Source organism: Neltuma alba, unplaced genomic scaffold (assembly GCF_004799145.2).
Source record: "Neltuma alba isolate B1F8T4 unplaced genomic scaffold, ASM479914v2 tig00011982_pilon, whole genome shotgun sequence".
NCBI lineage: Eukaryota > Viridiplantae > Streptophyta > Magnoliopsida > Fabales > Fabaceae > Neltuma > Neltuma alba.
Window position 1 is genome coordinate 103,437 of NW_021636555.1, and position 144,179 is coordinate 247,615.

A 144,179-nucleotide genomic window follows, 5' to 3' on the forward strand; every position below is an offset into this window, starting at 1 on the left:
CGTTGGCCCCGGTTCGTGCTTGGGGTCTGACAGACAAAGGGAGGAACTAAGGAGGGCTTGCTTGCCCCAAGTCGGCTCCGTATTGACTTGCATCAAAAGTAAAACGAAGAAGAGAAAAAATATGTGATGATATGGGCATCCATAAGGAGAGTTGCAGAGAAGTGCATAAGCGGTTTTTCGGCCACATGTCGTCATCTTTATGTGTCTCTGTGCGTATGGGTGCTTCAATTGTGCATCAAGCCAATCTGTTTCTTTTGATGATGCTCAAAATGGAAGCGGAGAGCTTTTTCCAATTTGTAGGATAGATTCAGGACTTGAGTTTTATTTTTCTCTCTCCAGTTGAAGAATGCTTTGGCTTTAATAACAAATCCATGAAATTTTTAAAATCTCAGATGAAGAAGACGAGGGATTCTCGTTTTTTTTAAAAAAAAAAAAAATTTCTTGGCTAGTTGTAAATCTGAGCTGAGAGGGGGGGGGGGAACTGAGCTAGATCCACCTGTTCATAACACGTCAACGTAATTGTTTAACTAACTGTTTGGATCTATTAAAGTAGGGCGGCATTGCTCCTATTTTAATACTCCTCCAGTCCTAAATATAAGACTTACTTTGTAGTGTAATTTGTACCGTAAAATAGATTTTAAATTTAGAACCGAAGTAGCACTTTTAGAGTAACATTGCCTTTAAAAAAATTTCTAATTACTCACAGCTCCTCCCTGAAAACTTTCAGGGCAAAATGAATCTCAATCTTATCCCACAATTTTATAAAAGATTAAAAATATCAACCATTCAAATGTTTATGCAATGGTTCCAAAAGAAGAAGAGGAGGGAAGAGAATGGGAAGGGAAAAGAGAGGAATCATCTCCTCTTATATATTGTCTCTGGTATTTTGAAAATACAGAAAACATAAGATAAAATATTCAACAAGAGAATGAAAGAATCATAGAGATGATTAGAAAATTGGAGAGAAAAGAAATATTTCTTATTCATTTTCAAGATATCAAGTACGTGATACATAACTTTACATCTTCAACTTTAACAAAATCTGCAAATTCTATGATAGTAGGATATAAGTAAGATAATGGAGTGGGAAATATTATGAGATAATAATAGAGATAACCGGAGATAGATATATATATATATATATATATATATGAACATATATACAGTCATAATTAACATCTGGGAGTATATATATTTTTGAGCAGAGAGGAGATATACATGGCTAATTAAACATGATGCCCCCAAGCATCACAACATACCTACCTAAAGCAATTAGCAACAACAATCAAAGACGACATCATGTCATGAAGGGTGCATCTTTGTATGTTTTGTCATATAGATGACAATTTCCTACTGAAATCCTGACTATGCAGTCACCTGTCAGCAATCATCATAAACATATACATCACCAAACCTGTTAATATTACAGGAATTAGAGCACATAGATCTGTGCGCTCATACGCATATACATATATATACATACATAGAAATAGATGAAGGTGTGTGATTCCGTTTCGTGCGGGAATATCGATATTCGTTCAGTCACGTTCAAGTTATGTCTATCTCCTTCAGACGCAAACACAGAGAGATCAGGGTGCGTCTGGCAAAAGTGAGGAAGATGGGAAAGGTGAGGTAGATGAGAATGGCAGCCCAGGAGAGGGTGGAGAAAAGAGAGAGAAGCATGGAAGCGTTGGCAAGTCTGGGATATGCATGACGAAGTGTAAGGGAATTGAAAGAACCAAAGAAACCGAAGTTGAGAGACAATATAACAGCATGGAATACGGAGGGATCGGTGTCGTTGAATAGAATAGCTGGGACTGGGTTTCCTTCCACCTTCCTGTAAGGCAGTTGAGTCAGTACCACAACGGCTACTCCTGTCACTGATAAGATTACTGCTTCGATTATTGGGGTCTTCTTGCTCGATTCTTCTTTCATTTTCTAGGCACGCTATGATCGGTTCCTCTTCAAAGCCAACAATAAGTTCAGAACCTCCGCGAGAATGAATGGCGTGGGTACTTACGCAACCGGATTTATTTTAAGAATTAATTTATGTTTTTTTCCAGACGGCACAAATTCTCATCTAATTGATTTTTTAGTGTTGACGTAGACGTTTGGAAATAGACTTTCATATATGCGTGATCGTTTTCTTGCTTTAATACATATAGAGTAAAATACACCGATATCTCGTCTATTTAATCCAAGTTATAGAGATGCCTCTATTATTTTGAAAATCGACAAGAATCCCTTTTAAAATCAAAATGTATATTATCCAGACCTCCTAGCTTCATGATTCAATAATTATAACAAGACTAAAATCACTTGAAATTAAATAAGTAGCCACCTCTTCGAATTTTTTTAGTAAATCCATTAAATAATTTTATATATGAAAGCAATAATATAGTATTCACACTTGGGTTAATTAATCCGTAAGTCCTTATAGTTTCAACCAATTTTGAATCAGGTCCCTATAGTTTTTTTTTTCTTTTTATTAGATCCTTATACTTTTACCTTTTTTTAATTAGGTCCTTGTATTTATTTTTCTTTTAATTAAGTTCTTATAATTTCATTAAATTTTTAATCAGGTCCATGTAGTTTTAATTTTATTTATTAATTAAATATAAGCTTAATTAAATAGATTAATAATGAAATATAAAATATTAATAAGTAAATTAAATTAATAATTATGTAATAAAAAATAATAGAATTAATTAATTCAGGAAAATTTTTTAGAACAATTAATTTTTTTGCTGAAAAATTTAAAATCATTATAATAATTCAATATCTTTAGAATATTATTGTTTATAAACTAATATTAAATAATATATACTATTTTATGTTTATATAATAATACTATTAGAATTCATAAAATAAAGAATAAAAAATTCAGGGACTTAATTAAAAATAAAATGAACTTATAAGGATTTGATAAAAAGAAAAATAAATACAAGGACCTAATTAAAAACAAGTGAAAGTATAAGGATCTGATAAAAAGAAAAAAAAATATAAGGACCTAATTCAAAATTCGTTGAAACTATAAGGACTTGCGGATTAATTATCCCTTCACACTTTTATTTCCTAGTTGCTGAAATCAAAAGCAAATAGGAAAAAGGGGGGGAAAAAAAGAAGCTGAAAATTGTGAACTTTTAATTCAAGCAGCTAATATTTCAAAATCCCATAAAAGAAAATGGTACCTAATTTGATATTTTATAAATATAGTTAAATGACTGAAATGTTCTTATTTTGAACTCATCATTATTAGTGTATTTCTTATCATTTGGTATTCAACAATAGTCATTACCAGCTCGCAACTCACTAATAAATAACTTCTCATTACTGGTACATTTCTTGTCATTTACCATTCACTGCTCGTGACTACCAATTCACAACCTGTTAATAATTTTTTTAAAAATAAAGCTATTTTAGTCATTTAAATATTTTTGTAAAATATTATATCAAGCATCACTTTCTCTCCTGGGATTTTGAAGTCTCAGTTGCCTAAACTGGAATTTCACAATTTTCAACTTTTTTTTTGTCATTTTCCCAAGATAAACAAACAGTGTCATTTCATCAATTTGGGGTAATGAAATGGATTTTCAATAATTCAAGCATATTCAACTGTCTTTTTCTCTTTTTGTAATATATATGTACATATGGTTGTAACATTATAATCCTCTTGGTCTTATTTATAACTCACATACAATATATTTAACTGTCTTATTAACTTTCATTTAAAATTAAATAACTTTTCAATTTTATTTCTATTTAATATACATTATATCTTATGTAAATAAAATCAACACAATAATAAATAAGCAGTAAAATTATACATCAACGCAAAAAAATTTCTCAGTACCTTATAAATAGAATCAAAAAGTATCTTCTATTAGGGTGAGAGGAGTATATTTATTTATACAGGGAGGGAGGGAGATAGCGAGTATAATATAATTTTAGATTGCAATAATTCAAACTAATTAATGAATAAAATTCTCGTTATGTCATGTCATCGGAAATTACCACGAAGCTTCCCCAATGAATAAAGTAAGCAACTCATGCTTGCTCAGCCGCCCTACTATCGGAATTTTGTGGGCACGAGACTTATTTAATTTGATACTCTAGTTAATGAAATGTGAATTTATATTATTGAAATCATATATAAATGATAAATCATAATATTGAAAAGTTTGAAGTTTTCATTCTTTACGCCTTGTTAAATGTAGGGGAAAATGCATGGAAGTAACCTAATTAGATATACCCAACACGCAAACCCCATTAGTGTGTGTATCAATATTTTTCATTATAAATAATAAATTATATAAATCAAATTAACCAATGATATTTATGTAAATATACATTTTTTATGTGTAAGTATATATTTTGATATCAATATATGTATAAAATACTCCTGTGGTCCTATTTATAAGATAGAAAAAGAAAATTTTCATTTACCCTCCATTTAATATTATGTTAATTTTGTTGTAATGAGATATATTGTATATTAAATGAAAATAAAATTAAAAAGTTGTTCAATTAGGGTTAATAAAATTCAAAAAATTTTAATTTATATAAATATGTTCAAAGTGATTTATAAATAGGGTCAGAAGAGTATTTAATAGTATTTTTCTCAAAAGCATTTTTAAGTAGTAACGTCATTTTTGAGCCTTTAAGTCCTGAAGTCAGCCAAATAAAAGTCGTATAATTTTGAACAAAAATTAATATATACTCCTCTGCTTCTATTTATAGGCCATTTTTTTATGAAAAATTTATAAATCATTTCCAACATGTTTCACACATATCAAAGAAAAATTTTAAATTTCATTAACTCTCATTTAAAATTTAACAACTTTTCAACTTTATCTCTACTTAATATACTTAAGACTTCGTGTAAATAAAGTTAACATAATAATATATGAAGATAAACTTGTATATCTATACAAAAAATTTCTCTCAATATCTTATAAATAAGACCAAAAAAATATATTCTCTATGTCTTATAAATAAGACCAGAAGAGTAAGTATGTATAATTTTTTCTCATTTTTAATTAAATTATTTTTTTTATTTTTTATTAAGTTCTGATAGTGCTCTCAATTATAGATATTGGTCATTATACTCATACTTGATTAATTTGTAGGAGAAACAAACTCTTACTCAGCATTTGCTTATATTCACTTTGTGGAATGAATCTAAATAAAATTTAAATAAACTAAATTACATATGGCACATAAACCCAAGGAGATAGTTATCAGTATAATAATTTTTATATCATTTTATGAATAAATTAATTTTATTTTATTATTTTTTTAAAAAAAATCTTCATATTGTCTTTTATGACAGCCTACATGTCGGTTAATCAATATGTACGGTAATTTTTCTGAGTCAGCAGGGGGCCACTTACATTGGATCCTTCCGAAGCAGGCGAAAGTCGAGTTGCATACCTGACTCCGCGTTGCCCAAGTTGAAACCCACTGCTCAAGTCTTGTAAGGGAGTGTTTGGCAACTTCCTAATCATGGTTTCAGAAGTATTTTTTTACAAAACAAAACAAATTCTTCCACATATTTATTTCATAAACTGTAAAAATACTTCTAAAATCATGATTTGATTTCTATCCAAACATCCCATAAACACATTAACTCTTAGTGATGTACTATAATCATGGGAATTAATTGAGGATACTCTAAGAGCTCAATAAAAAATTACAAAAACTTAATTAAAAATGAGGTGCAATTATAATTAAAAATAATTAATTTTTGGGTTAATATAATTTTTAGTTCTTAAAATTTAGGTCAATTTTGGTTTTAATTTTTCAAATTTCAAAAACATGGTTTTAGTTCATGAAATTTTATCTGTCTTGAAATGCTAGTCCTAACAATACAACGATATTAAAATTTGTTGAAGTGTCACCAATAACATTAAAAGTGGTGATATAGACTCACCATTGTATAGATAACAGAATGCAACGTAATGAATAGATCCTGAAAATGAATAGTAAGGAAGAAAAAGCAGGAGGTTGAAGAGCTACGTTTTGACAACATGTTTTTTTTTTCTTTTTATCATCCACACAAGATTCAGATAAATATCATCTAGTGAGTTTATATCGCCACTTTAATGCTATTTATAATACTTTAATTTGGAATTAACATTTTAAAATGGATTAAATTTTAATAACTAAAATCACGTGTTTAAAATTTAAGAGACTAAAATCAAAATAGACTCAAATTTCAAGCACTAACAATTATATTAGCCATTAATTTTTTGTATAATTTTACATAACGCTAATTCAAACAACGAATGAATTTCTCCGCAAGTCGCGTAAAGGAACTCCCACGAAACTTCCGAAATATATATAAAAAGATAAAATTAGGGAACATTTTAAAAATGATATTTGACTTTTGAAAACCCAAAAAGTCACCTAAATTTATAAAATTCCAAATCAGTTATAATAACTAAATTGAAATTTTAAAATATCCATGAATTTTGCAATGTTACGTTTTAATTTTTTTATTTTAAAAAATTTCAAGTCACCTTTATTGGTCAGCTTTAATTTTCATGAATTTACAATATTGCTCTTTAATTTTTTTTATTTTAAAAAATTTCACGTGACCTTCAGTCAGCTAGCCATTGGAGCTCCAACACCAATGACTGGCACCGACAACTATTTTTTTTGATGATTTTGAATACTATTCATAATGTGATGGGTAACTCTTATAAAGAGATCCACAACTTTATTAACATCATTAATCACAAGTTTTTTAAGTTTATAAATTCGGATTCTTTTCAACATTCGTAATATAATTGACAACTTATATAACAAATAACTCGATCAACATCATTAACCACTTTATATTATCGGTTTTTAAACCGAGAGAAATTAGGGGAATAGGAACCATGTTAAACTCTTATATACTCAATATGCATTTATTTTATTTTATTTAATATGTATTAAATTAATAATTTTAATTTTAAAAAATGTAACATAAATTGGTTAATGAAATTAATAGAGTTGGGAATGTCACTGTAAAAGTAAGCAATTATGTTAAAAATATTGAAAAATCTCAATTTAAAAACATGAAAAGCAAGTGACGTCAATGAAGTGGTGACTACTGTTATAAAATTGTCAAAACACATTATGAGTGTAAAAAAAAAAATCCAAAAAAATTAAAATACTTGCTGATCGCCAGAACTCCACAGGTCAAGGGCCCACTCGGCACTAACTACCAGCAGCCAGCCAGCTAGTGAGGATGACATGAACTTTTTTTAAGTCGCAAATTCAGGTGACGTTATGGGATTTTGAAATTTTAATTATCATTTTTTTCAAGTTTTCCCAAAAAATTAACCAAATTTATATTTTACTCCATGACGAAGCTACTGGATGCGCGTTGTGACTAATTTAATAGGTGAAACATAAATATGAATTAGAAAAGCTCGCATTCAGTACAAAAACAGGATAATAATAATAATAATTCAGTAGGTGATACCTACCAAGATGAGTTAAGCAGGCAAAGATTTGTATAATTTACATCTAAATACAATTTCATGGAAAAACATTTCTCGTTGGATTGATTAAAAAAAAAAAGAACTAGTCAAAGTCCACGAAATGATTTAATACATAATGAAGCAGGTTGTAATACAAAATTGTGGAGTACTACTCCCGATAAACTACAAACGAAATTTTATAATGACCGGAGGAGATAGTGTATATATATACACGCGCATACAAACTAAGGCGCAGCTTCATTCATGCAAACGAGTTTGTGGAACGGACGCGGCAGGGCTTCATACTATGTGGAGCAGCTAGGAGATTTTTTTTTTTTATAGGTAATTATAGCTGTCTATTTTATCATTTCCAGTTTATTATAAGATATGATGTGTCAATCAAAATACTACCTCCGGTCCTAATTATAAGACTCAGTTGACTTATTTGAAGAGATTAAGGAAGTAAGTTAAGTTAGTTATTTGTAATAAATAAGTGTTGTCATTCCTAAAATATCCTTACTAATTAAATATATTGGCTAGAACTATCATTATTAGAATGATTATCTTCGAAAAAAAATGCATAAATATGAGAGACAAAATGGATTGGGGTCTTATAATTAGGACCAAATAAAAAGTCAAACGGGATATTATAATAAGGACCGGAGGTAGTACAACTATATTATTTTTCTATTATACAAATACGCACATAAATTTATACACACACATAATTTAATAGAATTTCATTGTTAATTTCCGTTGGTAATAGTTAGCTTTTTTTTTTTTTTGGTCTAGCTGTGGTACTTTTTGGGATACTCTGTCTAAATGTCTCACATTATTCAAGATAAAGGAGCCTTGGTTATATATAATAAGGTGTAAACATGTGCTCTTCTCCTCTTCCACCCCTGATTTTTTTCTTGGCATATTGCTGCTGTTCTACTCCCTACTTCTTTTGTAAGAATGTTTCATTTAGTTCTAAGAAATAGCCATATTCTTACCATGTACATGTGGAGAATAACTCTTAAAGATATTATGCTCAGTATTCCAACAATCTCAGGAGTTCTAAAGTGACACCAAAATAAAGCACCATCGTTGTCCTAATGCATGACCAAATGGCACGAAGGCCTAGGACGGGAAATAAATAGCAGCATGTGTGCAGATTTGAGTTGGTGGCGGATGTGAATCTGATGAAAGCTTCATATGGCAAATTATTTGGAAAGGAGCACATATATGCTCTCAAGGCAGGCCATGGTGGCTATAATCGAACGATATCACTTGACAGCTTGGCCTTTATAGCATTGGTCCTATGAATTCTTAGCTCCAAAAAAAAAACACTTCTTCATGTGAAGCAAGGTGTCTAACTGCTGCTATGCCACAGAGATCAACAATTTAACTTCCACCGGGTTCTCTCTTATTCCTTCATTTTTTTTTAAAATTGCTTCTTAGATCTTATTTCCTTTGGTTTGACCTTTACTTCTTGATCTGATTGTCCCCTAGCTAGAAAGTAATTTGATTGACATCTGATTGTAAATAAAAGCGGGAATTAGGTCGCATTAGGCTTAATTATCTACAATGTTATTAGAAACAACGTTACGCTATTTGCATTAAAACCAAAAAAAAAAAAAAACAAAAGAAACAACGTTACGCCATAGGCGAGGGAGTTGATGAGCATTGAATCAATATATAACTTGTTGACAGAATATACTTCTAACCACATATCTTTTGATATATTGATTGTTTAAATTTAAAATTTTCTAGATGGAGATCTGCACATGTGTTGAGAAAGCACATAGAAAAGATCCTTCATTAACGCACCATTTCCCTTATTTCGGCATGCAATAAATATAGATATTGTTTGATCAAACAGTAAATATAGATATGATGACAGGAAAAATGTGACTGATAATATATACGGTATGTATGTATGAAGTATTGAATTATGTTACGAGATAAAAATGTTAATCAAAGATGAAACGGGCGTAATCTCTTATTTTCAGAAGAGTAAAGATGCATTTTATTCTTTTAGAGTCCACCATATCTAAGCAGTGGTTTTATCTAATTTAGTTGCAGAATGAGTTTCATTAAATTAAGAATGATCATATGAAGTTGTAGCTTATTAGGAGGTTGATAGCATATGAGAAATTCTAAATTAATTAAAATGGGAAAGTATAATATGATAAGATTCTAGTATGACTATAATTGTTATTGGACAGTTATATAATGTATGTGATTGAAATATATGAAACTGTGGGGTATCTTGCAAAAAAAATATTTTGTCTTACCTTAGCAAAAGAAAATATGTTTGAATAATTTTTAGATTATTTGCATGAAAGCAAAGTTGTAAAGTTTTAAATTCTTGTGTAGCTTGAAACAAGTATACAACGATATGAAAATTTAATCATGTATCTATTAATAGATAAATGTGATTTTGATGATTTGAGGCTTTATAATTCAGTATAAGTATATATGATTATTGTGAATACTGATTTTTAAATGTGGATGGCATAATCTCTTGAAAAAATCCAAAAAAATGCCTCATAAATTTTAAAATTTTAAATCAGTCTTGGTTATTCCACTTAATTAATAATTACACTTGAAAAACAAAGGACAACACATTTGCATAGTAATTTCTAATTTGGGATTTTAAAATTTAGAGTTATTTTTTTAAGATTTTCCCTAATCTCTTTAATGTTATATGCTACTTTAAAATATGATATGAAATGGTGGATGAAGCTAAGCAAATGTAACTTTCGTGGTGGAAATCATACAGGAATAATGACAACTATAACAGCTAGTATATTATTAAGAAGTGTTTCAAACATTTAGTTATTTTGATATCAATCATGTTAACATTATTTATGATGCTAAAATTTTATTTAATAAAAATTGAGGTGGCCTTGTTGCTCAACATGTGCATGCTCAATTTTTTGTTTGTTAGGGCATTAATGAATTTTAACCAGATGACATTGGATATATTTACATAGAGCTAGTTAGGGCTGTGCAAAAACCCGGTGGTCCGATATGGTCCGGTCCAACCCGAACAAACCCGGTCCAGTCTGGTCCAGAAAAAATTGGCCCGAAACAAGACTGGACCAAACTGGACCGGACTGGTCTCATCGGGCTGGACTGGACTAGGGACTGACCCCTCAGACCAGTTGGTCCAGTCCAGTCCAGCCCGATTTTTTTAAATTATTATTTATATAATTTTAATTTGATTTAATTTTTCTATATAAATTTTTTATCTATTCAAATAATTAAGATTTATCTATTAACTTTCGAAGTAATGAGCATGCATATATATTTTCTACAATTTAAAATCTATATTGATGAGAATTAATTAATAAAACATGACTTCATTGGGAAATTGAAAAGGAATGATCAAATTTGATAAATTTTGAATTAAAATATGTGCAAAATTTTATATAGTAAGTTACAATCTTGCCTCCTATTGAAGAAATTTTTTTTTAAAACAAAAATTAAAATTAGCTCTGGTCCAGGCAGTCCAGAGGACCAAGTCCAGTCCAACCCGACCTCGGGTTGGCACTGGACTGGACCAGACCTCGGGCTGTTTTTTTCAGCCCGAGGTCTTTACTGGACCAGACCTCGGGTTGATAACAAACCCGATCCAGTCTAGTCCATGCACACCCCTAGAGCTAGTAATATAGGTTAGACCTATGAGTCCAGCCCTCTAACCTCCCAATAATGATGAGCTAGGATTGGCTAGTAAAAGAGACATTTCAACTTGCACCACTAGACCCATGACCTGTTTCAGGTTGGCCTCTATTACCACCCATATGTTTACCTTTTATAAGATCAACCTCGCCAAAATTGAAGGTTTTTTTTTGGGGGGGGAATTATGTTGGCCTGGTTTTAATTTCTTATGCATGAAAAGTACAAAAAGATTCTTAAATAATGAAACTTTTATGTCTCTACATGCATCATTATATTTCGTGGAAACAAATTGAATGTTTATATAAAATTGTCAATGTAATTGATTTGGATCAGTCCACTTGAGTTTCTTCCCCTTGACTATGAAGCCAATTTAATTAAGATGTTAGTCAGGCCAGGATTATTATTCCTTGGGTTTACTAAATCCATAGTTTTGGGCTTCCAAAAAATTGGCTTAGAGCTCCTTCGTCGCTACTAACTAAAATTTTTAGGCAATTTAAATTGTTTTAATGGTTTCCAGAAACCAGTCTTCAATGGCTTCCTCAAGTCGACTAACATTAGCTCTTGCTCCTTCACCTCAAACAGCATTCTCCAAGTTCCAACCTCTCTCTATCTTGGAACTAACATTACTATAAGAAATTATTGATCTTTCATTCAAGATCCTTCCTATCAGAACCTTTTCCGATCTTCCTACCTCCACTCTTAATCCAATTCAAATTGAAAATCTCCGATTCGTCTTCTCTGCTATCGCAACCATACTTCAACCTTGCCCTACTTCCTCTGAGAATTATCCTCACCTTTTCCTTACTGCTACAATGTGTAGTAGATTGGACGCTCTTTATCTCCGTCTCAGTGGGCGGCGGAGCTTACTCTTCACTAGCGACAATAACCATCGCAACGACCTCTCGCTCAGAGAGAGAAGAGAGAGAGAGAGCTTTCACGAGTGAGAAAGCAGTGACTTATCATCTCACTCATTGCCTCTTTAGTTTTGACTCCTATAGCTTTCCTATATATCTTTCACTTCTAAAGCACTTTCAACATTGGTATAGCCATAAATATGCTATTTTAACTAGCTACACTCCCATGTGGTGCGCGGGAAGCTTATAAATTCAGATTCATTTCATTTTAACTTCAAAATAATCAAGAAAATAACTTATACCTTGCATACCATAAAAACATGTATAAGAATCAAAGACATTTTATGAATCCATTAAAGCAAATGTATCCTTAATTACCTGTTTTCCTTCGCATTTTCACGATGCATGCAAATTCCTAAATAGGAAATAGCAATTGCCGGGAAACACACGTTTCCAATGCATATTGTTACACCCACTTCTGCTATCCAACACAGCTATTTTTAATCCATCCATGCGTCTTTCACTTAATAATACGATTATTGCCCTCCACTTTTGATAATTTTTACAGCCTCAGGTAGTGATTGGTAATTGTTTCTTTTACATATGAAATGGCCAACAAGTTTCTGAAGTATTCTTGTCCACCATATTAACCTACAACTTCTAATTAAGTTAAAGTCTTTCTTGTCCATCATATATATTGGTATGCTTCTTGTACAAAAAATTAAAATCACAGACCACGACATGCAGATGGATAGCTGATCGCTAGGGGATGGCCTTACTAATAGTTAACTCTCCTTTTTCAGTGTCCTTCGGCTTGTCTCTGCGAAAGCGTCCCCATCCATACAAAGCCAGTGGAATCAGAGAACCAAGCCAGCAGACGAGAGGGATCCATATAAAGTATAAAGGCAAGAACAAAGTAAGAAGAGTAAAATACGAGAACATCATCAAGGCGGCTCCAAGCATCAGACATACAGTGGAAATTTCGATATAAGTCTTACGGAGAAGTAGGCTGTTGCAGGTAAGAGCCGTGGCAAGTGAGAGAGAAATCACGACTAATTGCACCTGGGTGGTTTTAACGAGTTCGCTAGAGGAGACAACCAGCACCACTGTCATCGGAATAACAAGAGCGAGGATCTGTTTGGCCAGATCCTGCTCATCCATGATCTCTATGACGGAGAGGAACTTATTGGACTCCCTTCTCCTTGTCGCCACCGTTTCAGCTAGCAGCTCCTCTCTCTTTCCTTCTGCTGTCTGAGACATCTGAATTAGGGGATGAACAAGAAATTAAACCCTCGTCGAGAATTCACTGTTGATCTGGGAGCGGCCAAGAACTGGTGGAGACGGTGATCGAGGGTTGTCTTCTCTGCTGGGGACTTCTGCAGACGAAGAAAGGCAGTGATCAATGAGCTCAGTCGGGGGAAGAAGGTTCGGAAGGTTTAATTGTTCATATATCACCGACATCACAGATGTATATACCTGATTTTTTCTTCTTGGCCAAAATTTACGTAATATTGTAATAAAATTAGGCACGTAGCACAACTGTACAAGTAATCAAATTGCATTGGATATCCCATTCGGGAAAAAAAAATTGCATTGGATGTAAAATTATACTACCTCCAATCCTAATTATAAGAAGTAATTAGCTAATTCGAAGAGATTAAGAAAATAAGTTAAGTTAGTTATTTATGATAAAAATGTGTTATTTTTCCTAAAATATCTTTACTAATAAAGTATGTTGGCTAAAAATACCATTATTAGAAGGACTACTTTGAAAAAAAATACATAAATATAAGAGACAATGTGGATTGGAGTCTTATATTTAAGATCAAAATAAAAGTAAAATAAAATCTTATATTAAGGATAAGAGGTACCAAATTATATATTATTCGCAAAAATATGTATTTCATTCTTTAAATTTATAAAAAAATTAATTTGATCTCTTAATTTTAAAAAAAATATATTTTAAATTCTTTTTCTCTGAAGTGATATTTTTAACAATGATTATTCTTTTAAAAATTAAACCTAATATATTAGCATTTGAAAATATTTTACTGATATTTAAAATCTCAATATTATCATTTTTTGTTAATAGTTTTAGGAGTAAAAGACAAAAATATGCATTTTATAATTTAGGAACCAAATTAAAACCTTCTATTAAATTAAAAGATCAACAGTATGCTTTATCCTATATAATTATATGTTGTAATTATACTCCTATGGTCCTAAATATAAGACTTGTTTTAGTGTAAATTACACGATAAAATAGGTCTTATATTTAAGACCGGAAGAGTATATCTAAGTAATAAATAATACATTATATTTAATTATTAACAATTAGAATTTAATTACTCTTCTTATTTTATTTATAAATCACTTATAACATGTCTCAACAAAATAATTAAGTAAAACCTTAAGTTTTCATTATAACTCTATATTAAAATTTAACAATTTTCTAATTTTTTCTACTTAATACATGTTATACCCATTAGAGTAAGTTTATACAATAATAAATAAAGGGTAAAATTGTATACTCTCATAAAAAATTTAATGATATGACTTATAAATAGGATTAAAAACTATATTATCTCTATCTTATAAATATAACCAAAGAGTATTAATTATTAAAATTTTATAATATATTTTAGCATATTTTACAATTTATTTTAATATATTTATAGAATTTATATTTACAGCATTTATATATTTATAAAATATTCTAATATTAATTTTTAAGAAGGGGCTCAGCCTAACAGTACATATCTAGAATACAGCAAAAAATTTAAAATATATTAAGTATAGCAAAAAAGCCTTAAATTTTGGTAATATACATCATTCATAACATATAAAGCAAAATGACGCTATACTGAGCAGAATGAGAAACTTAAGCCTTGGGCAACTTTTCTTTAAAACCAAAACCTAAATCCTTGCCTAAAAAATAATAATTAACTATGGGTTGAGTCAAATTGACTTAGTAACTACAAGTTTAACTCAACAAGCATACAAGGAATGATTACAAGATGATTAAGTGGGTAAAAATATAAATTCAAATAATGTATCAGATAAACTAGAGGTAGTAATACGGGCCAACATGCGAATTATGGGTTGGCCCATAACGGGTTAAGGTTAGACTGTGTAGATTGAAAACAACCTGTGTAATGGTAGGTTGGCTTTTAGCTAACCCTAACCCGCTATAGTGTGTTGATGGATTGGTCTACCAACCTACAATTATTATTTTCTTTTTTCTAAAATTTTTTATTTTAAATATTTTTCTCATATGATATAAATAAAATATAATGAATTTTTTTTCTTCAAATACTTGATTGAAAACATCAAATAAATGACATAGGTATTTTTTTACACAGGATATAAAATATAATAATATAATTATAATAATTAATAAAATCAAAAAAAATGCAGGGTGGGTTGGAGGTGTAAGTTAAATAATTTAGTTTTTTTATGAAATAAAATTCTGTGGCTAATTCTCTGTTTTTTTTAGTGAGTTATAAATATAATAATTGTTAATTTTTATATTGATAACAAATAAAGTTCATTACATTATTTTCTTTAAAATGCTATTTTCTATTCTGTATTTTGTAACAACTTACCTGTCGCATTATCTGCATTAGTCCTAGTTAACAGATTATGAGTATATAGGGACGTATATAGGGAATGATGATTATAATAGAGAAAATTATAAGTGATAAAAAGAAAAATATAAGAGCCTAGTTAAAAAAAATAGGTGAAATTATAAAGATTGACAAATTAATTTTTAAGAAAAATTCACAAAAAGACCATTTTAATTTTTGAAATTCTAAAAAACTCAAATAAACAAAAAGACAGATTGGTGAGACAGTATGGACATGAAATTTTGATATTTGGTTAAAAGACAATTGTCTCCAAGAGTTTTTTTTTAAAAAAAAAAACAGGGAAGGCATGTATTTCCTACACCTATAAAGATATTAACAACACCTCCAGCCATTTTCACAATCTTTGAAATGCCTTTTACTAGAGGGGGAAAAAACATATGATTGCTAATGAAACTCAGCAACGGAATTACTTGAAAAAAAAAAAAAACTAATCGCTAAAATTTTATCAATGAATTAGCTGTGTAATTTAGTGACGGAATGGAATTGGCTAATCCATTATTAATTTAGTGATAAAAAAATTTTCAGTAAATTTAGCGATACAATTTTTATTAGTAATTTGACAAAAATTAGCGATGAAATAATTTTGAGGGGTAATGAGCTATTTTTTGTTAGCGGTGTACATTCTTTCGCATTATTTAAGCTGTTTCCTATCCTTGAAGCAATATCGATGACAATACTTCCTGCTATTTTCAAAACTTAATTAGTGCAATTTACAACTATTTTTCTTTCAATTTTCAAACTTAGTAATTCAACCAACAAGGGTAATTATTTAAATCTCAGATTCCCATTGTCTTACCAATGTATCCTTTTATTTATTAGAGTGATCTTTTTGAAATTTCAAAATTGAAGTGGTTTTTTGGTGGAGCTTTTCCTTTTTTTTTTAATATTATAAAATAAAAATTAGATAAATTGGTATTCTTTCACCGAAATACAAGTTGGTCTCTCTTGCAACAAATTATTATTATTATTATTATTTGTAAGAATTAGAAGATGGAATCGCTTGCATGCAAAATGTGGAGGGCTGACAGTAGGACCTGCATAAAGTTGCATACATGTTAATGTCTAGTGAGATAAAAGAAGCATATTATATGGATGGGAGTTAACAATTTTTTCATTTGATTGTATATCTTCAATAAAACATTGTATTAATCATTAACAAAACACACATGCCATGGCATTGCTTGTTTCATTTGTACTCAATAGCTCCTGATAATAGTGTGTTTAATTGGTAATCGTTGGCGAAAAAGAGTTTAAGTGGTAATCACCAATTATATTTCACCAAAGAAAGGAACCACTTGTATAATATATAAAATTTCAATAAAATTGGCGATGGCTATGTTATAATACGTGTTCTTTATTATTCTGTCTGATATGATTATTATTCAACTCAAATTACCTCGCTATTATGTGATATATTGAAAGTAACTTAGAGCTCTGAGTTGTTTTTCGGATTCATCTAAACCCGGTTACATCTAACTCTCATATTTCACTCAAGCCTCCTATTGTGCCCAACCAGAAGTGATCCTCAATCATACCTGACTTATTCAAACTTATCCTGCAATATTAAAAATATATAATTAAATTATAAAAATTGTAAACATTATATATATAAATAATAAAATTAATTCATAGTGTTAAAGATCAAATTAGATTATAATAGTATACAGAATGTCACTATTAAGCCTAATACCGTTTGGCGCCAATCAACGTGCTGCACTATAATAGCAGTTTTAGCCATTATCACTATTAATTCAATATTATCTCTGAATCTTAATATAAGAACTAGTTTGACATTTAATTTAGTTTCAAATATAAAATTTTAATTCACTTTATCTCTAATATTTACCTATTTTGCTCTCAAGTGTTCCCTATGTTATCTGCATGTGTTAAAAAGTTATTATTAATGGGTAATTTAAACACATATAACTAATAAGAGTATTTTAAGAAAGACAAAATTTATTTACTGCAAATAATTAACTTAATTATTTTTTTTTAAATTAGTCAACTAAATCTTATATTAAGCATAAGAGGCAATATTTCATGGTAATTTCTTGTTGCCACTGCATATTACCGGTTTTTTTTTTCCTTTCCAACGCACGCTTGGATACGTTATATATCTTTTGTGTGTGTGCGTGTGTGTGTATGAGCCATTGTTGATAAGTACTTTTTTTTTTTTCCACGCCAGAGATGAGTCCTGGTACATATATAAAACATGTCCCACCATCCAATTGAAGCGCAATTCTCCGATGAGCAATCAATGTTGGTTGAATATTAATTTGATGCTAACATAAAGTGTTAAAGATATAACTACTTGCCCGCCTTAATCTAATTTATACTCCTCCGGTCCTTATTATAAGACCCAATTTGACTTTTTATTTGGTCCTAATTATAAGACCCAATCCATTTTCTCTCTTATATTTATGCATTTTTTTTCCAAGATAATCCTTCTAATAATGATAGTTTTAGCCAATATACTTAATTAGCAAGGATATTTTAGGAATAACAACACTTATTTATTATAAATAACCAACTTAACTTACTTCCTTAATCTCCTCAAATAAGTCAATTGGGTCTTATAATTAGGACCGGAGGAGTATATTATTTGTCACTTTCTTTCCGCATGCAAACTTATTAGAAAAAAATTTCAGAAAAAGAACCATGAGATTATTATTTTGTAATTTAGGAACGCAAGAGTTGAAAATAACCACACAAAAAAAAAAGTAGTGCCCAATTTGATATTTTGCAAATGTATTTGAATGACTAAAATATTTTTGTATCAAATTTATATCAAAATTTTCATTGCGAGTATATTTTTTATCATTAACTATATAATATTTTTTATTGTTAGTTCACAATCTGTTGATAAATAACTTGTCAGTTGTTATTTAATACTTGTTATTATCAATTCACAACTTGTTAATAAACTTTTTAATATATAAAAATATTTTAGTCATTTAATTATATTTGCAAAGTATCAAATTAGACACTACTTCGTTCATTGGGATTTTGAAGTCTTAGGTACGTAATCTGAAATACTATATTTTCCAGTTTCTTTATTTGTGGAGCTTGTTTTAACAACTTTTCCAATATTCTCAAAATTTGAAAAAGGGAAACCATTTTTAATTTCAATGTAATATTATCTTGTAATTAAAGTACATGGTGTACGAGACTATATGGAGGTGAATATCTATAATGTATTTACTTATTTTATAATTTAGTAAAGTTTAGAATATATGAGTGTGTATTTGTGCACGTACATTTCCCCCCCTCTATTTACCCATTATTCTTCCTTTCAACGCATGCTTATTAGGTATAGATACACACAATCATAGTTTAAAAATATTGATTGAATTTTTTAAAAATAAAAAATACATAAACCTATTTTGTCACTTTTTATTTTACCCAAATTTATGTATTCTATTAATCAAAGAAATAAATGTCACGATACATCAATATTTTAATGATCCCTTTATTTGACTATCATTTCACATTGGTGTATACACCGGCTGATTCAAACCATTATTTTTTAATACATGATATCACCTCTTAGACTTTTACACACTGATTCAACTGCTGTATATGCACGCCCGATATTTATTTATGTTATGGCCATTGTCAGGTGGTTGATTCGATAAAGAAGTTTTCATTTCCCCGTTGGAAAAAAAATTAAAAAATAATCTCCGCAACCCTAATTAGTTCCGTGACCTTATCCAAACTGGTTTGAATTTTCATGCTTACATATATGTATGTATGGATAAATGTGAAAGCCTGCTATGAATGATTACAAAAACAAAGAATTAGTCAAAACATAAGGAATAATTTACTCCCTCCTATTTTTAATATTAGACTTACTCTTTGTAACATGAGCTAAGAATAAAAATTAACATTAAATTACAAGAACAAAGTAGTAACTTGATACGTTTATCATATAAATTGCTACTTATTATATAAAAATGATTATGGGAAACAGGTAAAAAACACTATAAAAAAAGTTTATTATCAATGAAAAATTATTACGTCACAAACTTCTAATAAAATTTCACCGTTAAATTTAGTAACAAATTGCCAATAGAATTTTTTTTTCACTAATCAGTCGCTCAATTCAACTTTCATGATTTTAAATCATATTCTTACAATATAATTATATATTTAATAATATAATAATTTAAATATATTTTTAATTGTAAAATAAATTAGTATATCTTTGGAGTTGGTGTTAATAGGAACTACATCATCATTAATCTCGGCAGTAGACACTTACTAAAAGAAAAAGGTAATTTTTCACCAACTTGTTTTATGTTTTATTAAAATTAGTTAATATTCTTTCACAAGATAAGAATATTAATAATTTTCTTATAAAAATTAATATAATAAAAAAATCAGTATATTTTTACACAAAATATCGAAAAATGTAACACACGATAAAAGTCCATAATAATAATAAAAAAAGATTTGTATCACCAAACTAATGTGAAAGAAAATTTGATTTTGACTTAAAAAATGAAATTTGATTTTATAATATAGAATAATTAGATTTCACGATAGTTAACTTTTTAAATAATTTTTTTAATTATATAGTGATAAAATAACTTGATCTAAAAAATAATTTAATTTTGAAATCTATTCCAATAGTTAGTGAGAAATTGGAAGAAATATTGAATTCTTCTCCAAAATATAATGGAGAAAAATTTATAATGATGTATTTTTAATATTTAAAAATATTATTTCTTTGAGATTTAAAATTTACAAATCTTAGAAAGCTTTTTTTCCCTCCTAAAAATTTTATGGAGGCAAACAAGGAGAGGGAAGCAAAATCCCTCCTCTTTCCTCCCCTCCCCTTCAAATTCCTCGTCCCAAACATTAGTGTAAGGATCATCAAAATCATTAAAAGACTGCTGAGAGCTTTTATTGGGGAGTCTGAGGGGGAAGTTGTCTTGCTGGAATACGAGAGGGAATTGGATGCCATCCTGAATCAGGAGGAGATTTTATGGTCCCAGAAATCTTGATCCTTATAAGGACTTGAAGATTAGTTTTCCCTATGTTTTTTTAATCCTGGGCCTTCTTATAACTAAATCCTCATTATGCAACTTCTTGTCACGTTATGTATGGGGACCCATCTTGAACATCCATGGCCACTTGGTTAGGAAGTGGAAAACTGCATCACGTTATTTTGAATGTTTGCTCTCTTCTATGTAAATTAAAACTTCAATATATTCTGTATCTCATATTTATTACTCATCTAGTTTTTCATATATGACTTGATTGTTGAGTTGATGTTAATCCTAAATATAAGACATATTTCTTATATTTATCAGTTTTACTTAAATTACGCCCATTGATACTCCTTCGACTATAATTAGGTAGAAAAGAGAGGGAGCATATTAAGAAAGATAATTATAGCGTTTTAGAAAAAATATAATCATATTTCTTATAGTTAACTAACTTCCTTAATCTAATCAACTTAGTTAAACATGTCTTATATTAAGGATCGGAGAAGAATTTTTTTTTCAATTCTAATATGTTATAAGTTATAATGACCATAGTCCAATGTAAATAATCAAAAGAAGGGTATTTCAAGAAAAAATCAATGCATATTTTTTATATATAAATAACTAACTTATCTAATTTTTTAAATTTATATGAATTAGTTAACTAGTATTTATATTACTTTCGGTTCTAATTATAAGACCTTATTTATAAATTATAAATGAGATCTTATGATTAGGACTGGAGTTCGTATTCAAAATCGGAGAGTAATGCCTCTATTATAGTTAGTGTAAAATACAAGTAGATATTTACATGAGCGCATGCAATAGCAATTTCCATCTAGAGGTCGCTTTCTCATGAATTACTAATGTCATCAACATTATTATATTCTACTCGTGTGCCCACATTTTGAGAAGAATGCTACAAATATTGGCCCAAATATGAAAGTCTGGCCCTACTTCCCAAAATCAGTCTTCCCATGCTTACTTCAACAAGGGCCAGTTCTTTGTTTATCGTATTGGGCCTTTCATTTTTGAAATAACTGCCACTTGATGAAAGAAATGTGTCATGTGTTATTGGGCCCGAACAATGTTGTTGATGTGTGTGTGTGGTTTTCCTGTTTTTTTTTTTTTTTTTCCCGGTGTGGTAAGGCAAATCGAGAATTCAAGACTCTAGAGGCAATATGCAAGATACTATTTCCTCCCTCTTTTTTGTAAAAACAGTCACTGGTTTAGTTGCTTAACAATCAGCTCAACTCATATGAAATCATGAGTGCAAATTCCATTACTGATATAAAGATTTTGTGGATGATACCTCTATAAGTACTTATTGAGTCTGGAAGTATACCCTAACTCATATGAGTCTTTGGGACTCTCATACTGGTATTCCTAAATATAAGAAATAAATCATCTTTATCTAAAATTTTAAATTAGCTAGTTTTTTTTTCCACTTTTCCCCCTACTAAGTATATGCTGGTTATTATTTCTCTGTAATAAATTTTCACTCATTATCTCATATCTATTCTTTTTATAAACACGGATATAATTGAAAAAATATGTATATATCTTACATAATTATTATATTTAACTAAATTTAATTAACATTTTGAATCCCATAATTTTAACAGTTGTTGCTTATAATAAAAGAGGGATAAAGTAATATTTCGGCCACTAAAGGGCTGGCCTTTGAAGCATCAAGGCTTTCGTTCCCTCTCTTCATCTTCTGTAATTCTCTTTCATTCTTTTTTAAATTCAGTTTTAAATGTTTTTTAATTTGTTAAAATATTTATACAATTATGCATTTTTTTTGCCAGCGTATCATTATGCATGACTTATTGATTTAATATCTCGGTATCCTGATCTGATATTATAAAATAATTTTAAAAATATTAGCGCTAAGCATTAATAAAATCAATATATATTAATATATACTACCCTGGTCTTTGATATAAAAGCTAGTTTGACTTTTAATTTGGTTATAAATATAAGATTTTAATCCATTTTGTCTTTCATATTTATTCATTTTTTTCTAAGATAATCTTTATAGTAGTTGCACATGTTAAATATTTCATCAAATGACACTTGATTAGTAAAAGTATTTTAGAAAAGACAACAAGTATTTATTATAAATAACTAGCTTAACTAATTTTTTTAATCTACTCAAATTAGTCATCTAGCTTTTATATTAAGGATCAGGGATGGTATTACTAGTATCATTTATGAAAAAAGATTGGCAGCCAGGTTCTTTTCCTTTGGTTGGTTCAGCCTAATATTTAAACGTCGGGTCGAATATCAAATCAGAAAATTCAGCTAATTACGATTCTTATGATTTAACTAATTAGACCAGCTGCGGAACAGGTAACATAATAATTAAATTAAATTAAAATTATAGACATTTATAATAATACATAGATGCCTGCTAGTCACTTCAATATTAATGGCTTCAATCTTAATTTTTCCTCTGATCATCAATTAGTTTCTGTGTCTTTCAGTGTCATATAGGTCTTATAGCGATTCTCAAAATTTACGTGACCTTCATATTTTTAAGTCTTGACCCTTTTTGTAACTAAATCCTAGCTAGTTATGCTATGTCACGTTGGATGGGGACCAAATTAAGGTGTTCCAGTAAATTAAGTGGAGTTGAAACTTGGCGAAGATGAACTCAAAAACCGAATATGGGATCCCACAACATCAACTTTAGGTCTCTTTCCTCCAGTTGCTGCTTTGTCTCCAAGGAATAAATAAAAGTGTAAAGGGATGGTGAACCGAATATTAAAAAGAGATTCCTGGACTGTCGTTAGCCAGCCATAATTCTCGTAGAAATATAAAGATGAAAGCCAACTCAAGAAAATAATCAAGTAATCTGCAAAGTGACTTTATCTAGAACATTCATGCTCACTTAGCTTGGTTAGAAAGTAGAAAACTGCATCAACTAGAGTTTATACCAGCAGATAGTTACAGTGTTTTATTAAGTAAGTGTATCTACTTTGTTTTTAGAGTTGGTAATAAGCGGGTTTAACCCTGTTAACCGGTAAAAAATAATAGGTTATGGTTGGTTAAAAATCAACTCGTTAATAAACAAATCTTTTTAAGCCGCACCGTCAGACCCGCAACGTGTCAGGGGTTAGCCCACTAAACTTTAGGCTGACTTGCATTTATTTTTTATTTTCAAGTATTATTATAATTATATATAATATTCTATCTAAAATTTTTTTAAAAAATATCTATATAATTTATTTAGTGCTTTCAATCAAATATTTCAAGAAAAAAATAAAAGTCTCATTATATTTTGTTGGATATTGAATAAGAAAAAATATTGAAAGATCAAAATTTTTTCTTAAAAAAAAGATAAATAATTGTTGGCAGACCAACCCATCTTGGTGGTTCATCCAATCCCGTTATAGATTGGCCTGTATTACCACCTATATTTGTTTTTACCTTAAAATTATTGTTAGAATTGGGCTTTCGTTTGCATGGTTAATTAAATAATGGAAGAGTCAGACCAAAGAAGGTGATGATGACTAGGAAGAAGAGCCGAAGGTAGGCACTGAACTGTGCAGTGGGAAACTGAGCCTTAGAGATTAAGTGAAGGACTTGAAAATATCACCAAAAAAGACTCTCGAATATATAAAATTACAAAATAAACACTTGAATTAATAAAATTATTGTAAAAACTGGGCCTTAAATATGAATTATAAAATATTGAAGAAAAGTCCAAACTATCCTTTTTTTTTTTTGGTTCTCTTTCTTCCATCTCATCCTCTTCCCAGAAACTCCAAGTGCATACTCACATGCATATATCACCATGTCGGCAAACCGGGTGTCTTTCTTTATCATACCCCTGCATGTAGGCGAAAACTCCTTGGAGTTCTTTGAACCCGAAGTCCTCCTGAACGACGTCGTCTGCTCCGAACCCCTTCCTCCACGCCAAGCATTTCAAGAGCACGCTGACCGAATCTCCCACCATGAAGTACGAAATGCGGCTGCTTCCATCAGAGAAGTGACGAAGCTTTTCTTATTTGGTTTTGGGATTCGTCTAGGAGCTTTGAATGGTGGGTTTTGGAGGGACATAATGGGAGAAGGTGTATTAAGTGAGTAACAGATGGATTGCAAGGGAGAATTATATTAAAAGAAATTAACAACAACTTGAGAAGATCTTATTTTTACGAAACAAAGAATTGGGGGAAAAAAAAAGGATAGGATTGTTCCTCAAGAGAAGGCCTATTCTTATTCTATAAACTATAGTCAACCATTAGCAAGAGTGTAAAATTTGTTTATTTTGCCAATGTGGTTGTGAATGACAAGTCTAGGATAGAAAATAATAAAATCTATTCACAATAACCTAAGTTTTAGCAAAAATTAACATTATCTCCATAATTTAATTGTCAATGACAAATCTAATATAGAAAATAACAAGTGTTGAATAGCTATTCGCAATAATTTAAGTTGACATTATTTTCACAATTTAGTTACCAATGACATATTTAATATGAGAAATAATAAGTGTTGAATTGCTATTCATAATAACTTAAATTTTATAAGAAATTGATATTATTTTCACAATTTAGTTGTCAATGATAAGTCTAGTATGGAAAATAATAAATATTGAAAAGATATTTACATTAGCTTAAGTTTTGTCATAAATTGGCATTATTTTTATAGTATTAAAAAATAGTAAGTGTTGAAAACTATTCACATTAACTTAAACTTGATAAAATTCAAATTATCGAATTATATTTAAACCATGTCAAAAATTAAAATAAAAAATGCACAATTCATACTTCCTAGCCCCTTAAGTTGTCCTTTTTGTGTTGCCCTTGAGGCTAGCTTCAATTGAGGAATCATATTATAATTATAAATAAATTATTATAACACAATATATTATCTATACAGGTGGGTCTCAAATCTAAACGGAGCGCAACAAGAGCTTTTCACAATTCGCGTCCATTTTCTTCTTCTTCTTTTTTTTCCTTCTCGCCTCCTGTAAATCAGAAGGAAATTGATATAAACTACTTTTATTTTCTTTTCTTTATGAAGAAACCCAGCACTGATTATAGCAGTACTCCAGTAGCACCTCAATGCAATGCACTTGTTTTTATCATGCTTGCTGCTGAGTCATACAGAAATGCATTTACGAAGAGGAGAGGAAGAGAAGGAGAGGGGGGGAGGAGAGAATGAGATTTTTAAAAAAAGAAGAAGCAGAAGGGCATTTTTTACTTTTTCTAATATTTTATAATTTATATTTAAGGTCCGACATGTAATAGCAATTTTATTAATTTAAATGTTCATTTTGTAATTTTATATATTTGAGGGTTTTCACTTGCAATTTTTTCTAGGGACTTTGAGATTTGACCATAGATAGTGTAGTTAATTACAACTTAATGCCTAAGTCTTAAGATTGCCCCACCTTTCCCTTTTGCCTTTTCCCTAATGCCTAAGTCTTAAGATTGCCCCACCTTTCCCTTTTGCCTTTTCCCCTTTCCTTTATAAGCAGTGAGATTGATAAAGAAAAAGCATACACAGGAGAAACAGTGGATTCTGAAGCTCTGCTACCAAAATACATGCTGCCTCTCTACCACCAAAGAAAATGCAAATTTTAATTAAGTAAAAACAAAACCTCAGCCACTGGTTTAGTTAATAATGATGAAGGTTAATTCATTAAACTAAACGGTGTATTGAGAAATAAAGGAATGTGGGATCTAATTCTAGCTGTTTAAAAGGGATGATGGATATGGTTAAATAAAATAAACAACGACTCAGATATTGTCTTTACTTAATTAAATGATACATTTTCTTTGATAGTAGAAAGGTAACATGATTTTTAATACAAGAGGTCTAGATCCTCAGACAAACTGGGGTATTCTCATTCCCCCAGTCGAAGACACTGGGTTTGCTGTAATTCTTAATAGCCAAGAAGGACATTTCCGAGCACTTTCTTTCTCATGCACTATTCATTACATGACATGAATGGTAGAATTGTGTGTGTGTGTGTGTGTGTGTGTGTGTTTTGATACAGTTTTAGTATCGTATCTTATAGAATGTGACGTTGGATATTACCAAATTATGTCGATATAATAATTATTTGGAAATCAAGATTAAGTTATCCAATATATTTGTCTTAAAATTAGGGTATTATAATTTTTAATTTATTTAAAATTTCGGTATACTTATTACTATGAATTATTTCTGTTTAACAAGGGAATAAAATAGAGTGAATTAAAAAAAAAACCAATATTCTACTCTAACGCTTCCATCCAAGTTTTTTAACAAATAAATGTGTGCTAATGGTGACTATTTTAATAAAATTAAAGCTAATGTGAAACTAACATTTCTATATATTCTTAGGAAAAAAGAGAAAGAGATCTGTACAATTCTAATAAAATTTAAATAATGTACATATAATTTATTCAGTATTTATCATTTAATAAGCATTGCTAAATGTGAGATAAAACACTGTATATACCAATTACATTTGAATGAATTTCACAATCATGTATGTATATTTACTTTAACGCGGCAAGAGATGTCGTGTCATATGGAGCCAATGGCGTTCAAAGAGAAAGAGAGAGGTTTTGTGGGGAAAGGGTGAGTGGAGTGAGAATAGACAGATGAACAATAATATTCCTGTAATTTTGGCGCCATTAATCAGGTCTTTTTGGTCAATTTCTTGTGCCTCCTTGAGTTGGCTTTATCTAGATCCTTCCTTATCATCCTCGTTATAGAGTAGAAAACTGCACTAACTAGAAATGATAACCAGAAGATAGTTGCTGAGTTGCTCTAAGCAGGTGTGAGTTTGATCTCCTTTCTCTGTTTTTCATGCCTTCTGTTTCCTTTTGTAGAATGTTTCGTAAGTCTTGGACAATCCTGGCACCATCAAGATCGCGATCCCAAGTTAACTACTTCGCTAATATGCCACCCTTCTCACCTAGCTACATCACTAGAATGAGATCCTTCTCATCAGCTCAAAACCAATATTCTAGTGAGCACCTCCTGCCTTTATACATGAATGTGAGCTCTTTTGAGCTAGAAGCAGCGAGATTTAACTCCAGGAATTCCTCAAACCTTTCGAAACAATTCCTCGGCTACTTTCAAGCTGCTCTAACTCTGTTTCAGATTATGTTTCCTCCTCCATCAGGATCATCCCAAGATTTACTTCCTCTGTTTGGAGTCGTCATGGTTGCTGCCTTTGCAGCTTTTCTCTCTGGGAATTTTCTTAGTCAATCTAAGCCAAGGCTTGCAGCTTTAGTTGAGAGAGCTGGGCATTTCTGTTTCACAATGGGTTGTTCTGTGATGATTAAAGCTTTTCTTTCAGGGAGTCTGAACATGAGGGTCACAGGTTGGCTAGCTGGGGCTTGCCCCATGTTAGCCTTCCTCATGTCTTGTCTTGCCTAAAGCCTCCGAGAATGCAGGAGCTTCAAAACCTCTGAACTAAGTAAAATGATCTATTGATTATTGCCATTTTTAGGCAGGTACGTATCATTATACTTGGTAAATGAGATGTTGTGGCTTCTACATTATACAGCCATCTCTATGTGTGATGGCATGTCCTAGGACCATTTATTTTCCCTTCACAATTTAGTGTTTCCTACAGTATCATCTCCAACTTACACAGTTCTTTCTACTTCTATGAGGGATCATCATTTATTTGAAATGGTATTCCACCAGCACAAAATATAGGTGAAAACCTTGCCAAATATTTTGTCATCGTTTCTCAGTCTACCCAAACTTCTATGGTATTGTTTAGCATGAAGCATAGAAAATGAGGGATAGGGATTGAGATTAGGATTAAAAATATTTATTAAAAAAATATTTAGTATGAGAGATTATTTGTTACATTAAGCAAATCTATCTATATGGGATTGAGAAATAGACAGGGAAGTGATATTTCTCAATTCTACCTCCATGGGTTTGCCTAACAAATAATTACTCATATTAAAGACTTTTAATATTTTTTTCAATTACAATCATACTTCCTATCCCTCATTTTACCAAACAGGACCTATATATATATATCCCTATCATCGTTACTCTGACAACAACCTTTTATCCGGCAACTCCAGGAATAAGACCTCAGGCTGTGTTTACGTAACAAACCGTCTACACCCAGAAATTAAACCTCACTAAACTTGGTGTTTTAGGTGGTGAGATTCACTACAGTTTTGAGTGTACGTTGGAATTTCTACACCTGAACACCTTCTCTGAATCATACCCATTAACCTGAACACCTTCTCTGAATCATACCCATTGGTCTATGCGGTAAGAAATTAGCCGTAGATACATATGTCTTTAGAGTCTATGTGACCTGACTATAAATGGTCTATGGCTCTATAGGTCCATAGAAATGGCTTCCTGAGCCAAAGAAATAGCCCAAATGAGGGTCTTTCTTGAATTTGCCTTAGAGGCAATATGTCTATTTATGGCTTGATGCTTTCCGGAAATGGACCATTCACCAGCAACCTCAGTTCGGTTTGGATCACATGAAACACAATACAAGTAAGTCATGTAAACTATTGCCATACATTTCATCAGATATTTTGCTCAATCTCTGCTTGCTGTGGTATAGACTCAAGTAAAATGAACATTTGTTTATTTCTGTACTTACTATTTTAGCTTCCTTTCATACGTGCTGGACATTTCCTAAGATAATTTTTCCCAAGTACATGTTTAATCCTTTTCCCAACCCCATTTACTTCAAATATTTCAAAATTGCAAACAAGTCAGTGTCTCATTCTTGACAAAGTTCTGTTTGCAGCTTGGCGGTTCATCTCTCCTGCAGAAGACACACCAAACTTCTGCATGAAGAACCAGACCTCGACAACACATTTACCACTATGTCACAGACTAAGGTCAGAAGTACCTATTCTTGCAGTAGCAAAAGGTGGAGTCAATTCGTACCAGTGCAAGTATCCAACACACCATTATACCATTATAAGTATCCAACACACCATTTAGGTTTTGCACAACCATGAAACTATTAAGATGGTATCTTAAAATGAAGACAGAGATCTTCCTTCATTACTGAACGGTGCAACAAGAGCGAGAGATAAAGAGATAGATCTTCCTCTCTCTCTCTCAATTACCACACACGGTATAGTTATTGGAGGCAAGTAAATTGTCTACTGTTTCATGTACTAAAGCATAGTAAGTGTGATGTACCTATTAATATACTATGAATATTGTGTAATGTACTCTGTGCTTCTATCGTGTTAATACAAAAATTTATGTTGGAGGGCATCATGGAGAACGTCAAAAGGGTTACTATTCATGTGTCCACTCCAGAGGTGGATTTCTCTGTATTATCCCCTCACACTGCACTTTGAGTGGAGTATTACCTCTAGAATTTATTGTTTTTCTCGAAGCTATATGGTACCAAACCTGTGCAATGATGAAAACTAGGTCAAGCAATTAATCAAGTAATCTGCAATTTCTTGGAAATAAAGAGAACCTGCATGCATTTGGCTTTACATTTTCATGGTCATTTCGCTATAATGTAGAAAAGTGCATTATCTAGGGTTGATGGCAGAAGATAGTTACGCAGTTTTATTAAGTAGGTGTGATCTCCTTTGTTTTGCATGTCTTCTTTCTACTTAAGATTACTGTTGGAGCTGGGTGTTCGTCTATATATATATATATATATATATATATATATATATAATCAAATGGAATTTGCTTCGGATCAAAGGTGATGACTGTGAAGCAGACCCCGATACTCACTGAGTTGTGTAGAGGGTAATTGAGACCAAAAGGAGTTCGATCAAAGATCTTTTTTTTGGACTTCATTGAAATTATGAGAGGCAATAGGATTAAATAAGAATATACGAATATGTCATTCCCTAGCACTTTTCATTTTCAATATGATACCTCTTGGGAACAAGTCCAATGAAGTGGGGACCAAAGGTAAAGTTAAATAGGAACTTTACTGAATTAATTTGAGCTCTTTTTCTCCCCTGGGGTTTCTCCATAGTGAGAGCGCCACTCCTCTCCTTGGTGAGAGCTAATCTCGGAGCTGCATCTCTGTTTTACCGAATTGTTGGGTGTGCGTGAAATGTTAGGGTTTGTGACTTGAAGAAAGTGGCTGCTGTGAGGGATCAATCACGTCACTCGGCAATGGGAAGCACAATTCAGCGGCATCGGCAATGGGAAGTGGAATTGGATCTCCTCCCCCTTGTAGAAGTAACTGGGTATTTAATGCTTGGTTAGAAGTAACTCAGCACTGGGAAGCACAATTTAGAAGCAACTTGGTTAGAGGCGACTGCAATGCTGCTTATTACGCAACTCAAAGTAGTGCACAGCGCAAGAAATCCTATTCTTCAGCTTGAGCTTTGAGGTATGCTTTGTTTGAATCTCCTCCTCCTAGTAGAAGTAACGTAGAATTGGATCTGTTGTTCTTTGTCCGGAATTGATAGAGATCCTTTTAATTGTGCTCTGGGTATATGCAAGAAGAACTGGACCGTGCTGTGACACCGTTATAAAGGGGTGTTTAGATGAAACCAAATCATGATTTAGAGAATAGTTTATGGAGAATAGATTTTGGAGAGAATAAATTTTGTGAAGAATAGATTTTGTGAAAAAATGATTCTAAGAAGTTAGAGTGTTTGGATAGTTGTTATCAAAAACACTTTTTATATATATAAATTACTAAAAAAACATGAGTTAATATGATAATTACATAAAATATATATTTTATGATATATTTTAATTTGAAGGAATAAAATTATTAATAATATATTTTTTACCAACATAATTAATAATACATAAGATAATATAATTAATGAATAATTAATATGTGTATATATATTTATAAGATATAAGATTAATATGTTTATAAAAAATTAATTGGGGGATGTTAAAGTCATATTATTGTTGAGATTTACTCTGACAGGCACAATCATACTCTCCAATTTGAGCCAGAAGCATAATGAATTCACTTTTTCTGAAACCATGGTTTTGGATTCCAAAATCAAAATTGATGCTGTTTGGGTGACATTCTACCCAAACCATGATTTTGCCTCACAAACCATGGTTTTGAGAGTCACCCAAACAGACCCATAGTCTGACTAATTAACTCTCTCCTACTACAGGCAAGTGTTACCACTGAAGATCTTTTAGTTTATTTGGTTTGAATTGGATTGGATAATGCTGTATGTTTTACTGAGATAAGCATTATCTTAAGGAAACAATCAGCTCAGACAAGTCTCCAATACAACATTTAGGTTCACACAACCATGAACCTATGAAAATGGTATATCCTATAACTTTCTTTAAGAAAGAGATATTCTGCATTAGTTCACACAGAAATAAGAGGGAGAGAACAAGGTAGACATCTTCGTCTGTCTAAACTACGAAGCAAGATACTACCTCCGGTCCTTAATATAAGATCCTGTTTGATTTTTATTTTGATCCTAAATATAAGACCCAAATTCATTTTGTCTCTTATATTTATTCAATTTTTTTCGAGATAGTCTTTCCAATAATTATAGTTCTAGTTAATACATTTGATTAGTAATGATATTTTAGGAAAGACAACACCTATTTAGGACAAATAACTAAACTTAACTTATTTTTTTAATCTCTTCAAATTAGTCAACTGATTTTTATAATTAAGACCGGAGGCAGTATATAGTTATGGGAGGCAAGTTAATTGTTTTTATGTTTTTGTGTCATGTACTAAACAAGCTAACAAGAATGCAACTACGGAACATTTGAATCACCTAGTATTGTTTCAGCTGAATCAGAAGTCTAGCAGTGTTAGATCTCAATAGCAGAGGTGCCATCTAAAAAGGTCTCGCATCCTTGATTCGGAATAGTTTGGCCCTTACTGAGTCCTCGAGTTACTAAAGGCTGGCTCAACATGCCGTCTGCTCGCATAGACAAAAAAGGTCTGACGTGACCATTCATATCCAATGAAGATTGGGTTGTGCATTTCTTGCTTGAATTGTTTCGATCAAATTAATACAAAATTTATGTTGCGATTAGTGAAATTCTTCTTTTTGGTTCTCTTGCATGCTTATTTTCATGACGGTTTTTTGTAATTGAACCTTCCTCTTTTTTTTTTTTTTAAAATCAGTAATAGTACCCTTGTGTGCTTTAGATAGAGGGAATTATGGTACATTTTCTTTTCTTAAAACCGAGACATTTCGTATAGATAAATTATCATTTTAGTAAAGGATAGCATTTATGTAAGTGCATGAAGTGTTTGATAATGTGTATCAGGGCTGAATTGGCTTGGAATTAAAGGTGGTGATTGGGAATTGGGAAGAAGATTCCTAATCCGTTTGTTACGGGAGAAATGAAGGGGGAAAAATGGGAGAAAAAATTTTGATGAGTTTAATCTGAAAAATTTAAAACAAAATGGGGTTAAAAACTTTTAACTAATGTTGTTTTATTTTTTTAATCTTATATATTTTCTTTGTCAAAATTTTATAATCTCATTTTAAAATTTTTTTAAATCCAGCCACCCCTCTAATTTTCTCATAGGCTGAAATACACTCTCAGACTGTCCTTATACACCATTGCTTTTCCCCCTTACGTCAGGCATTTATGTCGTTAAATAGTTGCATTTTTGTAATCAAATTTAAACCTTTTTACGTAAAACAAAAAACAAAAGGACTTTTATATCATGTCTGTTATTTTCTTTTTGTGTTTTTAACCTATGTGGAAAAGTGAGATTCTATATAAGCTGTAGGGTCCTCTATAAACTTGTACGGCCTTTTCTAAACTAATATAAAAGGGCTAAAATAAGTAATATGAAAAGTTATATGGTGGGAAATTGAGACTAAAAGAGGTCAACAGAAGATAATGTTCCTGTGTACCATTTAATTTAAGGGAATTTACAACCATTACATTTTATTATGGTGAAACATGGCTGATGTGAGACCAAGCCTGGGTAATGCGTAGTATCTAATCGTGTCTCAGTTAATATTATTTCCAATAAAAAGGTACCTGATAGTAATTAAAAAATAGAAGAAGGAAAAAAAAACCACACTAACGAGATTTATTGGCACCAAAAGATAGTTGCAGAGTTTTACTGAGCAGGTAAGATCTCCTCTCTTTCATTTCTATGCCTTCTTGTTCCTTTTGGAGAATGATTCGTAATTCTTGGACATTTGTAGCACCTTTCTCACGTAACTACATCACTAGAAGGAGATCCTTCATGTCAGCTCACAACCATTATTCTAATAACCACCACTTCCTGCCTCTATATAAGCGAATGTGAGTTCTTTTGAGCTAGAGACACTAAGATTTGACTTAAGAATTCCCCAAGTCTTTGGAAACTATTCATCGACTTGACCTTTCAACCTGCTCTAACTCTGTTTCAGACTATTATGTGTTTTTCCTCCATCTGGGTCATCCCAGCATCCTCTTCCTTTGTTTGGAGCTGCCATAGTTATTGCCTTTGCAGCTTCACTCTCAGGGTATTTTCTAAGTCATTCTAAGCCAAGGCTTGTAGCTAGAGAAGACTGGGTTTTTCTCGGGTTCAATAGGGTTTTTGTGTGAAAACTAAAGGCTGATTTGGAATGAATTATAAGTAGCTTTTTAAATGTGATTTACAGAATACAAAATAAATATACGAGGAGAATTTTGTCTCGATTTATATAAATTTACTTAGAAATACTTTTTCAATAGAGCTTCAAACAAACCCTAAGTCTTTTCTGCTAGGGAGTTTGGTCATGTGGGGCTAGCTGGAGCTTTCCCCATGTTATCCGTAAGCTCCCCTAAACTCAGTTAATTATTAATTAGATCCTCATAGTCATGTACGAACATCCCTTCCTTTTCCTTTTCCTCTCTCTAAAAAGTGAATGAAATTGGAAAGAAAACGCGTAGTATGCAAGACAAAGGTTTTCTCCCCCCAAGGGGAAAAACCAAAAAAAAAAAAAACTCTTGAACATTTTTTAAGAAAAATTGGAGAAAAGTTCTTCATTAAAAATTTTATTGATGAGAAGAACCTAAAACAGAGTACGGGTACTTTGTGTATATAAAATTTGTAGAGTACCTTCACTTTTTTTCTTAAAAAAATTACATTAACACTTGCATCCCACTTTTTTGAAAAAATTGTAGTCATATTAATGGAGATTATGCAATGAAAATGGAAGTTAAATTGAAGTGAAAATAACATTTCTATATTTTTTTAAAAAAAGAGGAAATTAAAAAGGAATATTGCTGGGCTGTTTCTCGGAAGTGTGACAGATACCAAACCTGTGTAAGAGGGAAAGAAAAGTCAGTCAAGCAAACAATCAAGTCTTCTTGATTAATCTCATCCCTCCTTGCATTGGCTTTATATATAGACCTTTCATAATCATATTCGTTGTGGAGTAGAAAACTGCACAACCTAAATCTGTCTACCAGAAGATAGTTTCAGATTTTCATTTAAGCAGCTAAGATCTCCTCCTTTCTCTGGTTTTTCATGCCTTCCTTTTCCTTTTGCAGAATGCTTCGTAATTCTTGGACAATCCTAGCACCATCACCAAGAATGAGACCCTTCAGATCAGCTCATAACCATTATTCTAATGGCCACCTTTTGCCTCTGTATATGAATATGAGTTCTTTTGAGACAGAGACGACGAGATTTGACTCCAAGAATTCCCCAAGCCCCTCGAAGCTACTCATTAGCTTAACCTTCCAGGCTGCTTTAACTCTATTTCAGACTCTGTCTTCTTCTCCATCAGGGTCATTCTTCAGAGAAACAAGTGCATTTTGTGGAACTGCGATGGTTATTGCCTTTGCAGCTTCACTCTCCGGGTATTTCCTGAGTCATTCAAAGCCAAGGCTTGCAGCAATAGTTGAGAAGACTGGGTTTCTCTCTTTTGCAATGGGTTTTTTCGTAATGACCAAGGCTTTTCTGTGGTCATTAAGGTCATAAAAGGGTCTGTGACCAAAACTCCGCCTATGTTTCATAGCCGGTCCCAAGCCCGGATAAAGGAGGAGGGTGGTGTTAGCCCTAGACAGCCAATGTAAAGCTCTATCAAATCTGTATATAACATAGATCAACAAAGTAATTGTTTGAGATGATTCAGTCATGTTCAAAGACAATCGTCCATTCACCCGCAATGTTGGCCCGTTTGGATCACATGATACAAGCAAGTCATGTAAGGTAATGTTACACAATTCCTCATATATTTTGCTTAATCTCTGTGTTACTATGGTACTCCTCCAGTTTTTAATATAAGACTCATTTAACTAATTTGATTCGATTAAGGAAGTTATGTAAATTAGTTAGTCATAAGAAATGTGACACATTTTTTCTAAAATATCATAATCATCTTTTTTAATACCCCATCTCTTTTTTCTACTTGATTATAGTTGATGGAGTATCCATAGGAGTAATTTAGAGAAAATTGATAAATATGAGAAATGGGTCTTATATTTAGGATTAAAACCAACTCAACAATTGGATCATATATTAAAAACTGGAGGAGTATAAATTCGTCAAACATGGCCATCTATTTACTCGTTTATTACACATAAAAGCCTTTCTCTTTACACTAATGATGCTCTACATATCATGGGATATTTTTCCAGAACACATGTTTAATCCTTCTGCCAACCCAATTTTCTTCATGTCTATTAGCATTTCAGACTAGTTAGGGTCTCATTACTGCTTGACACAGTTCTATATGCAGCTTGAAGATTCTCATATATTGTGCAGTATAGAACCAGACCTGGACAACAAATTTACCACCATATGAGATAGCTATTCTCCAGCTTTCAGCAGCAAAAGGAAATATAGTCAATTTTTTTTTTTACTATAAGTAGCCAATGCACCATTTAGGATCACATGACCATGAAACTTGAAATTTGTATCCTGCAACCTTTTTTGAGACAAAGGGAGATCTCTCTCTCTCTCTCTCTCTCTCTCTCTCTCAAGTACTGCACACTGTATAGTTCTCTCAGGAAAGTTAATTGCCTTTTGTGTAACGTACTAAAATACTTCAAGATAAAGATTAGGTTTTGTTGAGCAGTACTGTTAGAATTCTTCGCTTTTCTCGTTTCCAGGAATTATGGTACCAAAACCCCGTCATGATTAAAACTAAATCCGGCATTGAATCAAGTGACCTGAAATTGCTTTGGAAATACTTGGGAGACTAATGACAAAGAGAACCTGCTAGCATTAGAGCTGTGAAGCAGACCCCAAAAGACACACACTAAGATTGTGTTTATGGGAATTAACTGAGACCAAAGGAGTCCAATGAAAGATCTTTTTCTTTGGATGTCATTAAGATCATGAGAGACAACGAGATTAATTAAGGTTCTACGAATTTATCATTAGTTAGGGCAAGTCATTTTCTCGGAAACATGTCTAATAGTGAAGTGGGAACCAAAAGGTGAAGTATGTATAATGGGGAATATATATATCCTTGACTAGAGGAATAAACAGCGTTAACAATTGCCAATTAGTGCATCACATTCACAAGAATACCTCCTCCCTTTTCCGTTTAACTTCCTTTATCTTTGAGAATTATGAAAACGAAAAAGATAAGGTATAGCAAGGACAAAGGGTTACTTCAATGCCGTGTTTGGTATCATGGAAATTGGACAAATTAATGAAGCGTGACTCCTAAGAAAGCGAAAAGGATGCCCCCCTCGTCTCCCCAAAAAAGCACTACAATGTTCATCAGGTAATGTTTGGCACACGGAAAAGTGTTTTTTTTTTTTAAAAAAAAGAGGAAATTAAACTGGAGAAATAACATGTTTACTCAATACTGTACGCGTATTTCTTTAATACGCCAATTGATGACTTATGAATTATGATTCCAGAAGTAGTGCTCAAGTAAACCAAGACAAATCAGTGCCCTGAGAAATTGCTTTGAAACTTACCGAAAGACAAAGAGGTCATATAGCGTAGCCCACCACATCATTTATCTTTACTCTTTTGTTCCTTTTTACTTGACTCGCTTTTCCTCCCAGGGAAAAAAACGTAAAAAGAGAAGGCATTGTGAATAATGGGATAACATGGTTGCTTATTAATGACTTAAAGACTACGCAATTTTTCTACTTTCACTTTCTATTGGTTTTTTTTTTTTTTGAATAGCAAATCACCTAACAATATATGAAGTTACATTGGATTTCGAGTAATTATAACTTGAATCACATATGCTAGGTTAAGTTTCGAATGAAATATCTCATGCTAGAGATACAGCTATATGTTTAAAATTCAAAAAATGAGGATCAATTTAATTTGGAGAGGCCGAGAAGTTAACAAAAGTGTGAGAAAAAGGTCAAGGGGGAAAACAAATAGAATTTGTAGTATTACATTTACAGGATAAATTGTGATTAAAAAGGGACAGTGGGTGGGAAGTAAAATGAAACACGGACCCTGCGCACCCGGGGAATCGAATGCCGCTACACCAGATGAGCCGCTTTCTCTGTCGGTATCAATTTTATTTGAAATAATTATATATCTTAATAAATAGCACTTGGCCCACAATCTCAATCTGTAAGAGCTAGCCTCATTAAAGCCTGCCTTGCCCTTCAAAACCGCGCATCTGGTGTAGTGGTATCATAGTACCCTCCCACGGTACTGACCGGGGTTCGATTCCCCGGATGCGCAATGCTGCTATATTAGCTGCATTTGTTATTTTTGTATTCGACGACCATGATTTACGTGGCACATGTGGTTCCTCCAAGAATTTCTCATTTTATAAATAGGGGGATTGACATCAATTTTCAAAAGTCTGACGTCGGGCTAGTAAACCTGCCCTGAAAAAATCCTGCCAGCTTTAAAGTTCTTTTGTATATGAAACGAAAATTAAGATCAACACCGACAATCTTATGCAGGGACAAGCTTCCATCTTTCCAATTCTTTGGATGACTTTCTTACCTTATTTGAAAATTGAAAAAATGCAGACTCTTGATATGTACAATTCAATTGCAACAATGGATTACTCCAATTCTAAGGCTACATAATTATATGAATATACAATACAATACAGAAGTGAAAGGACTTCACAAAAGCACAAGCAGCAGATTTCTTCAATGATTAAGTCATAAGTCATGACTTAACCATCAAATGTTCTCAGAAAGTGAAAGGTTTCCTTATCAAACAAGAGGATGGCTAAAAAAGAAACCAGTGGCACAATGATTGCCATTGAAAAAAATGTTGAGCTGCTAAATTTTCCAGACTTCTGTGATGGAACGGAACATTCTACTTTACTTTCAGAGCTTGCATCTTCGGATGGCTCACCCCCCTGATTATCGAAACCCAAAAAAAAAAGGCTTTTAAAAGATGCGGGAAGAATAGATAAGATATTGGTAAGTTAAGCATTGGTGAATTCAGGGAAGTATAAGACAATCATGATAAATTTATATAATGGTAATTGTAATTTAATAAAAGCCAGAGCAGGGTCCAGAACGGGACCGCATAAACATGTCAGGCCGAAATGCGTAAAAAAAGTACCTGGAAAATTTGATTTAAAATATCTTCTCCTTCTTCATCAGCAGATTTCGTACAGCTACCATTGCTAGAGTCAATGTTAGAAGCTTGATCTTCACTGCTATTATTTAATCCATTGTGGCAGGAATCTAGAGGGACATCCCTTTTAACATTCTTCAGCTTTTCTTCCAAACTCCTGTTCTCAATTTTTAAAGCACATAACTGCATGAAGCACATACAGCCCCCCAATAAAAGTCCAGTTAGATTTCCCACATTATGGGCCATAGATGAATAACCATACCTAAGTTTACATCATAAAATAAATCTACCAATGCAATGAAATTTACAGTGATTTTCCTTTAGGATTCTGTCTCCCAAGGAAATGCACAAATTCCTTTTCTTATTCCTTCATTCAGAATAAAGTCACTGGGGCAAGTAGTAGCAATAAGTTCCAATATTCATGATTTACTATGAATTTGCTCAATCATAATTTTTTATGGCAATGTTTATGTAAAGCATAATACAAACCAGACGTTAAATTGCCCAAGAAATTATAGGAAGTACGCCATTACCTGTTGATGGACATGTTCCCTTTCAATGGTTAGTTGCATGACCATGTCCATGATAAACTTAGTTCTAACATTGATTTCTTTTGCACTTGAAATTTTTGAGTTGTTAGCTTGGTCCAGAGATGTTTCCAAGCTTTTCATTCTAGATCTCAGGAGATCCAATTCTTTATTTAGTTCTTCATTAGCTTCTGATAACACAATGCATTGCTCTTCTGCACTTTCTGTCGTACTTTCCGCCTTCGATAGCTTTGATCTTAGCTCTTCAATTAACAATTCCATATCCCATATAGCTGAATATAACATGTTCTGCTGTTCTTGACTAGCTTCAGACGATGCTTTTGCATTTTGTAGTTGAATCTCTGATTCCCTCAGCTGGTTTTCAAGTAAACCCACCTTTTTTTCTGCCGTACTAGCACTACCTTTAAGAAAATTCAGCTCTTCAGTAAGTTCGACGTTAGTTTCAGTTAACTGTGTAACCTTCGCTTCTGCACTCTCAGCCCTAGTTTCTGCTGTATAAATGCTTTCTTTCAATGACTCAACAAAATTTTCCATTTCAATAAGATGCTCTTGATTAGTTTCATTCTCAGCAGTTGCAGTAGATAGATGATGTTCAAATTCTATTCGTTCTTCTTCAAGATTTTTCACCTTTTCCCTCAAAGATTGCACTTCAGCATTTTCCTTCATGAGCTCAGCATTAATACGCTCAAGCTTCTCTAAAGAAGAGTCTTTATCCTTGAGTTCTTCTATGCAAGTTTGAAGTTTTGATTTCAACTCATTCTCTCGCTGAACAGAACCATTAAGGTTAAGCTCGGCTATCTGGAGGCGCCCCATCATATCTTTAGAAATCCCCATGAGCATCTCAGCTGCAGTTTCTGCCTCAAGAAATCTTCCCCAAACAAATTCCGCAGCTTCTTCCATGCGCATTGATAATTGTTCCGTGTGGTGTAGTTTCAATTTTAGATCTTCATGTTCTCTTGATTCTGCTAACTTCTTCTCAAGATCTACCTCCCTTACCAAAGACCTCTCAAGCATCCGCAGAATATATCTTCGCTGTTCAACCATCTGATCATCTGATTCTGTTTTTGCACCAGTCAGTTGGCCATTTTCTGACAAATTAATAGCCTTCCCTGTTTCCCCTGTTTACACGGATGTCTCAAAGGGTTAAATAGCTGTCCGAGACCAGGGAACAATTTTTATATCGAACTAATTAAGCAGAAATCAGGAACAAAAATAACTAAGAACCTTCAACTCACAATTCTCATGTTGGAAAGCCTCGAGGGTTTTCTGTAACTTGGATGACTGCATCTTCAATTCCAACAGCTGCTGGTGAAACTCCTTCACGGACTCTTCAGAGTCATGCAAGTTTTCTTCCATTGTGAAGGGAACTTCTTTCAAATCTCTGCATGAAAGTATTTTATGACGAGCATCAACAATTTCTGCTTGGATAATGTCCATGAAATTGTCCAGCTCTCTTACCTCAGAATCTAATATGCCTAACAAAATATCAAATGCAAATGCCTTTTCCATGAAGTCTATTGAGATGCAGTTATTCTCTAAATTCATCGCTTCAAGGTCATTTTCCTGTCTCAACAGATAGATAAAAAGCACATGCAAGTTCATCAGCTTCTCAGAAGAATATGCTAAGCGAAAGTCAACTTCTGTTAAAGCTTGCGTAAAAACATCCAGTTCTTGCACATCATGCTCCTTAGTGGAGGGTTCTTCAATTGAGTAGAGCTTGTCAAAAGCTGCTTCCGAAACATGTAATCCACCTTTAGCTTTATCAGCATACTCATCCATACTTAACCAGTATCTCTTCGTTCTGCCTCGGCCCAAGTACGGTGAAACTGAAATTTCAGTGATGGAAATGAAATAGCCTGACTTTAGGAATGGGTACATTATGTTTTAGTAATTGGTGATTAGTGAGAGTATAGTCCTTCTTATGGATTATTATACAGAGGTTAAGAGTTAGAAAGCATGTCTAACAGTGCTTAAAAAGGACCAAAACACAAATCTCTTCTGCAGTCAAGCAGAGCCTCCACGTTCTTTTTGACTGCGCGAGGTTCTATGGAAAGTATCACATATGAACTTGCATAGAAGAATATTGTCAATCTGTTGGCACATTCCCTGCACTAAAGGACTACTCCTCCATAGATTAAAAGCAATGGACTATAACTTCTGAGCCTTGAAGAGGAAATAGAGGATTCAGAAGATCATGTCTTTCAAAAGAAAGATAAAAGAAGAAATCTAGCTGATTATTTACCGTCCTGTTGGGGAATAGAGAGAGAGAGAGAGAAAGAGAGAGGCATTTGCATGTTCTTTGCTTGGTGACACCATGGCAAAGGAAATGGAGCAAAAGGATGAGACTAACAATCAAACCCAGATTCTAGAGATTGGAAAATTTTCTTTAGTATTATCAAGGAAGATTTTTAAAAGCAAGAATTTTCTTTTGGAGAGGGAGAAAAAAAAAAACTATCCTCGTTAATTTTAGAATCTCAGGTTACTCTTTTTCTTCAGTTTTCTTCCTTTACCCATTCCTCCCTCTTACGGACATCGCAAAAAAGATTTTTGGTTACAGACAAAAGATTTAATCATTTCAATAATTTGGACGTTCAAATCCTTTAGCAACTCAATGTTTGAATTATCTCTTCCAATTCTCTCTCTTAAAATCTCATATCCGAAACACAAGAAACAATAATCCCATTTTGGAGGGAAAAAGTCCTACTATCACCTCTTCAATATCTTCAAATATACAATGAATCACCCCTGATAAGCTAAGTCTTCTGCAGTTCATTTCAGATTGCACTAAAATGAGCCACCCACAAAACACATTGCCAATTCTGATTCTATTAAAGAAGCATCCATCCACAGACTTAACTTTCTTGATGGCTACAACCAAACAAGATTCTGAATTTTCTAAATATCCCCAGTCCTTAAAAAAGCACTGATAGATGAAAAACCAGAAACCAGAAGCTAGAAACTCAGAAACCATAAGATCTGCATAGAAGTTTCCCAGAACATTAGGATTTAACGAATTAAAACAAAATTTTCCCCAGAGCCGCCCCCAAGCCAACAGGGAATTCCCAGAATTCTCAAAAAAGAGGGGGCGAAAAAACAAAGCCAAGACTTCAGAATTCCAAATTCTAAATGAAAAGACGAAACAAGAAGCACGTTTGTTCCCATTCCTACCCATGATGCATCACAAGAAGAGAGTTTCAGAAAGTACGCGAAATTCGAATTCTTGATGAGTTCTCAGAGAATTGTCTTACCTTGCTCTGGATGTTCCTAGCAGTTCATCAGAGGAATCAACTTGGAGCTTGACTATTCAGAAACCCCCCAGAAAACTTCTGGGATACTCTATCTGGTCGTCTCAGCAAGTCCCTGTTAACTACCACTCATTATATATTACCGTTATTTGAAGGAACTCAACTCCAATCTCATAAAAGGGGAAAAAAGCCCAACCAAAAAAAAAAAGTCTTTTTCCTGGTGACGCTCTCCGTGATTCAAGTGGGGTGGCTAAGTCTAACGTGGGCTGGTGGGAGGAAACTGGCCAAAAAGGTCATCTTGATAAGTGCTAAGGAGCGTAGAGTGATGAACACAATGTGAGAGGTCGGTGTGGGCGCACGTTAGCATTATGAACATGATTTTCTGACTTCAATAATTGACGAGCATACGAAACACGACAAAGATCATCTGCCAATGGTACTGCTCTGATGGTAGGCGCAGGAGTCGTTGGGTTTCTGCTATTCTGGAAGAGAGTTTTTTTTTTTTTTAAGTTTACTTTTTCTTTTTTATTAGAAAAGTAAAAATGTCTTTTTCTACGTGGAATTTTACCAGCAACTCAGCAAGCCCAACGTAAGAGTCACGATGGTTCAACCAATCAACCCCCCTCCAAACGAATAGTCGCGATGTATATCAGCGTCTTGGGTATGATGATGTTGTGACAGTCCAGTTAAACATCATAGATTCATATGTCGATATTTTTTTAAAATATTACGTGAATTACATGAATATGATCAAAATCGATAATTGCATTTTAAATCTTAGATATGAGCTCATCATATTATAACTGTTTTTTTGGGCAGCAGTCGATTATATTATAATTTAAGGGTGAGAGTGGTTGCGATTGCAAAGTACCTTTTTTATATTAAAAAAAAAATTCCTCCGATACAATTTTCCTAAATATTGCTTCTGGTTGTATTTATAAGACCTTATTAATAAACTATAAACAAAATCTTATAATTAGAACCAAAAGTGATATATCGTTGTGTCTGTTATATTTATTTATTTTTTAAAATAGTATTATAAATATTAAAGAATTTTCATTCCACAAGATCAACAAAAACATTTTTAAAAAAATAAAACTCATTTATTACAAATAATTAACTTAACTAATTTTTTTAATATTCACGAATTAATTATCTAACTTTTAACTCCTATGTTAAATATAGAAGGTAGTATTAACCTTTTTTTTTTTTGCCAATGAAATACTATTAACTTCTAACTACAACGTTTTTCAGAGAAATTAAAAGGGGAATATGCGCAGGAGAAAAAATAACTATAAAATACCATATGAAAATAAAAAAGACAAAATAAACATCTGAGTAAGCAAAATGACCAAGTAGGCATGAGGTATTAATCTAAAATTTTCAATTTTGGTGTAAAGATTGAAATGCCCGTAGAGTGAGAGAAAAAGAAGCTAAAACTGAAAAGAAAATAAACAGAGGAAAACATTGATGAAACACGTGAAAAAGGAAAAAGAAATGTGAGAGGTAAGTTTAAGTTGATAGTCTTTGGAAATGCTATTATCTTACTCCTTTGCATCACCATTCTGTAGACATGGTTGATTTGGTAAGTTTTGGTTGTGGGTAAGAGGGTTTGTAGTAAGAGAGGGAGTGAACCTGTGGCATTATATAAGTGAGTAGAAGTTAATGGTGGGGTTTGAGTTATTCATTTTTGTAGCTGCTTCATGATGAAATAGGGACAGTATTATTGGGTTTAAGGGTTTATATTCAGTATTTGGTGAATGATGTAGCAGAAATTAGAAAATGGTGGCAAGCAATTACGTAATGTAATTGCTGTCATATGCTTGCTATGTGAATGGTACACTTTATTACACATGTAATTAACTATTAAAGTTAATGGTTCAATATTTATTGTGATGTTTTTCAGGTGTACATCCACTAAATGATTTATTTATGTTTACAAGTTGCTCATTCCCTGAACACAGGTTGCAAAATCTATTGAAGAAATAGTCACTTTCACTATGAAAGTTGTAAATCCCACTACACGTTTTGTAAAATTTAGCGTAGAATTTTATTGGTGGTCAGAAACGGGTTGATGATCCCCAAAAATAGGTTGCAAAACCCATTAACAAAACAATTACTTTCACTACGAACGTTATAAATCCCAGTATGTATTTTGTAAAATTTAACGTAAAATTTTATTAGTTTTTACAAACAAGTTGTCCACCCTAAAAATAGGTTGCAAAACCCATTAAAGAAGTGGTCATTTTCATTATAAAAGTTATAAATCCCATTATGTTTTGTAAAATTCAGCATAGAATTTTATTAGTTTTTAGAAAGAAGTTGCATATTCCCTAAAAACAGTTTACAAGACCCATTGAAAAAATGGTTATTTTCACTACAAAAGTTATAAATCCCATTATGTATTTTATAAAATTCAGCGTGGGATTTTATTGGTTTTTAAAAACAAGTTGCCTATCCTCTGAAAACAGGTTACAAAACCCGTTGAAGAAGTGATCATTTTACTATGAAAATTGTAAATCCCACTATATGTTTTGTAAAACTCAGCATGAAATTTTATTGATTGTTAGAAACAAGTTGCTTATCCCCTAAAAACATGTTGCAAAACCCATTGAAGAAGTGGATATTTTCACTATGAAAGTTGTAAATCCCACTGTGTGTTTTGTAAAATTCAGCGTAGAATTTTATTGGTTTTTAAAAACGAGTTGCTCATCTCCTGAAAACAGGTTACAAAACCCATTAACAAAGTGGTCACTTTCACTATGAAATTTGTAAATCCCAATATGTATTTTGTAAAATTCAAGACACATGGTTTTTATAATACTAGGAAATCAGGCAGTTTCACATTTTCTGAAAACAGTTTTATGTGAAGAACAGAGACGGAACCAGAAAGAGGAATACTAGACAATAACATTTTAAGCTTTGAAGACTCATCAAAAATACTCTATGAAGAACAATATTCAAGCTTCCTACCTGTTTATCACAGTTGGCATTACTTCAACGGCCTCCTCGACAGCGGCAACCTCAGGGAGTACAAGTTATTTCAGACAAAGCAATGTACTTCAAAAATAATTAGGACATTTCAATCGTTACACCAAAAGTACAAATTTCATATTAGTACTTCATGCTCATTTAGTCATTTTGCTTATTTAGATGCTTGTTTTGTTTTTTTTATTTTCATATGGTATTTTGTGGTCATTTTTCCTAACTAATAAGTGTTTTCTAATAAAATTTTCCACCAAATGGATAAGTTATTTTAAGATAAGATTTTTTTGGCGAAAATCACGACAATTTAACATGTTTGCGTACATATTGTTATGCTTTTAAATTGCTGTAACATTGCCATGTTATAACTGAATTAATGTGGATATTTTAGCGGACTACGTTGATACGAAAATTATCTCCTAAACACGTCAAAATAGTTTATTCTTAAGAAAAAAATTAGGATTAATATAATCTTTGCTCTTTTAATTTTGTCCTTATTTTGGTTTTAGTCCTTTAAATTTTAAATCACATGTTTTGGTCTCTCAAGAAGCAATATAATCTAAATTTTTATTGAGTTATAAAGATCAATATTTTAAATAAAAAAAAGACTTGAGTTATCAAAATCTATAATTTGAAAATTGATGGACCAAAAACAAAGTAAAGGCAAACTGAAAAAAATTATATTAACCCAAAAAATTATATTTATTCATTATCTTCAATGATGACTTGTTGTTTTTCCAATATCATCATTCAAGAAACAAACTCGTACGTATATCAACTCAACACACACAGTGAATTGCATAAAATTTAAATAAAATGAGCTAACAATTTCAATTAAATTATATATATCTCAATTATTAATTGTTATAGGAGTATAATTTTTATATAAAGTCAATGATTATGGATGTTTATTCATATATATTACTTTAAACTGCCAAATTATTTATTTGTAATATATTTTCTTAATTCTTGATATAATAACTGCTTAACTAATTTGGGTATATTAAGAAAGTCAAATAGATTAGTTTGATTATAACAAATGTAAGCATGATCTCCCTAAAATACATCTATATAACATTAGATTATATATTAATTTACAAGCTAAATAACTTAGTTTGAAAAATAATAAATGTGAGAAATAAAATACATTAAATTATTATACTTCCTCCGATTCTTAATTAATAAGACTCAATTGACTAATTTAGAGAGATTAAAAAAATTACTAAATTACTTAATTATATAATATATTACATGATCTTTCTAAACTACTTATATGTATCATTAGGTTATATATTAATTTATAAGCGAGGCAAATTAGTTTAGAAAATAATGATAAATATAAATATTTTAAAGTAATTTAATAACTTTTTTAATCTTCTTAAATTAGTCAGTTAGTATTTATTAAAGACTAGGATAGTATTTAGTACTCCTCATATTTTAAATATAAGACCCTTTTTGTTATGTAATTTACACTGAAAAAGAGATCTTATATTTAGGATCGGAAGAATATTAAATTTGACCTCCAACTAATTCTTATTAATAGACTCAGTGTGGATATAAGAGTAAATAAGACATTTTTCACTCTGGGACCCTTTTTGTCTGCATAATTTGTGAGTTTGGCCCCAAATGCGTCCATACATATCGGTCACATTCTCAATAGCTTTCAGATTTGAATGCTTCAAGCTGGCAACATATAATAATGATAGTCCCTTTTTGGCGATAAAATATGCTTCAACTTGAGAGTTACAACTTTGAACTTTGAAGTCAATTATTCACAGCTGCAAAAAAATGAACTAATATAGTTGACAATAATAGGGAATAGTTATTTCTGATAGTTTCAGATCAGTATACTTTTTTTTAGAAACAAAACACGATAAAATTGTATTTTAATTTTCTTCAAACCAAAAAAAAATAGCAGTAAAATTATAATTTTATGTTTTTCTAATAACAATTATAATAAATAATAATTGATTATAAATTATATATATTTTTTGTATACAAAAGTTTAGGTGATTTGGGTTTCAGGAACTCACCAGGGCTACGGCATGCTTCCAGACTCAAAGAGTACTTAAGATCAGTAGAATTTGAACTCACGACTTTGTGAGTTATGAGTTAATTCTTTACTGGATCAACTCTTATTAGTGATTATAAAATATGTTATAGAGACAAGCAATAAAACTTATGGCATGACGTTTTTTGTCCTAGGGCACACGCCCACTTACTCTCGGAAAGTTCTTCGGGTCAGGGTTGCAAACATTTCCCTCCCTGTAAAGGAATAAGTAAACCCAAAAAAACAGTGTTTGGGCTCGGCCCAATAGCACCATCCCAAGTTATTTAAGGCCTGGCCTCTTATCTGTTCGCTGGCGTTCAGCACGTCTCTCCCCATCTCTCGTGTATTCTATAGCATTATTTATTAAAAATTGAAACTGAATTGTATTGTGTTTGAAAATATGGTAACTTACTGACATGAAAATTTCCTTATGAAGAAGAGGTCATGTCGGGTTCAATCCTACCTGTTATCTCATAAGTGTCTACCCTTTTAATTTTTTTAAAAGTATTTTTTTAATAAAATTTTAAGTAAAAGGTTATGCTGACCAACAAGCCAAAAACAATAAAACTAGCCAATCAAACACAATGCAATCGCCCCATTTGGAGTATTGGCATGCTTAAGTCATTAGCTAAATCAGATGGAAATTAGCTCCAAATTACAGGGTTCACTTGGTTGTGAATATAAGCTTGTGATATTTTTAGGAATTGAATCACGTCTCTTTGGTGAGAGTGTTCAACTCCCGACGGTTAAATTCATTATGTGGTGAGTGAAAAAAGAAAAAATACACCTGCATTAATGCGCTAGATTTCATCAAAACTCCACATTTAAACATTCTTGAATGATAATCGTACTAAAATGGATTCTCTCTTAAAAAGTCTTGTATTGCATTTTCTTTTAAAGATGTTTAAGTGAAGTGAAAACCACGTTTTGATTTGGGTTTTATGTTACGTATTGACCTTTTGTCAACATGTTTCCGAAATGCATTTGCTCGGGAGCTGAAGGTGATTTGGATCCAGTTCACTGGAGTTTTGATCTGACTACATCTGGATTCGACCTGCGTTGTACACCTGGCTGTGGTGGGTGAGTCTCCCAACGAGGATTTCTGCACACGCTGAGTCTCGAACTCAAGACCTCGCTTAAACGGTATCAAGCTACTTACTATTTGGACCAATCCCCGTTGGTATCCTTTTATGTGATTTGTCAAAACTCCCCGGCAGCATCCTTAAATTTAAGTAGTGTTATCTGCTGACAAACCCGCGAGAACCGCATTGCCTTTTGTTCGCTCTCCATCATGGGTTTCTTATCTTACCCGAGTTTGGATTGGCCCTAAAATACAAAATCAGGATCGCTTCCGTTCAAAGCTTGGCCTGCCTTAGCCCTGAAATATTTATATGCAACAAAATGTCGTAAGTGAATCAACAGGAGATTCACTGAAAAAAAACTAGTTTTTTATAATATAATAAATTGAGGTTCAAATTCTTTTTGAAAGAGACGTGGATATTTAGTATCTGATAGTGACTTAATAAAATTGTTTCTAATAAAATGATACCCATGAATAGCAAAAAATAAAAATAAAAATTATCGTAAGTTATGGAAACTCTGTTACTTAAACAAGTGGTTGAGAATTTGAATTTCAACTCATATATACATATATATATATATATATATATGTAGGGTCTATTTTTTGTCATCAATATCAAGAGAGATAATCTTTGTTATCGAGTTGATCTATTCCTTGTATTAAAAAAAACAAAATTATATATACTACCTTCAGTTCTTAATATAAGGGTTAGTTGACTAATTTGAGTAGATTAAGAAAATTTGTTAAGTTAATTATTTGTAATAATTAGGTGTTATATTTTTTAGAATACACTTGCTAATCATATGTATCAGCTAATACTATTATTTGATGAAACCTTTAACATGTGCAACTATTACAAAAACTATCTTAAAAAAATGAATAAATATAAGAGATAAAGTGAATTGAAGTCTTATATTTAAAACCAATTGAATGTCAAAATAACTAGAAAGTGAATTGGATCTCATATTTAAAGTCAATTAAATATCAAACTAACTCTTATATTAAGAACCGGAGGTAGTATTTCATTAAGTGGTAACTACTAAATCATTTGCATGATGGCATTGGATTTTATCAACAATTGACTATTAAGATATGCCATTCACAAAGAGATTCTCTTTAGTAACTTTTTGGAAATATCCTTTTTTAAGTTTTTTCTCTGCATCATTTTATAAGACTAAAGTTCATCCACTAATTAATCTCTTCTTGTTGGCGCCTTTAGCACCTTTCTTTCACTTATCCAAATCATCTTAATTGATCTTCTATTATTTTCCTTTCACAGATGATAGATGTCATGCCAATTTTCTCTTATATACATATAATTACATGAATATGTATAAAATATTTATATATGCCAACGGAAGTTTTTCCGACCAGTAGTAAACACCTGGTTCACAAAAAAGGAGACGAGGTTAAATCTTATTAATGTGAAGACCTTCTTAATGAATAATAAATTAATACTTTTATAAGTACTTTTTAAGTCATAAGTCTCATCTTAACTGCGGTAATTAGTGAACACCTAAATTTTATTATCAATTTATGAGCTATATATATAAATAAAAGAATCAAACAATTTGTGAAATGTATCCAAAGGTATAGGATTTTTATTATTGAATTCTAAATGTTAGATCGAGTCATCATTAGCTATATATGATGTAAAATATTGAAGAAAATAATGTACAATTTAAGATAAGAAAAGGGTAAAAAAAAAAAAAACAGTGGTGGAGAAATTAATAGGAACAAAATATCTTATAATCATGCGGTTGTAGACTGAGAGGTTAACAGGTTTGATGAGGATAAATAATTTGTTGGAATCCTGAAAGCAGATATATGCATATATAATCATATCCAGTGATCAACATAAGAATCAGTTAATTAATTTAGAGAGATTAAAAAAACTAAATGAATTACTTTAAAGTATTTATATTTATCGTTTTTATCCAAACTAATTTTCTTGACTAATAAAGTGATATATAATCTAATAATACACATAAGTAATTCAGAGAGATTTCGTAACATATAATATAATTAAGTAATTTATTTAGCTTAATCCCTCAAATTAATCATCTAAGTGAGGCAGTATGAAATGACAAGTGAAGGACAAGAACTCATTTTGTCAAGTAGTTTGAAAAAATGACGACTAATGAGTATTTTCCCCATCAAATGGAAAGAACAGGACACTATGCCAGATATTAATAGACAAGTTGTCTCCCTCACAAATGAAGAATCAAATTTCACCAGGGCACCTCGCTTTGTGACTGAACCCAATTTAAAATCTCATCCTATATAGCTAGCCTTTGTTTTATTCTCTCACTTTCGCTCTTAGATATAATTTCCCCCATACACTTTTTTTTACTCCAAAAATTATAATTTCTTTTCTGAACTCTTCTTATTAATTACACATATTAAGAGAATTTGTTATCAAAAGAATAATTTCCAATGCGAATAATTAAAAGAGTACTTCATGAAAACCAACATAAATTTTTTATAAATAATTAACTTAATGCAGTATTAATTTCTGCAAATTAGTGATCTAACTTTTAAATTTATAACTGAAAGGAGTAGTTCTCAAATGCTTCATACCACTTAGAGATTAATTATCCTTAATGACCCTTCACACTACCTACCTACCTCCAGGGTCTGGATTCTCTCATAATCCTTCTTACTCCTTTTTTTCTCAGAATCTTATCTCCACTCTTACATTAAATAATAGATGGTTCAGATTTAATATTTTAAAAAATAGATGTCCACTTTCTCTCTTCTATTTATATAATATTATAATAATAGTTTTATAAAGTATGAAATCTGAACAATTCATTATTTCATTAAGGGCGGAAGTAAGATTATGAGGGGGAAAAAAAGAGAAAGAGGGATTATAAGAGAATCTAGACCCCAATACCTTTCAACATTTTCTTCACTTCCTCAAGCTTAATTACTAGGTTTTCCCTAGTTTGATCCAAACCCAATAACACTTATCTTTCTGGAAGTGTCTGTGTATATATGTATATATATAGCTCTCTAGTACTACCTTAGCTCTGAAGAAAAATACATTAGGATAATATAAAGTTTAATGACTGTAATTAATGATATAGCATTATTCTGATGCTAACAGCTCACATGACTTCATTAGTTGAGTTACTGTTTGTAGGTGGGTTGGTCATGGTAGGCAAGAAGCTTTAGACAGAAAGAGGAGGACCATGCACATCAGTTATATATAAGAGAAGGCAGGATGAATCAATGGTGATGTACAATTGAAGGTAAAGAGGCATATGTAAGAGAATTGACATTTACCCACCAAAATGTCAGATCTAACAGAATTATGCATATCTAGTTTTGCTGAGAGAGTACTGTTGCCTCTCCCTTGTTGTCTCTTTTTATTATCTTTTAGGGACAAAGAGTTTGGAAGCAAGTACTCTTTCTTTTCTTCCCCACAAATTAGCTAACTTTTTTTCATGAGGGTCCCATTTCATCATCTTCTTTCATCTTACATTACCCTTCACATGACCCTTTTAAAAAAGATCCTTTCATCTTCTGCACTACTACTTCTTCTGCAGAATTTAATCAGCAAACACATATGGAAAACTATATATCAGGCACATAGACATCTTAAGTGAGTGTACCTACCTCTAATAATGTTTTATGTATATGTATATGATTAGTAGGTACAAGAGGATGTGTTTATCTTTTGTGTTCTGGACTGTGCCAGAGAGCTGTTTTAAGTAAAAAGAAGGTTAGATGATAAAAGGCTTCAAAAGTAATGATTTCCCAAGTCTTCATCAATCATGCCGCTCTGTAATCATAATGCACGTTTGTGTGAAATTCATCAAAACTTTATATACATAACACAATTTGTCCCATGCCCTTATTTTGCGGCAGCGCATCAAGTTTATTAATTAATACAACTTCAGAATCTCTATATTCACAAAGAGAAGGCGTCTTTTTTTTGGGGGGGGGGGGAGGGAAGGTAGAGAAGGGATTTATTTAGCTAATTATATATAATATAATGGTCAAAAGTTTGAAAGCAGGGTTTGGTGAATATGAAAGAGGAGGAAAGAAGACCAAGAAGGAATGATAACAGAAGGACAGAAAATCTCTGGAAGCCATGAAAATTAATAAGCATGTTAATGGTTAGTACAAATTAAAATAATACTATTATTGTTGGAGACAGGGAAAGAGTAATTATGATATACATATATATATATGAGTAGTTTTTTTAATTAGAGGGTTAAAATAATTAAATAATTAAAGAAGGCTCTGCTTAAGAGATCTCGAATCCACAATTCTGATATCTTCTCCTTGATTTGGATCAGATTTGTTTCCCTTCGTTTTTTTGTTTTTTTGGACTTTCCCAAAAGCTGCCCATTCCCAGCCTTTCTCCAACTCTTCTTTCTTTGTTTGCTCCTAACCAGTGTTTATAATCCCCCCAAAAGTAAAATCACTATACTTATTATTATTATTATAGCTTACAAAAGTAAAACGAGTATTTTCTTGGATGACTTACAATAAAATGTTTACCGTTCAAGATTAAATAGTCTAAAATTGCATTTATCAATGTGTATGATGATATCATTTTTAATCCATGAGATTTTTTGGTTTGCATAAAAATTTTTAATCTCTGAACTAAAACTATTGGTTTCAAATTTTAGGAGGTAAAACAAAAATGAGGTCAAATTTAAATACTAAAAATGGTACTCTTTTAATTCTTAATATAAGACCTAACTAAGTAATTTGAGTAGATGAAGGATATTATTTAAATTAGTTAATATAATATTTTTTTAAAAATACACTAATAATCTTTCTTAATTCTCTCTCTCTCTCTTCTTCTGTTTGATTATTGTTAGGGGAATATCAATAGAGTTGATTGGAAAAAAAATTAATGAACATGTAAAATAAATCTTACATATAGGATTAATATTAACTCTCTAATTAATTCCTACGTTGATCATCAAAACTTCTATTAAACATATAATGTCAAAGGTTATTATGTCCAGCAAATATGAGACCTAAATTCAAATTTATTATCTTTCCCAAATGGCTCATGTATTTCTTTTTAAAAATAAAGAAAACAAAATATGCAAAATAGCGAATTAATCTCTAATATATTTTTTTGAATATGTAAAAGTGCGAGAAAATGGTACTAAGGAATCTAATGCCTTTTCTTTTCGTTAAGGCTGCAGGAGGCTTTTGTAATCATTTATCCTCTTGATCATATCGCTATCCATGTACTTATATCTGTGATTTCTTCATTATTTCTTAGATGTATATATTCTAAAGCAACTTACAGCTAATCTTAATGAGAATTATTAAATCACACAACCAACAAGCTATATGAAATATACCTCGGTCCCAAAAAAAAATAGCTATATGTAATATGCTATAAAAGAAATTGCAATTAATCATATATTCATAATTTATATGTAATACGACTCATTATAAAATGAAATTTCAAAATGTTGTTTTTTCAAAACGAAAAAAGCACTTCGGTACTCTTGCCAGCAACTACTCGTCTACTGGCTGGCTAGCAGAGCTCTGGCATCGTTGACCTTGCTAGCAGTCAAAGCTCTGCTCCCAACCATCAGCATTACCGTGACAAGGCTAATATGACATTTCATTAGGTATTCAGTACAATTCATTTGCTAAATACACACAAAAATCTCAGAATATTTTTCTAGGATTTTTTCAATTACTACCTCCGGTGTTAATTATAAAATTTTGTTTATAATTTAGAAATAAAATTTTATAATTAAGATCGAATGTAGTATATTATATGTTCGTGTGTCTTTTTTAATTTCTTATTAAGCAGTGTTCTTTAGAGCTACAAAGTGCTGCATTAGCATCTGATATACAAATGGGTAGAGGTGGAAGATTCCTTTCTTCAAAAGTAAAGGTCACCGTCTTTTTATAATATAAATCTAAAAAAATTTTTAAAAAACATTTCTAAAATTTTAAATTAGAAATAACCAAAAAAATGTATTATTATTTGTTTTTCATACGTTATCAATTATTATTAAAATGTAGTAAATAAGACTAATTTAGAATTTTTAAATTTAAGAGTATTTTTTTTAGAATTTCACTTAAGTTTAAGGAAAAATAGCAGTGAGGTCGGTTATAAAAATATTGTTTATACAACAGCAGTTTTTTCAAAAAATAAAAAAAGTTATTGATATGAAAAATGGACCTTATTTCAAGGGATCAAAATGTATTGCTAAATTAGAAAGCGGCGTTCCGAACTTCCTAAATTGTAAATTGAAAAATGTTATAGGAAAAAAAAACGTATAATAGTATTCGATTATTTAAAAATCAAATAAAAAAAAGTTAGAAGTGAAGCTTTCAAATTTGATAATAATTTTTAAATATTTACCAACTCATGTCAATTTTTTCAAAAAAAAATAGAATTGAAGAAAAAATTAAGAGACCGTCTAATGTAGCAGTCAGTTTTTCATAAACAATTCTTAAACCTAGTAAAACTTTTTTTAATTCTATAGAATATAAAATGGCTCATAATGCCTTGACTCTAAATTAAATTGTAATACGCCTAAATTTCTTTTGTTTGACTCCTAAATTGTGTTTAAAAATGTGGAATAAGTTGTTAAGCACAGAGAATTGATTGTTAAATTTGAAAATGTCACTTCTAAATTTTCCTAGTTTGACTATTAAATATTAAAAAAATAAAAATGCGCTTTTAATTCTCTAACTAGACATACTATTTTATCATTTAAATATGTTTTTTCAGTATTTTATTGTTAAATCATTATTTTTCGAGTTAATATTTTTTGTTAAATAATATTAAAATTAAGGAACTGACCATATATTTTATAAGTTTAAGAGATTTAATTAAAATCTTATACTCCTTTAATCCTATTTAATCCTATTTATAAGACACTTTTACTATATTTTATATAGACTAAGAAAAACCTTAAATTAAATTAACTCTCTATTAAAATATAATAAATTTTTAATTTTATACCTATTTAATATATATGTTTTTTAAAAGAATTATTTACACTATAATAAATGAAAGATATAGTATATCATACAAAAAATTTAATAAAATAATTTATAAATATGAAAAAAAATCTTCCCCTACTTTATAAATAGAATGAGAAGAATATAAAATTAGAGATCAAACATGTACTTTGACCAAAAAAATTTTGGCCTGTGAAGTACTTTGACCAAAATAAAGTATGGGTTTTAAAATGTCTTTTTCTCCTATGATTTTCTAACTCTTGAAGTTTAAATCTTAGGTTTTCGTGAATGCAAGTTCCAACGCCAACTAATAATGGCACGAGAGAACCAAAGGATAGGGGCAGTCCAAGTCTGTCTACGAAAATACGATAAACCAACGAGCTTGCTTCCAAGCGACTATGCGCGTCAATGATCTTGTGATAGAGAAATTGTGAATTAATCTCCCTGTTGATAATGTATGTTTTTTTTAATTAACCATAATATTTGGCTTGTTAAATTCATTTTAAATTGAATTTTTTTGTAATTTTATTTACATTAAATGATATTGTAAAAAAGAAAAAACAAACCCAAAGAACCACGTTTAAGTATTAAATACTCTCCAAACAACTTATTTTTTTAATCAAACCGTTTTTTTAAAAGTGATTTATATTATAGATCAGAACGAGTATACTATTATTATGACAATTTTTAATGTAATTTTATATTAGAAAAAGGAAAAAAGCACATCGATACTTTTTAGTTTTGTTTATAAGGTATTTTTGATATATTTAACAATTTAACTGCAATTGAGAAGACATTAATAAATTTAGTAGATGCTCAGTTTTATTCTTATTTAATATATATTTTAAAAAATAATAGTTAACAAAATAATTAATTATTGGCAAAATTTTATATTTACATAATAAATTTAATAATGTGATTTATATTAAAGATAAAAAACACTCTCTTTGCTCTATAAAGAAAACTAGAAAATATATTTTAAAACTTGTTGGTATGTTATTTTCACTCTGCTACTTTATGCTAAAACTTCTTAGTTAATAGGATTCTATGTTGAAACCTGTTCATGTTTTGTACAGATTTTGTATCCGCCATTGATTATTTCTAAAAAATATAATTTCATATGTGAAAATTCCAAACTTATGAACAATAATTTCATTTATTTATTTTGAATAGAAGTTTTTTTTGTGTTACCTGTAGGTTAAATGAATTTAATTTTCTTTAAATAATGTAAGCATGGGCAGATCTAAGAGGACATGGGGATGCTTGCTCCCCATGCCTTGATTCCTATCATCCTTTCATAAGATGGATAAATTTATTTGTAGAAAATGTAAAAGAAAACTATGTTTGATTGTGTTTTTTATTTTTATGTTTTCGGACTAATTTTATAAAATTATTTTTTAGTTTGAATGATTGTCATTAAAAAAGCTTATTTTATAGCAAAAAATTATTTAAAATAATTAATTTTAGATTAATTTTAAAAGGAAAAGAAAAACAATTGTTGGATTTACTTATTTTGTATAATTAATATTGACATTATATGTCCAAAGGACTCAAGTTTATGTGTATGGTGTTTCTTTTATTATGTAGCTTTTTAACTATTGCATAATAAAATAGCATATTTACCCAAAAAAAATTATAAATGTCAATATAAAATATGAACCTTGCAATAGGTCATATTATTCATAAACCATAGACTTTTTTTTTTTTTTTGAGGATTTGAATTATGTTGCTTATTGAAACCCCTACTGCAATTTATTCACGCTTAAAAAATTAAACCAATATCCTTAAATATTTACAACCTTAGAATTTAGTAATTATTTAACCTAATAATTACAGAAAAAATGTCATTACAAGTTAACCTGATTTCACATTAAAGATCAACATATAACCATAATTTTGGTGATGAAGAATTCCAGAAGGCTTTGAGAGAATCTTTCGGCCCATGGAGTACTAAGCATGAACAAATCAAGTACTCAACATTTATTATGTTTTACTTTCTTTCAGAAACCCTATTTAATTAAATTCTTCTGATAAAAATTAAAAAAATATTGCTTAGTTCCTATTTATAAGTTATTTGTATCCCAAGTTCACAAATCAGGAAGCACATTAAAACTATACTTGATATTTTTCTCATTTTTTACTTTATTTCTGTCTATAGATTTATTAAGTTAATACGGGTGAAATTAAGCAAGCTCATTAATTAATAATTATCTCCTAAATGACTTATATTTAGGAATAAATTTTTTTTAAAAATAAAATAGTATAAATAGTATGACATAAATTTCGAGAATGTTAACTCATAATGAGACAATTAATTTTTTTTTTTTGCCAGAATGAGACAATTAATATTGGCGTTTTGTTGATGTGTGTTAAACATGAGTGGATGAAGCCAATGCATTTGTTTGTGCAAGGAGATAAAGAAACAAGAAGGGTATGATGAATGAGATGGAGGAACTGAGGACAAAAGTATATTCTTTTGATGGGTCTGTAACTGAACAGTATCAATTGGTTTTACTAACACCTGATTATATTATTGTCTTGTCTCTAACAACTGAGAACCCAAGACAATGCATGCAGCCCCAATCATAATAAAACTTCACTCTCTTTTCTCACTCCTCTTGGTTTTGTTGTGAGAGAGAGGGTGAATTGTTTTGAAGGTAGGTTAGCTGGTTATATTGGCAGAATAGATTAGATTCGGAGGGATTGACCAAAAGCAACAAACTGGTTAATTACAGTGCTTAAAAGGCTCTGTTTTCCATGTGTAATAAAGGACAATGCAATAAGATAAGAGAGAAACAGTGCTGCTTAGAGTTGGCATTGTCAGTTGCTACCTCAAAGCCCCTCTGCTTATCGCTTCAAAATATTCACATTTAAACCTGCTCCTTCTTTCCCTTGATATTATTCTCCTTCTCATTTCACACACAAAATATTAATATCATTAATATTTAATAAAAAAAGTAGACAACTAATTTAAGATATTAAAAGATTAGTTAAATTTGATTATTTGTAATAGATACTTATTAATTTTTTTAAACTACTATATTTAATTATATATTACCTTCGGTCCTATTTATAAGATTTCGTTCTTATAGTGCATCAAAAGTTGGAACACAAAACCTTATAATCATTAAGAATATTTTAAGAAAAAATTATAAGTTCAGAAGGAAAAATGAAATAAGGTTCTAATTCTCCAACTAGCTAAGCTAAGGTAGTAAAATAAAAAGTTAGTTAAAATTAGTTAAAAACAATAAATATAAAAAATATATTTTATTTTTTGAAAATAAGGGAGAGTAAATGGGAGAAAGAATGAATAGGAAAAATGGATGTGAAATAACATGTAATTAACAAGGATAGTAATGAAAAAATGCTGGTTAAAATTTCAGATATCCATTTAAGTGAAATTAAGAAAAATGTTGAGGATTTAAAAACATAAAAATTAATATAATATGTCCTGCATTATTATTTTACGAAAGTTGAGGAGTAAAGGTTGGGAGGGAAATGGCGATGCATATTATACTATTCTACAACAGCAGTGGCGGTGGTTAATCATCAACAGCGCTCATTTTGATGTAGACTGTGTATAAATGCAGGGACTTTGCCGTTGCTCTCCTCTTCCCTTCGCTCTCTCTTTCAAACGTTACACTTTGCTTCATTTGGGAACCTCTGCGCTACTTTCTTCCTCCACTTTTCCTTTTGCTCTCCAGAAGGAAAACAAAAAAAAAAATTCCCACCTTTGAATTTCTCTCTTCCTTGTCTGAGACTGTGAATAGCAGAGCACAGGATTGTTAGCTAGAAACTGGAAGAGTTTGAACGAAGCCCAAAATAAATTCAATAAAGTTGTTGAGCGAAAAGGCGTTAATGGAGGCCAGAGTACCAAAAGTAGCACAGAATCAGAAGTGGGTATCTTTCTCTTCCCGCTTTTAGCTGGGTATTTCTTTCTCTCTCTCTCTTTTTCAGAGTTGGGTTCTGTAACTCTGACTAGGGTTTGAATGGGGTATTTATTAAGCTGTAATCAATGTTTATTTTTCATAATTGACTGCGTCTATACTCTTCAGACCTTTTTTTTCTAGCTCTCCTTTGAACGGTCTTTTTCTGCCTCTCTCTCTTGGGGTGGCTTCTTTATGAAATTCGGTACTTCAAGTTCAGTGGTTAGCTTTGGAAATGGTAGCTGCCAAAGTCGTATGAGCTTTTAGTAAATCTTTTTGGTACTTGGGGTCTCGCTCCGGCGCTTTTCCATTTCTTCAGCTCATTAAGTGCACTCGATCTCTCTCCAACCTGCTTCTTCCCTTGTAAATTGGCCTCATACTCATTAACTTTCCCCCCTTCTTTTGGATGGATTCAGACATCGACAAGTCGCCTCGTTCTTTCATTTTCAAAAGAACTGTGGTTTAGGGGCTTGTATCAGAATTCAGTTCAGTCTGGTTTGGATTAAAGGGATTTAATTTGTTAGTTCATTTCTGTTACTTCTCCTCTCTTAGATCACTTCTGAAGGTTCTTTCGTCAGATTTTCTCTTATTTTTTCTTAGTTGTTCTTAAGGAATCATAAAAAAGACAGTCCCAGTGGCTGCTTTGGTTACTTGCTCAGGAGAGTTGGATATGTCTGACAAAGAAAATTTTGAGCGAGATAGAAACGAGGATCATATGAGTTATTCATCTACTATGCCCTCGGATTGGAGATTTGGGGTTCCTAATCTTGCAAATACATCAGTGGGTTTGGTGGACTCATATGTTCCAAGCTTCTGGGATCATCCCATCAGTTCCCAAAACTTGGGGTCATGCGACGTCAATGTGCAGAACAATGTTAGCTCCTCAAGCTCAACTGGAAATAGAAAAGATGGCCTTGCCTTAGCTGGTAATGATAGAACACTTGAAATGGGTTGGAATCCAACAAGTTTTATTTTAAAAGGGGATGCTTTCGCACCAGACAGACCAACAATTTTCCCGCACAGTTTGTCTCAGATTCCCACTGATTCTGCTTTTATTGAGCGAGCTGCTAGATTCTCATGCTTCGGTCAGTTCAGTGGAGGGAATTTTGGTAGTATGGTGAACTCATTTGGGATTCCTCAATCCATGGGTCTGTATGCTGGACGGGATGCTCTCGCAGGCCATGGCTTGAAATCAGCTCATGGATCACGATCTCAAGAAAGTGCTCAGGATGTAGGTGAAGCTGCAAAAGATGTGTCTCCATCTATTCAGAATTTGGCCGCTAAAGGAAGTCCACTTAACAATGACAAGAGAAGTGAAATCCTAGTGACATCTCAGGATGAAGCAAAACAGACTCTTGGCAGGTCTACTAATGAGTCTGATAGAGCAGAATCCAGTGGTGATGATGATGCTGGTGGTCAAAATGATATGCCTATGTTGGAGGGTACAAGTGGGGAGCCTTCTAACAAAGGACTAAACGCAAAGAAAAGGAAAAGAAGTGGGCAGGTATAATTTTGAGCTGTATTCTATGGCATCTATCTTTCTTTTTCCCCTTATCTGTGTGATTATACATTCTTTGGTTAACTTTGGTAGGATTCTGATAATGAAAAAGCCAACGGAGGTTCTGAACCACCGAGTGAGGCTCCAATAGACAATTCTGAGAGCCGACAGAAGGGAGACCAGCAACCAACTTCAACAACCAACCCTTCTGTGAAGAATACCAAACAGGGGTCTCAAGCTTCTGACCCAACAAAGGAGGAATACATACATGTTAGGGCTCGCAGGGGTCAAGCAACGAATAGCCATAGCCTTGCAGAGAGAGTAAGATTTTTTAAATTGCTTGTGATGTGAAAAACAAAAGCATACTTTTGGGTGAAGAATTTCACATTAGATAGATATGAACTGTAGGTTAGGAGGGAAAAGATCAGCGAAAGGATGAAATTTCTTCAAGACCTTGTGCCTGGATGCAGCAAGGTGACTCCTATATATTGAAACTTTGGAAGCTCCTTAGTTATATCCTTTTGGGATTTTAGAGTACTTTCTTTAACATGGGAACTTGTTGCTGTCCCCAGGTGACTGGCAAGGCGGTTATGCTAGATGAAATCATTAACTATGTACAATCACTTCAACGACAGGTTGAGGTAGGTGTAAAAGCCATGCTATCCTCCCTTTTTTCCCGCTCAGTCTTTTGAATTATCTTGCAGATTTTTCCTGTATTTTTGATTCGGTTTGCGCATTGTATAATTATTGAACAATATATTGATTGCTGGTCATGTTGGCTTCATTTTGGAAGATTATAAATGTAAATAAGATAAACTCTAACAAATATGTCTTAAAGATATCTGTATCCCTTATGTACAATTCGTGCTCTGATTAGCTTACCTGTGAACCTATTGGAGTTGACCCAAAACTCCTTTTCTTTTGGCAGTTTTTGTCAATGAAACTTGCAACCGTAAATTCACGGCTGGATTTTAATCTTGAAGGACTTATTGCCAAAGATGTAAGATTTTAGAACATGTCCATCCCATGAGGTAAAAAATTATATTCGGTTAATTCTTTCCTAGCTGACTTGTGCAAGCCAAACTTTTCTGTCAGATGCTTTTGCAACGGCCAGGCCCCTCATCTGCGTTGAGGTTTTCTCCAGAAATGCCTTTGGTTTTTCCCCCTTTACATCCATCTCAACCAGGCCTTCTACAGTCAAATCTTCCTGGCATAGCGAACTCATCTGATGTACTACGAAGAACCATTCGTCCACAGTTGGCTCCAATGGTTGGAGGATTCAAGGATCCTAATCAGGTAATTGATCCATTCCTGAAAGTGTAACTTCATTTGCACCTTTCTTTGGTTCATTGTTTAGAACAATAAAACTCCATATTTGGTTGTTGCTGCGTACTAAAAATTAGTAGAAATGACAACTTATAAACTGAAATCCCTTGCAATAGACTACAGCTTGAGAGTGACAGAGCATCATCAATCAAACTAACCTTGAGAGTGACAGGGTATCATCAATCGAACTGACTTAAAATTTGTGTTACAACTTACAATGGCCTTATTCAAGCACAGCAATTTTCACAAGTTTCTGTGTAACTCTTATTTTCACTTGGTTGGTCTAACTCTGCTTTACATTCTTAATGTGCATATTTTGATTCAATTTTTAAAAGCTACCTGAGATGTGGGAGGATGAACTGCACAATGTTGTACAGATGAGCTACGCACCAACTGCTCCACTGAGTAGTCAAGACGAGGATGGTATATTTTCTACAACAATTTAAACCCTTGTGCGATATGTTATATGGGTATTGTAATTTCCCAGTACTTAGAGAATAATCTATAAGTCATTTGACTGTGAAATAAATGAAGAATTTTGAAATTCATGTGCTATTATGTAACATAGGAATATCGTGTTTTATCCTGTATCTCATTAAATAACCATTATTATAATAAAATAGGCCGGGTCCCATGCAACAAGATGAGCCACCTTGTTTATGGTTTGTAAATAAAATGGCACCCAGCAATACAATTTTTCAATTTTTATATTTCACATTGATTTTGGACTACTTGGGAAATTAAAAATTCCATGCACCTAATGACACTTCGTATGGAAGTTACATTTTCTTGAACTAAAGTAACTTGTTTATGACAGGTAATGCACAAGCAGGTGAGATGAAAGTTGAACGATGATGTTCAGTTTTACAATGCCCCTCTATTACAATGTGTAGTCAGATGGAACTTGACAGTTTTTCCTCTGACTTGCCAAAGATGGAAGGCAAAGCCAAGTTCAGGTTTAGAGGAAGTAGAGAAGTATTCATAGGTCGTCTTCTAATTTCTTGGAAGCATGAAAAGTACATATAGAGCATATATGTTTACAAGTGTTAGTGCCTCCATAGAAGCAGGTTTTGCTCACTAAATATATATGCATTTGGATTCAAGAATGTAAAGATGGAAAGTCAGTTAGATTGCAAGTAGTGCTAACTTCAAAAGCTTTGCCTTGTAAATGCCAAAACCTCGCGGAACTAGCATCTGGAAGTTTAAAAAGCGAATGTGAATGAGATATCTGGATCCCATAAAAGTGAGGTTTTAGCACTCCATTCTGTTTTTCTCTCTCAGGTTTAAAATTTCTAGTGAAACACATGTATCTTCAAAATCTGGCCATGGTTTTGATTTCACAGTGAAATCTGCTTTCAGTCTTGCACATAATAATGTTTAACTTGACCAAGTTTTTGCTTCATCATCTCATGTACCTTTAGGAGTTGGTAATGCTATGTCCAAACTAAATCTTTTCAACAGTATAATCAAATCTTTGCTTTTGACTATAATTTCTCACTTTTCAATGTAATATCTCAAGCCATATCACATTCTCATCGAGTCTCTGATCTATATTGTGAAACAGTGTAAGATTTACTGAATGCCAAGGTGCTTTTGAAAGTGGCATAGATTAAGATGAGCTAGAAATTTGTGTTTTTAAAAAATAAAATATCCAGTGCCTGAGCTAAGGCTTTAAAACCAGATCCAATTGGTTGATAAGAAAATCTGTCACTGTAGCGGACAATGTAATACGCAGCTTGAGGAAGATGAACCTGTAATTTGTTTTTGTTCCGATCCATTTATTGGGTCAATGTATTTAATTCTATTCACTGTGAATGTATTTATTAGGGTATTCCCATTGGCCTACCATATTTTAATATTTTATTTTATTTTCTTAATAAACTGCTATAACCATGTTGTTGGATCCAAAATATATAATACTTACAATCATGTGACCCAATCTTTTATACTTAAAAAAGATTTCATGACGGTAGGTTATATTTCCAACTGAAATTAATTTAGATTAGATGTGGGGTCGTGTATTATTTAATCTTATCAATAATATGATTTGTTATGATTTTTATATTTTATATTGGTGTTATAATAATGGTGAATGGTGATGCACTTACAGTTATGCTCTGCTTGGATTGAGTGAAAATGAGAGAGGAAAGAAAAGTGGAGTGGAAAATAGGAGAGGATTGAAGTTTTCCCCTGCTTGGATGAGAAAGAAAATAGGAGAGAAAGAAAAAGTGGAGGGAAAAATATAGTGGGCCCCATACCCCATTTTCCTCTCAAAATTTCTCTCCACATATGGAGAGATTTCCACTGCTTCGGTTCATTCCCCTCATTGCCCTCTCCCCCCAAGCTCGCATCAGTCCTCATCCTTTCCTGCGCCAAACGCTCATTGTCTGATCTCCCACCTCCTTCCTCGCTGCCGTCTCAGCCGCCCCCAACCTCCCATTCTCCACCACAACTCTGCAACATCTCCCGCTGCACCATTAATATATATATATATATATATATATCTTCAATACACGCAAGAAACCATATAAACACGAACGCATATAAACAAGGAAGGAGATATAATAGAGATTGCTGGGAGACAAACCTGATGAGAAGGAGAAGGGGTTGGTAGAAATCTTAGCCATATTATTATGGAGGAAGAAGTTCTGGGCAGTTTGGAAGTTGCAGAGAATGGAGTTTATAAATAAGGTCATCGCGAAGTATAGGTTTCCAGCTGCCATTCGTAGTTATATAGAATTAATCCCGTGTGACAATTTTGGATTATTTAGTTTCCTTGCCAATTAATTATAATTATAATAAGGACATTTTAGTCATTCTGATATTTATACATTTTCTTTCCTCTCTGTTTTCTCTCACTCATCCAAGCACGATGAGTGATAATATTTTCCTTTCAGTTTTCTCTTCTCCCCATTTTCTTTCCTCTCATTTTCTTTCCCCCTAACTTTTCTTCTCATCCAAGCAGGGGGTTAGTGTAGTTCATTAAGTCAAATATTCACATCATGTAAGATTAGTGTTACGATATTTAAAAAGAAAACAGGATGCGATCTTAATTTTTCTTACCAAGTCCTCATGAGTTGTATTATTTGTAATTAATAAATAATGTGTTTCCTACATAGCATTTTACATCATGTATTGATATAGATGATTAATGATATTGATAGTGACATATGGATCATCATTTACGAATTAAAAAAAAAGAAGAAGCCATTTTCAAAATTCTAAATTGAAATTAAAATTTCCAATTCAGATATTTTTAACTGAGAATCTTGATTTATTTTCCATGCGAATCACGTTTCTCTATTTCCTCCAGCCCATAGCTGGCGCTGAGTTTTCAGACCAAAATATATCAATATGAAGTAATAAACAATGGAAAAATTTAGTGAAAAATCATATTTAAGAAATTTATTAACCACTATGTTCGGTCTTAATTATAAGACTTTGACTATAATATACAAACGAAATCTTAAAATTAGAACTGGAGGTAGTACTACTTCTACTATTTAATATAACAGCTAGATAACTAATTTGTGAACATTAAAAAAATTAGTTGCGTTAATTATTTATAATAAAAAATATTGTCTTTTCCAAACTACTTTTAGTAATTATGTGCATTTGAATTAACCGTTGATAATAATTTCTCAACGCATATAATTACTATAGAAATTACTTAAAAATAAAATGGATAAATATTGAAAACAAAATGAACTAGATTTTATATTTATGATCAAATTAAATCTCAAATTAGTTTTATATTAAGAATAAAAAGCAGTAACATAGTAACTTATTTTTAATTATGTCCAAAAGTCCTTAAAATATAAATCATTTTCAGAGAATTAAAAATATATTGTCGAGTTGTACTTATTAACATAAAAAGAAATTTTTAATAGGACTTTTTCACCAAATTTCCGAGATTCATGAGGTGATTGTGCGTGATGTTTATGGTTTGTATTACAATAATTATGCCATTAATATCCTTGAAGACGAATGACAGTATCCGAAAGCCGTCATTTTTTTGGCTTATGCTTCTATTATTACTGGTAAGGATTAGTGAACTTCTTCCCCATCCTTCCTTATTAAATTAATTTGGAGAACGATATCTATTAAAATATTCTCATAAATATTGGGGACATGGAGAAGTCTGCCAAATTTCCATATTGAGACTGAGCGATCAGCTATCACATCAGATTTTTCTTTTTGGGATTTGTTTACAGCTATTTTCTTTTCGATTTTGGATAGGAACGCTAGCTTGGCATTGATAATCGTTTTGCAATTTGTACACGAATAGCTTTCTGGCTAGAAATAAATACTTCCGGGATAAAAGGAGAAGGAGAAGAAGCAGAAGGAAAAGGGAGAAGCTTTCATCACGATGGTTCATCAGAACACTCAGAACGATTCAAGAAGAAAGAAGGTGCTTGTTGATGAGCAATTTCCTCTGCTAGTGAATGAGAAAGATGTGGGTTCTCAGGGGGCATCTTTTAGTGGGTCAGTGTTCAATTTATCTACCACCATTATTGGAGCTGGAATTATGGCCTTACCTGCTGCCATGAAAGTTCTGGGATTGGGTTTGGGAATTATTGCCATAGTCTTTCTTGCGTTGCTTACGGAGACTTCCTTAGAGATTCTGATAAGGTTTAGCAGAGTAGGAAAGGCTGAGACCTATGGGGAAGTAATGCGTTTTGCCTTTGGAAGTGTTGGAAGATGGGCTTTTCAGTTATGCGTTCTGCTTAACAATTTTGGAATTCTCGTCGTCTACGTGATCATAATTGGTAATGCATTTAGATTTTTCGTTTATGAGTTCATTCCTTTGTTTCCCACTTTTCTGGAAATCATCGTTACTGTTGCAAACAAGGAGGATCCCATATCCGAAAAGAATATGGCTGATTCAGAGTATTGATAGCAACTACCATATATTATCTGATCATGAATCAAGTCTTGTTATCAGCAAAATTGAATTTCCTCCTTGTCTCAATAATCTAGAAAACTATGTTCAGATCTTTCGTGCGCTTTCACTTCTAAGAAGTTATTGGAGTATTATTTGATATGATTAAAAAGTCTCTAGTAGTTCCACCCTTGACAAAAAGGTTGAAGGACTAAACTAGTTTTGATTGGTCTGCTAATTGATGACAAGGTGATGTGCTATCTGGAACATCTTCAAGTGGAACTCATCATGCTGGTGTATTGGAAGGATGGTTTGGCGAATACTGGTGGACTGGGCGTACTTTTATTCTCCTTGTGGCAACCCTATTTGTATTTACTCCTTTGGCATTCTTCAAGCGGATAGGTAATTTCCTTTCTGTTAATTGCGAGCTACAACAGGGTGTTTTAAGTCAAACATGATTTATGGTTGTTGAATTATTATTGTGAATAACCGGTACCTTTTTGTGCGCTTGCAGATTCGTTGAGATATACTTCCGCTTTAGCGGTGGCACTGGCAATTGTATTTATAGTCATAACGGCGGGGATAACATTTATAAAATTGTTTAATGGTAGCATTACCAGACCCAGGTTGCTCCCTAATGTTACCGATTTTACATCTGCCTGGAAGCTCTTTACAGCAACCCCTGTTCTTGTGACAGCGTTTGTCTGTCATTACAATGGTATGTTTCCTGACTGCAAGTACTCTTATTGTTGTGAAAATTCTCAATTTGAAATTCCACAGTGGATGATAGATTTTGAGCTCCTGTGAGGTTAAGAGGAGGTATAAACCAAAATTTCTTAGTGCTATTTATTTTGGCACACATTTTGTTGCTGATGAGGTCCTAATAGAAAGGGTTTCATTGTTTTCTATGATAATTAATGTTTGGTCACTATCTTGTGCTACTTTCCCCTCATGTAATGACTTATTGAGATTCGAGATACATAATCAGCTTGCCAGTCATGAGCTGTAAAGCATCTTTATTTCAGTGTTTAATGGTTGGGAGTTCACAATATACTCAAATTTATAAATTTCTGGTGTGTTTTATATTGTTATTTTTTATTCTCTGTTTTGAATATGGCTTTTATGCTGGTGGTTCTCACATTATTATGCCTTTCGCTATGTAAAGCCAATTGAAGGGTTCAGATTAATGCTTCATTTTATTGCCATCGAACATCAATTTGCTACACGACTCTTTTCCTTTTTTTCCAATATCATGCGTGCTAGATTATTTAAGTACTTCATTGAAACAAAAAACTCTGAGCAATTATAAGTTCTGGAAGGATATGATTCATCAAAGTTATGTCTTTCGCAGTGCACACAATAGACAATGAGCTAGCAGACTCTTCCTCGATACATAAAGTTGTACGTGCTTCTCTGGTTCTATGTTCCAGTGTCTATATATTTACGGCCTTATTTGGGTTTCTTTTGTTTGGTGAATCAACCCTTGATGATGTGCTGGCCAACTTTGATACTGACCTTGGCATCCCTTACAGCAGCCTGCTCAATGACATCGTTCGCCTCAGCTATGCCCTCCACCTTATGCTTGTTTTCCCAGTCATCTTCTTCTCACTGCGCTTCAATTTTGATGATTTACTTTTCCCTTCAGCTAGGTCAATGGATTTAGATAATGTTAGGTTTGTGTTGATCACAACTGGACTCATCTCTTTTATATATGTGGCGGCAAATTTTATACCTAGCATTTGGGATGCTTTCCAATTCACTGGAGCAACTGCTACTGTTTGCCTAGGGTTCATTTTTCCTGCTGCAATTGCTCTAAGGTAAGACTTCCAAACTTCTCTGGTTTTTTTCCCGTCAAATTTTAGTTTTTCATCATACAAAGTGTTAAGCACAATGTAAAGGGATGAGGTTTGGTCTATTTATTTTCGATGTGCTCAAGTTTACTGTAGTTATCTTGCTATATTTAACGTGCTTCAGACTTCAATACTACATCAACTGCATGGCTATGTCCCTCACTTCTCTGTTTCTGCCATTTTTCAGGGATCCTAATGGTATTGCAACAACGAAAGATAAGGTTTTATCTGTTGTCATGATTGTGCTGGCTGTGTCCTCAAATGTGATGGCCATATACAGTAATGCCAATGCTATCTTTAGTAAACATGTTGATCCTCATGAATGATCATTTATGTTGGCTTGGTAAGAATGGACGGATAAGACCCTTTTCTTGGAACAAACATTTTCGTGGCCTCTAACTATCCAGTGAGAGTTTTGAGATCAAGAGTTTCCTCACTAATGGAATCAAATGACAAAGAACTTGTTCAAGAATTGGTTGTTGCATATTTCTCCTTGTATTGCAAGAATTAAATTAAATTAAATTAATTATAATAATTATATTTCATGGTTTTTTCGGCCGTGATTTGGGTGACTTCAACTGCATACCCTGTTTCTTTTGCTTTATGATGTTCATGCATAACTCTGAAAGGTGAACGTTCATTACGCTGTATCTCTCAGTTTCGCAGGAGGAATTGTGTTTATATTTACACATTGAAGTCAGCAAAGTGAAGCCTTCGGAAGGCGAAATACGAAATTGGAATTGAGAAAAGTTAAGGGACATAAGTGAAATTTCATGCCAAAAAGACAGATGACATGCTCATTTGATCCATGTACTCGTCATATTTTCCCAAATATGCTCCATCAATCCAACAAAATGAAAGGGAAAATAAGCAAGGAACACATTGAGTAAAATTGTTTCTATTGGTACTATTTACTCTACATATTAATTCAAATGATAAAATCAGTATCACAGCCATTTTACAGTTCCCCCGGTATAATGGGTACATTCTTCTAAACCACCCTTCCCCCAAGGCAAAAATGAAAACAAGAAAATATATTAGAAGACTCATGAAAGGCCAAAACAAAAAACAAAAAACAAAAAAAAACAAAAGAATCGTGACAACTCATTTTGGCCTCCTTTGCAAGAGGCAGTGTAGAAGCATCCGTCTCGAATATGTTTGCCTTATTGAATGAAATACCAAGGCTTCAATCCTTTTGCTTTGCATCTGATCCGAGCAATTCGCAGATCATTTTCTCAAGGTCTATTTGGAGTGCCGTCTGACGATCTCAAGTTGAATCGCCATTTTTCCAAGTATCCTTGATGAATAGTTAACATGTAGCACATGACTGGAGTCCTATACGAAGGACGTCTCTTCATGAAGAAAAACTGCTGTGACAATGTTTATGTACAGACGATCGCCTGGCAAGGGCAAGAAAGATTTTGGCTGCCCAAATTTTGCATTGCAATTTTCTTTCTTCTACATGCCTCTCCTCATGGCGATTGAAACCTGTCGTGCCCATAGAAGATACAATGCCAATCCCATCATTGGGACTAAACTCCCCAGGTAGAGGAAGAACTCGAACAGCAATTTGAATTTTCAATATCTAGTTGAAAAAGTAGGTTGATTCTAGAACCTCTCGTAGATCAAAGTCTCCTCGGGCAGGTAGAGGAGGAAACTTCAATGATGGAAAAGATTTCTCAAAACCCTCTAACAACTGCAAAAAGGGGAAAAAGGGAAACATCACGATTACAAGACATCTCCCAGCCAAAAAAGCAAGCATGATATTTAGGCAAGTAGAATATCCACACATAAAAACATTCAAAATAAGGGGAGTACTTCAATATATTTCCTGAAATAGAGCATACGATCGGATGATATAAAAGATGAACTTCATCGAATTCCAAAGCATTCGGCCGCTTTCACTTGATACGTATTTAGGGCTAAGATTCAGTATGTTACCCAGGATGCCAACAAAATATAGAAATAAATTATTGGATTTGACAATGTTTCAGAGGCCTTGCTCAGCAGTTGCCACAAGTTGCATGCACAATTTCATCAGACATAAACAAACAAACAAACAAACAAACAACAAGCCTTATCCCACTAGGTGGGGTCGGCTACATGAATCACACGACGCCATCGTGCTCTGTCAACAACCCAATCCTTAGATATATTGTTGATTAAAAGGTCTCGTTCAATGACCTCATTCAGCGTTCTTCTCGATCTTCCCCTGTCTCTTTTTATGGGACTCCATCTTGTTTGATCCACCCTCCTCACTGGGGCCTCCAAGGGCCTTCTCTGCACATGTCCAAACCATCTTAAGCGATTTTCAACTATTTTCTCTTGGATAGGTGCCACACCGACTCTTGTCCTGATCTTTTCATTTCGAATCCTATCTTTTCTTGTATGACCACACATCCATCTCAACATCCTCATTTCTGCTACTCTGACTTTGTGCTCTTGTTTTCCCTTTATTGCCCAACATTCACTACCATACATCATAGCTGGTCTTATAGCAGTCCGATAAAATTTTCCTTTAAGTTTCTCAGGTACCTTCTTATCACAAATAACTCCGGTAGCTTTCCTCCACTTTAACCAGCCAGCTTGTATTCTATGAGAAATGTCTCCATCAATTTCCCCATCCTGTTGTATAATGGATCCTAGGTATTTAAATTTTGATACTTGAGGAATAATTTGCTCTCCCATCCTCACCTCCAAATCCCTATTACCTTGCCTCCCTCCAAAATCACAATGTGCATATATTATGTTCTGTTCCTGCTCAAACGGAAACCTTTCGACTCCAAAGTCCTTCTCCATAACTCCAAACTAGTGTTAATCTCTTCTTTTGATTCCGCCATAAGAACTATATCATCCGCGAAGAGCATGGACTTAGGGATTCTTTCTTGAACAGGTTCAGTTAGAACATCCAAAACAATGTTGAACAAGTACGGGCTCAGAGAGGATCCCTGATGTAGGCCAATCTTAATAGGGAAGTCCTTCGTCTCTCCCCCAGGCGTCCTTACACTGGTAGTTGCCGCCTCATACATATCTTGTATGACTTTGATATACGTAACCCGTACACCTTTCTTTTCCAAAGCCTTCTACAATACTTCTCTTGGCACACGATCATAAGCCTTTTCCAAGTCAATAAAAACCATATGTAAATCTCTTCTTTTACTTCTATATCTCTCCATTAACCCCCTTAGTAAATAGATTGCTTCCGATGTGGATCTCTCTGGCATAAATCCAAATTGGTTTTCCGAAATAGAAGTCTCCAACCTCAACCTATATTCCATCACTTTTTCCTACAACTTCATTGTATGACTCATAAATTTTATCCCTCTGTAGCTTGCACAGTTTTGAATGTCTCCTTTATTCTTGTAAATAGGAACTAAAATGTTTTTCCTCCAATCATCCGACATAAAAGCACGTACAATTTTAAGCAAATAAATTAGCAAGGCAGTCCAACATTTGGACAGTGCACTGTTCCAACAAAAAGGAAATTACCAAGTTGCTTCAAGAATTTGTTTGGGTTTTTTTCATGAAGCACAGTGCCTAATTGTAGGGCATGAGGGAAGTGGTGGATAGGGATCAAGCTCTCGGGCATTTGCAAATGTAGGCCATGCTATATATGCACAAGGGCCTTTTTTTTATTTGCCAACTGATTAAAATTACAAACAGGATCAAACTCGTGCCCTCTCACTCGAGAGGGAGTTCATGCCGCTAAATCACAAGGCCATTAGTGCATAAGGGCCACTTCGATGTCCTCAAGTTGCAATAACAACAACAAAGCTTTATTTCACTAAGTAGGGTTGACTACATAAATTGCACGATACCATTGCTTTATCAATATCCTTGAGTTGCAAGATTTTGAAAAGTTCCAATCATACAAGGAAAACTACTCACACAAGCGAAGAAAAGGATGTTAATCTAAGAAGCATATGTAAGAAAGATACTCACTTTTTCTAGAACTGGAGCCTCATAAAGTTCAACAAACTTTTCCCTCAGTATTTTGTTCATCATATCGACGTCACAAGCATGTGTCCAATATGAATCATGTACTCCTGTAATCAAACAATGATATATAAAATTATAAGCCCCACTACGAAGATTATTAGATGTCACTACCAAAAACACACCACAAACATGCACATATACATTAATGCATCAATGCATGCAAGCTGTATGGATGAGTCAGTGATTAGCACGGACCTGCAAAGTTCAATCCTGCTTTCTTACAAGCAACCGCAGTCATCATCATGTGAGAACCATCAAGAGAGTGAACAAAATTTGGGGGGAAAGCAGTTCTCTGCCGCTTAACCATGATCTGTAATATAAAGGACAGAATGAGCTATTTTGCTTGATTTGAAACAATGCTTAAAATGTTCCCCCAAAAAAATCCGATGACCAATTGAAACCAAAAAGAAGACTGATGCAGTGGCTGGGAGAAATAGATGTCATGCTTCTTAATAATTAAAAGCAAAACAACAACGGATGAACCAGTAAAAGGTGAACACAAAGGAAATGGATAGGAAAACTTAGTTCTTAATAAAAACATGAATGATCTAATCGAGTGTGTCATGCATCTTACAACATACGGATCATATGTAAATATGGGTCATGCCGCGTACATACTGATTATTTTGCTTTATATGGGAGGGTGTACATGGCACCTCAAAAGAAAAACATAACTGTTACCTTGTCAGTCTCACGTTGTAGCGTTAATATCTGAAGACTGGTCTTAACCTGCATCATAGCCAATATAAAGAATTGATGACGCAGAAATTTATTGGTCACAACTTATTTCTTTAAATTTAGAAATAACATTAACAACAACCCTGATTTAATTTTTCTTTTAGAAAAAGAAAGACAAAAAATTAAGCTTTTATTCTTTAAAAACTTACATGTTGCCTTCCTACTTGTCTGTAAGGTTGTACTACAGGAAGCCCAAGAGGACTGGTCCACCGCACTGGTTGATTCTCTGAGGCTATCACCTATTCATATTCAATTCAAGTGACATTACAAGACAGTAATGACTCTGACGCAATAGAGGTCAACGCATTAGAACAAGAACATAGTAACAAAGTGAAGTAACCTATAAAAATCTTCAAGCAGAATCATAGAAATCTGATATGAGTTATAAGCACTTCCTCAACTCCAGTATGCGTTAGAATTAGCAGTGAGAAAATAGATTTTGAATAAAATTGATTTATGATTCTGATTTTTGGGATATGTGGTTAGAGTTGATTTGTAAGATTAATTTCTGCTATAAGTGAAAAGCCAAAGCCACGGTTTTCTTTAAAAATATCCAACCACCCCTTATACATGCCAACATCAATCATGCACCCAAAACCATTGTTACCTCATAAGCCACCAACCGACTCTATAAATGCCAAAAATAATCATGAATGAAAAAACCATGGCTATCTCATAAGTTACTGTTACTTGCTTTTAATTATACCTTCCTAAAAATTTATCAAAATGCCCTATTGTTAAATCAATTATGCTTATAAATCAATTTTATAAGCTTTGTTTTACCCGAAACTAATCCAAATGCACCTTTAATAAGTGGAGGCTGCTGATGAGAAACATCGTTGATGGTCTTATGATTGATTTCAGTTAAAATATGGGAAAATATATTGGAATCCTAAAATATATTTGCTATAACTTGCTCCTAAATATAGGTGGTCTTGAATTTTACCAAGTATTCACATCACAGGAAAGTGAGGAAACTTCCAGAAAAAGTTCTCTTCCTAATAAACTGCATTCCTTTTTCCAGAATTTACGGTTCACGTGAACCAGTTCAGAAACAGCATGGCATGAGGCATGAGAGGCTATTAGAACAACAATGCAGGCTGAGAAGGTGCACATCCCCAATAGAAAAAGACTCCTCAGGGGAAAAAGACCAGTAAGTTCCTTTTTCTTCAGCGCTACATTCAGAAGGAAGCACTGGTGGAACTTATTATGCCGCTACTATGACCTCTGGTTGATATATGAAAGGAGAAGTTATCATACAAAGAAAGATAACTAATATAAAGGCCACTGAAATTTTCTCCTGTTACTCAATCTTGGGCGAAGTTGCATATTTATAGGGCGCTTCCTAATGGAGCCCCATTTTGAGAATCTGAAGAGCACATTTGCCCGGCACACCTACTAGTACAAAACTACCACAACGCCACTACAATGACAGAGCACACTCCCAAGTCCATTTCTACCCTTACCCTGCATAAACAATCCACACATACCGGCTCACATGACAACATAAGCGCTCAAACCATAAAATGCCAATGGGTCCTAAAACCTATCAACCACTAGAAGTCTCTAATTTGTACAGGCACCAGAATTTGTATGACTAAGGAGAAAAGCTTCAAGGGTTATTGGCTTGCAGCTTCAAAATTAAACTAATCCTTTCCAACAGAAGGCAATTAAAAGATCATTTCAAGATAGTAAAATCAAACGAATTAATGATCAGACCAGGATTGCCACCAGGGCATTTAATAGATGAAACTAGCCCATGCTAGCCTAAACATTATCAACTATTTCAAAATATATAATTGAGCCATATGCTCACTTTTTCCTGCTATCTTACACAATAAATAATACCTTAGCACATTCTCCAAGCCAATTCATGATGCTTCTTGCAGCCTCAAACATCTCTTCTAAAGCCGTGAGAGTGGTCTGCAAAGCAGTTGATGATCAGCAAAACAAGAAAAGAAATGGCTAGACCGTAAAGAGCATGCATCTCCAGCCTACACTAAATTGACTTCTCTTACTTTTGCCGCATAACAAGCTGCACCAAACATCTCTGAATCGTCCTCTATGGCATTACGCTCTTTTAGCCTCCGCTTGATCTGGTCACGGGCACCAATATAAGTCACACCATAGACTGATGTCATCACCGTCTGCTTCACCAATTTCCGGTCCACCTAGTGATGTCAGGTATTAGGTAAACTATCAGTGATGTAAGATTGAGACTGGGACGTGTGCTTTTAAATCCATATGAAGCAACACTACTTTCATTTTATAAAATGATATCAGCAAATCATCAAGTCATCTATCAATGTTCTACAAGTTCCTACAGTTCTATTTTCAAGTATTTCTCAGAAAGCATAAAAGGACATTTGTGTCAAGAAGCTATGATCACAAGAAACCTGATTGATCAAACGTCTAGCAAGCAACGCATTTGGATAAGTTTCAGGATCTTTCTCTGAATCCCTTCTCATGATTTCAAGTACTCTGCACAACAAGCAAATTTAAATGAATTGAAACAGTAGCCAGACGACTTCAAAATATTAACTTATGGAAATCAATACCAACAGCACAATTCATCTTGGGGCTGACTTTTAAAAATGTTCTGTAAGTTGAGTCTCAGTATGGTTCCATAGGATTGTACAAATAAATAATGTAACAGCAGATGCAACTAACTCTTTTTGTGGAATGTCAAAGATTGGGTAAGAAAAGGAGAAAGGAAATCGTGTAGGAACTGTTCTAAAGCTTCTAAATATGACAACAATTGGCTTTGAAAGATGTCAATCAGAAAAGGCATCAGTTGGTTCCCATTATTGATTTTATGATTCAAACAATGTTTACAAGTTCTGTCCGCTCCTCATATCCTCAAAATAGTGTTGTCCATATTGACCTTCATTAAATTGAAGGACAAAATGGTGCCTACTTATTGTAATTTCTTCGTAAACATGTATGAAGGTTTCTCATTACCTTGCAGCAATTCCTGAATAAACATCAGCAGGCCGGTCTCCACAGACAAGATTGACTGCAGCAGCTCCCAACTTAAGGCCAAAAAAAAAAAGGCACATATTGATACTCAGGCACACAATCAAAAAGGGGAAGGAGGGAAAAAGAAAGGAAGAACACAATTTTATCACGCCAGAATTGCTGAAACAATCTATAATCATTCAAGAGTCTGGGTTTTACTTTTACATGAAAGTCATAAATAAAACACTGCAGTTAAATTTGGATTATTGCTATTTTGACAAAGTTAGTGCATTTATTCCGAACAGTCCCACTTTTTGTCCTCATACAACATACAAAATCAATTATCAAGACACACAATCCTCAATACAAAGAAAAACATGAGGTAGACGAAACAATATTTTGAGAAATTTGTGTAGGATGTGAAATCAAACTGTTTTGCGCATTGAAAAGTCAGAAAAAGTGAGCCAACATAGCCACAAATGATGAACCCATCACACACAAGACAGTCAACTTGTTCTTTATGAATTCAAATTGGATAAATTAGACAATTGCCTACTTGCTTCCTCCTGCCTGAGACCTTAGGTGGTCCCAAATATTCGAAAAACCCTCAAGTGGCAGCGAGTCAAACCAAGGGCCTAATGCAGCACTATTAATAGCTTCTCCAGATCAACGATTCAACTCTAAATAAGAGACTACTAATTAAAGCTTGGACCAGCTCCATAGGAAATAAACAAACTTAGTGATTAACATTCCACTTCCACATAAGCATTTGTCAACCATTTGTAACAATCATTAATAACACCCATCCCCCTCTCCCCCCCCCCCCCCAAAAAAAAAAAAAAAACACAAGAAGCCATTTTCTCCCCAGCCCAAATTACAAACATAAGAACAAAAAACCAAGCTAAAGCCTCCCAGATAACAGAAAAATCTAATGTTCACACTACCTTGTCCCTCCCAAGGGCTGCATAGTGTTGTAAGCCATTGCACGAACCATCCTAGTGTGATGACAAAACAAGCCATGTTATGAAGGGTGTATCAAAACCAAGAAAAATAAATACAGAAGCAAGGGTTATGTTTAGTGGTCTGTCAGCATCATCATTGCTAACATTATTTGCTCATGATGACCAAAAAACTATATAAGTAAATCAGAAAAACTCTGGAGATTGTCATTGTTAAAACAGGTCATAATGACAATTGTCCACTGAAAGATGACAGTTGCCCTCTTCTAATAGTATTAGGGCGTTTGGATTAGCTTTTTAGAAGTGATTTTATGGATGGATGGGAGGACTTTTCTCTCAATTTACACGAAAGCACTTTTTTAAGTGCTTTTGGTGTTTCCCAAACACCCCTTAGGAAGGAATGCAAATAAGACAGTCTCTGCGTGTGCGTAATGCCCATGTTTCCAGAAAGCATCTCTGATATCTCACAAAAAGGTACCTGGTGGACAGGCAGATGAGAAACAGTGGACTCGGGAGACTGACTTCTCAATGCTTCAGATAGATTAATACATGCTGCAAGGCACTGAAAAGGATCCTCTGCTTCTAACCACCATTGCCTTCCTTCAAGAGGCCTGTCCGCAGAATCAAATATATCATCCAGATGGTTCTCAACAAACATGATTCGACCCTCATAACTCAACTTGTCCACACCACCAGCATACAAATTTGCCAAATGTATTTTCAACCAATGCAGGCCTGACTTCCCTAGAGGGCGTCCCTCAGCAAATTCCAGAATTCCTCGGCATAAATCAGAACCAAGATGATTCAAATATGCGTGCATGGGATAAGCACGTCCTCGGAAATCAAGATTGTGAGGGTAGTAGAAGCCTTCTTCATCCTTCATCTTCCGTGCAACCTGCACCAGTAATGATGAAGATATACAAATTTTAGGGCAAAAATTTGGTTTAAATCAATTTATCCAACAGAATAAAAAGTTCTTCTTACCGCCAGCTTAAGTTCTATGTCACATCGCTGTGAATGCATATCGCTATTCTTCTTTTTGATATCTTTGACTTTCCACTTCCATTTTTGGACTTCTGATTGATCTTCTGTGTCTGGTTCCTCTGGGATGGGAACCTTGGTGAGGGAAAAAATAATAAAGGAAATGTCAGCTATAAAGCTCTGATGCTGAAGTAGCATAGCCTAAGGAGAATGGCACCAAAGCTGAGGTAATTTAAAATACATTAGCCACACAACGAAGATATGACATCCGTATATAGATGGCCAGTATTCAATGAATTAAATTACCTAAAAGCATTTTATATACTGCGGGAGATTTTTTGCCAACTGCACAAGTCATATGATAACATATAATTAACAGTATTACTTATTCATACTCATTAAAAATTTTTCCTCATTTTCCCTCATGTTTTAAAACGGTGTGATCAATTAATTGTTACTTACATCTTCTCGGCCCACCAAATCTGCAAGACCGCCGCCATTGGCCCATATCTGATCTACCACACTAAGAACCCCTTTGTTTACCCTCCATTTGGTATTGCCAAGGGTATTAAGAGCCTAGATACAACCAAAAGAAAATATGCCAGAATTAATTTAAATAGGGTGTGATGAGCACAAACTGAATTTCTTATCCACAAAGACCCAGGGGGAAATTCAAACCTCAAAAACAGGTTCTAGTTGCTTCAAGGGAGTCCTTTTAACTGCTTCACGTTGCTGCTTTGCTCCATGTGTTCTCATCACATATGATGGCAAAAACAAGTATGCTCCTTGGTCATACCTATCCAAAAGAATGAAAATTAGCAAGCAAGAATACAGTAGTTAGCTGGCTGTCCCAAGTTGAATCAATAGGATCCCATCAAGAAAGGAATCTTGTAAAATCAAAGAGACGGTCAAAGTTTGACTGTTTGAGATGTCAAATTAACCCTAACAATTCACATGCTCCTCAAAGAGTCGTTTACCGTAAACAAGATCATTCAAATAAGTTCATAGCAGAAATTTGCATAAGCTCTGGAATTGGAAAAACAATCAGAGAAAAAAACTCTGATCTTCCTCAGATTTAGCTTTAAAAACACAATCCGCTCTATATATTAAATGTTTTTTTTTGGGGGGGGGGGGGGATTGTATTCGTAGACCCAAGTGTATATTGAACATAGTACCCTGTCCAGTTACGAGGTGGCACCAACATTGGCATGTATGGGATGACCATGTGCCTGGCCTGTTAGTATAAGAACAGTCTGATGTTAGCACCCACCACATTAAAAATATGCATGTGCAAGCAAATATTGTATAAACACAACATCAAAAAGCAGCCTACTAACTAACTAAAAGGAAAGTAACCGTGAGTTCAAATAGAAATAGCATAAAAGGTTACTCACAGATTTCTCAAGGCCCTTCCGGACCAAGGGGTCACATTCAATAACACCATATCTCCTACTATTCCTACAAAAAGCATTCACCACAAACCATAAGGAAAATATATTAAATATAATGGTATTGATTGAATAAAAAATGATTTTACTAAGATGCTCATTTGGCCCAAAAAAAAAAAAACTAGGATGCTCGTTCTCACTGTGAATCATTAGTGAAATTTCTGAGAGCATGCGCAAATGCAGGGCGTATATCGGGTGGGCCGTCTCCTACTTGATCCACTGGGGGCTGTATGTAAGCTGAATCTATTAACAGTTGAATTAAGTGACTTCCAACCTGGAATATATGAAAACTGCATTAGAATGTGAAGTGAAGATCGGTCCAACGTTCATATGTACAAAGATTGGAACATCACAAACCTTTACTTGACCTTCCTGCCCCCAAGGCTTTGAAGCATCAAATGTCTTTACTAGTGCTGTTGCTTTTCGGATCTTCTGTTTTTTCATTAAATTTGCAACTTTCTTCCTTAATTTATCCTGCTCACTAGCCACTTTTTCACTATCTTCAATCACATTACATTCTCCTGGTGTTGCAGGATTAGATTGTCCATCAGGGCTGACAGTAGTAGTGCTCTTCTTCTTCTTACTCTTCTTTGTCTTGTCCAAAAATCTGTATATTCTAGCCTGATCCACATATAATACTAACACTTCAATGAATGAATACTTGACTAATAATTCAAGATGGTGACACCTAATTTGAACAGATAGCATGGGATTACTACATTAAATATTGCTCGATTTATATCTTTTGACTGACATGAGAGATAAAATAAATATGGCAATACTCAACATCCAAGAGTCAACTACACAAATTAGCAACAGAAAAATAATTTCACCATAATCATGGCATACAAAAGTTCGCCCAACTCTGTAAGAAAGAAATACATACTTTTTTCCTACTAAATATAATAAGGAAAACAAGCTAGGAAAATGGTTCCAGAATGAAAAAGTATACTTTTGAAACAGGATAAAAAGACACTTCTTCAAAAGTACCCTCAGTCAACAGTTACCAACTCCATTTGCAGGTCATAAAACTTCACCAAATGACAGAATAAATATCGAGTTTAGTATACCTCCTGTTCGACCGCTTCACCTATCTGAAGAGAGGCTTGGATTACTCGAGTGCTGCCTATACCACTACTATTTGTCATCAACAATCCCATCAATTTATGCATGGTAATGACTGCCATCATCTCCGCAGGCAATTGATTAAAATAAGGCGCATGAGTGTTCGCGCTGCTGTTTCTGCAAGCCTCTTGCTCCGCGGCAATTGCATTCCGCAGGGGTTCAAACCAACCAAGGAACAACGACTTCATATACGGCAAATTGGGTGCAAGCTTCTGCTCACACATGTCTGCCAATAATTCTTGATATTCTTCGGCGGCACGTTCCCATGCCTCTGTCTCCATCTTAACCTGCCTTCTACAAAGCATTTTATATCTGTGTCTCGCTGCACCCGCCATCTCATGCACTGGTTTCTGCGCCTGAGGTTGCGCCTTCGCTTGTTTTTTCATTTGCCCAAACAACTGCTGATTGTCATCGGACCCAGAAAAATCTTCTTCAGACTCTTCGGACTCAATAGCCTCAGCAACACTAGCAAAACCTCTAGCCGACCTCAAAGAAAAATAAGAACCCAAGGGGTCTTCAGAAAGCCGAAAATTGGGAATTCCCAGCTCATTTTTAGAAGTAAATACACCAACTTGATAAAACCCCACACCTGGCAATCTCGAGTTTGCCGGCGTTTGTGTTTCGGAGGGGCTTATCCTCCCTAGGAAACTCCAGCCTTCGGAAAACCTCATGTAACTTAAAGAAGGCACATAAGAGGATTCAGAGAATAGTTTAAACTTCCTCAAGGAAGTTCGCTTGGCTATGTTCGCCCACATCTCTCAATGGAGTCTACAATTAACAGAACAACTTGGAGAGAGAGACTTAAGTTATAGCTCAAAGATGCAAAGAAATGCAGAGTTGATCCACATCGAATTACTGAAATTTCTCCGAAGAGTGAACGGCCCCACAATCGGGGGGGAAAAAAGAGACGAGTGGTATTCAGATTGAGAGCCGATGGGAATGAAGAAATGGCGGCAATTGAAGGACCTTGAGCGGGCAAAGTAGAGAAGGCATAGCCGCCTCTAAACCCTTCATAAACCTGCGTCTTCACCTTCATGCTCCAGTAGGCGCTATTTCTCAGCACAAGCGCTCAACGGTACAAACCGGATCCGGGTCAGATCCGGACATGTCTTTTTCTTTTCCGTTGTTTTGTCTCTAAACTTAGCATTTTTTATTCTTATTTAATTAAAACGGACAAATTATGGTTTAGTCTATTATTTTCATTTTTCAATTTAAATTAAATTATCTTATTTCTTTTTCAAAGAAATTGTTTTTGATGTATGCATTAATTATTTATGGATGGCTTTGGAACTGTTTTGGGGCATATCTCTTACCAAAATACGCCTTTCCATTTAAATATAAGGGTTAGATAAAAATATGTGCTATTTTTTAAAATACTCATCATATGTCTTGTTTTTTAAAATATATTTACATGGAAAATTATTCACATTTATTAAATATGGTGTACAATTAATATGAGTACTTTTAAAAAAAAAACAGTTAGAGAAAATAATAAGATTGAAGTCTCATATTTAAAATTTAACAAACTCTTACATTTTACCACTATGAGAAATAAACTATAATTGTGCCAGTTGTATATTAGGAAAATGATCGAAAAAGACCTGAAAATTACAAGATCCAAAATTAGGAATTCTCATAAAAATGGATTGTTATTTACAAGTAAGTTGTTATCAAAACCCGTTAAAATATTGTAATAAATCCCTATTTGAGATTTTGTAATTTTTACAGTTTTTATCTACATTTTTCCTTTTATATATTAATTAAAAGCACTGTTTAATGTTTTAATTTTATAGAGAAAGTGTGTGTATATTATACTACTTCCGGTTCTTAATATAAAACCTGGTTTGATTTTTATTTTGGTCCTAAATATAAGACTTCAATCCACTTTGTCTCTTATATTTAAACATTTTTTCTAAGGTAATCCTTCTAATAATGGTAGTTTTAGCCAATACACTTAATTAGTAAAGATATTTTAGAAAAGATAATACTTATTTATTACAAATAACTAATTTAACTTATTTTTTTAATCTCCTCAAATTAGTTAACTAGCTTCTTTAATTAGGATCAGAGGTAGTATATATATGTGTATATTTCATATAAATTTCATCTAATCCTATATTCTTATACTTTTAGCTAAATATATGATCAATTTTGTATCTGAAAGACTTTATTTTCATACACTGGCCAGCACTTCTCCAGTTGCACGTATGACATACAGACACACGCCTAAGATTCAAACTTATCAGTGACTGGTTCTTCGAGGTTTTAAATTTTAAAAGCTTTAAAATATAGGGTTAAAGTGAAAATTTGTCCCAAAAATTTTCTCAAATTTTCACTTAAGAGTGCTAGGTATCCAAAAAATTTTTTGAACCCAATGTCGCTCCAGAAGTTTTCAAATCATATCAATATCTCCTTGACTATTATCTAGGTTAAGTTTGACTGTTTGTTAATAAAACATGCTTAGTTGAGAGTCCACATGTCATCTATGTCTTTTTTTTTTAGGGTTATAGTGCAAATTTGCCCTAAAAACTTTTAATTAGAAATACTGGTTATCTGGAAGTTTCTAAATTATAACAATGTTGCCCTAAGAGTTATCCATATTAGGTTTGACTATTAATTGACCAAATATGTTGAGTTGGTAAATTCACATGTGATCCACTTCATTTTTTTCTCTGGGGTGAAAATTTAACACTAACTCTGAGAGAAAATCATTGGTTCTATGCTTTTTAAGCCCGTAACGATTTTCAAAATCGACCTCATCGTTTATATCTTTAAAGAATTCCGGTGAGCTTTTTCTCTACAAATATTATTTACTATATTTTTTATGTTTACTTTTATTCTTACAAAAAGTACCAAACTAATAGCAAATGGCAAAATAACAAATGTGTAGAAAGAACTGGGATTATGAACCAAGAATGAAATGGATAACTTGAAAAAAAATAAAATAAAATTCGTCACATATAAACTTACCAACTCAGTATATTTTGTCAGCTAGTGGTCAAATCTACATGAAGAACAATCGGGACAGTATTACTATAATTTAGAAACTTCTGAATATCCACAACTCTAGAGTAAAAACTTTCAAAACAAATGTACAATTTAACCCAAAAAAGAAAATAACGTGGATAACACATAAATCTACCAACTCACCATAATTTGATCAGCTAATAATCAAACTTAAACTAGATAATGGCTAGGAAAACAATACTACAATTTGAAAACTTCTAGAATAATGTTGACCCTCAAATATACTATACACACACTTCCAAAAAACATACTACCTCCGGTTCTTAATACAAGATCTTGTTTAACTTTTATTTTTATTCTAAATATAAGATCTCAATTCACTTTGTCTCTAATATTTATGTATTTCTTTAAAAATAATCCTTCTAACAATAATAATTATAACCAATACACTTGATTAGTAAAAGTATTTTAGTAAAAACAACACCTATTTATTACAAATAACTAATTTAATTCTTTTTAGTCTTTTCAAATTAGTCAACTAGCTCTTATAATTAAGATAGGAGATAGTATATGCATTGAGCATCCATCATTGTAGCCATTAGAACTTGAGATAATTTTTGACGAATACTTTTGCCAATTTTGCACCCATTGCAGGCCGGAATCATGACCATCCTCGTCCTTTAAAAGGAACAATCATTCCTCCCCCCAGCCCCCAAAAGGCTAAAACTATATTTTCTAAATTTAGTCTCTCAACTTTAAAAATATAATCCTCAAATCATTAAAAAATGCACAAGTTTCATGTTTGGTTGTCAAAAAAATTTATCATTAAAAACTAATAATTTCAAGATTAAAAGACTAAAAATATACTTTTCAAACCAAAGACTAAGTTTAAAACTTGTTAGCTTTTCTTTTTAAAAAAAAATGGTATGGGATTTTCATTAGTAATCATTTCAACTTCAACCAAGTAGGAAAACTGATGAACCGGTGCCTCTTCCCCACTTAAGTACCAGTTTCCAGGAATTACAGGGGCCCTTGATCATTATGGTAATTAATCCTGATGTAGAGGACCCTCACCTGTATATTGCTACTTTTGTCAAATCAATAAAATAATCAATGATGCAGAAGTGGATCAAGAGACTCTGGGAAAAGCCACATCTCACATTCCTTGATGGAATTTACAATTCCCCAGGAACAAATTTACTTCTACACCAAAAATCTGTAAGCACACTAACCCAGTTGCCCCTTTCTCACTTTTCATCATTATTTGCGTGATTTCCTCAAGCAATACCTAAAACAAAAATTTGTGGGTGCACCTAATCGGTTGTCCAAGGATCATGCTCATTCTCGTGTCTCACTTCAGAAGGCTCAACCACTTCGGCCTCAAAAGATTCGTTTGTGTTTGCATCAGCTTCGACGGTCCCTGTCTCCTCATCTGATCTACCCCATCTTCCTCCCAAGGCCAGTGCCATCATTTCATAAATCTTGTTTCCCAACTCAGCTGGGCTGTCAGGCTGCGACATTAACAGAAATAATGTTACTATACCGCTGATGTACCAGCAGTGAAGGAAAAAATAAAAAATAAAAAGCTGCTAAATTGTCAGTACCGAAAATCCACTAGAGATCAATGCGGTCTCATATAAGAGCTCAACGGCTCTCTTAGCATCACTGCTGTCAGGTGCATTCTTGCAGGCAGCCTGGGAGGTCAAAGAGAGTATAAAATAGTCAATAAGACAGGTCAAAGCCACAAACAAATTCAGTAATAACTAAACAGCATTGCCTTTAAACGGTCTTACATTCAAGTCTTTGACAATGGGATGATCTGGATTAACCTCCAATATTCTCCTTCCCCTCATGAACTCCAAACTTGCAGTGTCTCCAAGAGCCTGCGCCTTCATTAATCTGTAGGAAAGGAAATGGTATGGTATGAGGATTACAATATAAAAGAACAAGATAAACTGCTTGAGATCGAGGAAAATGTCCTGGCTCAGAAAGCCACAGATGGAATAACCAACCTCTCCATATTTGCAGACCATCCAAACTTGCCAGATACAAGCACACAGGGAGACGAACTCAAGCGCTTAGAGACCTGAACTTTTGCCACCTTATCACCAAGCTGTTGTTTCATCCAATCACAAAGCAGATTGTATTCTTGCTTTGTTTCCCTCTCTTTCACCTCATCCTCATCACCTGTTCCAAAAATATTAGATGTGAAATACTATCCGAATATCTATTCACAAGGAGCGAAATGGTACTCTAGGTAGAAAATCACACATACCCAATTCTAGATCTTCCTTGCTAATATCAACAAATTTCTTTTCCTTGTATGTCTGTAGGTTCTGAATGGCAACCTCATCAATCGGGTCGATCAAATAAAGAACCTACAAGAGAGACCCCGCATATATTAAAGAGTAAACAAATTGAAAGGAGAAAAATAGAATATGAATCTAAAACTAATATCAAATACATTCAACCCTATACATTAAGCCTAGAATTTATGCATAATGTACCTCAATATCTTTCTGGACTAATTTCTCCAAGAATGGAGCAGTTTTGGCACTTTTCAAGCTGTCCGTTGCCAGGTAATAGATAGCCTTCTGGTTTTCACCCATGTTTTCCACATAATCATCTAAACTTTTGAGCTCCTCCTCACTTTTGGAAGTGTAAAACCTCAAAAGAGGTGTTATGCGCTTATGATTTCCAGTGTCTTCAACACATCCTAACTTGATGAATCTACCAAAGTTCTCCCAAAATTTCTTGTAGTCCTGTAATCACAAGCCGTCCCATCAATTGGAAAGGCTTCTCACTTCATATTGAAAATTAGATAATTGAGTTTATGCAACCAACCTCTTTATTTTCACTTTCAGCGATATCTTGAATCATGTCAAATGTCTTCCTAACAAGTCTTTTTCTCATTATTCTTACCTGCAATTATAATATATTGAAACAATATATTTTAGAAACAGATCGTTAAAGATAAACTACATAAATGATGTCTCAACAGTAGGGAAATCTTTCCTTCAGGTTCAAATCATGGAAAGTCTCTCTCATGTTTGAAGAAAAATAAAAAGAATTCTTACAATTCTGCTTTCTTGAAGGATTTCTCGGGAAACATTGAGAGGAAGGTCATCTGAATCTACCACACCTTTCACGAAACTCAAGTACCGTGGGAACTGCACAACAAATATTGAGATTGAAGATTTACTTTAGAATACCCTGGATGGATCAGAGGGGAGGGAAGCATTGAACAGCACTAACGTTACATATATGAGATAGTATACTAGTTTTGTGTGTGAAGATGGCATCTCATGACAGGCGAACTTCCATGACATACAACTAAAAGCATCTACACTTTTAGAGAAGCCATTGTTCCATAAAAATATAGCTGGTTGTTGGATAATTCGATCCCTACATTGCTGAGTAATATTCAAGCAATGACTAATCTCTTCCTAGCGCACTCTATCATAGTCATGTATTAGCAAACATGTTGCATTACTCTTTGGAGAGAAAAAAAATCAACATATAAGATTATTGTAAAGACATCAACGTCATCCAGTTCACAAGTTTAATTGATTGCAACCATTTAATAATCACAAGCATTTCCCAATTCAACAAAACTCGGACAATTAAAACCAGACGCACTAAGTACCATATTCCAGGACTAGAGGTTTTTTTCTTCAGATGTATGATCTACAGAGTAAAAGAATAACTCAGTAGGAATACTAAGAACGAAGAGCACGACTATAACAAGAACAGCTCAGGTCACCAGTGCTTCTAGAACCAGAGGCACTGAGCATGTCAATTTCAGAACTCAGTCCAATTAGGAATTTAATTCAGGGTTTCCCTTTTACAGTTACATTAGTTGGATGCAAATGAGGAGTTTGATGCTAATATGTAGCACGTTTGCTTCTAAAAGGGAGATATCAGGTACTTTCATTTTGCTTTGACAGTTTGGCCCAAAAAAATTGCTTTGAAAGAGAACTAAACGTTTTAAACTTCTTTGTCCAATCTTAGAGTGATCCGGGGTCTGCTTCTAAAAGCAAAATATCAGGTCTTTTCAATTTGCTTTCAAAGAGCATTAAATGATTGCAAATCTTTCTTATCCTCTGCTTTCTTGTCTCGCCAAACAGATCAGAGTAATTCAATATGTAAATCCACTCCGTTGTGGTGGAATAATAGGCATAGTAAATGGCTACAGATACCGCAAAAGTACCATACTACTAACTCGAAGAAAAGATGGAAGTCATATAACAGCAAATAACTGAAAGAAGCGTAATACATAAGAAATATCATAGCAGCAGAAGCAAAAATATCATAATATAGAAGATAGTATTCGTTCAAAGCCTATACAGTAAACTTACCAGCTCACCGTCAAAATCATCTGATATGAAGACACGCTTCACATACAGGCGTATATTCTTTGTTTTAGGATTTATTACTTCTTCATTGTTAAGAGGACCCATCCCAGGCACGTACAGAATGCTTCTAAACTCAACCTCACCCTGCAGGGATTACAAATCTTGTTAAATTACTTCCTAGAACTTGCTCTGTTTGCAGATAATCACAATCATCATCCTACCTCTGTGGTGAAGTGAGTATATGCAAGTGGTTCTACAAACTCATTGAAAGTCTTCTTGTAGAACTCCTGATATTCTTCCTTTTGAAGATCCTTTGAACTCCGCATCTGTAAACAGTGGCAAAAGATTATCAATAAGAGATGCACTGTAACTGGAGAAAAGGAAAACACGTCCTAAATATAGCGTGAACTCACCCATAGTGGCTTTGTTTCATTGGCCAATTCCCAGTCCCAATACTTCTCAGTTTTAGTCTTCTTTACCTTCTTTTTCTCACCCTGGTAGCAAGAGCAGCAACAGATTTGGTGATGCATAGAGAAGTATGCAGAATGCCTACATAAAAATTAAAAAAAAAAAAAATTGAACAATTACCTCTGGTTTAGGTTCTTCCCCTTCTTTTGATTCTTCCTCTTCTTCCACCTGTTATGTTCAAATTAATAAATTTTTTCCGAAGAAAAGATTATCAAATTGTCACTCATTCAAAACACATATTTCAGAAACCAAGTGTCTTTTCAATTGGAAAGAGATAACTTACAAAAAGGGAGAAATGATCACTCCCTTTCTTCGTAGGTGGAAACAAATTTCTAAAAGAAACATTCTTCTGTCACATTCACATATACTCCCTCCGGTTCAAAATATAAGCTAAACTTTATTCATTTATGTTTACCAAGAAACTATGTTAAAATTAGTTCAAAACAATAAATGAGTAAGGCATATAGTTTTTTTCCCAAATATACCCTTATTAATAAAGAGAATAAGTAAAAGAATGCAATAAATGAATCAAAAAGGAGAGAGAATATGTAGGGGTAAAATTGGAAAAAACTCATTAAATGCTTAGATAAAAGTGAATGTTATCTTATTAAAAAAACCAAGAGTCTCAAACCAAGTTTAGCTTATATTTTGAACCGGAGAGAGTACATTTCTCCAACATCAACCATCTCCAATTTCCTATTACCCTACACATTCAACATTAATCTAGCCTGATCCTCAGTGATCTCCTCAGGGACATCAGCACGTAGCACCAGTTTACATAGGGATCCCAAAAAACCGTGTAGACTTAAAAACAGGAAAAATCCAACCTCAGCCAATGGAAACTATGAAGAGTTCTGTTATAAGGAAATTATGCTCCCTGATAGCCTTCATTATAAAAGAAAATTACAATACTAGCTACAATATGGAGGCAAAATCTCAGGTTTCAATGATGTTTTACCATCAGCACTGCTGGAAACACTCCCAATATCCCAATAAGTACATCATTCATACTTTACTAAAGGACATGAAGCCCGTTGCTAAAAGGTGATATTCTTTCATTAGAATAGAACAAGGTATGTGATGTATGTTTTGCTTGCATATCATATGATGCTACTATCCGCACATATGCAGCAATTATACCAAGACCAGAAATGATAACAAAAACCTGTAACATGAGAAGGCACACTTACCTCCACAGTTCGTGAATTTTCTTGCCATGTATAGATGGGGAAGGAAACAAACTGAGAATAATTTTTAACCAAATTCTGAATCCTGGTTGGCTCTGAGAATTCATATTTGTCATCCGCCTGGACAAGAGAACAAGAATTTTGAAATAATCAGCGTTATAAACTACATTAAAATACTATCTTACAGGTTATTACTGCTACAACGTGTTCACTCATTCATTAGGGAATATATATAAATAACTACAACACCAAAACAATTTATGCTAAATTCATGATAAGCTACCTAGGATCCTCTGCTACATATTCTAATTCGATTCAACTTTACAACATATCAACAAGTTAGATGCCGCATACATTGGGATGCAAGATGCAAATTCTTCATTTACATAGACATCACACCCATCAAAATAATTAAAGGAGTGATACGTACTCTGAGATAGAGTGTAATTTGAGTGCCACGACGCAATAGCTTGTCTGGATCAGTTTCTTCCCTTATTGTGTAAGAGCTGCTATCAGCTACTGATTCCCACACATATTGCTTATCTGATCTTGGGCTCTTGGTGGATACAACAACCTGTTTATCATTAGAATGCAAGCATACTACATTAAAAGCATGAAACCAACATAGTTCAAACCACAGCCATCAATGAAGGCAAGAAAATGCAGTTGAGAAATTCATCGTACCCTCTCAGCAACAAGAAAAGCAGAGTAAAATCCAACGCCAAATTGACCAATCAAACCATTATCAGCTCCCAGATCCTTGTTTTCCTGAAAGATTAAGATGTGTGTGTGTTAGAACATGTTGATAAAAGCTTTGAAGCATCCAACTGATGGATATATCTGAATGGCTATAAAGTACCTTAAGTGCCTTCAAAAATTTCGAAGTACCACTCTGAGCTATTGTTCCAAGACAGTCAATAAGCTCATCTTTAGTCATTCCAATACCAGTATCTCTACAATGTCAAGCAGCAAAATTTTAAACGGATACGTATACATAATCAGAGAAAAGGTTCTACGAAATTGAGAGTCACATACGTTATAGTAATAATTCCATTGTCTGGATCTGGCTTGATGCGTATCTCTAACTCTCCAGCATCCCCAAGCAACGAAGGTTCCGTCACACTTAAGAATCTCAACTTGTCTAAGGCATCACTCGCATTGCTGGGGGAAAAATACAACCAAGTGGAGGTACCTCCGTAAGAATGAAACAGCACCAAATTACAGAAGTCCAAGAAGTAGGAAGTATATCGAGCAGAAACTATCTATTAATTAAAGCATCACTTCTCCATGAAAGCCAAAATATCAAGTTTTATACAACTATAGTGCAAGTTTGAACATAACATGGACGAGTACTCACCTCACAAGTTCTCGAAGAAAAACTTCTTTGTGGCTATACAGACTGTGAACGATCAAGTCCAGCAGGCGACTGACCTGCAGATGATCCCTTTTCCCTCAGTAAAGCGAAACTAAATATGCCTCACAATAAAATAACTCAAGTTGGGTGTCAGTCAAAAAATTGCATTCCAGAAACATTCTCTGACTTTTAGTATGCCTCAAGGAAATTAAGGAAGATTATGAATCATTTGATATTTTGATACAAAACCAAGAATTCATTTCCCTGTAATCCACCTATGATAATAAAATAATAACAATTAAAAGAAACCCACCTCGGCTTGGTATTCGAACTTCTCACCAGGAGCATCGGTGGCCTCCTCTTTCTCAGCGACGGCAGCGTCACACCGAACAACCATCTCATTATTTCTTCTCTCGAGCTTCCACTTCAAACCAGCACAATATAAGCCATTTCTACCAAAACTAGTTGGAGGTAAGAAAGCACTACTGAGAGTCAAATCCCTCCGATGGTTTCTATGTGTAAAGGGCGATGAAGTGGGGAGTGATGCAAGAGAGGCAGTAGCCAAGCTTCTGCTCAGTACCGGAGCCATTCTTGCCAGAGAGAGTTGCAGAGAGCTGAAGAAGTTATCACTTATCTTCTAAACCTAATCTTTCTATTATAGTGCATCCGAAATGTGGAAAAACCCTCGATGGGTTTTAGGAGATGAAAGATGATTCTAGAACACAGCAAGCCGTATGGAGGAACCCGGCTCCGTTTGGCGCTACGTGCGTGGAACTGTGAGGCTTAGATTCCGCCATTTCAGCCTTCACGATATCCATTTCATTTTCCGCATATTTTTGTTTTCCAACCGGAGAAAAAGAGCAGGAAATAATTAATTAAAAATCAAAGCACTACTTGAAGTTTGTAAAATATAATTTTTTATAAATAAAAATATATCAACTATTTATAGTAAATTTATTATTCATACTCTTTATTTTTAATTCTATAAAAAGTTACAGAGAAAAATTAGATTATGTTGTTGGCCTGTTAATAAAGTGTGTCCGAAAAAAGTATCAATAAATTTTAAATTTTAGAGAAGGTACAACTTTGGTCGTTAAATTTTTTTAGGTTAAAGTGTAAATTTGTAAGTAAACGTTAGATATTTGAAAGTTTTATTGGCAACTAATTTACTTTAAGAGTTTAAAATCATAACAATATTACCCTTTATTATTACTGTTATTTTAAACTTTCAAAATAAATTTTTTTAGGTTAAAGTATAAATTTGTCCAATAAAATTTTACTCAAAAACGTCAGGTATTTGAAAGTTTTCTTGGCAACTAATTTGTCCTAAGAATTTAAAATCGTAACAATATTGCTCTCTATTATTACTGTTATTTTAAAATTTTAAGATAAATTTGATCTCAAAAAAAATTTCGGGTGCCAAGGGCTTTTGAATAAAAACTTATGCGATAAATATGCCTTAAATCCAAATTTTTTATTTTTTTTTATTTAATCAGAATTTCTAACTCAATACAAATCAATTTATATAATTCATTAACTTAACAAACTATAGAGATTGAGTAATATTTGAAGTTTAGAAATTAAATTAATAATTGAGAAGAATTTATTGAATTTTCAGTTTAGAAGCTAAATTAATAATTGAGACTGAGTAGTAGTCAGAGACTCAGAGCTGACAGACCCCAAAAAAAATTTTAAAAAAAAAAAACATTTATGAAGGTATTTATGGGTTACCCATAAAATCGTCGTTGAGAAGAACTTATTAACCATCACCAATTTTCTTTACATGACATCAGCATGGAGTCTAACAATTTATTTAAAATTTCAGTTTCATATCAAATTTCAAAACTGTCCACAACGTCTATTATGTTTCCAGATCGATGGCAGCATCCTTGTGGAAAAACGGTTCCATTTTTGAAGTATCGATCAATTAGTGGCAATCAATCAAAACAATGATCAAGAAATACCAGTAAATGTCACTGATGCAACGTCAATATCCAATAACAGAATTATGATTTATAGCCTTTTCAAAGAAAAGAAAAAAAATATAAACAGGAAAAAAAAAACTAAGTGAGCTTAAACAAAATTACATTTTATTATAATTCTCTTTAGATGGTAACAAGCCATGCAGCTACATTAGACTCCAGTCAATTCAAATTTGAGTTCGGTTGAGCTCAAATGAAGATAAATCTTTTATGCATTCATACACTTTCAAACTCAAACTTTACCTTATTTGGGAGAACCAACTCTCCTTGGTTTATTTTCCTTTTCTTTTTATCTATTTAATACTCCTCCGGTCCTTATTATAAGACCCCATTTGACTTTTTATTTGGTCCTAATTATAAGACCCTAATCCATTTTGTCTATTATATTTATGTATTTTTTCCAAGATAATCCTTCTAATAATGATAGTTTTAGCCAATATACTTAATTAGCAAGGATATTTTAGGAATGACAACACTTATTTATTATAAATAACCAACTTAACTTACTTCCTTAATCTTCTCAAATAAGTCAATTGGGTCTTATAATTAGGACCGGAGGAGTACATTTTAAACAAACAAATGCATGCATACAAATATATTAACTCTGAGCTCAACTGGGACCTCATCCAAGCATAACAGGTGACGTTACTACTGAGACAACTAGCCGTTAACCATTCTCTTATATTTTAACACATGATAGCATAAATGTTTGACATTAAAACACATTTGTTTGATGTGTAAAGAACTTCCACGCCATGTTCATGTTTTTTTATTACCTGCAGACAAGACATTCTTATTTGAGCAAGAAACAAATGCGAAACATGAGAGTTGAACATATAAATGTTATGAAGCTAGACACATCCATTCTCTGACAGCCCAACAACATCTCTGCCTAATGATCAAATGAGGAATTTGATAACAAATTTACATCCCAATTACAAAAGGTTGGATCCTTCAGGCCTCAGAAACAGCAGTTGGCTTCAAACAGTCAACATTAGTACACATCCCAACCGATCTCACCATGTCTCCTAACCTGCAGGCACACAAAAATCACACAACAATCATTGAAGTAAGTGTATACAGAAAGTTCAAGTCATCAGTCTTATGGGGAAAAAATGATTGAAATCTGAGGATGGATGAAGTTTGAACAGACCTCTCAAAGCTGTTTCTTGCTTTCTCTATCTGATCTGTGCTGTTCCTTGATTTCCCCAAGCGGTCAATGCTCCTTCTTGATTTCTCTCGCCGGTCGGTACTAGTTCGTGACTTCTCTGTACTTAGCCTAGACTTTTCTCTCTGTCCTGTGCTAGTCCTAGGTTTCTCTCTATGGTCAGTGCTTGATCTGGCCCTGTCCTTGTTATCTAAGGAACTTGAAGAAGGATTCGACGGGTCTGTTTTGTCTCCATCAGCACTTTGCACGCGTGGCATTTTCTCTACAGCTGATATAAATTTCTTAAGATGGCTCAAGTACTCAGGGTAGAGTTCTAGGTTGCAATGATTTCCTCCTTGAAGCCATAAAGGTTCGAACTTCTCGTTACTGAGTTCCCAGAGCTGCTTTCCATGGGAGCAATCAACAACCTCGTCTTCTGTTCCCTGCCAAAATATTCCCAAGGGACTTCAATCAGCTTACGTTGTCAAAGTATCTGACTGACAATCAAAGAAGGTCATCACTTATGAATAAACAGCTATGAAGGATGAGAGTTTTACTCACATGCATTACCAGAACTGGGCACTTAACCAGTGGGATTTTGTCAATATTCTGCGAGAGAAGGTAAGCCAGTTAGAATTTCAATGAAATGAGCAAATGCCCAAAAATGAATTATATGGAAGCTAGAGGAAGAAACCTTGTAAATGTCAAACCAGAATGTTTTCTTAACAGGATACATGACACGAAGACCAGACAATATTGGACTGTGAAGAACGACAGCTCTCAAACGAGACAAACGAGTAGCCAGTTCCAGAGCAGGCCCACTTCCTACTGACTGACCATACAGTATAGTGTCCTCCTCTTTCACTCCATATTTCTCCCCAAGGCACCTGTAAGCAGCTTCTATGTCTGCATAAGTGTCCTGCTCACTAGGCTATAATAACAACGACACGTTGGAACTAATTAGTAACATCCTCTTCAAATACCAGGTACCATAATTCTGTACTGAAATGTGCATGTGAAACTTTGTGGTAGTGGCTTGAAGCAGCCAAAAAGGACTCATCAGTATTTTGAACTGAAATGCATTACTGAATCACCAACAATAATTTCAGTGCGTTGTTGGAATAATTATATTATGCTCCAAAGTCAACTTTTCTTTTAGCAGAAAAGAAGAAAAAAAGGCGAAGTAGGGTGCATTTTAAATGCATATGCACATCGCTTTCAACTTTATTAGTTAATTGCTTTTGAGTTTGACAGCTCCAGAGTGCCTAATTAGCTGGTTGCATTTGCAATATGCAATTAGGTGGTGTGGATTAATAAGCTAAGACAGTTTAAGCAGCGACATGACACTGTCTTGCAACAATTATTGTCACATTTTTAAGCTAACTCTGTCGGCCCAAGTCACTTTTTCCGGATTTTGCGGAAAAGAGAAGAGAAATATAATCGATGACCTTCATAAAACTAAATGAATCAAATATATCAATAAGATACAATCTATAACAAGTTTTATTATGCACAAGTCATGAACAGTATAACTTATTTATCGTGCCGTGTGATACAATAGAAATATATAACTTATTCATCATGCAGTGTGATACAATAGAAATAAGTCTAATTTTAAAATGCATATTTGTTGTGCTTCCAACTACTTATATCTCAAAACATGTGATCACCTTAATCAGATTGTCCCAATTGCAATAAAAACAAATAGTTAGTGCTTCTTCACCAACTAAATATATTTAATTAATATTATATGTGGTCATAGGGCTCTAGGCTCAAAAAAGTGAGATCAAATTATGCTCTCTTTTTGACTTTCTGCGTATTCATACAATCACACGTGCTTCAGCATGTTGGGGACTTGGGGTTGCTGAGCTTGATTAAATTGACACTCTCTGTAGAAAAGCAATAAGAATAAAAAGGTATTTCGTAGTGACAACAAATAGAAGGCACGCCACATACCTTTCCAGAAGATTGTCCATAACCAGAATAATCGTACCTGCATATCGGAAAATGTCAATCTGATTTGAACCTGAAACAACATGTTCATTTTCTGAAAACAATGTAAACAAAGGTCTCCGACAAAACCATCATCCTTTTTGGCTGTAAGGAGTCTTCAAAGCATAAAGAGATACCATTTCAGTTGATATTTCGTTACATGCCATTTAAAGATTATAGGATCCTAAATATACTTCTAGATTTCTTCCTTCTTAATGCATATGAAATATCAATGGCAGAACGAAAACCTCTGATATGATACCAATTTATGAGATAATATTCAAAACAGTAAGAAACGTGTCATAAGAGTTTTATCAAACAAGGAAGCAAGTTCATGAAAGAAAAGATCACAGACCCCATAAGATTGACACCAAGATGAATACTAAGCTCTGTGAAAATATGAAACATCTGGCCAAGATCAGCAGCATTGCCATGAGAGTAAAGCAGAGTTAAAGAAGCCGATGGGTTCTTCACAAACATGGCAACAATCTCATTCCCTCTCTTGGTGGCCAGTTTCATCACGTCCACGTCATCTCTCCGGTAAGCAACATCGGAAATCCTCAGCTTCTTGCTCAATTCATCCTCGTACAGGGTATAAGACGGCGGGTCCGGGGGAAAGAAGGCGAATTTCGCCGCCATGGACGACGTTGCGTTCCCCATATCATTCACGAGCAAAAAATGGAAAACTATACACAAAACAGAGGACAATCGTCGAACGGCTGGTGGGTATTTCAGAAAAGGACTAATCAACGAGACGACTCTGCATGGCTGATAACAGAAATCTGCAAGCCAGCTCTTTGGGTATGTCGGCTGGTTATGTACTTTGAGTCGCTGCGAGAGAGTGAGAGTGACAGAGAGTTCGTTTTGGAAAGCAAAAGAGGTTAAGCTGGGATTAGGGGGAGCGTGGAGAATCAGAATAAGTTGAATTTTTGTTTGGTTCCCTTGAAAAAAATTTGTGCTTTGAACATTTCTAGAGAGAGAGACATACGGGACAAGGTAGGAGGAATGTTTGTCGGAATTTTGTTACAGGAAGAGAGTGATTTCCGGGGCCTTAATGGGCAACAGTTATGGATAATTCCTTTCAACGTTAAAAACAGGAATCTCAGACAGAGACACCAGATTCCCACTATGGTGAAGATCAGATTTTGTAACATTCAAATATGATGAAATTTATTATTAAAAAAAAGTTCATTTAAGCAAGTGATTGGAAATTCCAATTTAATTGTTATGAACTTATTATGCATCTCACAATTTAATTAGGAGGAGTCTATTATTTGTCTTAAATACCCGGAAAATAATACTTACTGTCGGTGAGGTATCCTCCTCATACGCATCCAATCCAACCAATCCAAGAAAAGCTTTATAACAAAATATGTTCGAGCTCAAAACTCTTAGCATTATTAATAAACGTTACTGATAAAAAGAGTTGAGCACTAGCGCTATCTCCTCCGATTTTTAATATTAAATTCAATTTACTAATTTAAAAAATTAAACAAACTAAAAATTACTTAATTATAATATTTATTAAATGATCTTTCTAAAATGCTTATATATATTATTAGATTATATATCAATTTATAAACTAAATAAATCAGATTAAAAAATAATAGATATAATATTTTAAAATAATTTTTTTAATTTTTTATTCTCTCTTAATTAGTTAACTGAATTTTATATTGTGAAATAAATATAGTAATAAGTTAAAAAATTTATAAAATGCGAGTCTGTGACGGTAATTTGTTCTACATATGCATGGTAAATGTTTTCCTAGACCCCAAGTGTTGAAGATTTTGGCCGGCCCACTTTCTTTTCCAAGGTAATTTTGATTTCTACTGCATAGCTTTTTCATTCACTAACAGTGAATTTGTCCTTTTTAAACCGAATCAAGTAATTTGTCTTGTCATTTTAACTCTCAAACTCAAAAATATTTTCTTCCAAATTAAAAGAGGAATCTCACCATCTTTTAGATTTCACTAGTTAAAAAAACTCGCCAATTTTGAATCAATTTGGGATCCGTATTATCTAAAGACATTTTTTTTCCAAATTTGAATCTAATTTGTGGAGTTTTAAGAACTAATCATGTTATAATATCATGATTTGTTTAACACAATGAAATGGGGTTATCTCTTTTTTTTTAAAAAAAAAAGGGAAATAAAAGGAACATCTTTTAGGTACAAGTGAGCTTGATTAGTGGCTTCCATGTCCCTAAGCTATCATCAAAGTGTTAAAACCACAAATAATTAATTTATTTTTCAAGATTTGGTAAATCCCATAACCTCTGTCTTTACTATTTAAGATGGGGAGAGCCTAAGGAAAAAGGCTAAAGATAGAGCCTATTCAAATTTTAAAACGAACTTATGATGCAGTTTTGCCCCCACCACTTAAAAATAGTTTAATCAATATGATTAATAATGTAATTAAGAAATTAATCCCACAAACATGAGATGGGGATTTAAAGATTTAACTCCGGTGAGGATTTATAAAGAAGAAATGGGAAGTTAAAAAAATAAGTAGGGGTTAAAAGTGAAGATCATGATGGGTAGGTGGGGTTGGTGAATAAAGAAGAGAAAAGAAAACAAGAGGGGGTGTGGGGTAAGTGTAATGAAGACACAGGGAACATCTCATGATTGCATATTGGTACGTATGGGTTTTTTTTTTTTTGAACTCCCCAATCAAAAAGTTGATTACTTTAATTAATTATTTAATTAGTGTCTTTATGGTTAAGCTTCAATTTACTTTATTGGTTAAGGAAAACAACTGTGCCTAGCAATCATCCCCTTGTTTGCAAGTGTGTGTGACATAGTTAAGTATCTTTTCATCTTATTTTTAAACTTGAGGAATAAATAGTGAATCTAAATTTTATGTTTTCCATCTAATTTTAATATGTTAAAGAGATTTTTTTGGTCAAATATGTTAGAGGAGATTAGTTATGAGACCAAAATGCAATTTTGGATAAAATTAGAGGGAAAAAAACACTAAAATACCTTCAAAATTACTAAATGACAGATGAGGGTATCTGAATTTCAAAATGTCAATTTAAACCCTAGGTACTTTTTTGGAATCTTGAAATCTTGTAAAATTACACAAATATCCTTTACTTCTTTTTTTTAACCTTTTTTCCTTAATATTGCCACCTCAGCAATCCTGGTCGCCGGAGTTCTGACGCTAGTGACCCTACTGGCAACTGGTCACCGGAACTTCAGTGACCTGTCACCAAAGCTCCAGTAACTACTTTTTTTATGTATTGACTACTCTTTTTTAGTTATTGACTATATTTATTTTTAAACTCTATGACATGTTACTGGAACTCCGGTGACTACTCTGTCTTATGTAGTGACTACTCTTTTTTAGCTATTGACTACATTTACTTTTAAACTCTAATGACTACTCTTGTTAAGTGACTGACTACTCTAGTAATACGATTTACTTCTCTTGTATAGTCAATAGTTATATAAAAGTAGTCACCGGAACTTTAAAAACAAAAATAGTTAATAGTTAAAATAGAGTAGTCAGCAGCTATATGGAAGTAGTTACCGATCATAAGGATAATGTTGTCATTTTACAATATTTGAAAATTCCAAAATAGTACCTGAGGCCTGAGTTGGGATTTTGAAATTCACCTACCCTAATTTGTCATTTAGTAACTTTGAGGGTATTTTGCTATCTTTTTCCCAAAACGTAATTTCACTTATTTAAATTATAAACCATTCTTATTTATTGTACAATAGTGGGGGCAACAGAAGTAGTTTAAAAGAATAATAAATAGAGGAGAGGAATGAGATTGAGGTCTTAAATAATTAGGAACCAAAATAAACCTCCAATTAACCCAATGGGAGTAATAGAAAAGAGAAAATATTATGAAATTTTACTTTTATATCCACCATATATAGGGGAAATTAATTCTTCTTAATATATACTATAGTTCACCTCAATTTTTAATTTCCACCTATATTTTTTAAGCATACCAGAGATTGATGAAAGACATTACAAAAAGAATGCATGAAATTCACTAATTCTTTTTAGGAAGAGTCTCAAAATAATTTCTCACAATGGTTTAATTCTTATAAAGCCCTTACGGACTATTTTCAAATTAATTTCTTTTGAAATAACCTAATCAATTAATTTCATATGGCAAAAAAAAAAAAAAAAACTCCCTCTATTGCTCGTCGTCGCCATTACCACCACTACCAATAGCAAGAACTTCGGCATCAATTAATAACTAGAGAATTTTTATTTGTGCAATGGTCATTACCACATTTCAGTTCCTTAAAAATCATATGACAATATAACTGAGAATTGCTAGTAGAATGTATCCCATTTACAATGGACAAACAAATTTTTGTTGAAAAAATGGATGCTGCTGCTTCGTTCTAACCAAGACCCGGACAACTCAAATCTTAAGGGATCTTTTTGAAGAAGAAACTATTGCAGAAGAAGAAGAAGAAATCTTCTTATAGCCTGAGAGATAATGGACATCTGCTTGATTATTCTTCAGAAGTTGTATGTTGAAGTGACCTTAAGTCCACCTGCAAATAAAAAATAATTAACCAATTAAGTATTAAGAAACATATATATATGTAGGTTTAATTTCAACTATCTCCTTTATTACATATAGGTATCTTCTTGTCGAAGACAATTTTATTCGAGACACTATCAGGCATTAAATATAGATACATCTTTCAATGGGGATTTGAATATTAGTTTGCCAAGTTATGATAAACTAACTCCTTCCGCTATATCATATCCTATCAGTAATTTTCACTATTCAAATGTCATCACAAAAGGAGGACACCAAAACTGGACCGTGTTTGAAGGGCACAATAAGGATTATGAATTGACAGGACCCATATGAACATTGGAGAGCATGCAATGCAATAATCAATCAAAAGTCTTACATCTAACATCACACTCACACACACCATCTAATCCATCTATATCTAATCTATCTATCTATCTTTAATTATTACCACGCTCTCAAGTCACACACAAAATTATTTTCAACTTTTCATTGGTCATCTTTGTTGGCCCACATAATGGCAATAATCACGTCGGGATCTTGTAATTCAAATGACATCAAGTGCATTTCTTTTTTTTTTTGAGTGTAAGATGGTGAATTCAAACCTTCAGTAAAAAATATAATGAGTGTATGAATTGCATCGAAAAATTTGTGATAATAGTCATAACAATTTATATCATGTAAATTTTAGGTTATAAAATCTTCAAATAACTTTATAAGAAAGATTTTCTAACATATTTTGGAAAAAAAATACTTAGGATCAATAAATTCTTGGATCCTTTTCTTTCTTTTTCCTGTAGACTGTGTGAAATTATTTACATTTGGCTACATATTATCATGCATGGAGAACTGATTGCTTAGATTTCTCAGCACCAAATTACAATACACACCTGTCCGCACAATTTTATGATATTATTTATAAGACAGAAAGAAAATTATTGTTGTTTAAAGTGTATATATATTATATAAGGATAACATTGACTAAATTTTAAATTTTTAGAAAAAGATGGTGAGACTTAATATTTTTCATGGTTTAGTTTTAATAAAACATATTAAAAGTAACTTATAAATAGAAATAGAATACGTTTCACCATTAAAATTAATCATACTAGTTAAGAACCCACGATTATTAATAGTGGAATAAAACTACAATGAATAAAACTAAACATGGTGACTGACAAAACCAGTTTGAGTGGGCTTTTTATTTGCATTTATACAGAGCTTCAAATGAGCTATGTCCTTTTTTTTTTTCCCAAAACAATTGTTTTTGTTTGAAAAACAAAGTACATATGGGTTGGCATGACTGTTAATACAGTAACTTTATCAGTGATCGCAGCATTTTCTCAATTATTGCTGTTGCTACTATAATGGCATGCCATGCATGGGAGAAAAAGAGGGAATTTTAGAGTTTTTTGAAATAGCCATTCCTATCAACTATATATAGGTCATAAGGAATATAGAGAGGTTGAGATTTGTACTAAAGTTCAATCATTTCTTTCAAAAAATTTAAGGCCAGCTAAATTAGATTATTTTAGAGTGTATAATATTGTTTATATATGATTGAATGGATGATATCAGAAAATCTTATTAGAAGTTACCTTTTCTAAATTAAATAAATGAAATGACATTTTCACCCAAAAAAATAAAGAATAATTTCAGTGGGTCCCACGTCATTTTTATAATTGCTTTGTTTCTTTGACTGTTGGCCTTGTGTATCAGGGTTGGTGCTTTTCCGTATCAAGCCTGCATACTTTTTTTTTTTTTTTAAAGAAATATAATTACTAAAATTTTTTAGGGCTAGCAGAGCAGTTTGTAATAAAAGTTTTGGAGTAGAAAATGATAACAACTTACTTACCATTAAGACTTACTATAGTAATTATTTGGTTTCCTTAAGATCTCATTATGATTCTCTATTTCTTTTTTTTTTTTGCTTAGTTAATCACAACATGCTTAAAAATTATTGTGATTGGATAAAATAGCAAATTTACAACAATAGAAAAGGCACAATTTTATTTTTATATCAACAAGTCACGCCGTGCAATTATTGCACAAGTTCATTTATAGTTATTTATGAAATATTAGTTCAATTTCCTATAACTTTTTTTTATAAATACGTTGAATATTAAATAGTGGCGCAAAAATAATATTGATGTATGTGAGATTGTGACTTAGATAGACAGAGCTACAACAACTGAGCCAAGTGACTCAACAGAAATATATATTATTCCAACTTCTATATATACTCCTCCGGTCTTAAATGTAAGACCCCTTTTATAGTGTAAATTATGTATACTACAAGAGAGTTCTCGCACACTACAAAATGAGTCTTATATTTAGAACCAGAGAAGTACTACTTTATCAAATAAAGCTCCAAATTAAAGTAAAGCACTTGATAATCTATGGCTTAATATTATTTACATTAGTTTTGAACAAGACTTATACTTCGAACTTCATGTGAAAGCACATATACTTCCATAATCTAGATATATAGCCTGAAACATACAACATTTTATCAGCAATCTTTTAATGTGTATGTACTCGTTAAAACAATCTTATAACCTAGTGACATGATATATATTTCCTTATAAGTGGAAGATCACAGGTTCAATTTCATTTGTAACTCAGACTATCAGAGTCTAGCTACCCTTTTAATCCCCCCCCCCCAAAAAAAAGAAAGGATTAGTGACATAAATCATTAAGAGTGATGTAAATTAAAATTCCACACAGTAAGCAAACTCCATTATTATAGTATATACCAAGAGATCAGAGCTCAAACTGATAAACGTTATTCTCTCAGCCGTGAACACTGAATGTTTCTGACCTTTAGGCTATGTTATATGACCAAGTAAAAGAATAAATTATAAGGTGGTGGCCATGTGGAAGAAGAAGGAGAAGATATATGTGTGATTGATTCTAAGTTTAAGGCACACTTTCCCATCTGTCTCTTAGGGCTTAGATATCTAAATGATAATCTAAAGAGTCACTAATTAATCACACACACACACCTATGAATCAGCCACTGGCTTTTGAAAAAGTTGGGACAAATTGGAACCAACGCCTTCTAATCACCTTTCTACTATTTTCCTGTGTTCCACACTTTTCTTCTTGTTTTCACATCTCACAGGCGACCCACCAATAATTTATTCATTCATTTCTATGTATAAATATGCACCTAATAAAATATATATTCCGTTATCATTCTTTTCTTAATTAACTCCAATATTGTTTAGAAATGTCCCTCAGTTTCTTCTTCTTCTAAAGTCTCTGCATAAATATGTTTTATATCTCAGGGGCAAATCAGCTACCTTATGTGCTATATGGTTCAAACGTTCCCTTTTATGCGTTCTGTTTAGATTCATTAATGCTGCTGATAAGAGAATATACATACATACATATATATCGAGAAAATCGAAGTTGCACTATATACGCGTATATACACAACCATTGTCTTGCATAAATCAACTAAAGATTCATTTTTCTCATTCCTTCATCCCTTTTTATGTCAAATAATACAGGATTAAAGTATGAACTTGTTTCGAATTGAAAGCTTTTACTCAGGAACATTAGGCACATAAAAATGTTTTAAGTGTAAATTTATTCAGAAAGTTTCAAATCATAACAATATTTAAAAAACCAACACTAAAGACTGTTAAAATAATAACGTTGATTGTTAACATTCACTTCTGAATGAAAATTTTCAAGATAAATTTGTACCTAAACTTGTCAATAATTTAATTAATTCATTCGACTTGATTAATTCAGCATTATGTTTCCATGTAAGAATAAAATTAAAGAAGTTTCAAGTGATGGCACTGATCTTAAGTGCGTGTGACCACACATGGAGGCCTAGAAGTGCAAAATGTTCATGTTCTTGTGCATTGAAAAGCGTAGCTTCAAATACATAAAATATATATCGATCATATTGTTTTAAGCAAATGAACCTACCTCGGCAAACTAAAGCACTGCTTTTAAGTTTGTTTCGTTGATATTTGCATGGTTGTAGACAAACGCAAAACACACATGTAAACTTCCATTCCACGCTATTGTATTTGCCTAAAAGCCCTTTCTTCTTCACTTTTTGTCTTCCATGGCGGATTCTGTCTCCTCTCCCAAGAATAATGGGGTTTCATCAGTCCTCTCTCTCTCTCTTCAACCTATGCACATTCATTCTTGTTGGACCACTAGTTCTCACATAGAATTCATATCTTAACCTAATTCCCTCAAAACAAACAATATCACTTGTCTTCATGTGCACCGAAAACCGAACAGATGGACCCCATAATATTACAGGAAACCCTCCATTTTTTAAGCATGCGTTTGGTATTGTTTTAGTTTTGATCAATCTAAGAGTACTAGCTTTTGTTTAAAACAACACTCTTGGGTTGTGAACAGTATAGTATATAAAACGAGTTCATGTACTTCAGTCATTTATCAGAGAAAGTGAAATTTTGGCTACTTTAATTTCAATAACTCAGCTATATATGCAGAACCTTTCATGTGTGTATATATATATATTATTTGCATTCAAATCTTTATGACTGAATTTTGAACAGCGTATATATCAGTATGTCCCTATATATGTGTGTGTACTAGCTAGTGATCGAAAGATTCATGCGAGACACATGGGATCGGCATTGTGGGGATTCACAACATTGTGAATTGTGCTTTTCCAATAAAGGCAGTATTATATTGTATATAATTGCAAGTGTTTGTGAAAAACCAAAAACGTTGGGAAGAAAACTCCCATCTTTGACTCGAACTTTAATTTATAGGGGTATGAAGACCTAAACCTAAACTTTGACTTGTGAATGTTTTTCTCGTTACATATATAGCACTATATATAAATACTAGCAATCTCATTTCATGTGATTCCTCTCTTCTGCAACTTTTAGAACCCTTTAATTTCCGCAGATAGTCATGGTGAATACTACTGGTGCCTTTGTTTTGTTTCTTCTTCTCTGTGCTGCCTGGCTATCCACTGCTAGATTGCACCCTGCAGGTCTGCTCTCAGTTATTATTTCTCCGTTTGGTACTTTCTTTTCCAATAAATTTCATTCCTTTTCAAAGGAAAATAATGATCACGAAGATGGAATATTCTATATGCAGGTACTGAAGTTAATGCTGCTTCCGCTTCAATGGTAAATATGCTGCGTTATTAACTTAATTTGCATTCTTATTTGATTCTTATTGTCAGTTTTGTAGCTCTTTGGGTACGATCGAGTTCAGCTATAGAATTATATTCATCAGAAAATGTTAGACTCTTCTGAAAATTTGAAATGTTATAACCAAGTATAAAATAAAATATATACATCCAAATCAGGAGAGAAAAGCACTATAGTAGTCCAGGTTAGAATTACGTGTAACAAGCCCTAATTTTCTGGTTTTATATATTAGAATGATGAACGCTATACATACAGCTAGTATTTGAAGAAGTATGTAATATATATTGGGAACTTGCTGAACAGACAAGCACTGATACGACTGCTTCTACCAAAAGCCAGCCAACTGCAATAATATTTGAAGATGAAAAGAGCTCAAAGAAAGCGAATATGGAGACAGAGAATGTAAGAAACAATAAAGGCAATAAGATTGTGAAGCCATGGCTGTCATCTTCTTCTTCTTCTTCTCCTACGTCGTCATTATCATCAAATTACAACAACGAAAAACGCAAGAGAAAATTAAGAAGGCATTGGTCAGATGATGATGAGTTTGATAAGGGTTTTGTGGCTTTTAGTGCAGATTACCACGGACCAAGGCACCATCCTCCTAAGAACAATTAATTATAATGATGATCGATGATCACTGCACATGTTCAAATTCTATGTTTTGGGGGTCTTGTGTTGTACGTGTTCAATCAAACATATATATAGTCATTACTCAAATATATACATATACTGAGAGAGTGTATGTGGTTTTTGTTTTGGTTTTGGAGTTGGTTTTGGTTTCTTTCACCTTTATATATGTCTGAAATTTGTGTCACTAATGAATATATATGGCCAGTGTTTGATCTGAATCTGAAGGCTTTTCTTGTCAAAACTCCATTATTGTTTAAGTATATATATGGGAGATAATTAAGGTATCTTTGCTTGCTTCTTACCAAAAGAGGCTTAATTGATTTGCTATAGCTAGCTAAGTTCCTTCTCTCTCTCCCTCTCTCTACACTTGTTTACTTCTCTTGATCATTGATTCTCAATTTATTATACTGTAATTATAATTTCTTTGAGGTCCAATCCCAACTCAAATTAAAAGAGGCTTTAGACAAACTTATGCTAGTATTATTATTTAGTATCAATTGGGAAGTCTTATATTTTAATCATAAAAATTTTATGTTATATTGATTAATATTATTGTATGGTTGGTTTGTACGCAACACCCGAGCGAGAGCACGAAACAGCAAGATATTAAACATCTATTGCCAAGAGAGGAGAATGGCAAACCATTATAAAAGAAGAAGAAAGGTCGAGAAAAAATAAATTAAAAGTGTTCTTATAGGAATGTTTTATTTCTATTTAAGCCTATGGAACATATGTGTGGAATTCATTGGCAAATTCTGTTTGGTTATGGGAGAGTAAAAGCAATGAATAGTCAATTATGCCCTCAATTTAATTATATTTGAATAGAATTTTATAAAATAGATAATAGTTTTCCCTCATGTTTCTTATGTTAGGGGGTTTTTTATTTTTTATTTTACCAAATTAATTAATAAAAAGGGGGTTTTTTTGCCAATGAATAAAAAGGTATTCTTATGCCATCAGAAACCATACAAGAGCAGTCATTTTATTAATTTCATTTAACATTCATTTATAATTTCTATATGCTTTAATTCTATGTACTAAACAGGTTGACCTTGACCCTTTTTCTTTTACCCAAATGTTAGACATACATCTAGTTTGAGGATTTTGTTAGAAAAAGAAAAAAAAGGTACAAAATTTGCTTCTTCTTCTTCTTCTTTTTTTTTCAATAGAGAGACTATGCCCGAAAACACATTAGAAATAAAACAATGAGGGGATTAAATCCAAACAATCGTTTTTCCCCAAGACCTTTAAGTATTACAGAGTCATGTTGTAAAATCCCTGAATGTGGACATCCTTCTTTGTTAAACTAACTTTGGAAAGCAAGCATCTCCCTAATTTTCAGAAGCACTAAGTTACCAGTGCCTTGTATCAGGTGTAACATCACCTGTCACGTTTGAATGAGATTTTGAGTTCACATCAGTTCTTTGTTTTTTTTTTTTAAGAGTATCCCCATTTAAATGGTGAGAAACTAATTTCTCAAAATACTGTCAAAATGCCATATAGCAGGGACACTACTCGACAATGTTTGTTCCATGTACACCATCCTAAGAATATTGACATACTACCTCCTATCCTAAATATTACAAACAAAGTCTTATATTTAGAACATAAGATAATAATATGCAGACTCAAATGGCCTTAATTGGGCCGGGTTATTAGCCTATAGCATGCTGATAACCCAAAGAATATGCCCTATCTATGCCGTTCATTGGGCCATAAGTTTCTTTTCTGACCAAAACCGTTTCAGAATGACCAAATGAGCATGCATCTCATTGGCCGCCAAATTATAAACCACCCAAATTAAAATACACACACACATATATATATATTTGTGTGTGTATAACTCATTGCGCAGAATATGCATATACATTTAGGATTAGAGAATATATTTTATTATGTTAATGACTTACAAAGACACTTGATTATCCTTATTTAAAATTAATAAATTACGGGCTAGATTTATCCACACCATCATAATCAAAGAAGTTGGAGAAGACAAGAGACGAGTATTGGGGGAGAGAAGTTTTAAACTCTTTCCTCACCCCCTTCCAATTTTGTGCAAATAATTTATTATATAGGTTTATACCTTAAAGTTACTTTACATATTTTATTGACTTATAACCTAATCGAGCAATAAGTAGAGTGAATTAGATCTAATTAATATTCTGTAAAAAAAATATAAATTTAGAAGATAAAATAGACTGAATTATTATATTATTTAAAATCAAAATAAATCTCTAGTCAAACTTTTATATTAACAACCAAAGACACAGTGTATAAATAATTAGTCAATCTTATATTAAGCCTCATATTGGAACCTTGTCTCTTTCTTTGTTAGGTTGAGTTTAAAAGTTCTGTCACCCGTAACAATGGCTAATCTCTCACACTGTAAACTTTTCAAAGGGCTTTAGTCATTTTGAAATGGATGTGTGATAACGTAGTCACACCGTGTGTCTCTTTCACTTTGAAATGGATGTGCGATAACGCAGTCAATCTTAATTGGCTCCTCGTCATGGATTGATATACTACCTCTGTCCGATTTTTAATATAAGTTCCTGTTTGACTTTTATTTTGATTCTAAATATAAGACTCCAATCTATTTTGTTTATCATATTTATATATTTTTTTCTAAAGTAGCTCTTCTAATAATAAGAGTTCTGCTCAATATACTTGATTAGTAAGGATATTTTAGGAAATACAAAACCTATTTAGGACAAATAACTAACTCAACTTACTTCTTTAATCTCTTCAAATTAGTCAACCGGCTCTTATAATTAGGATCGGAGGTAGTAATTTTTGTCTGGTGATTGTAATCATATTTCATTATTGGCTTGCCTTTTCCCGTACACGCTTCTCCTTCCACTAGTCTAATAATAATTGCTACCCAACAATAAATGTTTTCACTTCCACTCCCCCAACAAGAAGTGTAATATGTTGGCAAACCAAAAAAAAAAAAACAAGAAGTGTAATATACCACTAGTCTTATGGTATTGGGATTATGTTCAAAAACACTTACAAATGAGTTTTACATAAATCAAAACAAAACTTCTATCATATGCTTTTTTTATATTTTTTAAATCACAATTGAAAAGTTTCCTATAAGCTACTCTAAACGGGTCTTTAGTAGAATGAGTTATAACATAAAATCTGAATTTTGAATTTGTCTGAATATAAAAATATCTTTTTTTAATACTACTTTCAGTCCTTAATATAAGATCTTATTTGATTTTTATTTTACTTCTAAATATAAGATCTCAATCTATTTTATCTCTAACATTTATATATTTTTTTCCAAGATAGTTATTCTTTTTTTTTTTTGATACAAAAAGGAGGAAAGCTCCTCAGAAAAACTAGCCTACGTCGGCGTCCAACTCGATGTCTTGTTGCAGCAAAGTGCGTAACTCATCAGGGGGGTTTAGAATTGTGTGAAGTCCAGGGGGTGTTTCCAAAGCTTTCTTTGCTAACCAATCAGCTGCCCCATTTGCTTCACGGGGCACATGCATCAGAACCACATTCCATCTTCTTTCCAGGAGACCTCTTATCTCCGTTATCACACCTCCATCGGGGTGACCAGCTCCCGTAGTGCACTTTGTAAGCCTAAGAATGTCCGCAGCATCTGTCTCAACATGCAACTGTCGAATACCATGGTCCCAAGCTATTTTTAGACAGAGCAGAACCGCCCATAGCTCAGCAGAGAGGCTATCACCATGGTCAAGGTGGTGCATGAATCCCATGATAAAAGCTCCCTTCTCATCTCGCACCAAGCCCCCACATCCACCTCCTTTCCATCTCGAGTATGCCCCGTCCACATTTGCTTTTGCCCAACCTCTCGGAGGTGGCTTCCACCGTGCTTCCCGATCAGTGACAGTGCACCCATTTAATCTTACCCCTGCTAGCTTTGTTTTGGACTGCTTCAAACTTGTAACAATCGACATCCCTTGCTTATACACACTGTCATTGCTTCTATCCTTTCCTTCAAAGACTCTTTCGTTTCGGCGTCGCCACAGGAGCCAGCAGATGGTGATAAAGAGTCCGCCCCATTCTCTGTGATAGATATTTCGTTTGAGCCAGGCTTTAAGTGGGAGGTCGAAAAATCGTCTGTCATTCTGTATGACGTCGAGTCTCGTCCATAGCCTCTTAGTATCACGACAGTCCCGTAGCACGTGGATCAGGTCCTCTACCTCCTGCTTACACCATTCACATGTCGTTGTGTCGCACATATGTCGCTTCGCTCTCTCCTCATTTGTTAGTAATTTGTCGTGCAGTGCTAACCATGCAAATGAGCGGCACCGTTCGATGGTTTCCAGTTTCCAAGCTTTCTGCCAGATTCCATCTTCTTCTCCTTCGGCCTTAGCTATGATATTGTATGCGGATTTTATTGTGAAGACCCCCTGTCGGTCATGTTTCCAGCGTACAGACTGAGTGGCACTGTCTACCTCACATCCCTCCTGCACGTATTTCCAGGCTGTCTTGATTCCTGCCCACGTGTTAGATCCCGTAAGTTCTCGGTTAATTGATGGGAGAAGGTCATCCCCACACTTATACTTGCTTCGTATAATCCGTGACCATAGAGCGTCTTTTTTCGTGATCAGGTTCCATCCTAGCTTGGCCATATAAGCATGATTTTGGAGTCTCAGGTGCTTTAAACCTAAGCCTCCCCTCTGTTTTGGTGTGCACGCCTTTTCCCAAGCGACTAGATGTGATTTCCGCTTTTCTCTTGTTGACCCCCAAATAAAATCTCTGTTCCATTTCTCTAGCTTTTCGCAGGTACTAACTGGCAAGAGAGAGGACTGCATGGTGTAGCCAGGTATAGTGGCCGTAACAGAGGTTACAAGTGTTGTTCTCCCAGCCAGTGAGAGGGCAGTGCTCTTCCACGTTGAAAGACGTTGTTGTACCTTTTCCACAGTGTCCCGAAATGTATCTTTGGTGACTCGTTGGTGATGAAGGGGTACACCCAAATATTTTCCCAGTTCAGCGGCCATTTGGAAACCGAGTTCACTGCTTAGCTCCGTTCGTCGGGCGTGATGAATGAAAAGACCTCTTCTTAATATATAATTATAAAACCATTTTTAAAATGATAACCATGGTAGAAAAAAGAATTGAGTTAGAGTGTTAAAATACTACCATGGTTATAAAGAGTTTGACTTATTTCAAAAACGTCCCAAGTAGCTCAGGATGCATAAAACACCCATGGGTTTAACAATGTAAAACAAAACCTCAAGGCACAATAACTGCCCACAAGCCCAACATAATATTCATCCCACAAAGACTTAGGGCACAAGAAACACAGGGTGCTCAACCCAGCCCATAAGTCATACATCGCACACAGCAGAGTCTTATGGCCTGCAGCCATTTTAACAGTATTCCATCAAATACAGTCATCCAAACAAAAGAAAGTATATGTCAACACAGTCGTGGGCCCTAAGATGGCAATATACATAACATTACATGCCTAAACCAAAAGAGGACTACTAGGCTATGCTCGCCTATGCCTCTGGTTGCTTCCTTCGCGCCGAGCCAAACTAGATGGCTCTCCTGAAAAGTATTGATGAACAGCGGGGTGAGACGTAAAGTCCCAGTAACCAAGTATTAATTTATGACATATACAAGTAGGATGGCAAGTTGGTGAAGTAGTGCTTAAATATAGTTTAAGAAATAAATGGTACTTTAATAGATATAATCACATAAAAAGAGTATATCTCTCCATCCACAACACAATTCATATAAAAGTACATATATGCAACAACACAATGAAATATGCCCTCCCATCACCTTGCTCCTCCTTATGACTCCTTGACAAGGACCCGGGCTTTCTGTGCTGAGTAACCCGGCCAAAGGTCACCCCACTCACATCAAGCAACGGGCCCCCTCCTGTACCTACACCGCCCAAGAATGGACTATAGTGCAAGATGTGTCTACCCAAGAGTTCATTCTCAATTCCAGGCCAAGGAAAAGGAAGAACTACAGGGGTCTAACAATAAGGCCAAACACTGGGATCCGTAGTGTAGGCATGCCGCGCGGGCTTCAAGAACAATTATCCTCCACGTAACAAAATCCCATCCTCCACATATGAACCCCATGCATAGTCACAATATAAATCAAAATATCACAATCTTCAAAGTAAGATGATATAATTTCAAACAAAGTATAACACATTTTCATTTCATTTAATAACATAATACTAGTATATTAAATTCAGTACTACACGAAAACACAATTTCCAATAAAACACAACTCAAACATAATTAGATCAACATACTTCCCACTTCACCAAAATTTGTCATATAATAAAATATATTTTATTCACAGGCATACTTTTACAAATTAACTAAGAAAATAAAAACATAATAAACACCTTACAATCCAAAGCGTGTATATAAAATAAATTAACCCCGGTTACCTCTACTCCAAGCTTAACCTCACAGCTTGAGAAATAAGAGCGCAAATTACAAACTCCGAAGTACAAGATAATCTACAAATAATATAGATACAATTTAATATACATACAAATAATTAACTTAAATTACATAGAATTTATTATTAATAATATCTATACTTATATTTACTATCCAAAAATTCTTACTTCAAATAACAATTTTTCTCTACCCAAATAACTCATTTAAATTATAAATATTTATAAAATATTGTTTTTATCTAATATTGTAAGAATCTCAATTTATAACTTAAGTTTCCAGTTTCAAAATTTTTCTAATAATATAGTCTTAACCTATTTTACATTTTAAACCGATTAAAATATCAATAATATATTAAGTAACCAAATAAGTTATTTAACTTAAATTTAATCGGTAAAAACATTCTATATATCTTGAATAATACATTTTTCAACTAAAATCTTAGTTTAAAATTCTCAAAACAATCAATAAACAACTATAAACCGATTAAAATTTCAATAATATATCAAACAATCCAAATAAATTATTTAACTTAATTTTAATCGGTATAAATATGATATATATCATAAGTGACAGATTTTTCAACAAAATAAATTTGTTTTAAATATCATGGGTAATAAATGGACAAATCTAAACCGATTAAAATTTCTTAATAATAAATCTTTAAATTTCTACGGTCAAATATTTTCAAAACTCAATACTTACTCTATACCCAGATCACAAAATTTTCTCTAAACATTATAATGATACTACTAATATAAAGCTCTAAATATGTAGGAAATATTCATAAGGAAAAATTTAATAGAAAGAAGTGTTTAATGTACCTATATGATCCCCAAAGCTTGTATGACTCTTCAAACTGCTAACACTTCTCTTCTTTTCTCTCAATCTCTCCTTCTGCGCATCTCACTCTTTCTTTCCATTCTTTGCGATCACTCTCTCTTTTTATTCTTCAAATTGCCAACCGTCCTTCCTCAATTTTTCTTCATTCATTAATGCTCCCTCCATATTTTTCTTCCTTCAGTCAAAAACTCCCCCCCCAAATTCCTCTTCCTCTTCAATACGTTCAGCTTTCGGTGGAAAGCTGAACGTGTTGTCCCCTTCCCCATTTTTTTTTGTTTTAATAAAATATTATTATTTAATAGTAATAAAATATTATATAATATATTTTTTTTTTTTTGAAAAAAAATAACTTTTTTTTTTAAGGATGTTACAATGAACGTTTTTGAGAAGAATACTCGTGTCTTTGAGGCATTCACCTTGAGGCCTGAAGCATTGCAAAAGTGGTCAAGGCACTCACGTACCACGCTAGCTTGCTGGAGGGACGCTTCCACAAAGAAAACAATGTCGTCGGCAAAGAATAGGTGGGATAGAGGGGGCCCATTTTTACACAGCCTGATAGGACGCCACTTTCCTGCTACGATTCTTTCCTCAATCAAGTGAGCCAGCCTTTCCATACAAATAACAAAGAGATACAGGGAGAGAGGGTCTCCCTGTCGGACTCCTCTGGACGGTCTAAACTGCTTTGCCTTGTCCCCGTTCCACAGGAGTTGCATGGACGGAGAGGTCACGCAGTTGTAGATAATGTCAATGATCTTGGGGGGCAGGTGTAGGTCATGCAAGCATTGTTTTAAGAAACCCCAATGAACTCTATCATATGCTTTCTCCAAATCAATTTTAATTGCCATATATCCCCGTTTGCCGCTCATGTTTCGCATGGAGTGGATGACTTCCTGGGCGACAATGATGTTATCGGAGCTATGTCGGCCCGGTACGAAACTGCACTGATTCGGACTGATGACTTGTGGTAGGAAAGTCTTGAGTCTATTCGCAAGGACCTTGGTTAGGCACTTGAAGATCACGTTACATAAGCTAATGGGCCGGAGATCCTTTAATTCTTCCGGGTGGTCTTTCTTCGGGATGAGGGCTATAAGAGTACCATTAACACTTTCTATCTCCGTAGGTTCCTCCCAGTCTTCGAATTTTACTGTAGACCGAGTGTTCAACATGTGACCATTGGTTTTGATAGAAAAACGGGTTCAAACCATCCGGCCCCGGGGCCTTCAGAGCTCCCATGCTGAAGATTGCGTCTCTTATCTCTACGTTTTCCACCGGCTTTTCGAGAGCTCTAAGGTATACCGAGTCAAGCGGGGGATACTTAACACTGCATGACAGAGGCGCTCTATTGATCCCTTCATCAGTGAAAAGCGCAGAAAAGAAATTTGTTGCCATGTTTTTTAACAAGTCAGGCTCATATACCCAGACACCCTCGGAGTTTCTAACGGCCCCAATATGGTTTTGTCGTCTTCTTCCATTGGCTCTAGCATGAAAGTACCTCGTATTGCGGTCTCCATGCACCACCCAGTCAGTACGAGCTTTCTGAGCCCATAGCAGGGAGTCCTGTACCAAGACTTCCTCAAGTTCCTGCCAAAGTTGTGTTTGTAGAGTCTCGAGTTCAGGTGTCAATCCGTAGCGGGATTCCGCCCTTGAGATACCATGAAGTCGTCTCATAATGTGTCTTTTCCTCCGTTCCGTATGTCCAAAAACCTTTCGGTTCCAGTCACGACATGCTTCTGTGAAGTGAGCCACGTTTTCACTCCATGAATCCGTTGTACCCCAATGCTGTTTTACCAAATCTGTGAAGTTTTCATGCAACACCCACGCAGCAATGAAACGGAAGGGTCTGTCAGGCTTTCTTCGTGGTGCCAAACCATCTAGCGATAGTAGTAGTGCTCTGTGGTCCGACTTAAACCATGGTAAGTGCGTGACGCTTGCGTTGGGGAAGCAATCACTCCATGCGTCCGAACTAAGCACCCTGTCAATTCTGCTCTCCACATCGCCTCGTCTCCAAGTGAACGGTGGTCCAACAAAACCCAGATCATTGAGTCCAACTTCTAAAGTAAAACGTTGAAACTCCTTGTCAGGCCCACTGCTACCCCTGCCTGATCGTCGTTCACTCCCTAGTAAGATTGCATTTAAGTCACCCCCTATACACCAAGGGTTCTGAATATGTTGGCTAAGCGTCTCGAGGTCCCTCCACAGTCCGCGACGTATAATTGGGTTTGGGCTGGCGTAAACCAACGAAAGCTCCCAGAATTGTCGTTGATGATTTAAAATTCTGAGGTGGATAAATTGTGGGTTTTTCACTAGTACTTCCACCCTCCCAACCTTCTCAGTCCAAAGGCACCATACTCCCCCTCTAAAGCCTTCTGCGTCTATAATTTCTACATATGGGAATCCTAATTGATTGGCTATTTTTTCTGCCTTTACCCCACTGCTTCGAGTTTCAAAAATGGCTAGCATATCAACCTGGTACATGTGTTTGATTTCCCTAATAAGTTTCGGGAACGAGCGCGCACCCGTCCCACGTGTATTCCATAGGATCACATTCATTGAGAGACAGGTTCTGGAGCTGAGGTGGCCTCTCGGCTAATATCCACCATATCCACTTGTTCCTCTCTTGCTGTTTCGAGAGTTGATGGCCCATTTAGGTCCAGTTCGTATCGTCCATACGTCCCCCCATCTTCATTCATTGGCTTGGCCCCACTTGGTTCTCCCTGAACGGTGTCTTGATTGGCTTTTAGTTGGGTTGGGCCTTGACTTACTGCCAACCCGTCTGTCTCGTGGTCATCAGTTCTGTCCAAAATTGAGAAGGGGTTGAGATTTTGATAATGAGGATCCACTGCAGCATTATCTACGGGCTCTCCACGTGTCAGAATTCTGATTCCCATATTTTCCTTTCCTTTAGCTTTCCTCTTCCCAACGGCCTTGCGTTTCGTACCAACTAGGACCCACTCTTGATCCTTTCGGTTGCTTAAATCCACACCAAAGATCCTTTGTTCTCCAACGGTCCCTTGCTTGTCTTGCCCTCTTGGTCCTTTAGGCTTATCCCTCTGAGCACGTGGAGTATATCCTGATTTGGCAATCCCCTGAAAATTTTCTCTCCGTTGTTGACTCTGACCTTCTCCTGATCCCTTCATATCCGCGACGTTATAACTCCTCCCCAAATCTCGTTTTACCAGCATTTGGGGTCCGAATAATCCGCTTTGAATCCCGTCACTTGCGCTTTCGGTTTTTTCCTTTCCTGTATTCCCATTCGTCGGTTTGTCGGACGGCGTCGTCTCCGGCTGACGGTCGCCACCATCCTTCCCCTCCCCTTGGTGTGAATGCTTCTCCTCGGGGCACGCATCTAATCGGTGCCCATACCGGCCACAGTGAAAACACACTAGATGCAAACCCTCATACTCAATTTTATGAGTTTCTCCAAAGTGGTCAAACGCTGGGAGTAAGGGTTGTTGCAAGTCAAGCTCAACACAGATCCTCGCGAAGCCCCCTTTTTCTGAGAATGCTGTTGTTCTATCAATTTTGAGCGTACGTCCGACCAAGCTCCCGATTCTTCGTAGGGACTCAATATTGTACAGCTCCGGTGGTAGGTCGGGTATCCTGATCCACGCTGCAATTCTCTTTTGGTGGTCTGCCTTCCAGGGGTTGAAATTTGGCCGCCACCTCTGCACCAATAGATAATGGTCATCAATCATCCAGGGACCCTCTTGGAGTGCATAGTCCCGATCTTCTGCAGATGAGAACGACACCAGATAGTAGCCATTATTTAGGGGGGTCACTTTCATGGGTTGCTTGGGGGACCACATCTTTTCCATCCTTGCCCGCATGAACCCCACTCTCATGTTCTTCCCTAGCAGCTTGACAAATAGCGAATTGGCATATGGTTTGCACCAAGTTGCATATTCCTCCGCAGATACCCTCAGCTTGGGGTACTTCCCACTCTTTGACCAATGTTCTACCTCGTCTTCAACCCCAGCCTCTTCTCCATTTCCTTGTTCTGCTGACTCCCCACTCATTTTTGCAAAATACTCCCGCCACCCATTCATTGCGTCCATTGCCGCCAGGTTCAATTCCAGGAAGCCCGATTCTCCAAGGCTAAGGAGTTTGTCTTTGTACGAGAATCTCGCCCTCATCCCTTGCTTTCCATCACTTGAATCCTCCATCCTCCGCCGCACCTCCTGTCCTCGCTCGCTTTGAAACACCATGCCTCCACTGCCTCGCCGTCCATCCTCACCGCCGTCGCTCTCCTTGTCTCCACTCCCTTCGCTCACCATTCCCTATGAGAACTATTACTGATTCGACTATCTATTCATGGCTTGCTTGTTGGACTATAATTAGGAGTGAGCAAAACCGAACCTATGTATGCCATTTTCCAAGATAGTTATTCTAATAATGGTAGTTCTAGCCAATACACTTAATTAGTAAAGATATTTTAGAAAAGACAACACATATTTATTACAAATAACTAATTTAATTTATTTTATTAATCTTTTTAATTTAATTAACTAGTTCTTATAATTAAAACCGCAACAGCGGTATGTTGTTATTGAAAGTAATTTGTCCGAGACGCTGCTGTTACGTCTCCCAGATTATTCACAGGAAATAGGGTTCACTCACGGGCACGCATCGCGTTTCAGAAATAGCACAGTGGGGCCCATCAACCCCCCAGGTACCCGAACACGGGTTGGTTTAGGGCGCAGACTGCGGAGCAACGTCTTATCAATACAATCTTTTTTTTTTAAAAAAAAAATATTTCCTTCTCTCTCTTGTTTTTGACCTTTTTTGAGTGAATGTGACAATATTTCTAAATATTACTCAAAATTTTAATGTCCCTATTTTAGTATTTTCTCTTTCTTTGTTTTCTTCTAATATAAAAGTTTCATTTTCACGGACTCATGGAATCACAGTGACGGAAGACGTCCAACCACCCATACTTTTTCCTCGGGAGAGTTGTTATTGAATTCTAAAGAAGCAACATAATTATTAAGAGGTTTTAATAATAGTAAACTAACATGTAATAGTAAGTTTTACTGTTTCAGCACAGAAAATGACAACAACCTACATGTTGTTATTAAGATTTTTTAATTATTTTTTTCCCTTTGAGATAATGTAATTTTTCCTTTTCTCCTCCTTCAATGGTCGATATATATATATATATATATATTGCATCCTTTCAATCATCTCTATAATTAGGATAAAATGTAACAATCCCTGAGTTTTAAATCAATTGCTTAGTAGCATATCAAATCTAAATCACTTAAAATTTAATTTGAATAGTTCATATTTAAAATTTTTATTGTATAATTTTTTTAATTATTTAATAAAAATGATACTTATATCAAGTTTTTCACTAACGCATGGCTGCACATGGCTATGTATGCTTTTTTTAAAGTATATGACCGTGGATAATTAAATAATTTGATATAATAAATATAAAGAACTTGATATAACAAATATCAGTTATAATATTATTTTTATTTTAAATTATGTATCCTATTAAAATAAAAAAGTACATCATTCCTAATTGTCAACTGCAGGATCACATATATTTTAAAATTTACCTGATTTATCAGGTAATTATCAAATAATTAATTGTCTTAATTTTCCTATAATAAATAATTATGCCAATATTAATTGTTGAATATATTAGTTGAAATAGTAAAACATATAATTTCATATACATAAGACAAGCTAAGGCACGTGCAATAACAAAATATCGTCAAATATTACCTCACTACAAACAAGGTCTTATAATTAGAATTAGAGGTAGTATGTTTTAAAATGTACATGGGTATATTATTAAATTTTTTACATGAGCAGTTTAAAAGTAAGATTTATTTCTATCTTCACGCTCATCGTTATCCACCCGGCAGCACCATTCCAGCACCGTGACAACTCAAACCGCTTATCCTCTTTCAAGTTGTCTTCATGCAAAGTACGTTGCATCTACTGCTTAATAAAAGAATTAAGTAATTAATTTATAAATATTAAAAAAATTAGTTAAGTTAATTATTTGTAATAAATGGGTATTGTTTTTCTTAAAATACCCTTGTTAATCAAATGTACTAGAACAAAAATAATTTAACAAGTGTAATTACAGTGGAGGTCACTTTAAAAAAAATATATAAAAAACAAAGTGAATAATATTTTTTTTTGTATAAATTCAAAGTCTTCTGAAATTACTTTGGACTTAAAGCTAATATATGCCGAGCCATTAGCATTAAAGTTAAAGTTTTTCTAACAAATATATTTTTTAAGATTTAAATTTATGTTCTTTTTTTTTTTTGTATATATAGATGAGATCGTTTATCATCTTAACTAATAAACAATTGGTTAGTTATTTTATCCCCGTCTTCTTTCTTCCTCCACTTGACCACCCGTCCGTCCTCTTCTAGCGACGCTTCCCTGTAAACAAACCTCTTCGTCCCACGGTCTCTTTTGGAGGCATGAGGCATCGAAGACTACAAAAAGAAAATGAAAGGGTTGGAATTTTCTTATTTAATATGGTTATTTTGATCATTGTATATTTATTTATATTTAATTATATATATAAATGTATTTATCTAAACTCATCCTAAACATACCCATCATAATCACTATTATATTACATTCCATTCCATTTCGAATCTCATTATATTCCTACCCGTTCTACGAACCAAACCCACCATTAGGTAAAAACTTAAAGAAGTTTCTAATTTCTTATTCTTAAACAAGCACGTGAATCTGAATAATTGATTCTCTCAATTATTTAATTCCTTATGTGAATAATAAACAAAGACATAGGATGAAACTTTTAAGGGTTGCACATCAAATTTCCATCCTTCAATGTATGACAAAAATTCACATAATTTTATCCTTGAATTTAATTACTGGAGCATGTAATATAACTTTTCAGGTATGAATTTTTTTCATTCTTATTAAAGATAATCCTGTTCAAGACACTATTTATCACTAAATGCATGCATCTTTTTTGATAGAAATTTAAATTTTGATTTACCATACCGTGGAGAACTAGTTTCTTTTACTATAAATTGTTATCAGGGAGTTAAATAACAGCAGTGTTATCATATCATAACTATATATAAAATTATAGATATAGATTATAGATATAGATATGATCAAATCGTTTAAATTCCCTTTGTTACAGACTTTTTTTTTGTTGCCATAACTCAAATAACTATGTATATATATTTCCATTGCCTTGTATGGGAAAAAGGAATATATATATAAATATATATATTGCCATATGTGTGTGCTGTAATTTTTCCGATAATTATCTCCGAGTCAGTATTTTGATTTACAGAGACAATGGGGAGGTTGGGAGTTTGACGAAGTTGGAAAGAGAGCTGAATTGATGCTAAAAATACGAATATGAAATCCCTAATTTAAGAATTGAGAAGTCGAACTTTTCTCTATATTTGAAAAAGTTTGAAACCGAAATGATGTGCCATCCTGATCCCCAATCCTTCCTTCTATTTTTGTGTTGTTTGTTCCACATGGACGTTTCTATATAAAAAATGTCTCTTTCTCTTCTCCAGTAGGTTTTAGCGCTTTGTATCTCTGCATCAACAACCAAAAAAACAAAGGAAGAATTTAGAGTTGTATCACTGTGGTAACTCAATCATGAAAGGCGAAGCTATGGACACTGCAATGAAATATCCAGGCGAACTCACCCCAAGGGTCGTCCTCACTTGCGTCCTTGCAGCCACGGGTGGTTTAATCTTTGGTTATGATCATGGGGTTTCTGGTAAATGATTCAACCCCCTTTTTACTGTTTACCACTTTCATTTTACTCACTACACTTGGATGCTCATTCCTTGTGTTTATCCAGTCAATGAATTTCGCATCTCTGTTTTAATGTATCCTCTGTTTGATGAAATGTCTAAATGAACACAATTTCCCCTTCTTTAATTAATTTCTGCTGTAGAAGATGTGTAGTTATCTGAATTTTGGTGTGTCGCCGGAGGGATGAAATTTCTGATGTGGGGTCGTTTTATTTTTTCTTGTAGGTGGAGTTACGTCTATGGATTCCTTCCTTGAGAAATTCTTTCCATCTGTATACGAACGAGAGTCTAACATGAAAGCTTCGTCGAATCAATACTGTAAATTCAATAGTCAGATCCTGACGCTGTTCACGTCTTCTTTGTATCTGACTGCTCTAATTTCCGGTCTTGGTGCATCCACGATCACACGAAAGCTAGGAAGGCGTGCGACTATGATGATTGGCGGCGTCTTCTTTGTCACAGGCGCATTGCTCAATGGATTAGCCATCCGCATGTGGATGCTTATTGTCGGTCGGATGTTACTTGGTTTTGGTATTGGATGTGCCAATCAGGTAATAATCTGACTTAGCTTCTGGGTCTGATTCTGCTGCAATATGGTGCTACCTGAACGGCTTGATTATTGTTATTTGATTCTTAATTTACATTCTGTTTTATTTTCAGTCTGTGCCCATCTACGTCTCTGAGATGGCTCCTTACAAGTACCGAGGAGCTTTAAACATGTGTTTCCAATTATCTATAACTATCGGCATCTTTGGTGCCAACCTTGTGAACTACTACTTTGCCAAAATATTGAATGGTCAAGGATGGCGTTTGAGCTTAGGGCTAGGAGCAGTCCCTGCTATTATTTTCCTTGTGGGGTCCCTTTTCCTTCCCGATTCACCAAGCTCTCTTGTTGAACGTGACCGTCTTGAAGAAGCCAAACAACAGCTCATAAAACTCCGTGGTACACCTAACATTGATGCAGAATTTAATGATCTAGTTGCTGCTAGAGAGGCCTCAAAGCAGGTGAAACACCCTTGGGCAACCTTGAGGAAGAGGAAGTATAGGCCTCAGCTTGTGATGGCAATATTAATTCCCTTCTTCCAGCAATTCACTGGCCTGAACGTGATCACATTCTATGCTCCCATCTTGTTCAGATCAATTGGCTTTGGAAGCACTGCTTCACTCATGTCTGCTGTGATCATAGGCAGTGTTAAACCTGTCTCAACATTGATTTCAATTCTTGTCGTAGATAAATTTGGAAGAAGAACTCTCTTCCTTGAAGGTGGTCTTCAAATGTTAGTTTGTCAGGTAAATCAAACAAAACTTTTCCACCTTGTCTCCTTCTTAAATCTTATTCCATATCTCACTGGTTATTTCAGTTAGATGCTTATAAGCATATATATCATCTATGTTTTGGTCACAGATTATCATGGCAATTGCTATTGGTGTTGAATTTGGCACAACTGGGAACCCTGGAAAGTTGCCTCAGTGGTATTCATTTGTGGTTGTCGCTGTAATTTGTGTTTATGTGGCTGGTTTTGCCTGGTCTTGGGGTCCTCTAGGATGGTTGGTGCCCAGTGAAGTTTTTTCTCTTGAAGTAAGGCCTGCTGCTCAGAGTCTCACAGTTGCTGTGAACATGATCAGCACCTTCCTAATTGCTCAGTTATTCACATTAATGTTGTGTCACCTGAAATTCGGGCTGTTCATATTCTTCGGTTGTTTCGTCGTGATCATGACGACTTTCGTGTACAAGTTGGTGCCAGAGACTAAGGGTATTCCGATAGAAGAAATGTCCAGAATTTGGGAGGATCATCCCTTTTGGGGTAGATTTGTCCGGTCAAGTGATGAAGGCACTGATAACTACAAGGGCATTTCTAAATGATAGCTTGTTCATTGGGTTATGTTTCATGTCAAAAATTTGTGGTGCAGTTATGAATGAATTTGAAAACTTCTTTATCTCAAGATTAATTCTCTTCGTAATGCACAAGCTTTCCAGTTCATTATGGCAATTGGTTTGTTCAACTTGCTTAGGATCAACTATGAGATCAAGTTATAAGCCAACGGAGTAAATCAGGGTTCCATTCAGTCTCACCTTCAAATGACAAAACCAATGAATAGCTTATTATCTAAATCAATATGTATTAATAATATTTTACACTCACCAATGACTAGGCATTATGAAGAGTTCCTGGTAAAAACCTTTGGTTTTTAAATATTCTTCCTTAACGGGCTGTGAGGATTAATTATAAGATTCTATAATCTTTATAGCCTAAAAATATGCAGCAAGTTATTGCTATAGATTATCTTAGAGGCCTCATTGTTAATTTGAGAAGTTAAATGGCTATTGAAATCTCAATTATGACACCAAAATTGTTTAATTTCTGTATGAGACCAACTATATTATAAAAGCTCTAACTCAACGCTTTTATCTATGAAAGTGAAGTATTAGAATTTATTGATTATAAAACCTTGATAGACGATTTCGGTAGTCCAAAAGGTTAGAAAAACGATACAAGGATTGATGATGATTACTTTGGCACAATAAATTTTTCAAATGGTTTTGCCTAAACCCTGAAATTATGCAACCCATCAACAAATTAGGCACCTAAACAATGGGCAGTCACATGGAAGTTTGACATGGGTTGTTGATAAAATAAATGACCGATAGAGAGTTCTGACTTGACATACATGAGAGATAATCCATTGTCATTACACACACACTACTATAGTTTAGACTTTGGCATTCCATCGTACTACTTCTGGTTCTTAATATAAAACCCTATTTAATTTTTATTTTGGTTTTAAATATAAGACTCCAATCCATTTTGTCTCTCATATTTATGTATTTTTTTCCCAGGTAGTCCTTCTAATAATTCTAGTTCTAGCTAATATAGTTGATTAGTAAGGATATTTTAGGAAAGACAACACATATTTATTACAAATAACTAATTTAACTTTTTTTTAATCTCCTCAAATTAGCCAACTGGGTGTTATAATTAGGACCGGAGGTAGTACGTGAAAAATTGAAACAAAGTCAAAAGCTGCTTGAACTTTCTTTGGATTAAAAAATGCAACAGAATTTGACTTCCCTGGTTGAGCTGCATACTTGCCGATAATTAAGCAATTAAGCAAAAGTAGATTCTCAAATAATGAGAATTACCAAACCAATCCAAACCCCAACTATGATACATTGACTATTATCTCTTATATTAATTCTAAATATAAAATCTCGATCTACTTTATTTAAAATATTTATAATTTTTACTAAATTATCTTTATTAACTGTATATAGTAAGAAAATTTTTATAAAGAAATTTTTACAATGCACATGGTTTGAAAGGATATTATAAAAAAATTAACACATATTTATCATAAATAATTAACTTAATTAATATTTTAATATTCATAAATTGGTTACCTATCTCTCATGGTAAGAATAAGAGGGAGTATAGTGCACAGTATATATTTTTTTCCTAACAATTATAGTGCACAATATTATTACTAGGCTCACTCAAGAAAATTTTAGAAGTGTTATTTATCCTAAATATAAGAAATATTTTGCACCATTGTCTTATCTATTTACTTTATTATTTCCAATTTTTTGCCAACATACCGCATTATTTCCATTACGCCCTTTAATTATATGAAATAATTAAGTTGGTGTTACTGAGAAGCCACAATATCAAACACTATAAGTTATGAGTCAATTTCTTATTAACTAAATCAACCTTCATTGATATAATACGAAACATTTAATATGGGTATTTTCTAAAAACAGTAAATTAATTTAACCATGTTATTTAGTATTAATGATTCGGCTATTTCCCTTTTATATAAAGGATTTGGTGGAGTGATTACATAAGCTGCTTTTATTGAAAAATACGTGACCTTATCCCCAGTGGATAAAAATGTTGCCCAACCAAGAAAGAAACTAATTAGTACTTTCTGTTTGCGTCACCCGTGCACATACTTTCTTAAGGCATTTTGACCTAAATATAATTTTTTTTTTAAAAGTGCTTTTTAAAAAAAATTCCCATTTATATAATATTTTTGTAGATCATGTCACAATGATTAATAGGCCCCGGAAGAAAGTAATAAAAAGTTTTGGAAGGGAAAAAATACGATTTTTAAATGATCAAAAAATTATATAAAAACTACTATTCATAAATGATAAAATAAACCTCTATAACCATGAGAACATCTTATTGATTTTAATATGAATGCGTTCATACATTTAATGGTGAATGCAAAAAGAAAATGTATCCGGCAAAATATAGAAAAGAAAATATAACTATATATGAAGTGTACTACAACTTTTTTTTTTTTGGGTACAACGTATAACTGGAGACCCCATCACCTAATATCCGCGCATTTTCTGGATCTTGGCTTTCTGACATGGACCAGGTAATATGAGTAATATTATTTGCGATCAACATTGCTTTGTTAATTCCGACTAAAGAAGTCAGAGCGTAATTATGGCTCTCGTGCTCTCTACCCGCGCAATGACAAAGTCGACCGAACGTTCTCCATCGAGAGAGGAGGATGATTTGATTAGCAGGAGTGCAAAGAAGATCAAAGGAGGGACTACGGTTGGAAACGATTTTCAACAGTGGCCGCCGTTAGGCACTAACTTCAGAGAAACAGGGAACAAGAGAGCCTCATTTGCAGAGGTTGAAAGGGACCTCCAACGAAACGTCAAAGGGGGAGGTGCTGCCTGAAGAGGTCGAGTCCGATTCTGAAGAGGAAAAAGATGAGAAAGACTCAATAGAAGAGGATGAAGAGGATTTTCAGGTCATTGAGAATCCGAAAAGGAACTTCCCAACCTTTAGATTCTCAAAGAGGATGAAAAGGAAGTTCCACCGTGCTTGGAAGCAGTCAGTGATTGTTAAGCTGCTTGGCCGAACTATTGGCTTCAAAGCGCTTGCGAAAATATTACAAGAGATGTGGGCGAAGAAAGGCGTCATAAAACTAATTGATATCGGGAATGGTTTCTTCATTGTTAAACTAACTAACAAGAGAGACTACATGGAAGTGTTGACTGGGGGGCCTTGGATGGTTTATGACCATTACCTGACAGTGACACCTTGGGAACCAAACTTTAAATCATCTACTGCTAAAATCGACAAGGTTGCAGTATGGGTTTGGTTCTTGAGTATCTTTATAGAGTATTACCATGCTGAGGCGTTGTCTTTTATGGGGGATAGGATCAGCAAGACTTTAAAAATAGATTTCAGCACAGCATCTCACATCAGAGGACATTATGCTCGTTCATGCATCCTGGTTGATCTCAATAAGCAACTGATGTCTGGTTTTCATCTTGATGGGGAAGATTACTACCCGCAATACAAGGGGCTTCATCTTCTCTGTACAAGGTGTGGGGTTTATGGGCACACAGTTGAGGAATGTAAGCTGAATTGCAACACCCAAAGACAAGGGGAAGCAATGAATGCTCAAGGAACTGAGAAGAGACAAGCTAATGATGATGAGATGATGGTTAACGGCCAAGGTATGGATTCTTGGTCGGTAGTTCAAAAACCATGCTGGCAACGAAGACAAAGGGACAAGCAACATGAACAGGGTCGAACTGTCAAACCGGGTTCAAGATTTGGAATCCTTGCTGACGTGGAGGAGGAGAATAGGGAGCCTGATAGCAGGAGGGAGAGTGATAGTGCTACAGAACGACAATCTTAGGATCACCACGACTTGGGACTGCAGAGTATGTTAAAGCAGAGGAAGGGAAGGAAGAGTGGTACGGGGAAGGGATAAGTTAGTGCGCAAAGGGAGAGCAATAGTGGAGAAAGGGGGTTGGGATTGAAAAAAGTAGAAGCCTAAAATGAGACAAAACAAGCAAACAAGAGAGCACGTGAGGAGGGAGAAGGGATAACACTGGAGAACCAGGGGGTTGTGACTACTTAGAGGCCATATAAGAACACCAACGAAAATGGGCTGCTTCTTCTTACAGGCCCAACTCTCCCTCCCGGAGGGATAGATGAAGCTGGGTCAATTGCCCACTATTCATAGCCCATCAAGGAGGTCCCTGTTGAAGAAATGGATCCAGGGGATGCGTTATTGGAAGACCGTGTCGAGATGCTTCTAGAGGCCACACCGAATGGGGAGAACAGACTGGAAAGCCCAATGGAGGTTGTTGCTTCTGGGACCGTTGAGAGTATGGGCTCCTTTGTCCCTGAGACCCAATTAGAATAAGCCTAGGGTTACCCCAACATTTTTTTTCTTTTTTTTTCCCATTTTTTAATGGATAAATTTATATACTGGAATTGTAGAGGTGCTTGTGGTAAGGACCTTCTACCTAATATGAAAGTCTTAGTTAATCGATACAAGCCCGATCTTATTGTCATGGCTGAAACCCGATGTGATGATCTGAGGAAACTTGAAAAGCTCAAAGGGTTGGGCTTTAATAAAATAGTTATTATTCCCAGTGAGGGAAGATTAGGTCGCTTAGTTGCAATGTGGAAGGAGGACTGTAGCAGAATAAAAATCATCAAACAAGATAGGCAATTTTTTCATTTTGAGTGGGAGGAAGACCAGAAGAAAATCCTACTCATTGTAGTTTATGCAATTCCTCACTCGAATTTTCAGCACATTCTCTAGCATAAATTAAAGTTGATGTCCTTTAATATTTCAGATGCTTGGATGGTTTATGGGGATTTTAATGACATTCTCACCGGTGATGAAAGAATTGATGGTGTTAGGGCCACTCAGGCCAGAACGAATTGGTTCAAAAATCAGATGGATAACTGTAATTTAACGGACCTTGGAGCAGTGGGCCCACGGTTTACTTGGAAAGGCCCAATTATCAATGGATATAGACGCTTCTTCTAGTGTTTGGACAGAGGACTCAAAAACTCTCCTTTTCTCCTGGAATTCGCACAAGTAGGGGTACAGGTCTTGCCAAGAACCAAGTTTTCATATCACAATCCTCTTTTGGTGTCTTTTCATAAAAGCCAGAACCAGCAGCATGCTCCTCGTCCTTTCCGGTTTGAGGCGATGTGGCTAATGCACAAAGAATTCGAGTCCTTTCTGGGAAAGAATGGAGTAACGAAGAGGATTTGGAAGAAAACCTTTATAAGTTTTCACAGACTATGAAGATTTGGAATAGAGAAGTTTTTGGAATGGTGGAAAAGAAGAAGAAGCAAATTATGGCTCGTCTCCAAGGAATTCAAAAATCTCTAGCTTATGCGAACTCTGATTTCCTGCAAGAGCTTGAGATAATTCTGCAGAATGAATTAGAAGAGGTGCTGCGACAGGAGGAGCTAAAATGGTTCCAGAAATCTCATGGGGAGTGGGTGAACAAGGGTGACCGAGATACGTGCTTTTATCACTTGAAGACTACTTTCAGAAGAAGGCGGAATCAGATTGCAACTTTGAAAGATGCTAACAATGTTTGGATTTTGAATGAGAATGAGCTCAAATCTTTGGTGATTGGCTTTTTCAAAGAGCTTTTTTCAGAGGATAACCGGGTTCTATCATTCCTTAATACATCTATTATCTTTCCCTACTTGGATGATTTTAATTATTCTAATCTGGCCTTTGTTCCTAGTGATGAAGAAATTAAAAAGGCTATTTTTATGATGGGCCCTTATAAAGCCCCTGGAATGGATGGGTTTCCTCCTATTTTCTTTCAATCTAATTGGAAAACTGTAGGAAAGGGAGTGTGTAGCTTTGTTAAAAATTTCTTTGAAGGGTCAAGTTCTATCGCTGAAGCTAACCAGACTCTCATTGCTTTGATCCCCAAATGTGATAGACCTGAGACTATTTCTCATTTTAGATCAATTTCTCTGTGTACGGTGCACTACAAATGTATAACAAAAATTTTGACTTGTAGGCTCAAAAGCATGTTAGACAGTGTCATTTCCCCTTTCCAAGCGAGTTTCATTCCTAGATGTCATATCCAGGATAATATTATTATTGGCCAAGAAATAATTCATCAAGTGGATAAGGCTAGGGGGCGTAGAGGACGGGTGGCTATGAACATTGACCTCAAAAAGGTTTATGATTGCTTATCTTGGAAATTCATTCATGAAACCTTAATTCTTGCTGGATTTGAAGGGTGTTTTTGTGATCTGCTAATGGAATGTATCACTACTGTCTCTGTCAATGTAATCTGGAATGGTACTCAAACAAAATTCTTTTCTACTCAGAAAGGACTGAGACAGGGTGACCCGATATCACCCTATATTTTTGTGCTTTGTATGGACTGATTATCCCATTTAATTTTTGATATGGTGCAAGATGGGAGTTGGTAGCCTATAGGGGTTACTAAAAAGGGCCCTTATATTTCACACTTGATGTTTGCAGATGATCTGTTACTATTTGGAGAGGCTACGAACTAGCAAGCTCATTGCATGCTTGATTGTCTATAATCCTTTTGTGCTACCTCAGGGGAAAAATAAATCTAGGAAAGTCATCCATTTTCTTTTCTCATAATGTCAAACCATCCCAAATAATTGAAATGAGGAATATTACGGGGATGAAGAATGCCGCTGATATTGGTACTTATCTTGGGGTATCGATTGCAAGAACAAGGAGGAAAAAGGAGAAATTTAAGTACATAGTGGAGAAGGTCCAATAGAAACTGGCGAAATAGAAGACTAATTGCCTATCTCTAGCAGGCCGCATCACTCTAGCTAGATCAGTTCTAAGTACTATCTCTCTGTACACAATGCAAGTAGCCAAGTTACTAGTGGCCATCTGTGATGAGGTTGAGAGACTCCAAAGACGTTTCATATGGAGTGATCTACAGGAAAGAAAATGGCATCTTATTGGTTAGGACAAGCTTTGCCAACCAAAGAATGTGGGAGGACTAAGGTTCCAAAAGCTAGCGTCAATGAACAAAGCCTATGGAGCCAAATTAGCTTGGCAATTGAAGCATGAAAATAACAAGCTTTGGATCGAAGTTCTCCAATAGAAGTATATTCAGATAAGAGAGGAGGCAAAATGGATCCCCAGAGCTAGTGATTCAATACTCTAGAAATTTCTATGCCAACAATAAGAAATTATTGAGGATGGGATCTGCTGGCAAGTGCGTAAGGGGCAAACGGTTAACTTCTTTATTGATGCTTGGTTGAAGCCAAAGTATTATTTGAAAGATGCTTGCACGAGAACCTTGGCAACGAATGAACTCACGTCAGTTGTTGCTAAGTGGAGCTCAAATGGACAATGGGATTATAATCAGTTGAGCACATTTCTTACTCCTACAGCTATTAATATTATTGTTGCCAAATGCCCTCCACATGAGACGCTTGGAAGTGATTTAATAGCATGGAGAGGAAACAACACTGGTTGATTTAAATTAAAAGATGCCTACTGGATGTTTGAAACTATGGGTTCATCCTCATCCCAGATAAACTTCAATGCCATATGGAAATGGAAAGGAGTAGAAAGAGTTAGAGTTTTCTTATGGCTTATGGCACAAGACAGGCTCCCTACTAATGAGAGACGCTGCAAATGGAACTCAACAAACCCCTTATGCTTATGGTGTGCTAATCAAGTGGAAGATATTCTACATATTATGAGAGACTGTAGATATACCAGAGGACTTTGGGAAAAATTGGTGCACCCTAAATGGCAACTTCATTTCTTTTCCAAAAGCCTCTCAGATTGGGTTAACTTCAATTTAAAGGAGAGCATTGGATTTAATAGTGAAGTCCCTTGGTCGCAGCTATGGGAAGTGACCATGTGGAAATTGTGGAACTGGCGCAATTTACACATCTTTCAAATAGGTTTCCTTAAACCTGAGAACCTGGACAACGTGATTCTCAATTCCTATAGGAACTACATCTTTCATGACTTTAACTCTGATAGCACTATTACGACTGAGCCCATAATTGTCAAATGGAGAAAACCTAACGAGGGGTGGATAAAATGTAATTTTGACAGATCGGTTCATGTGCCTTCTAACAAAGCTGCCTGTGGAGGGGTCTTGAGGAATAGCAACAGTGACTGGATTGCAAGTTTCTCAAAAAATTTGGGCATCTGTTCTGCTATTGAAGTTGAGGAATGGGCTATTCTAATGGGGATGAAGACAGCATGGGATTTAGGCTTCCGCCAGATCATCTTGGAATCTAATTCGAAAGAGCTAGCTGATAGAGTTAACAAGCCTAGTTATAATCTGTCAAGTGCCTCCTCAATCTAGAATTTGGCAAGGGACATGAGAGGGAAGAATTGGAAATTGCAGGTGCAATATGTACCGAGAGAGGCAAATAGAGTTGATGATCAGATTGCAAAAAGAGGCCTTAACAGCATGCATGGGTTTACTTTCTTAGATACGGTCCCAGATGCACTGTGGACCCTTATTCATGAAGATAGTTTGGGATCTCTATCCCCACCTTTGTATTCTCTGAGTTGATGGGCTAGGCCCTCTTTCTTATATATAAAAAAAAAAGTAATATTATTTGAGATACTGTTGGGTATTAAATATGAACACTTTTCTTAGTGAAAATTCAAACCTTAGTTTTTTGTGTTGTGAGGGACAAGCTCCTTTCTCTAGACTCAACCTCATTGGTCCACATCATGTGCTTTTTTTTTTCCCTAGGCATATGTATCCTCCAACTAGATTAAAGGCAATTCAATTCGAGACACTGTAGGGAGCTAAATGTGGACACCTTTCGCAACAGCAATTTGCACATTGATTCGTCATGTTATGAGGAAGAAACCCTTTCTGCTAACCCAATCCTGCTAGTCACATCATGTGTTTTTGCAAACGTGAGATATCCTGATTATGACCAATCTGTTGCTATTTTCTGGGCTTAGAAAAAGACCTATGGGCCCATAATACAGACCAATTTTATTCGGAATAACAGGCCTCATATGATTACCTAGCTCCAAATAGACCCAACATGTTGATATATGTATAATATTAGGGAGTGTTTGGCAGCCTTGTCAAAGGGATTTGCATTGGATGCTCATCAGTTTTGATGAGCACCCAATACTCATCAGATCTGGACGGTCCAAATTTATTTTTATTTTTATTTTTTTAAAAATAATTATTTTAATAGGTGTAGGATAAAAATAAAGATAATCTCTTAACTATCATTCTTTAAAAATATAATTTTTTCTATTTTTAAATAATTACTTAAAAATATTAAATCTGGACGGCCCAGATTGCTCATCAGGTGATGAGCACTGAATGCGGACGCCTTGCCAAAGTCACTTTTAGAGCTCAAACCATGGTTTTAGAATTTAGATTGCCAAACACCCCACATTTTTATGAAACCATGGTTTGGCTCCAAAACCATGGTTTGACCCACCCAAACCATGGTTTTATGAAAAGCAAAAACAAGTTGCTTTTGGAAAATGTGGTCCTTTTTTTTTACATTGTAATACTACCTCTAGTCTTTAATATAAAAGTTAGTTAACTAATTTGAGTAGATTAAGAAAATTAGTTAAGTTAGTTATTTGTAATAAATAGATATTATTTTTTCTAAAATACTCTTTCTAATAGGGGTGTTTGGATAAAAACCATAGTTTGGAGAATAGCTTCTGGAGAATAGATTATTGGGAAAATAGATTTTGTGAAGAATAGGTTTTGTGAAAAAGTAATTCTAATAAAATGAGAGTGTTTAGATAGCTGTTATCAGAAGCACCTTTTATATGTGCTAGTTACTAAAAAAAGACATAAATTAATATGATAATTATATAAAAGATGGATTTTATAATATATTTTAATTTGAAGGAATAAAATTTTTAATAATATATTTTTTACCAACATAATTAATAACATATAAGATAATGTAATTAATAATTAATTAATATGTGTATATATATATTATAAAATATAAGATTAAATATGTTTATAAAAAAATAATTGAAGGGTGTTAAAGTCATATTATGGCTGAGATCTACTCTGATAGGTATAATCATACTCTCCAATTTGAGCCAGAAGCAGAATAAATTTACTTTTTCTAAAATTATTGTTTTGAGTCCAAAACCATGATTTGTTAGTTTTGCCTCTTGTTTGGCAACTTTTTCACCCAAACTATGGCTCCAAACCATGGTTTGGGATAGTATCCAAACAGGCTTTATAGAAGTACCATTTGATGAAATATTTAACATGTGTAACTACTACAAGAACTATTTTAAAATAAAATAGATAAATATGAAAAACAAAATAGGTTAGGGTTTTATATTTAGAATCAAATTAAATTTCAAAATAACTCTTATATTAAAAATTAAAAGTAGTATGTTGTTAAAAAAAACTAGCTATAAAAAAATGTTATGCGATTTCATGTTTAAAATATTTAAGAAAAATAATATTTTTCAATTGGCAAAAAAATAATCATTTTTCTAAAAACATATTTAATCTTATATTTTATAAATACATATACACATTAATTATTTATTAATTATATTATTTATTATATTGGCAAAAAAATATATTATTAACAAATTTATTACTTCAAATAAAAATATATTATAAAATCTATCTTTTATGTAATTATCATATTAACATATGTTTTTTTAGTAATTTACATATATGAAAGTGTTTCTGATAACAATTATCCAAATACTTTTATCTTATTAAAATTAATTTTTCACAAAATTTATTCTTCTAAAATCTATTTTTAAAAATTACTTTTTTTTCTAAAAATTATCTGTAAATCATGATTTGGTTTTATCTAAACACCCTATAAATCCCTTGCAACTACCGAAATTAGGTAGAAGCCTGAATCCGGCTTCTGTCCAAAATACTACCTCCGGTCATAATTATAAGAGCCAGTTGACTAGTTTGAGGAGATTAAGGAAGTAGGTTGTGTTAGTTATTTGTCCTAAATATGAGTTGTCTTTCCTAAAATATCCTTACTAATCAAGTATATTAATTAGAATTACAATTATTAGAAAGATTATCTTGGAAAAAATTGAGTAAATATGAGAGACAAAGTGGATTGGGGTCTTATATTTAGAATCAAAATAAAAGTCAAACGGGATCTTATATTAAGAACCGGAGGTAGTATAATCAAGAAGGTGCATTTGTCAGCAGAAGGGGTAGCTAAAGTATAAAGATTTCTGTTATTATTGTTATAGGCTTATAGCCTTTTTTTAGAAGCGAAACGAAAAAACTCCATGTCACATGTAACAGTATGTATGAATTAAAAAAGTCACTTACACTTGTATATATACAAAAAGGAAAAACAACTCACATCAAACTCCTTATATTCATTTTATCAAATTCTCCACATACGTTAAATAGGAAAATAGGAAGAATCCCAATTAAATCTAATTAAAATATTAAAATCCAATTCAACCCTACACTTTTAACAAATTCCTCGTCAGAACATGAGGTCTCATTGAAATTTTTTTTAAGATTGTTAAATGACTAATTAAAAAAAAATTAATTTTCTTACCCCTCCCAAATAGTTCTTCTTCTCTTATGATTATTTTTTAAGACTAAAAAACACATAAATAATTTTATAATATTTAAAGTTTGTATATATAGACAAAATCTTCAAAAATTTTAATCGAATATTTCGAATTACAAGATAAGTACCCTTTAAATAAATATTTTGTATTTTTAGGATTTTAAAATAGGTTTAAAGTATATTCAATACCCTGAAATATTTTCTTAGGTACATCCAATATTTTAAATATTTTGTAATTCATTCAATACTATATAAGTATTTTCTAGGTACGTATAGTATTTTGAAGTTTTTTGTTGTTGTTTTCATGATGAATGTACTAAAAAAATATTTTAGTATGCTAAACGCATCTAAAAAAATACTTTAAGATTTTCAATGCACCAAAAAATATTTCAATATTCTTAAAACGTTATAATCATCTTCTTTAATATCTTTCTTTATATTACCTGTTTAATTATAATTGAAGGAGTATCAATATAGATGATTTAGAAAATATTGATAATTATGAGAAATAAGTTTTCCATTTAGTACAAAAATCAATTTAACAACTACCAACAGGGGGTTGAGTTTGGCGGAAGAGGCTAGTTCTTCACAATATGACTAACTAATGTTCGAATCCCTGTTAGGAGAAGTACTCACATTTAGTACCTGACAGTGCCTCAATTAGGATTATCTCCAATAAGAGGATACCTATGTTTTAGCAAAAAAAATCAATTTAATAATTAAATCATATGTTAAGGACAGGAGGAATATACTCAGAGGAAGAAATTAAAATTATGCATGAAATTTTACCTAATAATTAAATCCTATATTAAGAACAAGAAGAATATACTCATAGAGGAAGAAATTAAAATTATGCATGAAATGTTACCCAACTCTGGTTCTTCTTATAAGTTTCAAATAACTAATTTATGAATAATAACTAATCAGATAAAATTAGTTAAAAATAATAAATAAATTAAAAATATATTTATATTTTTTAATCATATTCTTATAATAAATAAGAAAAAGGATAAAAAAAAATATGATGAGGAGGAAATAATTAAAGTTAGGAGTTAGTTTTCCAAAGTATCCCAATAGTCATTAAATGCTCTGATCCATCGGGAGTTGGACTTCTAGTTTCTCAAGGTAGCTTTTGTGGTTCGTAATTATTTTGGTGACGCGAAGCTCTAACCATCACCCATATTATTTCGGGCAATTTTTTTTCCATTTTTTGATAAATTATTCTGTAGAGTCTTATAATTTTATCTGAATTTTAATTAGGTTCTTACACTTTCAGATCGTCTTATGCGTGATTAAAAAAAGCTAATAAAAAGAAAAATCAATAAAAAAATTAAAAATAAATAAAATTATAAATACTTATGTATTAATCGTCATAATTACTTATTATTCAACAGTATTGGGGTCCAATAATTAGGTGCATCCATTTTCATGACCGACGTCCAAAAGAATCCGCGCATGACCTTCCCTTCGCTTCCCTTCAATTCAAATGCTTTCGCTTACACGTTTTTGATTATTTTGTCTAAAAAAAAAGTTTACATTTTTTAATTTAAGAGATTATGTTCAATCTCGCTTTTTAATGACATTTATTATTATGTTGAGGGTTAAATCAAACTAATATTTTATTATTGACATTTATTATTATGTTGAGGGTTAAATCAAACTAATATTTTATTACTGACCAAACCAAAAATCAAAAGATTACACTGAAAAAGAAATACTTTTTAAATTTAGTTAAATATAATATAAATACAGGGTATAATAAATTTTAGAATAGTTAACTGTAATCATCTTCTTAGTGTTCATATATATATATATGGATTACATAAATTTCAAATTTTAATTGCAATTAATTGTTTTGGGACCTAAAAATTCACTATCACACGTTATCACACCATCACTCAGTTTTTCTTCGTGGTCTTCTTTCTTTCTGCACTTGAAGCTTCTCTGTTTCTCTATTTGGTCTGCGTGCCAAGCAGCCATGGCCAAGCCTCACATCCTGGTTTTTCCATACCCTGCCCAAGGTCATCTTCTTCCTCTTCTCGACTTCACCCACCAGCTAGCTCTCAGAGCCTTCCCTATCACCATCATCGTCACCCCCAAGAACCTCCCTACCCTCCACCCTCTTCTCTCCACCCACCCCACCACCATTCAGACCCTTCTTCTTCCTTTCCCTTCTCACCCCACTCTCCCTCGCGGCGTCGAAAACGTCCAAGATCTCGGCCAACTGGGAAACTCACCCGTCGTCGCTGCTCTCTCCAAGCTTCAAGACCCGATCATCCAGTGGTTCAAGTCCCACCCTTCACCACCTGTGGCCATCATCTCCGACTTCTTCCTCGGCTGGACCCTCAGGATTTCCCGCCATCTGGGAATTCCGAGGATTGCTTTCTACTCTTCTGGTGCGCTCTTGACCTCCATTACTAACATCTGTTGGAAGAATATCGAAGACATTAGAGATCGGAGGGTGGTGGAGTTCTCTGATATCCCCGGGGCACCGTTGTTTAAGCATGAACATCTTCCTGCCATGTTTCTGAAATACAAGGAATCGGAACCTGATTGGGAGATCGTAAAGGAGGGTTACTTATCAAATATGGCGAGTTGGGGTTGCGTCTTCAATAGCTTCCATGATCTCGAAGGCCCGTATTTGGATTATTTAAGGAAGACGCTGGGGCACCGACGGGTTTTCGCAGTGGGGCCGTTGAGCTTGCTCGGACCTGACAATGGCGCAGGTCGGGGCAACCCGAATAATGAGGCCAACTCTGATGTACTCAACTGGCTCAATGGCTGCCCTGATGGTTCTGTGTTGTACGTGTGCTTCGGGAGTCAGAAGTTGCTCAAGAGAGAACAAATGGAGGCTCTGGCATCCGGGTTGGAAAGATCGGAGGCCCGATTTATATGGGTCGTGAAACCCGGAACGACCCAACAAATGGAGGAAGGACACGGCGTGGTGCCAGACGGGTTCGAGGATCGAGTAAAGGGTCGGGGCTTCGTGATAAAGGGTTGGGCGCCCCAGGTGGCAATACTGAGTCACAGAGCGGTTGCCGGGTTTCTGAGTCATTGTGGATGGAACTCGGTATTGGAGGCAATAGTGGCAGGAGTTATGATTCTGGGGTGGCCTATGGATGCCGACCAGTTCGTGAATGCAAAGCTATTGGTGGAGGATAAGGGCGTTGCAGTGAGAGTATGTGAGGGAGCGGACTCGGTGCCCGACCCGGATAACTTGGGTCAGGTTATAAGGATGTCAATAGGTGTGGATAGGCCGGAAAAGGAAAGAGCAAAGCAACTCCGACGTGAAGCCCAAAAATGTGTGAGCAGCGAAGGAAGGTCGTCGAAAGAATTTGATGACCTTGTGGAATCACTGACTCAATTAGATGTCCTCGAATCAAGTAGGCTCGAAATTTGATTAATATAGGAAAAAATAATAAAAATATGTTTTGAAAGAAACGACGTTGAATATTTCTATTATTAATGAATAATATAATTTTGATTTTATAAATCCCTTTAATATTTAGAATGAATTTACGTTGTTCTTTATGCTCACCGACGCTGACCTGCGGGCATTATATCGTTTTTTAATGAAGAAAATTATCCCATGCAAATATTGTTGTTATTGTTAGTGTTTTTTTTTTTTAAACTCATAAGTCGTATACATGTACACCGAAAAAGGTAATTTTCAAATGAAAATAGCAATTGAGAATTGATTACATAAATAATTGATACGCGTTGATCTAACTAAATTTTAAACAATTATATAAATGTTTGTTTGACATAACTTATATAAGTATTTTTAAGGAAGTTTATAGGAGATAAAATTCTTCTTACTTACTTCTCTTATATTTCATAAATTATACTCAAAAAAATTACTTATAAAATATTTTAAACAGGTTGAAAAAAATATAGAATATGCCATTGCTCGCCAACGAGAAAAATGTTGACGTTGACTGGTTTACGCTTGACGGGGCTATATTAGTACAGAAACAAAAGCAAAAAAAGATGCGTGCCAATCTTATCTTCATGTGCGGCTGTCGTATAGCCACGTTCAAAACTGACGAAACGTCGTCGTTTTAGGAGCATCTTCCTTCTGTCCCGATTTTACTGGCGATATGAATATCATGACACTTCAATCCGCTTGTATTTTACTTTTTTTAAAAAAATAGTTTTTATAATGATTATATTTGTTAAATGTTCTATCAAATAATAATTCTAGTTAATTCAAATGTGAATAGTAAAATATTTTAAGAAGGACAATATACGTTAATCCTTAATATAAGATCTCATTTGATTTTTATTTTGATAATAACTATAAGACATTTATTATTTTGTCTCTTAAATTTATTTATTTTTTTAGAGTAATCCTTCTAATAATGATAACTCTAATCCATAAACTTGATTAGTAAGGATATTTTAAGAAAGACAATACATATTTATTATAAATAACTAACTTAACTTATTTTCTTAACCTACTCAAATTACTCAACTAAGTCTTATATTTAAGATCAAAGGTAATACTTATTTATTATAAATAACTATTTTAACAAATTTTTCTAATGCACTCAAATTAGCAAAATAATTGTCATATTAAGAATAAAATGCAAAGAAAGAAACTGAGGTATTAATTAATTTTTCCCAAATTCTCATTAGCCCTTAAATTGCTAGGAAAAGAATCGAGTGATTGGTCAAAGCCCAATCAAGACGGACAAAGAGCACCCCAGAATCATAGCTTTATTGGATAGACATCGACTGATGAAAAATACAGCAAGTGAATAATTGAGTCTTTTACTCATCTTCCTTTTGGTCAACAGCCAAGCGTCTGCGTTCCGCTTTCACCTCTGCATCCTCCTCCGACTGCTCGGCCGAGATATCTCCGATCGTCAGCTTGGGCACCCATGTCGAAATCTCACGTACTCATATTCCCCTACCCAGCACAAGGCCACATCCTCGCCCTCCTCGATCTCAGCCACCAGCTTGCTCTTCGAGGTTTATCCATCACCCTCATCGTCACCCCTAAAAACCTCTCCCTCCTCCACCCTCTCCTTCGTCTTCACCCCGTCGCCGTTCACACTCTTATCCTTCCCTTCCCTTCACACCCCAAAATCCCTCCTGGCGTCGAAAACGTCAGGGAGCTTGGAATGCCGGAAATTACTCCATGATCAACGCTCTCTCCAAGCTTCAAGACCCAATTATCCAGTGGTTCAGGTCCCACCCTTCACCGCCGGTGGCCATTATATCTGACTTCTTCCTCGGCTGGACTCTCAAACTTTCCGTTCATTTGGGAATTCCCAGAATTGCGTTTTACCCAGGGAGTGCTCTGTTGGCCTTAATTATCAACTTTTGCTGGCGAAACACGCAGGCTGTACGGGGTCAGAGAGTAATAGAGTTCTCGGATTTTCCCGGAGCGCCGTCGTTTAAGGAGGAGCATCTTCCTTCTATAGTTCGAAATTACAGGGAATCCGATCCTGATTCAGAGTTCGTCAAGGAGAGTTCTCTTGAGAATATCGTGAGCTGGGGTTGTATTTTCAACAGCTTCCGAGATCTTGAGGGTGAGTATTTGGAATATTTGAGAACAACATTGAAGCACCCTCGGGTCTTTGTGGTAGGTCCATTGAGCTTGATTGGACCCGACAGCGGCGGCGATCAAGCTAACCAGTACCCAGATGAACATTCCGATTTGTTCAACTGGCTCGACGGCTGCCCGGATGGGTCTGTGTTGTATGTGTGCTTCGGGAGTCAAAAGTTTCTGAAACGAGAACAAATGGCAGCCTTAGCAGCCGGGTTGGAACGATCCAATACCCGATTCATATGGGTGGTAAAATCCGGCACGCCACAACAAGTGGAAGAAGGGTACGGCGTTGTGCCAGAGGGGTTTGAGGATCGGGTCTCAGGGCGGGGCTTCGTGATAGGAAGTTGGGTGCCCCAAGTGGCTATACTGAATCACAGAGCCGTCGGCGGGTTTCTGAGTCACTGTGGGTGGAACTCGCTGTCGGAGGCCATAGTAGCCGGAGTCATGATTCTGGGGTGGCCTATGGAGGCTGACCAGTTCGTGAACGCCAAGCTGATGGTGGATGACAAGGGCGTGGGGGCGGTAAGAGTGTGCGAAGGAGCGGACTCAGTACCCGACCCGGGGGAATTGGGTCGGATAGTAGCAAGATCCATGGGTGCAGATAGTGCTGAAAAAGAAAGGACAAAAGCACTGAGGGAGAAAGCTCACAGGAGCGTAAGTGAGGAGGGGAGGTCGGGGAAGGAGTTGGACCAGTTAGTGGAAGCATTAACTCAGCTCAATGCACGATGATGATTACCTACTCAATGCATTTGAAACATAAATGTGGTTCGGTTAGATTAGTATCTAGAAGTATTTTGAAATTTGAAGTGTCCTAAAAATATTAAATATTTTTGCATTCTCAAGTATTTTGTTTGCTTCATATTTTCAGTACCCATCTTTTGTTTTACTCCATCTCTTATTATAAGATCTTTTTAATTAAATTACGTGATTTAAAAAAACAGTTAAAATTAATTAAAAACAATTAATAAGTAGCAAATGTAGTTTTGTTTTTCAATATATCCCTATATATAAATGAATAAATATGAGAGAATAGTAATGAGATAAATGAAAAAAGAAAATGTATTAAATACATTAAATTAGGGGTGAAATAGGTAATACTATATTAAATATTCAGACAAACTCAAAAAGGATCTTATAAAAAGAGATAAACTTATTTAAAAAATTAGATCTTATAATAAATAACGGATAAAATATTGTTATTTGTTAATACCCATCTCTAACACTTTTTAATAATCATTTTGAATTCTTTCCAATAGTCATCTTAAATGCTTTGTAGAAGTACTAAAAGCTGGATAATGAACTTTTAGGGGGGCCCAACAATGAAGTTACAATCACTCTTAAGAAATATTTAGAGCAAAATAGAATTACAATATATTGTAAGATGACGCTGAGTGCATTTAAGAAAAAAAAAAAATACTATGAATCCTAGTATGTTGGACCCACTTAAGAAAGTATTTTAAGGCACCGGATCACGAGCATGAATAAGTAAGTTATTTTGTGGGTGAGATGAGCATTGCGTCTTATCTTCTCATAGAAATGCGACATCATTATGCTGGTGAGGCTTTCTGTTTAGCTTTGTTTTGTTTGTTTATATTTTGTCTTTTTTGGGATTAGGCTGGGAGAAGTTTTTTTTTTTTTTTTTTTGTGGGGGGGGGGGGGTGGTTTGGGGGAACCAGATATACGCAAGAGACTGCTGACTTGAGGAGCGTAAATGGCAGTGTGGCGCATACATGCTCGGAAACTTGAATGGCCAGTGAGCTAGAGAAAGGCCAAAGGAGTGGTGGATCTGCTAAGGGCTGGGGATGTCATAGATCATGTAGTAAGTTCATATTATTATATTATTATTATTATTTTAAGGCAGATTTTTTTACCTTGTTTTTTTTTTTTACTATAACTATCAACTATGTAGATCAGATTTCAGTAATATAAATTGATCTGTGTACTTTTAAAATAATATTATAATAATATTTTATAATGTGTTAAATCTGAAATAATAAAATTTAATTTAATAGTATTTTTTTTGTGGCCAAAACTTAATTTAATAGTAATGAAAGGGGTAAAGAAGAAAGAAAGGCGGGAGTAGCGTAGCTGAATCTGATACCAAATTCAAATACAAAGAAAGGAACTCACGTTGTAGCTGCCACGACAGTATCAAGTTCTATACTTCTACCTATTCCTAGTCATATATCTCAAATTCTCATCAGCTCTTAATTTGTTTTTTAAAATTTGAGTGCTTTGTACAGCACAATCAGTGATGGAAATAGATTCTCTAGCTAAGTGACGTCCAATCAAGCTTTCAATTCTCATTCCTATTCCCAGTTCTTCAGCTCAGTTCTGCCTTCAACTCTGCATTTTCCGCCGGCTCCGTCAATATTTCTCCCATCGCCGGCCTTGAGAAGCCATGTCTAAAACTCACATTCTCATATTTCCTTCCCCAGCACAAGGCCACATCCTCCCGCTCCTCCATTTCAACCGCCGGCTTGCTCTTCGAGGTTTATCCATCACCCTCATCGTCACTCCCAAAAACCTCTCCCTCCTCCAGTCTCTCCTCCGTGCCCAACCCGTCGCCGTTCATACCCTTATCCTTCCCTTCCCTTCACACCCCAAATCCCTCCTGGCGTCGAAAACGTCAGAGAGCTTGGCACTGCCGGAAAATAACACCATGATCAATGCTCTCTCCAAGCTTCAGGACCCAATTATCCAGTGGTTCAACTCGCACCCTTCAACTCCAGTGGCCATCATCTCCGACTTCTTCCTCGGCTGGACCCTCAGGATTTCCCGCCATCTGGGCATTCCGAGGATTATTTTCTACTCTTCTGGGGCGCTCTTCGCCTCCATTAACAACATCTGTTGGCAGAATATT

The 144,179-nt window shown here is 34.0% G+C and overlaps 9 protein-coding genes, 1 long non-coding RNA gene, 1 other non-coding gene and 2 pseudogenes across 11 annotated transcripts; 8 read left to right on the forward strand and 5 right to left on the reverse strand.

The window, feature by feature from the left end:
- The first annotated feature begins 29,034 nt into the window (after positions 1–29,034).
- Positions 29,035–29,815, forward strand: LOC114720403 (uncharacterized). Its single transcript, XR_003737971.1, has 2 exons — positions 29,035–29,120; positions 29,380–29,815. It is a non-coding gene; the product is annotated as an uncharacterized LOC114720403 (long non-coding RNA).
- An 8,289-nt stretch (positions 29,816–38,104) lies between these two features.
- On the forward strand, positions 38,105–38,175 carry TRNAG-CCC (transfer RNA glycine (anticodon CCC)). Its single transcript has one exon. It is a non-coding gene; the product is annotated as a tRNA-Gly (tRNA).
- A 300-nt stretch (positions 38,176–38,475) lies between these two features.
- LOC114720409 (WPP domain-interacting tail-anchored protein 2) lies at positions 38,476–42,939 on the reverse strand. The gene is made up of 5 exons (XM_028906058.1): positions 42,833–42,939; positions 40,820–40,965; positions 39,570–40,702; positions 39,022–39,219; positions 38,476–38,812 (listed from the first exon to the last, which is right to left on the reverse strand). The coding sequence occupies exons 2-5, from the start codon at positions 40,938–40,940 to the stop codon at positions 38,624–38,626; spliced, it is 1,641 nt and encodes a 546-aa protein (XP_028761891.1). The 5' UTR covers positions 40,941–40,965; positions 42,833–42,939; the 3' UTR covers positions 38,476–38,623.
- A 1,463-nt stretch (positions 42,940–44,402) lies between these two features.
- Positions 44,403–63,995, forward strand: LOC114720396 (transcription factor bHLH49). The gene is made up of 11 exons (XM_028906042.1): positions 44,403–44,414; positions 44,526–44,585; positions 59,682–59,808; positions 60,494–61,338; positions 61,426–61,653; positions 61,741–61,806; positions 61,905–61,973; positions 62,261–62,332; positions 62,428–62,628; positions 62,994–63,081; positions 63,476–63,995. The coding sequence occupies exons 1-11, from the start codon at positions 44,403–44,405 to the stop codon at positions 63,511–63,513; spliced, it is 1,806 nt and encodes a 601-aa protein (XP_028761875.1). The 3' UTR covers positions 63,514–63,995.
- Positions 63,996–66,831: 2,836 nt separating this feature from the next.
- LOC114720391 (amino acid transporter AVT6A-like) lies at positions 66,832–69,750 on the forward strand. Its single transcript, XM_028906038.1, has 5 exons — positions 66,832–67,427; positions 67,790–67,942; positions 68,055–68,258; positions 68,892–69,357; positions 69,578–69,750. The coding sequence occupies exons 1-5, from the start codon at positions 67,028–67,030 to the stop codon at positions 69,714–69,716; spliced, it is 1,362 nt and encodes a 453-aa protein (XP_028761871.1). The 5' UTR covers positions 66,832–67,027; the 3' UTR covers positions 69,717–69,750.
- A 524-nt stretch (positions 69,751–70,274) lies between these two features.
- On the reverse strand, positions 70,275–82,581 carry LOC114720394 (DNA-directed RNA polymerase 1B, mitochondrial). The gene is made up of 19 exons (XM_028906040.1): positions 81,544–82,581; positions 80,831–81,094; positions 80,614–80,747; positions 80,420–80,483; positions 80,201–80,259; positions 79,704–79,821; positions 79,488–79,601; positions 79,029–79,160; positions 78,523–78,939; positions 78,030–78,080; positions 77,089–77,159; positions 76,524–76,608; positions 76,146–76,298; positions 75,976–76,050; positions 74,277–74,366; positions 74,071–74,118; positions 73,585–73,699; positions 73,333–73,436; positions 70,275–71,086 (listed from the first exon to the last, which is right to left on the reverse strand). Exons 1-19 carry the CDS (start codon positions 82,351–82,353, stop codon positions 70,976–70,978), a joined length of 3,015 nt encoding a protein of 1,004 aa, XP_028761873.1. The 5' UTR covers positions 82,354–82,581; the 3' UTR covers positions 70,275–70,975.
- Positions 82,582–85,607: 3,026 nt separating this feature from the next.
- LOC114720395 (heat shock protein 90-5, chloroplastic) lies at positions 85,608–92,581 on the reverse strand. Its single transcript, XM_028906041.1, has 19 exons — positions 92,243–92,581; positions 91,933–92,006; positions 91,611–91,736; positions 91,435–91,528; positions 91,260–91,343; positions 91,006–91,149; positions 90,579–90,695; positions 89,509–89,556; positions 89,334–89,414; positions 89,142–89,246; positions 88,924–89,064; positions 87,643–87,735; positions 87,410–87,487; positions 87,073–87,327; positions 86,841–86,943; positions 86,578–86,752; positions 86,359–86,464; positions 86,170–86,259; positions 85,608–86,076 (listed from the first exon to the last, which is right to left on the reverse strand). Exons 1-19 carry the CDS (start codon positions 92,516–92,518, stop codon positions 85,879–85,881), a joined length of 2,388 nt encoding a protein of 795 aa, XP_028761874.1. The 5' UTR covers positions 92,519–92,581; the 3' UTR covers positions 85,608–85,878.
- Positions 92,582–94,673: 2,092 nt separating this feature from the next.
- Positions 94,674–98,056, reverse strand: LOC114720392 (alpha/beta hydrolase domain-containing protein 17B-like). The gene is made up of 6 exons (XM_028906039.1): positions 97,406–98,056; positions 97,015–97,051; positions 95,753–95,989; positions 95,620–95,667; positions 95,065–95,501; positions 94,674–94,944 (listed from the first exon to the last, which is right to left on the reverse strand). Exons 1-6 carry the CDS (start codon positions 97,708–97,710, stop codon positions 94,866–94,868), a joined length of 1,143 nt encoding a protein of 380 aa, XP_028761872.1. The 5' UTR covers positions 97,711–98,056; the 3' UTR covers positions 94,674–94,865.
- Positions 98,057–115,715: 17,659 nt separating this feature from the next.
- On the reverse strand, positions 115,716–117,092 carry LOC114720397 (uncharacterized). The gene has a single exon (XM_028906044.1). The coding sequence runs from the start codon at positions 117,090–117,092 to the stop codon at positions 115,716–115,718; it is 1,377 nt and encodes a 458-aa protein (XP_028761877.1).
- Positions 117,093–122,160: 5,068 nt separating this feature from the next.
- On the forward strand, positions 122,161–124,384 carry LOC114720404 (sugar transport protein 1-like). The gene is made up of 4 exons (XM_028906048.1): positions 122,161–122,364; positions 122,627–122,952; positions 123,062–123,691; positions 123,807–124,384. The coding sequence occupies exons 1-4, from the start codon at positions 122,241–122,243 to the stop codon at positions 124,263–124,265; spliced, it is 1,539 nt and encodes a 512-aa protein (XP_028761881.1). The 5' UTR covers positions 122,161–122,240; the 3' UTR covers positions 124,266–124,384.
- A 13,310-nt stretch (positions 124,385–137,694) lies between these two features.
- LOC114720398 (UDP-glycosyltransferase 89A2-like) lies at positions 137,695–139,159 on the forward strand. Its single transcript, XM_028906045.1, has one exon. The coding sequence runs from the start codon at positions 137,738–137,740 to the stop codon at positions 139,157–139,159; it is 1,422 nt and encodes a 473-aa protein (XP_028761878.1). The 5' UTR covers positions 137,695–137,737.
- Positions 139,160–140,491: 1,332 nt separating this feature from the next.
- Positions 140,492–142,100, forward strand: LOC114720405 (UDP-glycosyltransferase 89A2-like; annotated as a pseudogene).
- A 1,572-nt stretch (positions 142,101–143,672) lies between these two features.
- LOC114720399 (UDP-glycosyltransferase 89A2-like) overlaps positions 143,673–144,179 on the forward strand; it is a 1,465-nt pseudogene continuing 958 nt past the window's right edge.

Bases quoted from the DNA above. Each gene is read 5' to 3' on its own strand.
- LOC114720398 (XM_028906045.1), top strand. From the start codon at position 137,738: ATGGCCAAGCCTCACATCCTGGTTTTTCCATACCCTGCCCAAGGTCAT.
- LOC114720392 (XM_028906039.1), bottom strand. From the start codon at position 97,710: ATGGGGAACGCAACGTCGTCCATGGCGGCGAAATTCGCCTTCTTTCCC. The intron at 95,990-97,014 runs GTATGTGGCGTG...TTGTTATTATAG, and splicing joins ATGGACAATCTTCTGGAAAG to CCTAGTGAGCAGGACACTTA. The intron at 95,502-95,619 runs GTGAGTAAAACT...ATATTTTGGCAG, and splicing joins GCCCAGTTCTGGTAATGCAT to GGAACAGAAGACGAGGTTGT.
- LOC114720397 (XM_028906044.1), bottom strand. From the start codon at position 117,092: ATGTACCAGGTTGATATGCTAGCCATTTTTGAAACTCGAAGCAGTGGG.
- LOC114720395 (XM_028906041.1), bottom strand. From the start codon at position 92,518: ATGGCTCCGGTACTGAGCAGAAGCTTGGCTACTGCCTCTCTTGCATCA. The intron at 89,557-90,578 runs GTAAGTGTGCCT...TGAACATAACAG, and splicing joins AAAATTCACGAACTGTGGAG to GTGGAAGAAGAGGAAGAATC. The intron at 87,488-87,642 runs GTAAGAATTCTT...TTATAATTGCAG, and splicing joins TCCTTCAAGAAAGCAGAATT to GTAAGAATAATGAGAAAAAG.
- LOC114720409 (XM_028906058.1), bottom strand. From the start codon at position 40,940: ATGGAAGAAAACTTGCATGACTCTGAAGAGTCCGTGAAGGAGTTTCAC. The intron at 40,703-40,819 runs GTGAGTTGAAGG...CCGTGTAAACAG, and splicing joins GGCTTTCCAACATGAGAATT to GGGAAACAGGGAAGGCTATT. The intron at 38,813-39,021 runs GTACTTTTTTTA...TTCGATAATCAG, and splicing joins TTTTAAATCAAATTTTCCAG to GGGGGTGAGCCATCCGAAGA.
- LOC114720391 (XM_028906038.1), top strand. From the start codon at position 67,028: ATGGTTCATCAGAACACTCAGAACGATTCAAGAAGAAAGAAGGTGCTT. The intron at 67,428-67,789 runs GTAATGCATTTA...ATTGATGACAAG, and splicing joins CGTCTACGTGATCATAATTG to GTGATGTGCTATCTGGAACA. The intron at 69,358-69,577 runs GTAAGACTTCCA...GCCATTTTTCAG, and splicing joins CCTGCTGCAATTGCTCTAAG to GGATCCTAATGGTATTGCAA.
- LOC114720394 (XM_028906040.1), bottom strand. From the start codon at position 82,353: ATGTGGGCGAACATAGCCAAGCGAACTTCCTTGAGGAAGTTTAAACTA. The intron at 80,260-80,419 runs GTGAGTAACCTT...TTATACTAACAG, and splicing joins GGAAGGGCCTTGAGAAATCT to GCCAGGCACATGGTCATCCC. The intron at 76,299-76,523 runs GTTTCTTGTGAT...TGACATCACTAG, and splicing joins CTAGACGTTTGATCAATCAG to GTGGACCGGAAATTGGTGAA.
- LOC114720404 (XM_028906048.1), top strand. From the start codon at position 122,241: ATGAAAGGCGAAGCTATGGACACTGCAATGAAATATCCAGGCGAACTC. The intron at 122,365-122,626 runs GTAAATGATTCA...TTTTTCTTGTAG, and splicing joins TTATGATCATGGGGTTTCTG to GTGGAGTTACGTCTATGGAT. The intron at 122,953-123,061 runs GTAATAATCTGA...TTTTATTTTCAG, and splicing joins GTATTGGATGTGCCAATCAG to TCTGTGCCCATCTACGTCTC.
- LOC114720396 (XM_028906042.1), top strand. The intron at 59,809-60,493 runs GTATCTTTCTCT...TTACTTGCTCAG, and splicing joins TAGCACAGAATCAGAAGTGG to GAGAGTTGGATATGTCTGAC. The intron at 63,082-63,475 runs GTATATTTTCTA...TGTTTATGACAG, and splicing joins GAGTAGTCAAGACGAGGATG to GTAATGCACAAGCAGGTGAG.